Source organism: Schistocerca piceifrons, chromosome X, assembly GCF_021461385.2.
Source record: "Schistocerca piceifrons isolate TAMUIC-IGC-003096 chromosome X, iqSchPice1.1, whole genome shotgun sequence".
Taxonomy (NCBI): Eukaryota; Metazoa; Arthropoda; class Insecta; order Orthoptera; family Acrididae; genus Schistocerca; species Schistocerca piceifrons.
In genome coordinates this window covers 119,012,525-119,156,703 of record NC_060149.1, presented here as the reverse complement: position 1 = coordinate 119,156,703, position 144,179 = coordinate 119,012,525, and the positions used below count along the sequence as shown (strand labels likewise).

Genomic DNA, 144,179 nt, shown 5'->3' with positions numbered 1-144,179 from the left:
TATCGCTTTTTTGTTAAATTGATAGTTTAAACTTTTGTAAAAATAGTAGGAACTGAACCTTTAAAGTGCACCTAAAATTGATACTCTAAAATGGACCTGCTCCTAAAGTCGACAATTTTGGCACCTATAGTTGACATAATTCACATATCCCATTTTCTTTATAAGTGACTAGAGCTCAAAACGCGGCGAATCCAATGTTTAAAGTTTTGACACGAGCCCACTCTTACTGTTTAAAAGAATTTTAATGACATTTTACTTTAATTGATATTTTATAGTAATTTCGTCCCACTGCCGACCAGAGGGGCGTTGGATGTATTTGTTAGATTTTATAAATTGTACTGTGAACAAATCCAGGTCAAATGTAGTTCTGACATAATTTTTCGGAAATAAAAAAGTAATTTTTGTTGGAAGCGTTTGGCAGTCAATTGAGAAATGTGGGTAAAATTCGACACAAACATAGGATGGCAGACCGCTGATTTGAAATCCCGCCACGTTTTGCCAACAGCCATGTGGTTTATGTTGGAGCCACACCAGCCCTATAGTTTCTGCACAGCAAGGCCAGTCAACTAGTATCTATAGTCGAAGGTTCAGAGAGTCTGCACAGTGGCTATTTGCCAACCTAACGGGGCCTGCTAACGCGCGGGGCACGTATGTCTCTCTGGTCCAGTGCAGTTGCACTCTACTTAATACAATGGTCGGCTAAGCTGCATCTCCACATTCACAGAACCCACAGCAGACAGCCCAAGGAGGTATATAAACTACATAGAGTGGCTATCTGTGAGGTAACAGCGCTCTCAGCGGCAGCAAAAAGCAACAACGGCCGCCATTTTTTGAAACATCTACATGTCAGTATATTTACATTTGGTGTATAGTACTGGCGTCAGAAAATCACTGTTTTCCGGTTGTAATTTGTTTTAAAAGTCTTATTGACCGATCGCGAATCATGCCCAGTGTATGTGCAGCGTACAATTACGCTAATAGAAGTGATAAAACAACTGGAATATCATATTTCAGGTGAGTATCTAAATGCGTGTTGTACTTAGCGTCTTGTGCATCATTTTCGTGTTTAAGCTGTATACAAAATGTAAATAAGCTACTGTATACACGTCTCTTTATTTTTAGATTTCCTCTGAAAGAAAGATCTGTTAAGTCGGTGGGTAGCCAATATGAGGCGAGATAAGTGGCAGCCAACTCAATATAGCTACATATGCTTGTTTCACTTTGAAGATAGATACATGTATAGTACAAACGAGAAAAGGCGGCTTCTGGTAAACGCAGTACCGACAATATTTACGTTTCCTGACCATCTGCAGAAAACAACCATAGTATAGAGACAACCAAGGAAACGCCTTGTTAGGGAAGAATCAGCTTCCTTATCAAATGAACCAGGTAAAATAGTTTTCCTGTTATTTATTTGCTATATGGGTTATGTGTGAATTTTACTATTAATCAATGTATGTTTAAAGAAAAATAAAGCTTAATGATAATACTTCATTTTTGTAGGTGAAAGAGTGGATCAGAATGATCATACAGATCATTCTTATTGTTTGCCTAGCTCCAAAAAATTGAAACAGAATTGTGAGGCACTGCAGAAAAGGACCGAGAAGCTGAGCAAGCAAGCGAAACATGCAAGGCAAAGTGTTTCAAGAAAGAAGAAACAAATTGTGGCATATAAAACAGTGGCTGTAGGCCTAAATAAGAGACTTCAAGACTGTGCTTCTGAAGTGATAGGATGCGACAAAAATAGTGATATTCTGAAGCACTTTTTGCAATACAAAACAAATGTTCGATTCCTGAATATCCTAAAGAACTAAGACAGTTTGCCCTTACACTCAATTTTTACTCCTCCAAAGCTTATAATTATTTGAGGAAGTTTGTTAAATTAACCCATCCTCGAACACTCCGCTGGTGGGCAACTACAGTAAATGGCAGTCCTGGATTTACAGAAAAAGCTTAAAAAAATTAGCAGATGAGGTTCAACGTAGTTCAGGACCTATTTTAGCTGCACTTATGTTCGATGATGTGGCTCTTAAAAAAGACTTAATATTGGATGGTAATAAGATCTGCGGTTATGTTGACTTAGGGCAAGGATGTGAGGAAAGTGATGATAGCCAAATAGCAAAAGAGGCACTAGTGTTTATGGTCACTGGGATTAATAGGAGTTGGAAAATTCCTGTTGGCTATTATTTCCTTAATGGTTTAATAGCAAGTGTGAAACTTAATTTACTGCAGCAGTACCTCCGTAAATTGGAGGAAACTGATGGAAAACAGGTTTCATTGCAATAAAATGCATCGAAAATAGTTTTTATATTGCTCCAAAGGGTGTATTCAAATTGTTAACAGTGGCAGAAAGGGTTCTCAGGGACTGTCAAACCATAATATGGAAGAAGAACTTCCTTCTGTAGTTGTGTGTGGAATTGCTCAGAATGTTGGGTGACAGGCCGAATTTATGTACTCTATTTTGACCATCTAATGGTGCCAGTTGAATTTGGAGAAGAGTCACATTACTCTTTTCTAGTCAGGATGCTGTTAAAATAGTATTTTAATTGTAAGTTACACCATTTGTGCAAAAACCAGGCCAATGGAAGAAAGAGGGAAACATATTTGGCAAATATATACTAACTTATATTGTTTAAGGGACAATGAAAGGTCCTGCGCTGTCAATTGGTCGTTTTTGGACCTACTGAACTATTTACAATTGTTTTTGACCTTATCTATATGGCATTGCAGCGAAATGAACTATAACATTTCGAAATAAACTTTTCAATTAATTGATGTCAAAAGTGTGTTTCATTTCTTTTAGCCTTCATCACTATATGTTTTACAATAGAGATATCAGATTGTCAGTGCAGATTGGCTTTTTTTTTAACGCCATGCGTCGTAAACAATAACAACATTCAGTATTAGCAGACGACGTGTAGGCTGCACCTCGACGTTACGCTCGTGGTCGTGCGGTAGCGTTCTCGCTTCCCACGCCCGGGTTCCCGGGTTCGATTCCCGGCGGGGTCAGGGATTTTCTCTGCCTCGTGATGACTGGGTGTTGTGTGATGTCCTTAGGTTAGTTAGGTTTAAGTAGGTCTAAGTTCTAGGGGACTGATGACCATAGATGTTAAGTCCCATAGTGCTCAGAGCCATTTGAGCCTTGACGTTACAAGACATGGCGGCTCAGTTTTCAAGTTGCTTCAAAGATGGCGGAGCCATAGCCAGTCTATGTTGTTTATATAGGTCGTTGAGACAGCCCACACATACGTCATCAGACGACCCGCATTCACACTTGCAGACTATACTAAGAGTGATAATGTAACATAATTTCGAATAATAAATCTTATGTTGCTCTTCCCTGAGCGTCGGAAGGGCACCCAGATGTGTTCTGAGTATAACACTAATGTGTCAAGCCATGTAGCGGCTCACATGGAGCCGTTACACTTGTTCTACCTATATTGATTCCGACATTGAATGTTCACCAATGACGTAAGGAAATTATAACTAAATATGCAGTGCTAGAATGCGACGTCACGGAAGCGTTTGCCGAATTTTTATTATTTCATACAATACCTGTCACTTCCGCAACAGTCGCAAAATCATTTAGCAAATTAAAAATAATCAAAACTTATTTAAGGAATAGTATGGGTCAAACTCAGCTACAACATTTGGCAGTCATAGCAATCGAAAACAAGGCCGCATCGAGTCCTGATTTAACGGTACTTATTTGTGAGTTTGCAAAACCTAAGGCGAGAAAAAGTTTTTAAAATAAATTGTTACAATAAAATTATCTACTTCGTTTTATTGTCTAACTGTATTGTTAACTCTAATCAACTACAGCCACGAAAACATGGCCCCTGTCTCCGACGCTTACCTACAATTACCGATAGGAAATCGTAACTCTAAACGAAATCAGACTGATCGGTAAGGCGGACTGAGCTCACAGCGTACTAGATTAGCGAGAATAAGTTGCCGGGACTAACAATAACCTGTCTCCCTGCATCTCTGTGTTACCGCGGGCACGGATGTCCTGACTTGACTCTTCCCAGCGTGCTTAGCGGCAATGGCCATGTTTTCGTGGCTGAGTAATAGTTATTCATTGCTTATTTTTTACTGGTTTCTGCCCGTCCGCCTAATATGGACCAACATTTAAAACTATCCCACGGAATCCTTTTAACGGTATGAAAGTATCCTAATATTGCTGTGTGCCGGACCGAGACTCGGCACACAGGTTTAATCTGCCAGGAAGTTTCATATCAGCGCACGCTCCGCTACAGAGTGAAAATCTCATTCTGGAAATATCCCAATATTATTAGGAAGTACGATTAAATATTATCTGCTACGTCACACATAATAATTTCTTAGTAGCAAGTAGGTATACCTTATTATGCAGTGCAGTGGGCGGTAAGGAATTCATGAGGTAGTAGTTTTGCATCTGTAAAGCATTTAGTTTAGTTTAAGTAGGGCCCCATTTCATTTTTCTTCCGGGGCCCTTGGTTAAATAGCGACGCCACTGATGGCGACACTGTTGTTGACCTTGTAGCAGTAGGTTTCGGATCGTATAGGTTGGCGGAATATTGCCTCGAATAGCGGCCTTCGCACGACGCCACTCGGGGGTGCTGTTGACCGGCCAAACTGGGGTTAACCTTGTAATAGGGCCCCAAGGAGAGGGAACGCGCCCGGCAGTCCAACATTTACCCAATAAATGTCAGTGGCACTTGACGGTCGTATAAGCAGGTGGAGAGCACACTTAGTGAAACTAGGAGTGTTTTTACAAGGGATGAACCCAATTTTTTAGTATAGTTTCCAATTTTCGTGCAAGCGAAAATGATGAGTACGCCACAGAATAAGAGAAGATGCCTTTCCATGTAGGAGAAAGTAAACATAATTGAAGACGTGCGAAGAAGTCCTAATGAACCTAAAGTGAGGATCGCAAAGCGTCTCAGAATCCCATATCCTACACTACTGACCGTTAAAATTGCTACACCAAGAAGAAATGCAGATGATAAACGGGTGCCCGCATCTCGCGGTCGTGCGGTAGCGTTCTCGCTTCCCACGCCCGGGTTCCCGGGTTCGATTCCCGGCGGGGTCAGGGATTTTCTCTGCCTCGTGATGGCTGGGTGTTGTTTGCTGTCCTTAGGTTAGTTAGGTTTAAGTAGTTCTAAGTTCTAGGGGACTGATGACCATCGATGTTAAGTCCCATAGTGCTCAGAGCCATTTTTGATAAACGGGTATTCATTGGACAAATATATTATACTAGAACTGACGTGTGATTACATTTTCACGCAATTTGGGTGCATAGATCTACATCTACATTCATACTCCGCAAGCCACCTGACGGTGTGTGGCGGAGGGTACCTTGAGTACCTCTATCGGTTCTCCCGTCTATTCCAGTCTCGTATTGTTCGTGGAAAGGAGGATTGTCGGTATGCCTCTGTGTGGGCTCTAATCGCTCTGATTTTATCCTCATGGTCTCTTCGCGAGATATAAGTACGAGGGAGCAATATACTGCTTGACTCCTTGGTGAAGGTATGTTCTCGAAACTTCAACAAAAGCCCGTACCGAGCTACTGAGCATCTCTCCTGCAGAGTCTTCCACTGGAGTTTATCTATCATCTCCGTAACGCTTTCGCGATTACTAAATGATCCTGTAACGAAGCGCGCTGCTCTCCGTTGGATCTTCTCTATCTCTTCTATCAACCCTATCTGGTACGGATCCCACACTGCTGAGCAGTATTCAAGCAGTGGGCGAACAAGCGTACTGTATCCTATTTCTTTGTTTTCGGATTGCATTTCCTTAGGATTCTTCCAATGAATCTCAGTGTGGCATCTGCTTTACCGACGATCAACTTTATATGATCATTCCATTTTAAATCACTCCTAATGCCTATTCCCAAATAACTCATGGAATTAACTGCTTCCAGTTGCTGACCTGCTATATTGTAGCTAAATGATAAGGGATATTTCTTTCTATGTTTTCGCAGCACATTACACTTGTCTACATTGAGATTCAATTGCCATTCCCTGCACCATTCGTCAATTCGCTGCAGATCCTCCTGCATTTCAGTACAATTTTCCATTGTTACAACCTCTCGATATACTACAGCATCATCCGCAAAAAGGCTCAGTGAAATTCCGATGTCATCCACAAGGTTATTTATGTATATTGTGAATAACAACGGTCCTACGACACTCCCCTGCTGCACACTTGATATCACTCTTACTTCGGAAGACTTCTCTCCACTGAGAATGACATGCTGCGATCTGTTATCTAGGAACTCTTCAATCCAATCTCACAATTGGTCTGATAGTCCATATGCTCTTACTTTATTCATTAAACGACTGTGGGGAACTGTATCGAACCCCTTGCGGAAGTCAAGAAACACGGCGTCTACCTGGGAACCCGTGTCTATGGCCGCCTGAGTCTCGTGGACGAATAGCGCCAGCTGGGTTTCACACGGTCGTCTTTTTCGAAACCCATGCTGATTCCTACAGAGTAGCCTTCTAGTCTCCAGAAAAGTCATTATACTCGAACATAATACATGTTCCAAAATTCTACAACTGATAGACGTTACAGATATAGGTCTATAGTTCTGCACATCTGTTCGACGTCCCTTCTTGAAAACGGGGATGACCTGTGCCCTTTTCCAATCCTTTGGAACGCAACGCTCTTCTAGAGACCTACGGTACACCGCTGCAAGAAGGGGGGCAAGTTCCTTCGCGTACTCTGTGTAAAATCGAACTGGTATCCCATCGGGTCCAGCGGCCTTTCCTCTTTTGAGAGATTTTAATTGTTTCTCTATCACTCTGTCGTCTATTTCGATATCTACCATTTTGTCATCTGTGCGACAATCTAGAGGAGGAACTACAGTGCAGTATTCCTCTGTGAAATAGCCCTCGAAAAAGACATTTAGTATTTCAGCCTTTAGTCAGTCATCCTCTGTTTCAGTACCATTTTGGTCACAGTGTGTCTGGACATTTTGTTTTGATCCACCTACCGCTTTGACATAAGACCAAAGTTTCTTAGGATTTTCTGCCAAGTCAGTACATAGAACTTTACTTTCGAATTCACTGAACGCCTCTCGCATAGCCCTCCTCACACTACATTTCGCTTCGCGTAATTTTTCTTTGTCTGCAAGGCTTTGGCTATGTTTATGTTTGCTGTGAAGTTCCCTTTGCTTCCGCGGCAGTTTTCTAACTCGGTTGTTGTACCACGGTGGCTCTTTTCCATCTCTTACGATCTTGCTTGGCACATACTCATCTAAAGCATATTGTACGATGGTTTTAAACTTTGTCCACTGATCCTCAACACTATCTGTACTTGAGACAAAACTTTTGTGTTGAGCTGTCAGGTACTCTGAAATCTGCTTTTTGTCACTTTTGCTAAACAGAAAAATCTTCCTACCTTTTCTAATATTTCTATTTACGGCTGAAATAATCGATGCAGTAACCGCTTTATGATCGCTGATTCCCTGTTCTGTGTTAACTGTTTTAAATAGTTCTGGTCTGTTTGTCACCAGAAGGTCTAATATGTTATCACCACGAGTCGGTTCTCTGTTTAACTGCTCAAGGTAGTTTTCACATAAAGCACTTAAAAAATTTCACTGGATTCTTTGTCCCTGCCACCCGTTATGAACGTTTGAGTCTCCCAGTCTATATCCGGCAAATTAAAATGTCCACCCAGAACTATAACATGGTGGGGAAATCTACTCTAAATATTTTCCAAATTATCCTTCAGGTGCTCAGCCACAACAGCTGCTGAGCCAGGGGGCCTATAGAGACATCCAATTACCATGTCTGAGCCTGCTTTAACCGTGACCTTCACCCAAATTATTTCACATTTCGGATCTTCGTCAATTTCCTTCGATACTATTGCACTTCTTATCGCTATAAACACACCTTCCCCTTCACTGTCCAGCCTGTCTCTGCGGTATACATCCCAATCTGAGTTTAGAATTTCATTACTGTTTACATCTGGTTTCAGCCAACTTTCTGTCCCTATTACTATGTGGGCACTGTGACCGTTTATTAATGAGAGCAGTTCTGGGACCTTTCCATAGACGCTCCTGCAGTTTACTATTAGCACATTAATATTGTTATTCCCTGTTGCATTTTCCCTACTCCTACCTTGCCGCGTCTCAGGAGGCGTCTTGTCGGGCCTAGGGAGGGAATTCTCTAACCTAAAAAACCTACTCCGGTTCCCTTGTAGCCGCTTCCTGCGTGTAGTGCACGCCTGACGTATTCAGGGGGACCCTACATTTCTCCACCCGATAGCGGAGGTCGAGAAATTTGCACCCCAGATCTCCGCAGAATCGTCTGAGCCTCTGGTTTAAGCCTTCCACTCGGCTCCAAACCAGAGGACCGCGATCGGTTCTGGGAACGATACTACAAATAGTTAGCTCTGATTCCACCCCGCGGACGAGGCTTTCCGCCTTCACCAACTCTGCAAACCGCCTATACGAACTGAGGATGACCTCTGAACCCAGACGGCAGGAGTCATTGGTGCCGACATGAGCAAAAATTTTGCAGTCGGATGCACCCAGTGCTCTCTATCGCCGCCGGCAGGGCCTCCTCCACATCTCGGATGAGACCCCCCGGCAAGCAGACAGAGTGAACACTGGCCTTCTTCCCCGACCTTTCCGCTATTTCCTTAAGGGGCTCCATCATCCGCCTAACGTTGGAACTCCCAATCACTAATAAATCCCTCCCCCCGTGTGCCTGCTCGGACCTTGCTGAAGGAGCGGCCACATGTCCACTCACAGGCAGAGCGGGCGGTGTCACACGGCCAGCCTCCACACTGACCCTCCGCCCCGTGCGCCGCTGAACCCGCCACTCCCCTTGGGGAGAGGGTGGCCCAACCGCGCCCGGTACCCGCGAAGATGTCTCGACAGCAGGGACAGTGGGTGAAGCATGTAACACCTGCGGTGTACCATGCGCCGCACCAGACTCCCCACTGCCGCTACACTCCGAGGGGTGTACCATGCGACGCACTAGACTCCTCACTGACGCTACACTCGGAGGCAGCAGCCTGAAGACGGCTGACCGCGGCCATCAACACGTTCAGCTGTTCGCGAACAGTGACCAGCTCCTCCTGCGTCCGTACACAGCAGTCACACATCCTATCCATCCTAAGAAATCAATTTACTGCAGAGAGTTAATCAACTTTTAACTAGACTGGTAATTTACCAAAGACGGCTGATTGTTGACTAAACTGTGGTTGCTAGCCACTACTTGTAGAAAACAATGAAAATAGCACTACCTGTCTCTGGACTGTATTGAAAACAAACACTAGCACTACTGGCACTATGGCTGACTAAAGGGACTCTCTCTGACTGTATTTAAAAAAAACACGAAATCTACGGAACACTATTAGTAGCACTCGACAATTAAAGCTTCCTTAAAGCAAAAACACACGGAAGAAGAAGTGGGAAGTAAGAGAAATACAGTTAATACTTAAATTAAGGTTGCTCGCTGCACAACAGACGTGAAGCAGAAGGCAGTTACGACGACACTGACACTACTGGCACTATGGCTGACTAAAGGGACTCTCTCTGACTGTATTCAAAACAAACACGAAATCTACCGAACACTATTACTAGCACTCGACAATTAAAGCTTCCTAAAAGCAAAAACACGCGGAAGAAGAAGTGACAAGTAAGAAAAATACAGTTAATACTTAAATTAAGGTAGCTTTCTGCACAGCAGACGTAAAGCAGACGGCAGTTACGACGACACTCGTCTGAGAATGAGGCATTGTAAGAACGATTGTTGATTAGCATCAGTGAGAACTTCAATGTATGTAACTTTACCTTCATGGTATTTTTACAAGATATATGTAAGAGGAAGCAAAACATTGGTTGACTCTTTTAGGAGAGGATACTGTTGGATTTTTAACTGTAAATTACTCCATGACACGCAACACCTCTCTTGCTGTGTGTACCACTAGAATTGGATAAAAATTTCCATGACTTTCACATTAACTAAATGAATCGTTGAAAAACATGCTGCTCTTGTTTGGGTGTTCCCTATTTCTTCTATCAGTCCTATCTAGTAACGATCTCAGACTGCAAACAATGAGCAATATTCAAAAATCAGCCATGAGCTAATGCTATTTTTGAGTTTGTTAGTAATTATAATCTCAAAAAAAAAAGTTTTAGGTAGTCAGTAACTTATTTTTCAGATTTTTCTGTTGCATTAATAGAAATCTCAAAAATGGTTCAAATGGCTCTGAGCACTATATGACTCAACTTCTGAGGTCATCAGTCGCCTAGAACTTAGAACTAATTAAACCTAACTAACCTAAGGACATCACACACATCCATGCCCGAGGCAGGATTCGAACCTGCGACCGCAGCGGTCACGCGGTTCCAGACTGAAGCGCCTTTAACCGCACGGCCACACCGGCCGGCTTAGAAATCTCATTTTGTGAACTAACTGCTTCATTTCTTAAAGGGAATTTATAATACATTTAGCTTAACAGATACAAAAATTAAAACAGATTCTGCAGGCTTATTTTAAAATTATTTGTTTACTGTCCTGTACAAGACTGGATTAGCCACAGTGCAGCCTCACTGCGAATGCTGTTCTCAAACATGGAGTGAGATAGTTTATGTTTGTAAGCAGCTGGAAATAGCTCTGACCACTGCCAAACAATCTGAAGCTGCTGTGAATAATTGTGTTGGGAGAGCTCCAAAGTGTCACGTACTAGGGATACCAAAGGTACTTCATGTAGTAACCTCTCCAGTGAATCCCAACTCCTCTCTCCTCTACAGGAAGTATGAAATCTGTTGCTACTCGTCCACTTGACTGTGAGTGGTGTGTCAGTGCTATTGCTAGGCATCCCATATAGAAGAGACAGGGACTAGGAAGAACTCAATGTGTTATACCGATCCTCCTAACCAACAAGTCTGAAGTGTTGTCTCCCACTGAAACTGAAACTAACCCAGACTCACTTCACTGGTGGGAAATCTGCTATGTCCATTGTCAAGAGGCGGCATACACAAAAGGGTAAAGGCCTATTAATAGTCAGCAGTTCAAACATACAGTGAATAACAGTACCCCTTAAGGAAATGACAGCCAAGGATGGGAAGTAGCACCAGGTGCACCGAGTGTGTAAGCCTGGGGACCTCATTCAAGATGTTGAAGAGGCTATCCAGCAGCCACTTAGGGACAGGTTGCAACCAACTGCGGATTGTGGTGCACGTTGGAACAAATGATGCCTTTAGTCTGGGCTGTGAGGTGCTATTTGGATCATTCCAGAGACTGGCAGAGAAGATTGGGATGATCAGCTTTGCTCATGGAGTTTCAGCAAAGCTCACATTTGCAGCCTGGTCCCTAAACTTGATCATGGCTCTCTGGTTCTGAGTCAGTTGGAAAGATTGAGCAAGAGACTTTGAAGGTACTGTGACAAGCTAAGATGTGACTTCCTGCACTTGCCCCATGGGGTCAAGAACAGTGGGGGCCCCTCTGCATGGGTCAATGGTTTTTTTTTTTTTTAACAGACTACTCTCCATACAGTGCAGATAATGAGACAGCTGTAGGGGAGTCAGAAATATCAGTATAAGATCAAAAGGAATGCCCCACACAGGTGAGAGTGTTAAAAAAAATCCTAGTGATTGACTGTCGAAGCATTTGCAACAAAGTACTAGAGTCTGAAGCATCCCTAAAATGCTGTGGATTTCACATCATATTAGGTACAGAAAGCTAGTTGAAACTCAAAATTGATATCTGTGAGATATTTGGGGAAAATTTAAACGAATATCAAAAGGAGAGAGTGATGGTAAACGGAGGTGATGTATCTGTCACAGTAGACAGGAAATTCAAATCCATCGAGATAAAAATTGAAGCTGCATGCAAGATCATCTCAGCAAGACTCAGTATCAAGAGTGAGCACACAAACTGGATCCTTCTGTCGACTGCCAAACTCACCTCCAGATGTAACAGAAAACTTTGGAGAAACCCTAAGTTTACTAGTATGCAAATTGACTAATCATACTATCATCACTGGAGGAGACTTTAATCATCCAACAATCAATTGGGAAAATTACAGTTTTGTAAATGGTGGGAATGACAACACATCATGCGAAACAGTACTGTGTTCTTAGAGAACTACCTAGAATGCACCGAGCGAGGTGGCGCAGTGGTTAGCACACCGGACTCGCATTCGGGAGGACGACGGTTCAATCCCGTCTCCAGCCATCCTGATTTAGGTTTTCCGTGATTTCCCTAAATCGTTACAGACAAATGCCGGGATGGTTCCTTTGAAAGGGCATGGCCGATTTCCTTCCCAATCCTTCCCTCACCCGAGCTTGCACTCCATCTCTAATGACCTCGTAGTTGACGGGACGTTAAACACTAACCACCACCACCACCACCACCTAGAATGCCTTGTCTGGAAGCCCACTCATGGTGGCAATATGTTGCATCTCATAGCAACAAATAGACCTGACCTTTCTGAGGATGTCCACATAGAAACTGATAGGAGTGACCATGAGGCAGTTGTAGAAACAATGATTACCAAAGTACAAAGGGCAACTAAAACAAGTAGAAGGATTTATATTTTCGTCACACTAGATAAAGAGGTACTAGTGACCTATCTCAATGAAGGACTCGACATGTTCAGATCTAGAGAATAGGATGTAAAGGAACTATGATCTAGGTTTCAAAGAGTAGTTGACCATGCACTTGATAGATATGTACCTAGTAGAACAGCTCATGATGAGAGAGAGACCCTGCATCATATACAGTCAAATGGCTCTGAGCACTATGAGACTCAACTTCTGAGGTCATCAGTCCCCTAGAACTTAGAACTACTTAAACCTAACTAACCTAAGGACATCACACACATCCATGCCTGAGGCAGGATTCAGACCTGCGACCGTAGCGGTCGCGCGGTTCCAGACTGTAGCGCCTAGAACCTATACAGTCACTGTAAAGAAACTTCTAAGGAAACAGATATTACTGTGTAATTTACTTTACTTACTTGTGTCAAGTTTAAAAGAGGGGGGAAGGGACCAAACTACGAGGTCATCAGTCCCTCGCTCCTAATAAAACAATGCCACAAGTGTGAGAATAAAACGGACAAAACATATAACACAAAACAGAAAGAAAGGAAAAGCCACAAGAATGAAGGAAAGGCAATGAATACTAAAAGGAACAAAAGAGGACAAGAAAACAACAGAGAGGCGCTAGAAACAGAAGGGAGTAAAACCTGAAAGCAGATTACAGTGGCTGGCCAACCACAAGAATAAAAAAGGAAAGCCAGACACTCTGCAACACATTAAAACCTCCACCCTAAAAGCACTAGGGTGGAGGACACAGAGGGACAAAGGACATGTTCTAAAACTTACATAGAAGTCTAAAACCCACTCTCATGTATAAAACGTAAAACTAAAGCTGCTGTGGAGGCATTGTCGCCCAACACCGAAGACAGGGTGCTGGGAAAGTTAAAAGTCTGCCGCAGAGTGGCTAAAAGTGGGCAGTCAAGCAAGAGGTGCACAACTGTCATTTGGGAGCCACAGCGACACTGAGGTGGGTCCTCGCAACAGAGTAGGTAACCATGCGTTAGCCACGTATGGCCAATGTGGAGCTGGCAGAGGACAACTGGTTCCCTGCGAGAGGTCTGCATGAAAGACTTCGACACGTTCATAGTCTCCTTAATGACACGCAGTTTGTTGTGCGTGCTGTTATGCCATTCCCTCTCCCAAAGCCGGAAAACCCTGCAGTGTAAGACAGAACGCAGGTCAGCTTTGGAGATGCCATCTCCAGAAGCGGTTTTTGCGTTGCCTGTTTGGCCAGCCTGTCGACAAGTTCGTTCCTGGGGATTCCGATGTGTCCTGGGGTCCACACAAACTCCACGGAATGGCAGGACTGTTCCAGGGCATAGATGGACTCCTGAATGGACGCTACCAGAGGGTGGTGAGAGTAGCACTGGTCAATAGCTTGTAGGCTGCTCAATGAGTCAGCACAGAGGAGAAATGACTCGCCAGGGTATGAGCGGATGTACTCAAGAGCACGAGACACGGCCGCCAGCTCTGCAGTGAAAACACTGCAGCCAACTGGCAAGGAGTGCTGCTCAACATGTCCTCCATGAACATATGTGAAGCCTACGTGACCACCAGCCATTGAGCCGTCGGTGTAAACCACTTCAGAGCCCCGGAACACGTCAAGAATCGAGAGGAAGTGACAGTGGAGAGCGGCAGGGTTAACAGAGTCCTTAGGGCCATGAAAAAGGTCCAGACAAAGCTGCGGCCGAGGAGTACACCATGGAGGCGTACGTGAATGGACCGCAAGTAGAGGTGGTAAAGGGAAGAACTCCAGTTTGGAGAGAAGGGACCACATGCGAACCGCAATCATTAGCCCCGATCTGGGCCGCCGCTGCAGGAGATGGACTACCGCGGGCGAGAAAAAGAGACGGTAATTTGGATGCTCAGGGGAACTATGAATGTGTGCTGCGTAACTGGTCAGCAGCTGCGCACGTCTGATCTGCAGTGGAGGGACACCAGCCTCAACCAGTACGCTGGTCACCGGACACGTCCTAAAAGCTCCTGTCACTAATTGAACCCCACAGTGGTGCACAGGTCGAGCAAATACAATGCTGAAGGCGCTGCCGAACCATAAACCACACTCCCATAGTCAATTCAGGATTGGACAAGGGCTCTGTAGTGCTGCAGCAGCGTAGAGTGATCTGCACCCCAATTGGTGTTGCTCAGGCAACGGAGGGCATTGAGGTGCTGCCAGTACTTCTGCTTAAGCTGACGAAGATGAGGAAGCCAAGTCAATCGAGGGTCGAAAACCAGTCCTAGGAATTGATATATCTCCACTACAGTGAGTGGATCGTCATTAAGGTAAAGTGTGGGTTCCGGGTGAACAGTACGATGCTGACAGAAGTGCATGACACACGACTTTGCAGCTGAAAACTAGAAGCCGTGGGCTAGAGCCCATGACTGCGCCTTGTGGATGGCTCCCTGGAGGTGCCGCTCAGCAACAACAGTACTGGAGCAGCAGTACGAAATGCAGAAGTCGTCTGCATACAGAGAAGTAAGACGGAGGGCCTGACAGCTGCTGCTAAACCGTTAATGGCCACTAAAAATAGAAAGACACTCAATACAGAGCCCTGTGGGACTCCATTCTCCTGGATATGGATGGGACTATGGGAGTCACCAACTTTGACACTGAAAGTACGGAGCGACAGGAGGTTTTGGATAAAAATCGGGAGTGGCACCCGGAGACCCCACTCATGCAATGTGGCAAGGATATGACGTCGCCAAGTCGTGTCATATGCTTTACGTAAGTCAAAAAAGACAGCAAACAGGTGTTGCCGTCTGGAAAAGGCTGTTCGGATGGCAGACTCAATGGACACAAGATTATCAGTGGTAGAGCGACCCTGGCGAAAGCCGCCCTGACATGAAGCCAGCAAGCCACGTGACACCAGGACCCAACCCATACCATACATTCCAGCAGCTTACAAAGAACGTTGGTGAGGCTGATGGGCCGATAGCTATCCACATCAAGCGGGTTTTTACCGGGTTTGAGCACCGGAATGATGGTGCTCTCCCGCCATTGCGATGGAAAGACGCCATCGCACCAGATCCGGTTGAAGATGACGAGAAGATGTCGCTTGTAGTCAGATGAGAGATGTTTAATCATCTGGCTGTGGATGCAATCAGGCCCAGGAGCTGTGCCGGGGCAATGTGCAAGGGCACTGAGGAGCTCCCACTCTGTAAATGGAGCGTTATAGGATTCACTGCAGCTTGTAGTGAATGAGAGGACGTTCCCTTCCTGCCGCTGTTTGAGTGTGCGAAAAGCTGGAAGGTAATTCTCCAACGCAGAGGCTCGAGCAAAGTGCTCGGCAGTCGCGTTTGCATCGGTACATAACTCGTCATTTATGGTAACACCAGAGACAGCTGTTGGGGCCTGGTACCCGAAAAGACGTTTGATCTTTCCCCAGACTTGGGAAGGCGACGTGTGGCACACAATGGTGGAGACGTATTTCTCCCAACACTCCTTCTTCCATTGTTTGATAAGGTAGCGAACACGGGCACAGAGTTGTTGAAAGGCTATGAGGTGCTCCACACAGGTCGTCATGTGCTCTCCAGTGGATAGATGGGAGAAGCCTTGGGCTGCAAGTTGATAAATCAATGGCCGAGTAACTACCATGAGCCACATTGAAATGTGTGGCGGCCCCAGTATTTAAGAGGCAGAGGTCGAATTGCGACAGTAATGTTTTGACATCTCTGCCTCGGCCAGTACGCATGGTACCTCCCCACAAGGGGTTGTGGGCATCAAAAGCTCCCAGAAATAGGAAATGTTTAGGGAGTTGACCAATCAGTGCAGCTAATACATTCAAGGGTACTGCACCATCTGGAGGAAGATATACATTGCAGACAGTTATTTACTGTGTCGTCCTTATTCTGACAGCCACAGCTTCAAGAAGGTTTAGAAGGGGCACATGTTCACTACAGACTGAGCTTAGGACATAAACGCAAACACCATCTGACACTCGATTATAGCTGCTACGGTTCCTGTAATACCCCTTATAGCCGTGGAGGGCAGGGGTCCGCATTTTTGGGAACCAGGTTTCCTGAAGGGGAATGCAGATAGCAGGTGTAAAGCTTAACAGTTGCCATAGCTCAGCGAGGTGGTAGGAAAAACTGCTGAAATTCCACCAATGGATGACATCGTGAGACTGGGAAGGCATGGAACATTCAATGAGGCAGTTTACGCCTCAGAGTCACCTGCTGCCACCGTTTTGTTGCCTGAGCAGTCTATATCTATTGTGTCTGAGGATCTGGCGAGACCTAGGTCCTCAGCAGACTCCAAAATCTCCACCCCATCCTCAGTCACAGAGCTTGTAGGTAGCAGTGGTCTGGGTGCCACTGCAACTTCCTTGGTCTTAGAGGTTTTCTTTTTGGATTTCTCTCGCTGCTCCTTTGGTTTCCCTGGCTGGGAGGACTTCACTGGCTCATTCTCTGGGACTGAGGATGAGCATGAAGCTGTATGACCAGCTGCTTTTGGGCTCCTCAGCCATTGGCGTGTGTCGTCTTTCCCACCAGAAGAAACCTGGGAAGGGGGTGACCCAAGGGACCCCTTCCTAGTGAGAGAAGCCAAAGAAGACTTATGATTATCTGGCTTAGAATTGGGGATGGATAACCCCGATGGTTGGGAGGGGGGAGGGGGGGGTGTTGCTCCTGAAGTAGGTGGTGCAGGAGCAACAGGGAGGGAAATGCCCCCCACCATCAAGAGGGCAGGTGTAGTCTTCCGGTTCTGAGAGGTGACCTGGTTTGGTGGAGCTGATGATGCCAGAACTGTTGTAGCGGCGGCGTAAGACGTTGTCATACGCACAGGATGCAGGTGTTCTAATTTTCTCTTAGCCTCAGTGTAGGTTAGTTTGTCCAGGGTCTTGTACTCCATGGTTTCCCTTTCTTTCTGGAGACTCCTGCAGTCAGGCGAGCAAGGTGAATGGTCCTCTCCACAGTTGACACAGATGGAAGGCGGTGCACATGGAGTATTGGGATATGATGGGCGTCTGCAATCTCGGCATGTGACGCTGGAAGTACAGCAGGAAGACATATGGCCAAACTTCCAGCACTTAAAGCACCGCATCAGGGGAGGGATATAGGGCTTGACATCACACCAGTAGACCATCACCTTGACCTTCTCGGGTAATGTATCACCCTCAAAGGCCAAGATGAAGGCACCGGTGGCAACCTGATTATCCTTCAGACCCCGGTGGACACGCCGAACGAAATGTACACCTCTCCACTCTAAATTGGTGCGCAGCTCATCGTCGGACGGCAAAAGGAGGTCTCTGTGAAATATGATACCCTGGACCATATTTAAGCTCTTATGGGGCGTGATGGTTACAGCTTGTCACAAGTGAGTAACTCCTGTGACTGGGCAGAGGATCTGTTTTGATCAAGACTGACCCAGATATCATTCTGGACAAGCCCTCCACCTCCCCGAACTTGTCCTCTAAATAGTGCATGGTGGAAAACGCAACCAGGAAGGTTTCCTCACCCAAGAGATGGAGAATGGGCAGGACTGCAATGCGACGATGAGAAAATGGGCTAAAGATCTCAATGCACGATGGACACGATGCACCTTGTAAGGCGCCCTTACCCAATTGGCTCGCTCTTCAGGAAAATTTTGAAGAATGGAGGTCAAACCCTACAGGGGACCATCACATAAAGGCCAAAACATGTTAAACTCCTTTTAATCACCTCGTATGACAGGCAGGAATACCTTGGACCAATTCTAACCCCCAGACCCGCAGGGAGGGGTACATTGTTTGATTTGGGGGAGGGGACCAAACAGTGGGGTCATTGGTGCCATGGTCTAGGATGGCAGTAATCAAGGGAAGAACACCACACACAGCACATTCCAGTCAAGGTGAAGGGATAATGTGCAAACAAAGAGGGCAAAGGAATGTCAGGGCAGCATAAATAGGATGGAACAAGAGGCAGGTTGGAGGAAATGGGGAGAGCAGGGGTGCGCCCTAGGAACGTTACATGCAATGGGGGCACGAGCACCACCACCGACCCATCCTGACGCCCACACCATACCATTATCATGATACAGAGGGGACAACACCAGCGGAAGAAGACGCAACTAAAGGGTAAGAAACAGCACAGCAGATCAGACAAAAAGTATGGAGAAGGTGGGGGGAATCTGGCCATTATGAAGGCAAATTCGAGGCCTCCCTAACCAATGCCTACACTAAGTGAGGGACTCAAATGCCAGAGGAAAATCCAAGGACTTATATCTGAGAGTACAAACCACTTTCTAAAGGAAAACCAAGGACAGATGTAATCATGCAAGGATTTTCTGCTAACACCTGAGACAAGGAAGGAGGGAGGGCATATGTAGTGCAGAGAGCCAAAAGTTGGGGTCGGTCCAGCAAAATATGGATCACTGTGGACAGAGCCTTGCAGCTACAAAAAGGGGTGGCTCATTGCAGAGTAAAAAACCATTGGTCAATCTAGTATGGCTACTATGAAAATGGCAGAAGATGGTAGAGTCCCACCGGGAGAGGCAGAGGGAAGAATGTCACATGGTAATAGTCTCCTTGATTGCACGATGTTTATTAGACAGCCTCCCAAGAGTCAGCCCATGACTGAGCAAAAAGGGATTTGATGCAAAGTCACAAATCTGCCCTGGAGTGGTCACCGAGAAAGGGGGTATGTGGTCGTCCCCACAGCCAGGTGATCAGCAAGTTCATTACCCAGGATATCTATGAGGCCAGGAACCCAAGGAAAATCAACTGAACACGCAGCATCACCAAGATGAGAAAGAAGGCTTCGGATGGCAGAGACCAAGGGGCAGAGGGAAAAACACCGAGAGAGAGCCCATTGCAGCCGTACATAACAAAACTTGGGTGAGGAAGGACCATTCAACAAAACAGAGATCCATATAGGCAGCCACCAATTCCACAGTAAACACCCCACACGTGGCAGGCAAGAGATGGTGTTCTGTGCCAACAGAAGATGTGAAGCCATGTCTCACATGGTCAGCGGATTTAGAACCATCAGTGTAAAAAAATGGCATTCTGAAACTCCCGTAAGAAAGTTCAGAACAAACAACAGAACACCATTGGAGTGATGGAGGCTTTTGGTCCCTGGGAGAGATCCATATGAACCCATGGCTGAGGAACTAACCAAGGGGGCGGTCAGGAGAGAATGTGGGGAAAGAGGACAAAGAAGGGAGATGAGTCATGGTGGAACGGAGCCCAACTGGTAAATATAACCGAGGGCAGGAATCAGGAGGGCAACGGCTACGAAAAGAATAGAATAGGAAGGGTGTGCAGGGGAATAGTGGATAGTGATGGCAAAGGAAACCAGGAGATGGGATCACCAAATCAAAACGTTTGGGAACCAAGTGTCAACCAAAAGACTATCGACAGGGGTAGTGTGAAAGGCACCAGTGGCTAAATGGATAACACGATGGTGAACCAAGTCCAAGAGAAGTAACGTGGAAGGGACAACAGATCCATAAACTTGAGAACCATAGTCCAGATGGGACAGAACTAATACCCGGTAAAATAACTGAAGAGAATCAGTTTCTTTCAGAGTAAGCCTGCCTTTTCCTCTTAGTGGTTTCCCATCCTCAAGTACTTCACCCTTCTTCTCTTTCAGCAAGTGACAAAGCCTACCACCAAGCCTCTTTTGGATGTGACCAAAATTTTCTAGCTTTTCTATTGTTGTATTGTACGGATTTTTATCTGTTACAGCTTTGAATGAAGAGCAGTTGCCATCACCAAGGTATTTACTATACATAACAACATACTGGTCCTCAGATCTGGAAAACATCCTCACAACTGCAGTAGCCTCCATGCCCCCACTTGAGCCACTATAATTTGTAGAGCATGCTACTACATACTTTTCTTGCCACACTTCCTTACTGTTGGACATTTTCCTTGTTGCTCACTGGTGGCAGTATTTAGACATAATTTCTGCATCTAAAACTTTACCTGAGTCAATACCAGATGTAACTCCATACAGAGATGTGTTACCCCTTTCCATCCAGGTCCCATTTATATACACACACACACACACACACACACACACACACACACACACACACAGGTCAGTAACACTTGTAGGAGATTCACTGTCATGAATATCTACCCCAGGACCTATTTCTTTTTGGTTTACTTCCACCAATTCCTCCACTGCTTTCTTTATAGAAACTTTGGCAGTTTCACATACAGCACCAGACATTTCTTTATTTATGTTTTCAAACCTTGCACAAGGTGGAGGCATGTTCAGAAAACCACACAATAAATTACCTCCTCCCCTGCCCTGTCCAAGGCATCTCAGGGTACATGATAACCTACTCAGGGTACATGATAACCTACAATTGCTTTCGTAGGCACCAGTGTCAGTTTTTTTTTTTTTTTTTTTTTTTTTTTTGGAGGAATTCATAGCCACATGAGTTACAAATTAATTTAAAATCACAAGCTATTCCCACTCTTCTTTCTTCAACAACAGTAATGCATACCATATTTTTACAGCTAACACATGAACATGAAAACTTTATAGCCTGGCAGAGAAGCTCTAACTCAATAAGTTTGAATCCAGTGGAATCCATATCAACATCATTCATACACCTGTACAATTCTCCTGTCCCCAGTTTGGATGCTGAAGCTGAGAGCTTATGTTCTTCATTTCGAGCTGCTTCCTATTTTTTGTTGGCAGACCGATTTCCAAGAAACATCCATTTCCTAAACTCAGTTTTCCCACCACCCATTATGCATAAATCTTGACTTCAACATAAAGGTTTGTGAATTCAACCTTCCACCTACTAACGTGTTAGCATTGTCAAAACGTAAATAAACCACATGCAAGAAAGTTTTCAGGCAATGATATAGATGTCAACCAGAGATATAGATGTCTCCCAAAGACATAGAAAGAAAGTAGCCTTCACACTGACCAAAATTCCACTGAAGCAAGCAGTGTCCCAAGTGTCGGAAAAGGTGGGAGTGGCTGCAGTGCAGAGTTAATCAGTTTAACAATTTAAAGGCTGCTATCACAATAAAATTCACACACACACACACACACACACACACACACACACACAACAACAACAACTGTGTACATCAAGAAAATAATATTTTTGAAAAATCGATCTTTTGGACCAAAATCCATTACATCCCCCCTTAAGAAGTAGGGCATTCTGACTACTGTTTCACAGTATATTTATTCCCTCATCAAGTTTGTTGTAAATAGTCCACTACAGTCAACAAAAAAAAAAAAAGAAAAAGTTGATAAGTGTTCAGGAAGTAGTGATATTTAAAATTAAACTGCGGCGCAATGTGAAATGACACATTCCTCATCATCATGATTTGTTGTGCAAAATGATCCATGTAACATGAAACTACCTAACTAGTTTCTAATCTCTTGATGTCTGAATTGTTTATTGTTCACAGTTCACTTTTGTCCAAGGCTACACTCCAGTCAGTTACCTTTAGGAAAGAGTCCCTGTCATTTAATGTTATATTTGATATTGACACATTTTTCTTTTGAAAAATGCTTTTCTTGCTATTGCCACTCTACATTTTATACCCACTTTAGTTAGGCCATGATCAGGTATTTTGCTGCCCAAATATCAAAATTCATCTAGTACTTGTATCCTCTCATTTTCTAATCTAATTGCCTAAGCACTGCCTAGTTTCATTCAACTACATTCCATTGCTCTTATTTTGTTTTTTATTCATCTTATAATTTATTTTTGGTTCATTCAACTGCTCTTCCAAGTCTTTTGCAGTCTCTGTCAGAACTAAAACGTCTTCAGCAAATCACAAAGTTTTGATTTCTTATCCCTGAACTTTAATTCCATTTTCAAAGTTCTTCTGTTTCCTTATTCCTTCACTGTTTGCTCAATGTACCAATTCAATAACATCACGAATAAGCTACACCTCTGTATCACTCTCTTCTCTTCATTTTCATGTCCTTTGACTCTCGTAACTGCAGTCTCATTGCTGGCATGTTGTTTTTAAGTTACAAAAGAGGTATATGGGGACAAACTTTATTATTTACACAGCTGAGAGGTTGCAGAGAGCCACTTGACACTTGCCTCCAAATACCGCACTCACTTCCCAGCTTTTTTCTTTGCTTTGGTGGGTAAACCTACCCGAGAACTTAGTTCTTGTATACTTTCTTCCTTGACTAAACTACTTTAAAAAGGAAAATTATCAAAGTTATAAGTACATTGTGTTTCAGTTTGATTGATATAATTACCACATTTACTTCAAGTCACTTTGTCCATGTATATTAGCATTAGAAACATGCTTAACGGTATAACTTTTAAAGGCAGATACATGCTCCTGACTTTACAGTCTCTCACAATGTCAGTCAGTTGAAATGAGTATTATTATGATTGTTTCCTCCAATATATTGTCCTATTGTTTTGCTACATTACTTATGTCTGTTACTCCTTTGCTCTGTTTCTCATATTTTAGTCCTTTATTATTGACTTGTTACATCTTGGAAACCATGAACAAAATTAGTACTGCAGGACTCAAATTTGTACTTAGGTTTGGGTAGTATTGTTGTCAGAGAGCCTGTCACTCTCAATAACTAATGTGCTGTTCTGCAGTCTTTGGATAGATTTCAAGATCTTACCAACTTGTTTGCATCCTTTCCTTCTGACCTTGCACTATGTAGATTAAGCAATGTTATTGTGCAATAAGGAGAACTCACCCACTCCACCAAAAAATTAGAAACATAGCAATAGGGTGCAGTCAATGAGGTTGAATTTCAGACCTTTCAGTACTTAAAAAAATGTCATACCAAAAGCATCAAATTGTAATGAAACATAGAAATTTTTTTAAAAAAGAAATTGACTGAAAGGTGCAATGAATTACAAGTTATGCTACCTAAATCATCAACAGAAACAGAAATGCATTTAAAGATACTTGTGGCAAAAATGACAAAGTAAAAAATACATTGTGATCTATGTGATTGTTCTGCCTCCACCATACACAATCTCCTCCTCCCTCCCCCCCCCCCCCCTTTCCCCTGCACTTCTTTCTGGTAAAAGAGGAACAGTGGGAGGAAGGCCAGAGATGTAGCAGTAGTGAAGCAGCAGTAAAAAGGGCGAGAAACATTTTAAGTCTGTTTTCAGTACAGAATATCAGGCTTCCATAAAAGTGGTGTTAATACACTAATATCCATTTAGGACAAGAATGTGACAGGAAAAGATATCCAGTTCGCTTAAGAAAAGCCACTTTCAGTTACTGCTGTCTAAAATTTCACACCGAAAATCTTGATTACTTTTTTTTTTTTTTTTAAAGAAGTTCAGTGCTTTAAGCAACACCTAAGACATACTTTCTTTGGCTGCAGATGCTCAAAGTACCACCTGATGTGATAACAAGGAAGAATTCAGGCAGAACTAAAATTTTGTTCAGTCTGATCACATGTAAAACTATATCTCTATTAGTCTGAGTAAGTGCAGTCAAAATTGCTTTTGTCTTTATAAACATAAAAAAGACCTCAAGAATATGCAGCTCAGTCACGCAATAAAACAGATGACTGATTTTATGCAGTATACTTGAATCATACGATACCACATAATATCCACTTTTAAAGTGTATTCCTTTTACATAACTCCTTCCCTTTTTTTTAGTTGGTAAGTGTTTATTCTAGTTAATATTATAAAATCATGATACTAGGGATTTACAGTAAAACAATACTTTCTCTCTGCATGTAAAATGTTTTTCAACTTTGGTGGCAGAGCTGTGAAGTATAACTTGCCTAATTTTACTGGACCTACACAGGAGGCTTGTTTTTATTGTACTCAACAGCGTAATGACCAAATCATGAAATGTTGTCAGGAAAAATAAATAAAATCATCCAGGTAAGAATATTAGCTGTAAGTTTCGTAACTTCAGTAGAGGCATACAGCGCAAGCCATTAAGAGGTCATATATATTGAGAAACCATGATTTCATGCTTACCGATTGTGAACTGGAGGGAAAACACGACACAGTCGCATCCCATCTGTAAGCAAACAGACCCAAATGCTTTATATAGAGGCCCTTAAATATCATGCAAGGCAGAGTTCCAGAGATCCAGACAGGAGCATAGTTTCAGACTAAGAAGAGTTCCAGATCAAGCAGCTTCAGATGACCAGCAGTCTACAGCACATCCTATGTAAGCAAGCATTATCTTCAGTTAAGACTGTAGAATAAGAAGGGCTTGCAAAAGCTTTCCTGTATGTATGTCTGGACTAGTGTTATTTGTTTCCATCACACATTTGTCTACATGTACCCATGTCTGTCTGTCTGTCTGTCACTTTCAATGTGACAAGTACTTGAACCTAAGGGTTCAATTAAAGCAATAGAATCTGGCACTTCCATGTTTTCTGGTCTGTAGTACCGTAAGTTACTGTGTGTACCCGAATCTTAGCGAAGTTGTTGGCTGGGATGGCCATTTGTTCTACTAACTGACTGGAGAATCTCGTAAGCCTCATCTATGTTTTTATAAACCAATGTTTGTGCTCTTCTGCATGTTTGTAGCAAACACGTGAAGAAGCAATAAATATCAGACCAGTAAGCCAACCTAGAGTCTCATTTCCCTGTCACCACCAAATCCACCTCCTTAGACTAATATCCAAGTGTAGTGTCTCCAACCACAGAGACCTGAAAAACCTCAGCCTGACCCACTGTCATTTCACTCCTGTACACAGCTGCTTGTGTACCAAGAAACTGATAACCAAAAATCCAGTTTCACCTCTGATCTGAGCTTGAGCTAAGTATGTTGTGACCCATGTCGAGTTACATGCCAGGAGTAGGGTCCAGACTTTTCATTTCTGGCTGAGTACCTTTACTAAGAAGCAACGTGTGTTCAGAGTATGAAACATAGGATATTCCCTTAGGAGAACTAGCAAGCCCCATCTTAGGAAGAATCGGCTTGAGCTTTCAGGATAGATCAGATACAGCAAATGAGCAGAGTAGTTCTTTTTAGTGTACAGCAGGAGAGAAGCAAGAAAGAAGAAGAAGTCACCATCCTGCATTGCATAGCTACGAGACTGCAGCCCGCAACAGTAAACGAGAGGAGACATCTTCCCTAGCAGTTATGACAATCGAGATCAGGGCCACTGCCGACACTTGATCGGTGGCACGAGTGTGCTGACTGCACTGAATTCCAATGTTATACTTGCATCAGACAACTCCACAGTGCTGCCGCCTGATCGAAAAATGCAGTGAGTGAATCACAACATAGTATGGAAACAAGGTCTACAACTTTAAGAAAGGATGAAAAAGCATCTAACATGTATCTGGAAGGCACTGAAGTCGCCGCTGAGCAGCCTTCTCTGAGACATTTAAGTTATTTCCAAGACCTTTTGATGGAAATAAAGATGATTATGAGAAATTGTAGACAATTGTGACACAGCATTTGAACTAATGCCAAGCCATAGTCATAGCACGGTATTAAAATCTGTTAAAACAAGGATTGTGGGTGTCGCCCAAAGTAACCTACTTGTATGCAATTTGACAGTAACTTGAGCAGAGGCGAAGGGAATTTTATTGGAGTGCTATGTGTCAAAACAGACTTTGAATTGCCATGTGTGTTATTCTCTAGCAGGCAGAACAGGGCCAAAAGTATACCTGAATGGGTGAGTCGATTTGTCACATTGCAGGACCAATTTCAAGAAGCCGTCCAGGGAGTGATGACGGAATCAGGAAGTCTAGCTCTAATTGGAAAGCTGGTGCGAGCAGTGTTCATATAAGTAATTGAAAATGAGAGGATTAAAACAATGGTGAGAGCAAGAGGAGAGGATTTAACATTAACCCAAGCACTGGATCTAGCATTAACAGTAGAAGCCTCTTGTAAAGAAATATTCGGTGAATCCAGTCGCCCAAGAGATAACTGTTTTAGACTAAGAGAGTAGGCCATCATGCAAGGAACTGCACTATGGAGAGAGATGTCAGGAAAATAGACTCCATGCCAAGTTGTAGTGGAGCAGAAAAACAGACACCTGATTGCCCAGCACCACTGAGAAGGATAGAGGAAACACTATGCATCCATCATCACAGGGAAATTGGAAGCACATGACAAACACTGTGTCGTCGGAGCATTGAAGAATATTCCAACGAATGAATTAAACTTACAGGGATCACTAAATAATCAATAGAGACGAGTGAAGCTGCAATGTTAATGCTGAGAATAGATGGTGACGTGTGTGTGGAACACAAGTTTCATAGAGTGGAGGACAAGTTAGATGTCCTGTATGAAAGAATCTTAGGTAGAAACTGCTGCAAGTTTAAAATTAATCATAGATTATGCAACAAAGACAATATGGGTCCAGGCCAGACCGGTATGGTTACAGACGGAACAGGAGTCGAACTGCCAAATCTGTGGACTGGGAGAGACCCACAAAGAGAGGAGTAATGGACATGGACATGGAATGGACATTAAGCGGACGAGAAATATGGGTTGTGAGACCAAAAATATCAGTACAAATCCAGGTAAGACCAGACAGAGTTGAGAGAGAGGGAGACATTCAGAACGAGGAACAAAAACAAATAAGAAGTGATTTGGCACTGCGTCTAAGGGAAGCTAAGAACAAAGGTGAGCAGCAGACAGAAGGGAGAGAGATCCTGTGTGATGCTATATGAATAGGTCCATGAGAAGAATAGATTTTTACGGACTACAGTGCAGAACACAGATCTGACTGAAGGAATAGTGGGGAAGCAGCAGTTGCATTGGTGACCATGCAGAGAGGCATAGCACGAGTATTTTGAAAACCAAGGAGAAGAAAGTTATACTGGGATGTTCTGAGGTGAAGATAGACACAGTACTGGTCATAGGAGAAGGTGAGGAATGCCGCATGTGTTGTATAGTTTCAGTGAACCAAGAGACAAGGTCATGAATTAGCAGATTACAAGAAGTGGTTCAAGTGTATCACAAAGATTAGCAAGGCGACTGGCAAGCAGTGATTAATGAAGAGGAGAAATGAGCCATTCTGAAGCAACTTTATGATTTGCCAATAGGTGAGCACCAAGGAATCAGCTGCACGTATGACAGTATTAAAAGGTATAGATCGTTGAGACGTATGAAGAAAGACATAGAAGAGTACATTCAAAGTTGCGAGAATTATCAGAACAACAAGATTGCTCAGAATAAGGTGAAGGTGCTCTTAGTGCTGACTGAAATACCTAACCATGTATTTGCTCATTGTGATATCGACATAGTCGGACTGCTTCAGATAACAGAGAAAGGTAACAGGTACATCCTAATATTTTCAGGATGCCCTCACAAAATCCATTATACCAAAGCCTATTCCACAACGGGATGTTGACACAATGGCGCAAGTCTTAGTACAGAGAATAATTTACAATTATCGAGTACCATAAGTATTACTGAGCGACCGAAGAGCAAACTTCCTTAGTGACATCCTAAAGAGCGTTCGTCATTTACTGAAGATTGACAGATTAAATCTTGTGCATACTATCTGCAAATTAATAGAGCACTTGAAACACTGCATCAAATGCTAACAAAATGTCTACACCATTATGTGGGAATCAAACAGCAAAACTGGGATGAGTGGGTGCAGTTTGTCACTTTTGTATAAAATATCACACTGCATTCATTATCTGGGTTCACTCCATTCGAGTTATTTTCTGGGAGAATATGAAACATCCTGGCATCCTACTGTGGGATCCAGCTGAAGTACAACACAACTACAATGAATACATAACAGGACTAAAGGAAGGGATGCATCAGATGACAAGGAGTTTTAATAAGTAATTTACGAAGAATAAGGAATATTATGATCCCACTCAAAACCTCCAAGGAATTCAAGACAGGACACAAGGTATTATTAATTGACTAAAGTGTGAGAAGAGGGTGGTCAAGGACACTAACAATTCCATGGAGAGGACCTTTTCATGATGTAAAGACTCATGAACCAAATGTAGTACATCAATTAATGAATAACAGGTTCAAAACAGTACATGAAAACAGATTAAAGGAGTTTATTTAAATTTAGATGTGAGGTTGTGGTAAAATCGAGTTCATTTGGTCTGACATACAAAGGAGAAAAAGATCAGCTAAAGACTATTTTAGAACTGATTAGAGAGGGTCTTACACATGGGGATCAGTCTTCAGAGAGAGGTCGACTGCATGTCACTTTGGCTCTATTAGCTTAACACTGCAGCAGCAGCAGCAGCAGCAACAAAGGACGAGAGGACCAAAATGGAATATGTTAGTTAGAAGTTCAGACATCTCAGATGCAGCATCTAGTGCAGGAACTGGAAAAAAGAGAAGTATTATAACCATGTGCGTGCGAATTGTGATTCAGCTCCTCAGAAAGTCTTGCAAGAAGAGCATTCCCCCTAAGTGAAATTGTTCCTAGCTCCAGTATTTCATCACAGGATAGCAGATGAAGTATGGAGAAGATGTAATTGCTTATTTCATGTAGTTGTGTTACAGACATATTAATTACTTCTGTGGGAAAAATCTATATATGTATGTTTATACATTACAAGACAAGAGAAGTTTATACATTACAAGACAAGAGAAAACCATGTATTTCTGTACATACATGTACACACCTATGTAACTTGTATAAGAAAGAAGCGTACAATTAAACGTCCAAGATTTGAGAGCAAATCTTCCTCCAGTAGTGGAGATGTAATGACCAAATCATGAAGGGTTGCCAGGAAAAAGTAAAATAATCTAACAGGAGAATGGTCCAATAAGACATGTCGAAACCTACCCTGAAATTTTTTACACAGGAAGAAGACAACGAAAGAAATGCATTGCCAAAACTTTAGCTGCTAAGAGGCACTGCAAGCGTTTTGTAAAAAATGGTGAAGCTACACATTTTTTCCACACAAAGAACAGCTTATAACAGCAGTTTCTACAGCCCTGCCTGCCTAACACGCCTCGGTGAATCACTCACGCAGCGCCACATAGCAGAATTATCCAGAGTTCATAGAGACCGATTTTAAGAACCAAAAACCTGGTTTACTATGGAGCAAATGGAAGCAAACATGTGTGAATGATCATTTGCAGAAAATTCACTACCATTCCCTTGTATCTGGGTAGAATCATTTAAGAGGGAAAGGAAGAGAACACGAGGTAGCAAACATTGCTAATGAACACTGTTTTATTACTTTTTAGCTTTTGGAGCTAATATTTGGCATACAGGGTACAGCTCTATCTTATTAGAGCCACAACATGAAACTTTTCTTTTCATTGAGGATTATGTTGCATGGCGGGCGCACTGTTCTTGACAGAGTATGCAAAATGGCAGAGGGAAGGAAGAATTTAAATGTCTCAATTTGTATGGAAGCTTGACATGCGTGGAGATCATGCACTCACACGGAATTTCATCTCCATCTCTCCTTAGCACTGGTCCAAAATTTTGCTTGTATTTCAGCTACCATTTTTCCCAGGTGACACAGCTAGCATTTCCACTATGCGTGTAGGGTCTAAAGGTCATATTCTTTTTTTTTCCCCTAAAATAACAATGGTCTAGTGGCAAAATCGGCACTTCGCGATCCAAAGTGCACGGAATCATATCCCGTTCAGACCACACATTTTTCACTATGATTTTTAACCAAGCATTCATTTCTCACAGTTGTTGGAGTGACCACGAAAGGCATGTGGTTCGGATTCCACGATTAACTGCAGGTCTCCATTTTCCAATTAGGTAATGGGGGAAGTTTAGGGACACATAAGCAGCTGCAGTGGCACCCAGTTGAAAGACCTGCAAGAGGGCTACCAAGTACAACAGATAGAATTCTCTTCTGCTCGTGCTTGTTTGCTCCGGTGAAAACCTGGCTTAAACTATATAAACATTTTTTTTAATAACTTCATAATGACAGTTCACTTCTTGCACATGCAATTCTGATAAAAGTGACTAGCAGAGAAAATAAAATCATGGCAGTGTTTAATGTACTGGCATTATCGTATACGAATGTGTCATTGCATTCATTGACTGGACAACTGACACACTCTTTTTTTCACACCGAAATGATAAAGTGTGGGTGTGCATACAGTTCTTTCACAAAACCTGAGTGATCAGCATTATATACAGCAGTTGCGGGGATAACAGCAAGTTTCGTCCTTACGTCAGCTATGAATTTCTCTATAGCACTGTCTATCACCGGCAGCTGCTCTACACGTTTACGTGATGTAAACTTGGTAATTTTGCGACTTCCTATTCTGTATGATTTCTTGAACCTGCGTAGCCCAGTCGACAAAGCCTGGAAATTAGCAATGTTCATGTCAGACGCCACTTGGTGGGCCCAGTCGCATAGATCTCCATCGGTAACCGTGCATAGCCTCTCACGAGCAGTTCTAAACCTTTCAAACAGTTTTTCATACAGGTGGTTTTGGGTTTCCGTTTGGCACATATTTCTTACTTCATGTATTTCTTCTTCCATTTGTACAGTTCACGCTCTGATTTTACGAAATGAAAATGCCTTTGCACACTACATAACTTCAAGTGTTTTTTCCCCTCCTTCATTTAATCAATATTTCACTATCTTTTCTTTGTCATTGAAAGCTGTTGCAGTACGTGTTTTCCTTAGGCTTGGAAGGTATAATTGTCAGAACTGATACTGGCACAACTGACGTAGTTCTAACTACAATTCATGGAATTGTCACAGTTAAGCTTCTAAGTAGGTATGTTATGACACATGTTGAGTTATGTCAACATTACAGAGAGAACTAACTACCACCATACATGAGCATTGCGAAAGAGCAGTAACCGGGAAATTTCATTATGTAAGTAAATATTTTGATGGGTAAGAACAGTGTACTTTTGGACATATTTAAAATGGAAGCAGCCAATGTTCCTAGTCCCACTTTTGAAAACAAAGCACTTTTGTACCAATGTTCACTATACTAGACATCTCCAATGTTTCAAGTCAGGTTCAGGAGAGTGAATACAAGCTGCACCATTCAAGTTAATTATACAATAACTATGGTTTGTACCAATGGAAGCATATTTTCAGTAACAAGGAAATAACTAGACATAAATCTGTGGACCTCTAAAATAGGAGAGAAATTATCAACATTGTAAATGTACCTTATTGGAAGCAATGGTTAAAAATTATAATACTGTGTGGTTCTGACAAAAAACAGTGCAAAAATTACACAAATAATGAAATAAAAGGTTCATACATAAGCTCCAAGAAGGGACTGTATGAAATTGATTACTTTCTTCCACATGAACCTTTCTCATGACAACCATTAAAAAAAAAAAAAAAAAAAAAAAAAAAAAAAAAAAAAAAAAAAAAAAAAAAAAAAACATGATGTATTTATGAAACAATTCATGGCTGTTGTCTCCCATATACTAGATTTGCCAGACTTAGCACCTTGTTGTTCAATGAGAAGTTGGTTTAATTACAATTTGAATTCTAGCAAAATATATTGATACAATATAAAACTTGACAAAGGATGAATTCTTCAGAAGCTATGCCATTTTGCCACATCCTTGTATCAGAATTGTGTAAGAAATTATTAAAGAGCAAGTGCCTGTATTATGTTTCCAAACTTCAGTTTCATTTCTACAATTTCACTTGAGATCCACATGATCAAACTTGGTACAAGACATTTAGTATATCAACAGTTGCATACAAGGATTATGCATCTATCCATTCTGTCTTCACAGAATGGACATGAACTTTGTGAAAACAGAATTTTTACAAGCATAACATTAGTACAAAAAATTAATTAACAAGAAAAAATAAAATTGCTTAAATGATTATAAATATGGGGTAAAGAAATAAATATCTTTGAATTCATTATAGCATTGCTTCTAAAGACACAGAAATATAATTCTTCCTAAGACATTAGAGTTCCTTTCTTTAATGATAGTGTAAAGGAAATACTTGAAATCAGAGTGGTGAAAAATTCTTCCACTATTAATTTATTGAACAGTGTTCTCAGTCTGTTGTTCATTAAGTACTTTCCATTGAAGACATACTAAAATTTCTCCAACTGTTCACATTTCGTTGGCAAATAACATACAAAATACTATTACAGTGATTGACATAAAATCAGTATACAAACTTTGTAAAACAAATAACTAACAACAAATGTCAATATTTATTAAACGACAAACAGGTTTGTATTATGTAATTACAGATAATTACAAAACACAGAGGCAATGACCTCACGAGGATCACAAAAAGCATCTGTAATTACACAATGTGTTACACAAATTATGTACCATGAGACAGAAGTAGTTGTGACATTGGCATTTACAATTTTCTGTGTTCAATATCAACATACTGCATGTCTACAGGTGTTGCAGACTTACATGAAAACAAATTCAGTGAGCCTACTATCTGTGAAATGTCATTACTGCTGAGTCAAATTGTTTGAATTTTGGTCACCAAGTTTCTCAATTTCTTAACTATTTGAAAAAAACTAAAGAAAAAGACAAAATATTGACAATATACTCAAACTTTAGGAATTATGGATTCTTCTTCAAAATTCCCAACATTCCATCAACTTCTGTTAAACAAAAGAAATATGGACATCAATCTGTATACTTGAAAAGTACAAGCTCTGCATAAAAATAAAAGAAACCATAAAAATAAAAAAATTGCACTGTGGGTCTTGATTGTCATAAGTAACTCACAAAGTAATATAAGTCACATGCTTTTTCACTTATAGAACTTATAAAATGTGTAATAAGAAATATTTAGACTAGACAACAAAAAACAAAGTACACTTTGTCAATTTTCCACTTTGTAAAAGGCTCCTCCTTGAACCTTCTCACTTGTGCTCCAACCGTCTCCTTGCATCCTACCTCCCTCCCCCCCCCCCTCCCCCCTACCTCAGTTCCATTTCCCTCTGATATTACCCCTTGATCCTCTCTTCTCGATGGCTTCCCCCACCTCTCCCTCTCTCTCTCTCTCTCCACACACACACACACACACACACACACACACACACACACAAAATGCCAGTGCTGGAACCCAGAAGAACAGCATCATCAATTTAAATGACAACAAATATGAATCACATTCCATTTTTTTCTGAAAATACTCTCGTTCATTTTTTAACTTTCTTGCTGTGCTGATATTACAGAAGGTCTAACCATTATGTTATAAAGAAGCAGGAAAAGTACATCTTATTTTTGAGAAAGGTGGACCTGTCATTGTTATCAGCAGCAGAAAATGTAGCTACAGCAACCCCCTTCAAACATCTGATGTAAAATTATAGGACATTCAAGTCAGTCAGGAGTTTGTAACAAGATTTTGCCAAATAAAGAAAGGCACTAGCAAATTATGAATTTGCTTTGAAAAAATTCTACGAGAATGTCACTGAAATACATAGAAAGAACTTTTTCATTGTGCACCTGTGTGATTTTAATTGTTGAATGACATCAGCTTTCTGTCTGGGCCATCTAAGATGAAATGAAGCAACAGGCACTAGTTCTGGGCTCTACACTGTAGTCTCTTATCTGATCAATTACTTATCTCACATCAAAGAACTAAAAACTGAGAGCATGTCTCCCATTTATTTTTTTAGGGTTTTGAAATTCTTCTGTATAAGAAGGAAGATTAGCGTAGAAAGTCCCATCAACAATGATGTCCTTAGAGACTGGGCACATGCTTGGACTGCGGAACAATGAGGAAGGAAATAAGACATGTCCTCTTCATATGAATAAAGACTTTAGGAAAGGACAAAAAATGTAAATCTGGAGGCCCATCAGGAATTTGAACTGCCCTCCTCCTCAATCCAAGTCCAGTGGCTAAACCATTGTCCCTCCTCATTCAATCCAATAAAAGAGCGATCCTTACTTGCCACACTACAACTCTCACTTTTTTCAGTCTGCTGGAATGCACAAACACTTGCAAGAAACTTTAAATTCCTTTACTGCCCCATGCATCATTACTGGTGTAAATTCCAAAATGGACATAACTAAAAATATTGCAACATTAAATAACAATATGAAAACCATAACATTTAGTGAAAATACCTTGAGTCACTCTTCAAAATAAATAAATTATTTTCTCATGTATAGAGGGGGAGGGGGTGGGGAGGAGGTAGTAGCACAAGTTAAATTACTTACACTCAAAATCTCCATCAGAAACAAGTATAAAACACAATATCACTTGGCTACTATAGTTATAAATGAGCTATCACCAGTTCTAACAGGACTTTCAACTTTTATGGCATGCAGGAACCATCCTGCCAACTTTTACACTTCTATGCTTCCTTCACATAGAATGTTTCCATTTAACAGAATACAAGTTACTAAAAGGATGGATAACAAATAGAATACTGAGTTCAGTCCACTAACACACATTTAAAATTCAAATGAAATCTGGGAAAATCATCACAAAATTATTTCTTGAACACTTGGAATTTCACACCTTCCTCCTCTGTTAAGAATACAAGAAATAATGAAAGAAAACAATTATGCTTCACACATCACTGTGATTTGAACATGAAGATGATGATGATAGTTTGATGATGATGATGATGATGATGATTAAATGGATACATATTACAGTTATATCAAGATGCAGAAAAATATGGCCCTTTAATGTAGAAACTTTGTCCTGTTTGTGCATGATGTGATATGCAAAGATGTTAAAATCTGTTCACTGTCCATTAGCTACTGCATAAAAATGTGACATATTGTGCCAAGATTATAAATGTTATTCTAAAAGCATCACGGATGTCAAATAACAGCTTTTTAAAAATAAAAAGCTTAGTTATAAAACTGTCACTAAAAACAAAACAAAAACAAACATAATGCATTTTCACTTGAAAATATTTCTGGTACTTTAAAGACAGCCAAATTCAAGAGCAAAGACAATCTCCTCAGCTGTCAATCTATCTTCACTAATCTTTGGAAGTGCGTGCAGCACACAAGTCACTGGAAACACTATTAGCTAAGATATATGAAACTGTTCTTGCGTGATAGCTTCTAATGCACATCATAAGGCGATGTTTCAGATCTGTTGAACTATTTTTTTTTTTTTCTTAATTTTCTTTTTGAAGGCTCTCACAGGAAAACTGCTGAAAGCATAAAAATTGCAATTAGTGCTGTATTAAACTACCATTTCATTCTCATAGAGAAAGATCAGAACACAATGACATAATCATTAGACACCTACAGTAAATTTAAATACACAAGAGGTAAAACACATTTCTTATACTGCTGCAAAAGTTACAATACTCTTAATTTAATTGAACTCTGTAAAAATCAATATTTTATCTCAACCAGATGAAAAGTCTAGCAATGGCAGCAATGCTGTAAAATGTCGTATTTTTGAGAAAAATGAAATAATATGTATACCCTTTTATTGCTTGACTTGCTGCACAAGTCGGTGGCTATGTGGTAAAATGTCATAGGATTTTTATCTGTCACTTATCACTTCTTTCTCCACTGGCAATTTTTGTTAATGCGAAAAATGCTGAGTTGTACACTAGTTTAGAAACCATGTTAAACTTAGGTCCTCCTGTAACTGGTTGGTTAAGTCAATTCAGAGGTCAGGGGAAGCAATGACCCAACAGCTCTAATAGGTCCATGCTTAGTAAAGCACTGTGGTGTGCAAACCAACCTTCAGGTTTATGTCAGCTTTACTTTTCTTTTCTTTTTTATCCTGATCGATACTCCTCTCCAGAAATACAGGACAGGTGGAAATACTGATGCCCTGTGGTCCCGTGTGTGTGTGTGTGTGTGTGTGTGTGTGTGTGTGTGTGAGGGGGGGGGGGGGGGGGGACACGTACGTGCACTATACTCCAAGTATTTCGAAACATACTGTCATTATGTCTGGCACACAATTCTCTTGGGTGGGGTAGCAAATAACGAAGGTAACAGAAAGGACAGACAAAATTGTTTATATGAAAATACGCTGACATGCAGCCTGGCATTGCTTTCAGAAAACAATAAACAAAGTTTGCATGTTAGTTATAACCAACCCAACACAACAGGGTATTTCAAAGAGGTAACTTTCTCACTTCAAATTAGCTTTTCACTCACTGAAGACAACTGTCACCTCTCTTCTCCTATACAGGTGAACCAAAATTCATGCACTTAGATGAAACATCACAGTACCTTACATACAAACAGTACAAATACACCTATAAGAAAATTTCATCCTGCACACATTTTCAGTAGGAAATGGAGGCCAAAGAATGGCAGTTTGGCAACACTACACTTACACATATGACAACTCTCTTCATTCAATACTGTGTAGCTGTGCTGCTCAGTTGGTACAGTGAACAAAGTTTTGCATTAGAGGACTCAAGGTTTGGATTTTGGGACTATGTCCAATTTTTATAAATTTTTTGTTTTCTAATTTTGATCTGCCCAATAATGCTGTAATATACATTGTTTCTCAAGTGATATATATCCTACAACTAGTTTTTCTAACAGCAAACACAACAATTGTTGCTCAGAAATTTTCATGAGGGATAATAGTCATTCTGAAATAAATTACTAGTCATAAGACAGTAATAACTACAAAATGTATCAATGTGGAGAAGTTAAACATACATACTACATTCTGTAAGAACAGCCTGTTGTAATACTTTAAATACGCTATCAGCGATAGCACATCTCTCGCAAAATGTATTTAGTCTTCAGAGTAGAGGCTCAAAGCGACATTCTTGTGATTCACTCGATCATGCTTCTCAGAACTCTTCACAACACAGTTGCATCCACAGTTACAAGATCAACATGGAAGTGTGCTACCACTTCCTGGGAGTGGCCCCTCATGAATACTGCTACATATTTCTTCTGAAGTGTGCAGGTGCACCACTGTATTTGAAATACAAGCTCTACTGCTTTGAGCAAATTGTTTGTGAGAAATGCATGATATCTTCACTCAGTGCTCAGGAAACATGTAGGGATATAAGATGCTGTCTCCCAATATTCAGGCCCATATGTTGATGCTAAAACAGACCTATTATTGATGGCTGCTGGTGTCATGGGGATTGTAGGGTTTGATCATACAGAAGATACCATGTTGTGTAAATGCAGATTCATCACACCATATTACAATTGGTATGAAGTTACTGTTACCTTCCTGTAGTTGTTAGAGCTATTCACAAAACTGTGAACTTCAGGATACCGGTTTTGCATTAAGAAAAAATGATGGGGCAGGGGGGGAGGGGGAGGGGGGAACCCTGCAACACAACAACAACCATGTACTCTAAAACATGCAGTTGCCTTGCTGCTTCATACATACACTACTGGTCATTAAAATTGCTACACCAAGAAGAAATGCAGATGATAAACGGGTATTCATTGGACAAATATATTATACTAGAACTGACATGTGATTACATTTTCACGCAATTTGGGTGCATAGATCCTGAGAAATCAGTACCCAGAACAACCACCTCTGGCCATAATAACGGCCTTGATATGCCTGGGCATTGAGTCAAACAGAGCTTGGATGGCGTGTACAGGTACAGCTGCCTATGCAGCTGCAACACGATACCACAGTTCATCGAGAGTAGTAACTGGCGTATTGTGACAAGCCAGCTGCTCGGCCACCATTGATCAGATGTTTTCAATTGGCGAGAGATCTGGAGAATGTGCTGGCCAGGGCAGCAGTCGAACATTTTCTGCATCCAGAAAGGCCTGTACAGGACCTGCAACATGCAGTCGTGCATTATCCTGTTGAAATGTAGGGTTTTGCAGGGATCGAATGAAGGGTAGAGCCACGGGTCGTAACATATCTGAAATGTAATGTCCACTGTTCAAAGTGCCGTCAATGCGAACAAGAGGTGACCAAGACGTGTAACCAATGGCACCCCATACCATCACGCCGGTGATATGCCAGTATGATGATGACGAAATACACGCTTCCAAAGTGCGTTCACCACGATGTCGCCAAACACGGATGCGACCATCATGATGCTGTAAACAGAACCTGGATTCATCCGAAAAAACGACATTTTGCCATTCGTGCAACCAGGTTCATCGTTGAGTATACCATCGCAGGCGCTCCTGTCTGTGATGCAGCGTCAAGGGTAACTGCAGCCATGGTCTCCGAGCTGATAGTCCATGCTGCTGCAAACATCGTCGAACTGTTCGTGCAGATGGCTGTTGTCTCGCAAACGTCCCATCTGCTGACTCAGGGATTGAGACGTGGCTGCACGATCCGATACAGGCATGCGGATAAGATGCCTGTCATCTCGACTGCTAGTGATACGAGGCAGTTTGGATCCATCACAGCATTTTGTATTACTCTCCTGAACCCACTGATCCTATATTCTGCTAACAGTCACTGGATCTTGACCAACGCGAGCAGCGATGTCGCGATATGATAAACCGCAATTGCGATAGGCTACAATCCAATCTTCAACAAAGTCAGAAAAGTGATGGTATGCATTTCTCCTCCTTACGCAAGGCATCACTGTGGTGTCACCGCCAGACACCACACTTGCTAGGTGGTAGCCTTTAAATCGGCCGCGGTCCATTAGTATACGCCGGACCCGCGTGTCGCAACTGTCAGTAATTGCAGACCGAGCACCGCCACACGGCAGGTCTAGAGACACGTACTGGCACTCGCCCCAGTTGTACAGTGGACTTTGCTAGCGATGCTACACTGACGAAGACTCTCTCATTTGCCGAGAAGATAGTTAGCATAGCCTTCAGCTAAGTCAATTGCTACGACCTAGCAAGGCGCCATCACCAAGTTATATTGAGATGATAATACTGTATCAACAAGACCAATGTTCACCAATTGTGGATTAAAGTTAAGTATTCCAGCAGCTACGTACTTTTCTTTATAGCATTCATTACATATCCTGTTTCAGACCTCACGCCAGCCTGCGTGAGTTTAAGCGCGTGCCTTTCGGCTTCCTCTCATTGTGTCTAGGCGGTCTTGTCTAGACACAACAATCACAACAACGTTTCACCAGGCAACGCCGGTCAACTGCTGTTAGTGTATGAGAAATCAGTTGGAAACTTTCCTCATGTCAGGACGTTGTAGGTGTCGCCACAAGTGCCAACCTTGTGTGAATGCTCTGAAAAGCTAATCATTTGCATATCACAGCATCTTCTTCTTGTCGGTTAAATTTTGCGTCTGTAGCATGTCATCTTCGTGGTGCAGCAATTTTAATGGCCAGTAGTGTAGTTTGTTGAGGCTTTCGGTGTATAGCTTCTGTAACAGATTCTTCATCAGACAGACATAGACAACCTCTATTTAACGATGATGGAAGGAGTGAACCTGTCTCTCAACAGCGAATCTACTGACAATGAAACAAATTTTTGGCTGGATGACACTGATCAGGATACTTAGCAGCATTTTCACAGGCAATAACCCCAGCCTTGTTATCAGATGCGCCGGGGGTCAAAAGAATGTTGATGGATTTGACATCTATGCATGCTATACTATCACCCATGTTGTTTTACAAAAAATGGCTGATGTTCTCAGCCGTGTCAACAAGTGGTCAGCTGCATGTGTGAGTCACAGCTTGTGGAAACACTGCTTTTGTTCAACATTATTAAACCCATCAATGTCATTCATGAAAGGGTTGATTCTAATTGTTTATTTACACTGGGAAAACAGCACAAGATTTTTCCAAGTATCCACTGATGTAGCCAATAATAATAATAATAATAATAATAATAGAATGGAAGAAATAATTTTCACTTGTTGATGATATGATTATTATGAACTGAGTTTCATCATTTCCTGTGAAGCAGGTTGCTAGACCCAATAGAGATGTTATGAAACAAAGAAATTTAATAGACATGAAAGTGGTGAGCATGACAGTTGGTACTACTACTTTGCGAGAATGGGTATGACTGAAGCAAAAGAAAGCACTGCTGAAAATGGACCAGAAAGTATAGGGGAGTGTAGTGCACGTAAGAAAACAGAGTAAACATTTAGAGGCAAAACATGTCTTTAAAAGTGGAATAATAAAAATGATTGTACATCATTCGTCTCTGTCACAGACCTGAGCTGCCACAAGCTGCCCAATTCTCATTCCATACATGCATCTCTTCAGCCTTTGATAGGAGGGTTCTCAACATTGCTGCTTTGCCTATGTGAGAATAACAAACTGCCAGTAATGGCAGTTAGTAGTGTCATCCTTAAAGATGGTGGCACAGAAAGCTCAAGCCTTTCATTCAAACTCATGCAATCTGAATGCCAATGGTATTTTACTTATTTTTCTGGCTGAAGTCCAGTAGCACTTTAAAAAAAAAGTTGCCTGGAAGAGGACCAAAGGAATTCTAAACATGTTAAAAACAGGAGTGACAAAGAAAACTTCACTGAAATCAGTTGTGAAAACCATGAAAACTTACCGATGAAGGCTTGGTTTCTTGGCATTTACTCAATAGCTTTGCTCATGAAATCAATAAACCTCTTCCCATATTGCTCTGGATCACATGTTGATATGCCATCAACATTTGCTCCATATTTCACAGTTTTTGCAGCCTTAGCTGCCTGTTTCCTGACACCATAATGTGTTAACACATCAATCAGAGCCAGGAAATAAATTTCTTTAATGGGAGCACCTATGAAGTAGAAATAAAGTTGCACATCATGAGCTCAATTAAAATGTAGGGTTTCACAAGCAGAGAAGTCTTAAACCCATATACAAATGACAAGAGAACTATTAAAAAGAGTACATACAAGGTAGGGAGGAACAGTTACCTTCTGAACTTGGTATGGCATATATATCCAACTCTGGTACAATTCCACCTTCATACTGAATACTTGACTCTCGCATAAGTGCCGCATGAGGCGAATCAGGCGGAGATGATAAAGGTCCCCATGCTCTGTCTCCAGCACCTTTCTCCACCGCTGATCCACTTTCTGAATCTTCATCCTCTTCCATGCCATTATTTTCTTCTTCTTCCTGATCTGTTCGTTCTCGATTTTCTTGTTCAGCCCTTGCACAGTCATGGATCCCAAGGAGTAACGAATAGTCCATCAGATGCAGTTTTGTGAGAAACTGGAATCAGTAATAGGTATTTTACTTTCAAGTTAACAACATATCATCACAGCCAATAATTGTTTTTTACGAACTTTTGCACGATCACTCCATATCACTAATTTCATACACTTAAAATGTAAGAGAAATGCTGAAACATTCATTTGCATAAGTAAAGCCTAAGAAAACTTTCTCACATTCGTAACTCCCAATTTTTCAATGACAATGAAGAACGTTTTTACTTGTTTGTTTTTATATGACTTTTTTGTTTGAAAGGCACGATAATATTTGTCAAAGAGTCACTCTTCTTTTATTTAAACTGGTAAATTGTAAAACAATATGTTAAAGGATCTGGAGACAAATTCATATGTACTAAGACTTTAATTAGTCATTCTTGTACAAATTTACAACAACAGTTGTCGCTTTTTCTAAATACATCATAATATTTAGAGTATATGTTAATATTTTATGTTTATATGTTATGTGGTAGAACAATATATCACTGTAACTATTATGAGTGAATGCATGGTATCGCCAGCTGTAAAATGTAGCTTTCTACATAAGGTAGACCTCAACTGTTGTGTTTATGTATGTATATGAAGTGACTTGCTTTTGTTATCATATGCTGATGTATCATCCGGAAGAGCTACATTTTTAATTATTTTAGATTCAAAAATGCAATAAAGAATTCCTTTCTCCTTCTTCTAAGTTTCACCCCACTCTGCAGACGCATTTGCTGCTTTGGCACACAGTTTGTACTGGCCTTGTATGTTACAATTTCAACTTCCTAATACACCTGTTAATGTATAAAGGGCAGTCAAATGAAAACAATACAGATGGGAAAAATATGAGTAAACTTTTTATTATTATTTCAAAAGTAAACACCATAACAGTTAACATATTTATCCCACTGTGAGACAAGAAGGTCACTGTCTTCATGGATAAATGTTTGCTATCCCGGAGAGTGCCCTTCATCTGAGGCAAACTGACAGTGTTTAATGTCTTTCTTCAGGAAAGTCAAGTGCCCATCAAGTGACAGTTGATGTCTACCACTGACAGTGAGTACAGTGACTTACAACATGGTGTTAGTTTCGACAATGACTATTAAATTGTGTGTGATCACTCTTGGAACTGTTATGTCTGTTGTTTAACAATCTGATAATATGGCAATACTTTGGCACCTGTAAATACAAAATTTTTAGGCTGTCATTTGTAAAAATATTTTTTATATGTCAGTAAGCCAAATATGAACTTGCTGTATCTTTGTTCTGTTTTTAGTAGGCTGCAGCTGAAAGTAGCATGGAAGGCCAAAACTGTCCAACTGTGAAAGTTTTAATAAAGTGAATATGCAACAGCCGAGGAGGAAACATTAAAGGTGCCTTTCAACAAATATAAGGCTGTGGTCCTCCACATGAAGAGTATGATTTTTATTTAGTAATAATCCTCATGAATAGAATTAGGACAAGTTTCTCACCATGAAACTCTCATGGCTAATTTCAGTTAGTCAAATTGAATTTTTTTGAGAAAAAAGGTATTAGTAAAGCAACTGATTACAAACAATTCTGAATGAAAAAGGAAGCTGTGAGACATGTATTTACATACCATGAAGATATCAAAGACTTAAGTAGGTCAGGAATATATGGCTGTTATAATATTTTGTTACAAATATAATCTTCAGGTATATGATTGACTTGGAGATACGAATGTATATGTTCATATCTGCAATCAATATAATTAACACACCACCTTTGTAGAGGTTAACTAACTTTTCAGGTCACTAAAATTTTAGTGTTTTTCTCATCAAAAAGGTAATCAATATCTACAAAGCAAATCTCAATGTTGGCTTAATGATTATTCATCTGGCATATTGACCTATAGGTGTATTACTTTTGGGATTCTGGAAAACACACACTGAATATAGAAAAGGCGAAAACCTAAAGAAGTACTCTACAGCAGAGTGCATTGGTCCCTTACTCAGCTTCCATTTATCATAAATCTCTTGCCCAGCACAAAGTCCCAAGCAACTGGAAAAATGCAGGTGACAATTATATATAATGAGTATAAAATAAAACACCCACAACATTGCAGACCAATAACTGTTACAACTGTTTGCTGCAGAATTCTTGAACGTATTCTAAGTCTGAATACAATAAATTTCCTTTACATAGAAAAGCTTCTGCCCACAAGCAGCAAAGATTTAGGAAGCATCGTTTGTGTGAAAGTCAGCTTGCACAATGCAGACTGTTAATGACAGTCCAAGCATACAGATTACGTTCTCAGATATGCAAGTGGCTCAAAGACTTCTTAGGTAATAGAACCCAGTATGTTGCTCTAAATGTAGAAGAATGTAAGTTAATGCAGATGAGTAGGAAAAACCAACCAACAATGCACAAATATAGCATTAGCAGTGTGCTGCTCGACACGGTCAAATCGATTAAATATATGGGCATAACATTGCAAGGTAGTCTGAAATGGAATGAGCACATAACGACTGCAGTAGGGATGGTGAATGGCCAACTTTGGTTTATTTTGTAGAGCCACTACCATCTGTCTGCATCCATAGCCACGTGGTCAATGTAACAGACCCTTATGCGGGGGAGCTGGGTTTGATTTGTGGTACTATCACGGATTTTTCCATGGAGGGAGGACTGGACTGGGGAGCATTCAGCCTTGTGATGCCAATTACACGATTAAGAGCTAGCAGTTTCAAGGTCAAAACACTGACAATGGCAGGGACTGCGATGTGCTGACCTCACGCCCCTCCGTACCGCATCTGATGATGAATGACTGAGGATGACATGGTGTTCAGTTGACTATCGCGCAGTCTTCAGAGCCTGATCATGTAGTTTCCTTTCGTTTGCCACTACTATTTTATGGACAAATTTGTGGGAATGTGGTGGTGAAATACCGCAGCAACCACTGGCTGCCAGTGAATGCAGGGTGTTGGCATGCCCATTACAGTAACAGAGTTGTTGATTTATTGTGAGACAGGTCACGCATCTCTTGATAAAACTTGCAAGTGGAGGATTGAGGCACGGTTATTGTAGTACAAGCAAAGGGGTTTCTCCACTGACGGGTTTTAGTGGTACGGATGAAAAAGTGACTAGGAGCAGCACACTGGTATAACAGGGTGTCCTGGTATCCTGTGTAAACAGTTTTCATTTTAGAAGCAGATATTTTTGTAGTACTACCAAGATGTCGCGGGTGCACCAGATAAGGGACAACACAGGCAGCGTGGAACAGCTAGCCACAGTCACAAGCCCGGACCTCCGTCATTGCCACTGCCTGGTGTTAGTATAGTGCAGATGAGTGAGTAAAAATGACGTATTTCATTTGACAGCTGAGTCTCTCTGGACCACAATGTGCCTGCAGCCCCACCTCAAGCCTCCATTGTATGCCATCCTGCACCATAGCGACTCCTCCACCCCCAGGGTCTGTTACATCTGGAAGAATTTTAGGGAAGGGTAACTGATATAAAAGAATCCACGTACAAAACACTAATGCGACACCTTCTCACGTACTGCTTGAGTGCCTCGGATTCCCACCACGTTGGATTAAAGGAAGATGTCGAAGCCATTCGGTATGTTCAATCAACATGCAAGTATCATGGAGATGCTTCATGAACTCAAATAGGAATCCCTAAAGGGAAGATGACATACTGTTTGCAAAACACTACTGAGAAAATTTAGAGAATTGGCATTGGAAGCTGACTCCAGAACATTTCTACTGCTGTCAATGTACATTTTGCGTAAGGAAAACGAAGTTAAGATAAGATAAGAAAAAATATGGGTCATACTGAGGCATATAGATAGCTATTTTTCCCTCACTCTATTTGCGAGTGGAACAAAAAGGCATTGACTAGTAGTGGTAGAAGGTACCCTCTGTCATGGTGGACTGGAAAGTACAAGGTCTGTTCAAAGAATTCCGGAACTTGGTCCACAAAATTTTTCTATGCTTACTTTTTACTCTTTTAGGGTGTATATGAGGACAAGGAAAAAAAATTTCCCTATTTTTCCTGGAATTCCTGGTTAAAAATAAAAAAATACACTTTCTCTCAGATGAAAACACACTTTTTCCGTGTTAAGTGACAGCATAAATTCCCTTATCAATCCTTTGAATGGTTATGCTTTTATACACGGGCGTAAAATTTCCCAGCTCTTTAGAAAACGAAACTCAGGGAAAAGAGACACGTTTTGGAAATATCTTTGACATGCAGCAACATGTAAGCTGCATATTTTTGTATCACGAAAATATACATTGGAATTCCACCAAACACCACATGTTACTTTCCGAATCATTGAAATCGAGATTGCGATGCACTTTTGTAAGTCAGTCATAGCTCATGTCACGTGATCTCGCCAACCGATATTCAGAGTATAGGACACATTATGTAGTCAGCCAACAGCACCATCACTGAAATAGAATGAACACACAAATAGGGAATGTTAATACTTTAAATTAATATACATAGTATTGCTACACGAAAAGCAGAAGCTTTCACATATATTATTGGTCTCTAAGGTTAATAAGCTGCAAGAGAAGCTAAGCTTTCGCATGTAATGTTGACCTTTTTGCACATGCTACATTTTAAGATATACCACACAAATGTGCCAGAAAAATTTTTAATAATGACATAAATGACTGATCTTCATGGTTCAAAATTCTTCTAAATGGCTCATCATCAAAGAGTTGATTTTTAAATGAGAGTCAAAATGCTCTGTGATTTAATAAATTCATGGTACAGTCTTAGACATAAAAACTGATCACTTGCCGGCCGCCACAGAGACTAAGTCCGAGTCGTTCACTTAAGGTGGCCAATAAAACTGACCGCCCCTGACAACTCTAAGTCCAGCCATCTGCACAATCTGGCAACACTGTAAGATGCGGAAGTGTTAGGAGGAAGTGTTGTCTACTTCCGAGTTGGCATGGATGGAGTGAGCCCATGGTCTCGCGGTAATCGTCGTGCATTCTAAACTTAGAGTCGCATGTTCGCGTCCAACTGTGGTTTTTTTTTTCCCCCACATTTCGGTCTAAAGTTATGAGTCTGGTTGAACATCGAAGACAATTCGCTTAACATTCTACCCACTCGCAATAACAAGTATTCCAGAAACAATTCCGCAGAACAGCTCGTGGCTGTGTCGCGATCAGAACAGCTTATGCTCGAGCGTTTCCTCGCGCTGCAGCGGCTACCGGCCACCGGACAGACGCCACCCGCCGCCTGAAATCCGGCGCCGCCCATGTGAAGGCGGCGCCACGCTGTCAGTGTATGTATCAATGCCATTTTCGAATTTGAAGTTCTAGTTATCATCTTGCAGTTAATTCGAAACAACAAAAATCAACGGAGTGCCTATTATTCAACGTCATCAGGTCGCTCATTGAGCATTCCTATGCAGTACTGTTACTGGTGACGTGTTATGATGCCATTATCGTTAACTTCCTAAGAAGAAACGAAAGGCTGGGCCCCACCAAAAGATGTAGACTAGAGTAAAGAGTAGTGTGAACATAATATTTTACATCTGATAGCCCCAAAAGTGAGTTTTGGGCTACGAATTCTGCCCCAAGGGGTGTGTGCAACAAAGCTGGAATTTGTTGTCAACAACTGTGACACCTTTCAGTCACAGTGTAAGAAAATTGAACAACAAAACTACATCACCTATGCTACTGCATGATAACTCACTCTGTTGATTTGAGAAACAAAACTATCCAGGAGATTGATAGGAAAGTCGTCTCTCAGGCACTTGAATTGATGGGGAAGTCCTCTCCCAAGCACTTGTCCCTCTCGTCATATATTCGTAAAATTTTACCTTTCCCGCTCTTGATCGATCAACCGTTAAGGGCAATTCATTTCTAGACGAAAAAACTCTTAAAACTACACTGGTTTAATGACATCGTTGGAACCAGTGGGTTTCTACAGGCATAGAATTTGCAAACAACTTTAGCATAGTCAGATTGTTGTAGATATCGTGAAAGAAAATTCAGCTGCTGATTAATTTCTCTTTGATGATTAATGTTGCGATTAGTAAACTAATGGAAAATGCAATTAAAATATTCACTGTACTAATACAAATTAAATTCAGCTTACTACAGAAACATCACGATGGCAATCTATCTTAATAAAGCATTTTGTGTCTGTAAGACAATTGAGCCTATTTTAACACGAATTAGTAGAATATTACCGACTTTTGACTTTGAAAAGATCTGTATTTACTTAATTTCCTGTATCATTCGCAAGTATTATGAAAATGTGGCATTTCATAGATAAAATTATGTATTCACAACAACCAAAAATATTTCAGCAGAAAACAAAAGTGGCATTATGAAACTGGCAGTACCGTAAGGTTTTCGCTCTGACACTAAGGGCTACTGAAAGTACCAAGACGTATTTTGCTCGAGCGCTGTCTTACGATTCCCTTATTGGGTTTGTATCTGCCTGCTTGTAGCTCTACGACAAAACGAATAAAAAATCCGCCTTTCAGCGAGTCTTGAAAGGCGAACAAAAGCAGCTTGCACCTGGTAGCCAAGCATGTTACTTGAGAAATGGTATTTTCCTAAAGTGGGAAGACATCCTTTTGTGGTTGAATTGTTGGCAAATATCAGTCAGACGTGTGCTGTTGCTCTAAGCGTTTCGGTGTGTTGAATTTGTAGCAATGATTTTTCTACAGGTTTTTTCTGTCCCAAATAGAGAGTTGAAGTCTCCCTTTGGTATTTTCACGTCATCTTGGTGAATTTTGCTCATAGTATTTTCGAGTGTGTTCATAAGTCGATTGTTGATGGGTGTGATTTCTTTGACAGAACTGATGATGGATCTGTGTTCGAGAAATGCCATGCCGAAGATTGGTACGCCTTTCGCTACCTTTTGTTGCATTTTGCTCTTGAAGATGCAATGGTTTCTGTATTGCAAGGTTTCATTGTCAGTTAGTCCTGGTTCTTGAAGAGCAATGATGAGAATTTTTTGTCGGTCGATTTACTATGCGAAATTATTTAGTTTTTGTATTTGCATCAATGTGTCGATGTTTTGTTACAAAAAAAAAGTTCTTATGTGTGTGAAATCTTATGGGACTTAACTGCTAAGGTCATCAGTCCCTAAGCTTTCACACTACACTACTTAACCTAAATTATCCTAAGGACACACACACACACACACACACACACACACACACACACACACACACACACATATATGCCCGAGGGAGGACTCGAACCTTCGCCAGGACCAGCCGAACAGTCCATGACTGCTGCGCCTCAGACCGCTCGGCTAATCTCGCGCGAGGTGTAGCTTTCAAATGCATATTTTCTGCTTGTAGGGAAATTTACAAGAGATCTTCAATATTCTCTGCCGTGATAACCTGGCCTCCCCAGAATCCGAAATTCCAACTGCCGCCTGTCGACAGTTTGCACAGTTCATGTTTGCTTGTGTTTCATTGGTTTGGCCTGGGTGATACCAGGACCAGACTGGACCAGAGGGTGTTGAAGCTTTTGGAAGCAAATATTTTCAGCCGAGTTCAAGGAGCTAACAGACGGTGACCAGAGTAGCAGTGGTTTTCACTCAGACGTGCGTGGAATTTGAGTTCAATGGATTGAGTAGTCGTTGAGGATTGTGTTAGTATTTGGTTCACCCCAAGTATTTGATTTCCTCAGTACCATTCCTAGGGGGGAGGGTTTCCCCTATTGGCCCCACGGGATTTTAATTATTATTATTATTATTATTATTATTGTCATTATGTCGTCAGCAAATCCGATATGGTGCATCTTCCCACCACTGAAATAGATGTGCATAGTTCGATTCGGTATTTCCATCACATAAATATGGCTTACAATTACGTTACATTGCTGCTAGTAGACATATTTCTCACTTTTTCTTAGGCAGTTGCTACCTGTTACTCCATCATAGGAATTTACGTGCGCAGCATTGTTGCAATACAGGTGTTTGATTTATCCGATTTCTGTAATTTCATTTCGATACCAGATCGTTCTAATCGGAGTAGGCCAGTCAGGCTTAATGTGGATATCCGAATACGGCTCTCATCATTTGATAGACTGGGTAAACCACATTCTTAATCGGACGGTTGAATCTAGATCACTTATTTATGACAGGGCCTGAATTCTTAAACACCGTGGAAAGAATAATACAATGTGCTTATTACTAATATGTTATTTAAATATAAATATATGAATGAATGAGATAACAGTTCATTTACAGGAGCAGAGCCCCATCCATCATAGCAGAGCAGTGCGAGATTGGTTTCAGGGCCAAGAGAGGATAAAGCTGTTGCCGTTTGTTCCACGATCACCGAACATCAGCCAGACATAGAATATGTGGGCAGAGGTAACAAGGTCATTGCCATGTGGACCTACAAATGCAAGCAACCTTTGGACGAATATGGAAAACATATGGTGGGAAGTAAACCATCACGCTACACTGTCGACGACTTAAAGAAATCAATGCCCCTACGCCTTCGAGAAATCTTACGTAATGATCATGGTGGGTTGCTTACTAAAAGTATACTCGTCCACAAAACCCATGTGGACAATCATCTGATAGTCGGTCAAGCTTTGCTTTGTCGCAGCACTTTAGATACAAGTCCATTTACTTTCAGTCTCCTCCTTACAATTCTTGCAATGCAAGGTAATTGAAAAATCTCATCCCTCGACGCCAACTGAGGAATTGACTGGTGCATGTGTTGTTCAACACACAGTAATTGTCACCCTCACTGGAATCAATGACTGTGTGTGTGTGTGTGTGTGTGTGTGTGTGTGTGTGTGTGTGTGTGTGTGTTTTTTTTCGTGTTCACGCACAATCTGAATCAATACTATTAACATTAGAGAGACAACAAACGATAAATATTGCATCAAATATGACTGTAAAGTATTTTAATGCGATGGGAAGTTACAAACTGAATTTTTACCCAACCCACGACCTGCATATTACGTTACGTTAAGTAAGATGTATTAACTCCACACTATCGTTAGCAGAGACAGTGCGCTCTTGTTGTCGAGGCTCGTGACAAGTGCAGCGATTAGCAGTGCCCAAAGCCGCCGCGATTTGTTTATGTTGGCTGAGCGTGGACACTGCAGCAGACGCTTTGCCATAAACAGAAAGAAATCACCTTGGCTCTGACTGCAGTGAGCGGATATCACTGCCTGCGTGTTCTTATAGTAACCAACGTGAGACTCTACTCACAGGTGCCATGGAGCAATTGCAACGGGTATCATGTCATTAGTCATCAGTATATTAACCAGTGATGACATGTCCACTCTATTTGAATCCCAAGAAAATAGGAACCTTCTCACAAAGGAATGTGAGGTGATATCAAAATTTATCCAACATACAAAAATTAACTGCAAAGCTTTCATGTATGCAGTAGTAGCACACAAGGAAATATTATGTCTTGGAAGCATATATTTCATTTGCTCTTCTCATATCAATGCTCTTGTTTTAGTATGAAGTGAGAAAAAAACCACGAAAACTAAAGTTCCTGAGAAGCATATCAGTCATTTCCTCTTCTCATATCATAACTTTTATTTTAGTATGAAGTAAAAAAACAAACAGTTTAAGGTTGTGAGGCATAATATGACATCAGATTCTTATCGTAGGCGCGATAGGAAACGCAAAATGCAGGGAGCTGTCCATTCTTTTGTCCAACAGTCTGTCTCCTTTCATGCATCACTCATGCTAGGAGATTCTTATTTACGGACTTGTGAGCATCAAGTTCTTCAGCAGAACAAGCCTTATGTTATTGTGCTAATTACGGTATGGAAAAAATGCAACAAAGACAATTTCCCCTAAAGCAGTGGGGATATTTGCAAATGTCTGTATTCAGCAATGACTGCCAGCTGCCACAACACTTCACAGAATCCATGCGGCAGGTAACACAACTGTGCGTGCACTTCAGACTTCATTCAGTAAGACGTCAGGAGATGGATGGAAACGTCAAATTAACGTCGCTTTCCGAGTAGTAGTCAATCCAGAATGAGGTATTATTAAGGTAGTTGAGCGTTCTAGCAATTACACTTTTATACTTCCCATATGAGTATTCCGATAGCCAAAAGAACCCGTTAGTGTGAAACTATTGGGAACTGCATTAATGTCAAACTGCAAGAACTTGAGACAATATGTGGACACTTCTTCTCGCTGGGTGACCTATGCCGGCCGGTGTGGCCCCTAGAACTTAGAACTACTTAAACCTAACTAACCTAATGACATCAGACACATCCATGCCCGAGACAGGATTCGAACCTGCGACCGTAGCGGTCGCGCGGTTCCAGACTGTAGCGCCTAGAACCTCTCGGCCACCCCGTCCGGCATATTTGTATACTGACCATTCGTTATTTGACTAAATATGAACTACAATCTGATTCGCATATCTATGACATGGGTTAGCGCCGGCACAAAGCAATGACTAAGGGTTGGATGCCGTTGAAGTCCCGTTACACTGATGGCAAGACAAATTTTCGCAAATCACCTCTATTGCCTCAAAAAACAATTGCATCTTAAATATCGAAGGACCGACGTCCACACTGTCACAGCGCGTTGAAATACAGCTGAGACGGCAGATGAATATTTGTGACCGACTGGGCTTCGAACCTGGACCTCCTGCTTACTAGACGGACATGCTGATCACTGCACTTTTATTTTTTTAAGAAAGTTTGAGAAGACTTTCAGCACCAGGTAGGCAGAGGCAAAGAGGGCAGGGGTCGAAGATCTGAGGCCTGGCCTCAATGCCTCCCCCATACCTGTCACTGAGCAGCTGCATTATTCCCATGTATTCCATGTTTGCACTCATATATACCTTTAAATTGTGGAACAAAACTGAAGTAGTAATTAAGGTAAAATAAATTACAGATAGCCGCCTCCACCTGCGTGCGTTCATTGTAGAACACAACTTTAACAGTGAAAAGGGTGATGGAAAAATACATAACAAACATTCATTCAGAAATATATTCACAATTTAAGTTATATTGCACTGGATGTGTATGAGGTCTGTAAGGAAGCCATATATTTTTCCACAAATGAAAAAAATTTCGAAGCCGGAGGGGTTTTGCCAAATTAGAACAGTTCTGATTTTAGAACCAAAGTAAAAAAATATTCCAGGAATAAAAAAAAAGTGAAAGAATAGTATTCGGCTTCTAACCAAAAAAACTGTCCACCTCTTCGTAGCCCACATAAAGCAATAGATAAAAAAATTTGAAACCATTCCTTATATTTGTTATTCTTCTTCAGCGTAAAATGTTCTTGTGCAATATAAAACATGTACTCTTATAAGTTCTGTTTGTTACGACATAAAACACAAACTGTCCCAGAAGCCACGAATAACTGTTATTCTTTGCGGATGGGTAACATTTCCAGTTGGGTTGTAAAGCTTCAGTTATCGGTATATGACTTTCTGCGGTTCTGTTGTTAGTGCTAATTTCTTCCTAGTCCAGTTCCAAATTCTAATTCTATTTTCACATAAGAAGATGTGCACTACAGTTTCTACAAGCCGACATTTGTCGCAGTATGGAGTTGGTCTCAATTTGATTTTCCATAATCGTTCCGCTGAGAGTATGGTTTCGTTTACAACATCACACCATACGTCACTGACTCTAGTTAGTAGACTTTTATTGTTGATATTTTTCCAGACGTTCCTCCAGTTTTTTGTAGGTTAATTTACTGGAATTGGTTTGTGAAGACGATGTGAGGTAATATAATCATAGACGGTTCTAGTGTTGGTTTGTGCTGGTGGAAGTCTTATACAGCTCCAATCGCCATAGTGCTTTCGGACGTAATCTAGGCTGGCATGCTACATTAAAAGAAGCGTTCCTATCCCCAGGACCTAACGAGAGGAACAGAAGTTTCGTGATGCCTGTCTTAGTGGCATGTATTAGTTTAAAAGCACGTCTTTAATTCCAAGTCCTCCGTTTTGCCTCTGCAAAGTCGCCGTGTGGAGGGATACTTGGAAGATATTTTGTTTCCACACATACCAAGAGGCTACAGCTAATATTTGATGTGCAGTGACCTGCAGTATCGGTAAGACTGCTGCGACATGATATATTTTGCTAAGTATGTACGTATTTATAAAGTGAACTTCCTGCAGTCGGTCTAACAATCGCATGTCATGGTCCTTCAACAAGGTTCCGATGACATTAAGTTTCCGCTCCCAATTGTTCGTGGCCACGCGCTTGGGATTCGCCCTTAACCTCAAGCCGAGTTGGAGTCTCTCTTCAGTTACATCTAACAAGTGCGCACCTGTTGCATTATTGTAAGAACCGAGATGAAGGTTCATTTGGCTACAAGAATGCGTATGTTCCTCCAGGTGACACATTATCCAAACCTAACATTTCCCGGAAGGTGGATCATTAGATATGGGCACTTTTCTTGGCCTTCAAGGTCCTCGGACCTTATCTCTTTGGATTTTTGCCTGCAGGGATGGTTAAAGGCGAAGTCTACAAATACAAAGTAAACCCAAGAGCCGATTTGATCGTTCGGATTATGAATAGTGCAGCCCTCATAAAAGAACGCAAAGACGACCTCAGTAAGGCTACACATGGTGTTATCAAGAGAAGTCAAATGTGCATTGAAGTTGGTTGGTGAATTTTTTAAATCAACTTTGAATGACCTCATTTGCCTTTGCTTTGAGTTTGTTAGCGTTACGTACTAACAGCTGTATCTCTGTACTCAATAAAAAGTGGACGCATTTATGTGGAATTTCTTTCGTCTGTACTACCACCTGCTAAAATATGTACTATTCCTCCTGAAACACCCTGTATATGGATATATGTGTGGTGTCTGTTCTTTCGGACATGTCAAAGAAAATGCTCCATGGCATTCTCCAACGACCTTCGATCTCGTTGCAGGGGCTGATAGAGATTTCAGAGCTGCTTGGCTGTCTGAATAAAAGTAGATGCTACGATTTTTGTAGGGTCTTCTCTAATTTTCCTCCGTGCACACGCTGACAGAAAAAAAGTGTAATACTGTGGCCATTTTACCTAAAGAGATTCTAGGCAGTACACCAGACCTGGTACTTTCATCTGTTTTCGACCTGTCAGTAAACCACTATATTATGTCTCCTGCACGGTGTTGTGGTTCGTTTTTCCACTGTTCCCTGCTTCCAACTGTTACATGACAAAGTTTATTGAAACAGCTAGAAGTTATTGTGTAGTTAGTCGGCATTTCCCCAGCCATCGCCTTACTGATTTGGGATTCCATATATTCTAACTATATCCAGTTATTTCCAATTTTTAGCCTTTATGTCCCTGCCACTGCCTCCATTTTAAGCCACAGGTGTAAGGTGGGCATGTCTAGCATAATATCCATTCCAAGAGTGGATGTTCTGCTAATTCCATCTGTTTGTGAAAGCAGGTCAGTCTCTGCACTTTGCCAGACTCCCTAGCAGCCACCTTCTGTTCGACTTTGTTCATATTATAGGCCAATAAATTATCATTGGTCTTTTTGCAGGGATGTCTATCCAGTACGTACTGGGTTTAGACCCCAGTTTACCCTACAGCAGCTTCTAGTGCTTATAAGATTATCTTTCGCAGTGGAAAATATTCTTTATGTGAGGTGTTCATAATAGTTTTCCATCCAGGGCTACCTCTAGATACACTACAACCCTCTCTAAAGTTTCACCGAGAAACATAATTTTTCAGTATGTGTGCTGGACATGCTTCCCCATAAATAATACTACACCAATTTTCGTGGGGCTTGTCTTTAAACACTTTTTCACAATGTTCAGTGCTCATAGGTTTAACAGTACTAGCAAATTTTCTAAGTCTTACTGTGAATAGATCGTCTACTTATTCTTTTCAAGAGTAGTCTCCCGCATTCAGCTCATCTATGAGTTCATTCACCACTAGGTTCTCCGTCTCTAACCATTTACTCGAAGGTCGTATTACTCAACATCTAGGAAGAGACAGAGAGCATCCGGAAAGGGTAGTGCCTTTTCCACCTTCCCAACAAGTTGGTGAAGTGTTATTTCACATGATTTGCTTCGCAAGTATTACGAAAATGTGGCAGTTCATAGATAAAATTATGTATTCACAACAACAAAAATATGTCGGCAGAAAACAAAAACGTGGCATTATGAATTTATCAGTACCTCAAGGTTTTCGCTTTGACACTAAGGGTTACTAAAAGCAGCAAGACGAATTTTGCTAGAGCGTTGTCATACAATTCCCTCAATGAATTAGTATCTGCCTGCTTGTAGCTCTGCTACAAAACAATTAAAAATCTAGCTTCCGGCGAGGCTCGAAAGGCGAACACAGGCAGCATGCACCTGACAGGCAAGCACGTTATCTACGAGCTAGCGAATAGGCGCGGTGTCTTCCATTTCCTTATTGACTCAGTAAGCGCTATGGCAGATAAACCGCAACATAAGAGGCGACAGTAGTTGTATTTCACATATGTAACGACTTTCGTGGACTCAAAAGGATTAACTGATATCCTTGTCACATCTCAAGCGAAAATCACTCAGTATTAAATTGAAATCACACGATAATATCAAGTGAATTTAGCAGGATAGTTCTGTGCCCTCAAGGAAGTAACTCGTCAGTCACAGAGTTGCCAAACATATTCTGCGCTGTGGCCAAGTTTCAGTTATACCGTTAGAAAGGATACCAGCTGATGTGTTCTGTGAGTGACCTCGGAAGTGACTATAGCTTCGTTTCAAAGTTGCGGGTGGCAAGGGCCGCAAGATCCTCATTATATGTCAATGAGTCTTATTCGCATTTCTGTAACTAGGTTTAGGGGCTAGAGTGCAATTACTTGTAATACATCGATGCACTGAATGCAAACTAAATGTCATAAATTAATAACTGCGGCAATTATTTGTGTTTTACGGACTTAATCGGACTGAAACCTTGAAAGTGTATTCACCAGACGCGATTCACAGTTTTGGAACTTCTCTAGTGGTTGAGTTGGCAATGTATATTTGCTGTGCAATATTGTTATTGAGACCACTGTAATTAGCACATCCACCAGAAGACAGGCATGGCCTGGCTTATTGTTGTCAGCTTTCCTGGTGGATATTTTGCCTTTGTTCGAAACGTGAAGACTTAGGGTGAATTCAAGCATTCCATATTGCGAAAACTTGATGTTTCTATTCTTCCAGCTCTAACACTGAAATAACAGTTACAATAAGCGGAAGATAAGCGCCTGTGAATCAACAGTTATTAATGCAATCATAATTAGTCGACATATTCCATCTGTCATCTGATAATTGTGAAAAACTACTTTTTTCATCTTCACAGCACCACAGTATGAACTCAAGTGTTTCATAGGATACTTATACTTAATTTCGTTGTGATCGTTTTCAATGACAGTACAGGAGGAGCAAAACCATCTGGCATGAAACATACTTTTCCAGCGGGATTTGAATCTTTGGCTACAGTTGCAGTAGCACGTCCAGTGAGGTATCAAGAATGTGATCAATCGCTCATTGCTCATTTCCGAAAGAACAGACACTACGAATCGAAATAGACAGCCTTGTTAATCAATTAAAGATTGAAGGACAGATGTCCAGGCGGTCATGTGCATTAAAATAGAACAACGGCGTCAGATGAAAATTTGTGTCTGACCAGGTTTGAACCCGGATTCGTAGTGTCTTTTCTTTCGGACATTCCCGAAAGAACAGACACCACACATATATCCATATACAGGGAGTTATATGGCATTTTTTCTGCAATTTGTCTATACCACCACATCCTACAATATTTACTATTCCTCCTCAAACATCCTGTATAATTATTTGGGTCCTGACGGGTCATCAAAAATTTTCAGTGCTAAACGCACAGCATCGACCGAACCCTAGCGGGAAAACAATGTGGCCGCGGGCGAGTGAAATAATAGCGGAATAGCGCCTCTGAAGTTCCATTTGCATTACGTCTAGGACGGAGAGAATCCAAAATAACAGTAATAGGTCACCCAGTGAAGAGAAGAGTCCACGTATTGTCTCAGTTTTTGCAGTTTGATATTAATGCAGTTCCCAATAGTTTCACACTAACGGGTTCCTTTGGCTATCGGAACAATCATATGGGAATTATAAAAGTGTAATTGCTAGAACGCTCAACTACCTTAATAACACCTCATTCTGGATTGAATACGACTTGGAAAGCGACGTTAATATGACGTTTCCATCCATCTCCTGACGTCTTACTGAATGAAGTCTGAAGTGCACGCACAGTTGTGTTGCCTGCCGCATGGATTCTGTGAAGTGTTGTGGCAGCTGGCAGTCATTGCTGAATACAGACATTTGCAAATATCCCCACTGCTTTAGGGGAAATCGTCTTTGTTGCATTTTTTCCATACCGTAATTAGCACAATAACATAAGGCTTGTTCTGCTGAAGAACTTGATGCCCACAAGTCCGTAAATAAGAATCTCCTAGTGCGAGTGATGCATGAAAGGAGACAGACTGTTGGACAAAAGAATGGACAGCTCCCTGCGTTTTGCGTTTCCGATAGCGCCTACGATAAGAATCTGATGTCATATTATGTCTCACAAGCTTAAACTGTTTGTTTTTTTACTTCATACTAAAATAAAAGTTATGATATGAGAAGAGGAAATGACTGATATGCTTCTCAGGAACTTTAATTTTCGTGGTTTTTTTCTCACTTCATACAAAAACAAGAGCGTTAATGTGAGAAGAGGAAATGAAATATGCGCTTCCAAGACATAATATTTCCTTGTGTGCTACTACTGCATACATGAAAGCCTTGCAGTTAATTTTTGTATGTTGGATTAATTTTGATATCACCTCACATTCCTTTGTGAGAAGGTTCCTATTTTCTTGGGATTCAAATAGAGTGGACATGTCATCACTGGTTAATATACTGATGACTAATGACATGATACCCGTTGCAATTGCTCCATGGCACCTGTGAGTAGAGTCTCACGTTGGTTACTTAAGAACACGCAGGCAGTGATATCCGCTCACTGCAGTCAGAGCCAAGGTGATTTCTTTCTGTTTATGGCGAAGCGTCTGCTGCAGTGTCCACGCTCAGCCAACATAAACAAATCACGGCGGCATTGGGCACTGCTAATCGCTGCACTTGTCACGAGCCTTGACAACAAGAGCGCACTGTCTCTGCTAACGATAGTATGGAGTTAATACATCTTACTTAACGTAACGTAATATGCAGGTCGTGGGTTGGGTAAAAATTCAGTTTGTAGCTTCCCATCGCATTAAAATACTTTACAGTCATATTTGATGCAATATTTATCGTTTGTTGTCTCTCTAATGTTAATAGTATTGATTCAGATTCTGTGTGAACACGAAAACACACACACACACACACACACACACACACACACACACACACACACACAGTCATTGATTCCAGTGAGGGTGACAATTACTGTGTGTTGAACAACACATGCACCAGTCAATTCCTCAGTTGGCGTCGAGTGGATGAGATTTTTCAATTACCTTGCATTGCAAGAATTGTAAGGAGGAGACTGAAAGTAAATGGACTTGTATCTAAAGTGCTGCGACAAAGCAAAGCTTGACCGACTATCAGATGATTGTCCACATGGGTTTTGTGGACGAGTATACTTTTAGTAAGCAACCCACCACGATCATTACGTAAGATTTCTCGAAGGCGTAGGGGCATTGATTTCTTTAAGTCGTCGACAGTGTAGCGTGATGGTTTACTTCCCACCATACGTTTTCCATATTCGTCCAAAGGTTGCTTGCATTTGTAGGTCCACATGGCAATGACCTTGTTACCTCTGCCCACATATTCTATGTCTGGCTGATGTTCGGTGATCGTGGAACAAACGGCAACAGCTTTATCCTCTCTTGGCCCTGAAACCAATCTCGCACTGCTCTGCTATGATGGATGGGGCTCTGCTCCTGTAAATAAACTGTTATCTCATTCATTCATATATTTATATTTAAATAACATATTAGTAATAAGCACATTGTATTATTCTTTCCACAGTGTTTAAGAATTCAGGCCCTGTCATAAATAAGTGATCTAGATTCAACCGTCCGATTAAGAATGTGGTTTACCCAGTCTATCAAATGATGAGAGCCGTATTCGGATATCCACATTAAGCCTGACTGGCCTACTCCGATTAGAACGATCTGGTATCGAAATGAAATTACAGAAATCGGATAAATCAAACGTCTGTACTGCAACAATGCTGCGCACATAAATTCCTATGATGGAGTAACAGGTAGCAACTGCCTAAGAAAAAGTGAGAAATATGTCTACTAGCAGCAATGTAACGTAATTGTAAGCCATATTTATGTGATGGAAATACCGAATCGAACTATGCACATCTATTTCAGTGGTGGGAAGATGCACCATATTGGATTTGCTGACGACATAATGACAATAATAATAATAATAATAATAATAATAATAATAATAATAATAATTAAAATCCCGTGGGGCCAATAGGGGAAACCCTCCCCCCTAGGGATGGTACTGAGGAAATCAAATACTTGGGGTGAACCAAATACTAACACAATCCTCAACGACTACTCAATCCATTGAACTCAAATTCCACGCACGTCTGAGTGAAAACCACTGCTACTCTGGTCACCGTCTGTTAGCTCCTTGAACTCGGCTGAAAATATTTGCTTCCAAAAGCTTCAACACCCTCTGGTCCAGTCTGGTCCTGGTATCACCCAGGCCAAACCAATGAAACACAAGCAAACATGAACTGTGCAAACTGTCGGCAGGCGGCAGTTGGAATTTCGGATTCTGGGGAGGCCAGGTTATCACGGCAGAGAATATTGAAGATCTCTTGTAAATTTCCCTACAAGCAGAAAATATGCATTTGAAAGCTACACCTCGCGCGAGATTAGCCGAGCGGTCTGAGGCGCAGCAGTCATGGACTGTTCGGCTGGTCCTGGCGAAGGTTCGAGTCCTCCCTCGGGCATGTGTGTGTGTGTGTGTGTGTGTGTGTGTGTGTCCTTAGGATAATTTAGGTTAAGCAGTGTAGTGTGAAAGCTTAGGGACTGATGACCTTAGCAGTTAAGTCCCATAAGATTTCACACACATAAGAACTTTTTTTTTGTAACAAAACATCGACACATTGATGCAAATACAAAAACTAAATAATTTCGCATAGTAAATCGACCGACAAAAAATTCTCATCATTGCTCTTCAAGAACCAGGACTAACTGACAATGAAACCTTGCAATACAGAAACCATTGCATCTTCAAGAGCAAAATGCAACAAAAGGTAGCGAAAGGCGTACCAATCTTCGGCATGGCATTTCTCGAACACAGATCCATCATCAGTTCTGTCAAAGAAATCACACCCATCAACAATCGACTTATGAACACACTCGAAAATACTATGAGCAAAATTCACCAAGATGACGTGAAAATACCAAAGGGAGACTTCAACTCTCTATTTGGGACAGAAAAAACCTGTAGAAAAATCATTGCTACAAATTCAACACACCGAAACGCTTAGAGCAACAGCACACGTCTGACTGATATTTGCCAACAATTCAACCACAAAAGGATGTCTTCCCACTTTAGGAAAATACCATTTCTCAAGTAACATGCTTGGCTACCAGGTGCAAGCTGCTTTTGTTCGCCTTTCAAGACTCGCTGAAAGGCGGATTTTTTATTCGTTTTGTCGTAGAGCTACAAGCAGGCAGATACAAACCCAATAAGGGAATCGTAAGACAGCGCTCGAGCAAAATACGTCTTGGTACTTTCAGTAGCCCTTAGTGTCAGAGCGAAAACCTTACGGTACTGCCAGTTTCATAATGCCACTTTTGTTTTCTGCTGAAATATTTTTGGTTGTTGTGAATACATAATTTTATCTATGAAATGCCACATTTTCATAATACTTGCGAATGATACAGGAAATTAAGTAAATACAGATCTTTTCAAAGTCAAAAGTCGGTAATATTCTACTAATTCGTGTTAAAATAGGCTCAATTGTCTTACAGACACAAAATGCTTTATTAAGATAGATTGCCATCGTGATGTTTCTGTAGTAAGCTGAATTTAATTTGTATTAGTACAGTGAATATTTTAATTGCATTTTCCATTAGTTTACTAATCGCAACATTAATCATCAAAGAGAAATTAATCAGCAGCTGAATTTTCTTTCACGATATCTACAACAATCTGACTATGCTAAAGTTGTTTGCAAATTCTACGCCTGTAGAAACCCACTGGTTCCAACGATGTCATTAAACCAGTGTAGTTTTAAGAGTTTTTTCGTCTAGAAATGAATTGCCCTTAACGGTTGATCGATCAAGAGCGGGAAAGGTAAAATTTTACGAATATATGACGAGAGGGACAAGTGCTTGGGAGAGGACTTCCCCATCAATTCAAGTGCCTGAGAGACGACTTTCCTATCAATCTCCTGGATAGTTTTGTTTCTCAAATCAACAGAGTGAGTTATCATGCAGTAGCATAGGTGATGTAGTTTTGTTGTTCAATTTTCTTACACTGTGACTGAAAGGTGTCACAGTTGTTGACAACAAATTCCAGCTTTGTTGCACACACCCCTTGGGGCAGAATTCGTAGCCCAAAACTCACTTTTGGGGCTATCAGATGTAAAATATTATGTTCACACTACTCTTTACTCTAGTCTACGTCTTTTGGTGGGGCCCAGCCTTTCGTTTCTTCTTAGGAAGTTAACGATAATGGCATCATAACACGTTACCAGTAACAGTACTGCATAGGAATGCTCAATGAGCGACCTGATGACGTTGAATAATAGGCACTCCGTTGATTTTTGTTGTTTCGAATTAACTGCAAGATGATAACTAGAACTTCAAATTCGAAAATGGCATTGATACATACACTGACAGCGTGGCGCCGCCTTCACATGGGCGGCGCCGGATTTCAGGCGGCGGGTGGCGTCTGTCCGGTGGCCGGTAGCCGCTGCAGCGCGAGGAAACGCTCGAGCATAAGCTGTTCTGATCGCGACACAGCCACGAGCTGTTCTGCGGAATTGTTTCTGGAATACTTGTTATTGCGAGTGGGTAGAATGTTAAGCGAATTGTCTTCGATGTTCAACCAGACTCATAACTTTAGACCGAAATGTGGGGGAAAAAAAAACCACAGTTGGACGCGAACATGCGACTCTAAGTTTAGAATGCACGACGATTACCGCGAGACCATGGGCTCACTCCATCCATGCCAACTCGGAAGTAGACAACACTTCCTCCTAACACTTCCGCATCTTACAGTGTTGCCAGATTGTGCAGATGGCTGGACTTAGAGTTGTCAGGGGCGGTCAGTTTTATTGGCCACCTTAAGTGAACGACTCGGACTTAGTCTCTGTGGCGGCTGGCCAGCGGTCAGTTTTTATGTCTAAGACTGTACATTCTCGCACATAGTTCAACCTGTTATTACTGTCAGTTGTTCATTTCCATTCTGGTAGTCTGAATCTATGGATTTTGCTAGTAATTACAACAACGCTGCTCATTTGCAAACCCAATCAAGCACATAATCAGACAGCGATTGGCATTCATCCGTTCGGCTTTACTCCGCTCAGCTCGTATAGCCCTGTCCCCTTTTGTCTGCAGAAAGTTTATTTCCAGATGCGATGAGGATTTTCCTGACAGAGACATCATGTACACTATGCACACATTCAAATATCAACTTATGATTAATTCAGAAATTAACTTAAAATGTGTTCAAAACCCAACAGGGAAGCGTTTCAAAATCATATGAATAACCGATAGACAAACGTGCGCTGGGCACTAGGCGCTTTGTGAAACAAGTCTTTTTCCTCAAGAATATGAATTTGGTGCCCCCCTTTTCCTGGTAGCATCTAGCTGCTTGCTGTGACTGCTCACACAGCCAACAGCCACATTCCTGTAGCCAGAAGTGGCAGAATCTACTTCTCAAACGCGACTCAACTGAGCATGCGCATGAGCCCACTCGTAAATGCTAAAACGAATCTAAAGTAAATAGTTGTGACTTCACGCTCTTCGGAGACAATTTGTTGTTGTGATGCATTGCATAGTTTCCCTAAAGCCTTTGACAGCTTTTGCTGTTGGCACACGCCTGCATGAGCACTGTGTGTCATTGTTGTATATGGCACATTTCTTTTGCAATTTAAGTTTTTTTCATTCTTTTTCTCTCGTTTATGTTTTACCGTTGAAGTATTATTCTGCAGTAGCGGTAATCAGTCATATCCTTTGTTAGAATATCAGTTCTTACCAGTCAAAATAAAAAAAAATTAACTGAAAACTAAAACAATGAATAATTCCTGGAATTCTAAAAAATTCCTGGGTTTTTCCAGGTTTTCTCACGGATGAAAAAATTCCCAGGTTATTCCCGGTTGTCCTGGGTTGTATACCCCCTATTATTGTGCACGGTCTCCTTCAAAGTATTCTCCTCCACAATCAATACACTGCTCCCAACACAGTTTACACTTCTTGAAGCAGTCTTGGTACATCTCTTGCTGGATAGTGTGAAGCGCTGTCTGGGAATTTTCTTTTATCTTGTCTATTGTTACAAATCTTTGTCCTTTCAATGGGGTTTTCAACTTCAGTAATAAGAAAAGATTTCACAGGTGCCAGGTCTGCAGAGTGAGGAGGATGAGGCAGAACAGTGATTTCGTGTTTTGTGTCACAGTCACACACCAATAGGGATGAGTGTGCAGGTATGCTATTACGATGCACAAGAGCCATAAATTGTCTCACCACATTTCAGGCCATTTCCTTCTCACAATTATTTGCAGGCATTGCAACATGTCCCAATAGTACCATCGATTAACAGTTTGTCCCTGGGGCATGAATTCATGATGAACTAATCCTTAAATGTCAAAGCTAACTATCAGCATGGCTTTGACATTTGACCTGACCTGATGAGCTTTTTTTGGTCTTGGAGAACCTTCCTTGACCCACTGTGAAGACTGAAAGGGAGGAATGTGCAGGTGCATTATCGTGATGCAAGAGCCACGAATTGTCTCGCCACATTTCACATTTACTAGCAGGCATTGCAGCATGTCCCACACTGCTATCGATTAATAGCTTGTCCCTGTGGCACGAATTCATGATAAACTAATCCTTCAAAGTCAAAGAAAACTATCAGCGTGGCTTTGACATTTGAGCTAACCCGATGACCTTTTCTTGGTCTTGGAGAACCCTTCCTGAGCCATAGTGAAGATTGAACCTTGGTCTCAGTATCATAACTGTAGACCCACATCTCATCACCAGTTATGATTCTCTTAAGGAACATCTAGTTGTCATCTGCACGGGAAGCTCTTCACAGATTGTGAGGCGAATGTCTTTCTTATCTCGACTATGAGCCGTGGGACGAACCTGGTGTCAACATGATGCATTCCAAGATGCTGTCTCAGGATTTCATGATATGATCCAACAGAGATGTTACATTCTACTCCTCTAACTATGCCATCTTGAAATTCACAAATTGTGCAACACAACATTCTATTCAATACAGTACTGAACAATAACTAAAAGACATACAACGATGAAACTTACGGCAGTCACACATTAAATACAGGTGTGTGCAGGGATGCCACCCACATTTTGCTCCAACACAGAATTGGTGCAAAATTACGAATGTTCGGGAATTTTCTGAAAAGACTTCTTATGTACAACACATATGTAGTTGTAGTGGGAGAGGGGATGTAGATGTAGATCTAGTAGTAAGATTAAAATGGAGAAAAAAGGGGAAGACAAAATGCATTTTTTGTGGCTTCATGTAACTTCAGAAAAAGGTAACCTTTAAAATAATATAGCATATAATTCAGAATTATTTCACATAATTCAAACAGTATTTCCTAATTCAAAACAATTAGCTTCCCTTAAGGATGACATGATAGAATATCTATTTCCACTTTCCACACTACAACACAAGATGCAAAATACTATTGCCAATCTGACAACTGTTACATCCCAGTGCTGAAATTAGCAGAGTGAGCAATACATACTGCAGGCTCCTTTCATGGGTATTGCTTTTCAATATTAAGTCACTGAAACCTAAAAGATAAGCAGATTCCCCAATGAATCTGTTAATTTCAGCTTCAAAATCAAACATCGGGGAAAAAATCTCTCATAATTTTAGTAGTAAATGCAAGAACCAAATGTTCTGATAAATACATGGTAAAGTAGTAATGTCAAAGAAAAGTACCTCAACATCTGCAGTTAGTGTTTCCAGCAATTTCTCTTTTGCATCATCACCAATGTAAATTTTCATCCCTTCTTTGACAAAATCATTATCTTTAAGTGTCGGCAAATCCTTTTCCCTTTCTTTGTCAGAGGCTTCTCGATCCACTGTGGAACCTTTCAAATCAAATTTCCTGGAAAAACAGGCACATATAACAGAAATCTATTTAAATTCACAAATCATCATCTGTGAGTATGTGATAACCATGACAACAACTACATTTACATTTTATGAAAGAATACATTAATTAGAAATATAAGATGACTGTCCCCTCCATCCTATCTTTTTGTTTTTTTTTTTTTTTTTTTTTTTCTTTTATGTATAAAAGAAGCAATTATTGTAGTAGGGAATGTAGGCAAAATCTGTTAAATAAGTCAGTTTTTACAATCATAATATGAGCACACATATTTATTTAAAGCAAAGATTCAAAGATGAGGTTATGAAACATGAAAAGGGAAACTAGAGTGGGAGGGCAGTGGGGGCTTGGGAGATGGAAGAGGGGGGAGGGAAGGCTGTAGATGGTTGGGAAGTGGAGAAGGGGGAGGGAAGAAGGGAGGAAGGGAGGGAGGGGAGGGCTTTACAGGACAGGAAGGTGAAGGAGGGAGGACTGTATAGGGTTGGGAAGTGAAAGAGGGAGGGAGTTATGTACAAGGTAGGGCAGGGGCAGACGGATTGAAGAATAAGTAGGAGAGAGGGGGAGCAGGAGGAAGGAGAAAGTGGGAGGGAGGGGGCAGTACGAGGCTGGGGAAAGTGGGAGGGAGTGGGCGAGTAAGAGACTGGGGGAAGTGGGAGGGAGTGGGCGAGTACGAGGCTGGGGGAAGTGGGAGGGAGTGGGCGAGTACGAGGCTGGGGGAAGTGGGAGGGAGGGGACGAGTACGGGGCTGGGGGAAGTGGGAGGGAGGGGACGAGTACGGGGCTGGGGGAAGTGGGAGGGAGGGGGCGAGTACAAGGCTGGGGGAAGTGGGAGGGAGGGGTGAGTACGAGGTTGGGGGAAGTGGGAGGGAGGGGGCCAGTACGAGGCTGGGGGAAGTGGGACGGAGGGGGCGAGTACGAGGCTGGGGGAAGTGGGAGGGAGGGGGCGAGTACGAGGCTGGGGGAAGTGGGAGGGAGGGGGCGAGTACGAGGCTGGGGGAAGTGGGAGGGAGTGGGCGAGTACGAGGCTCGGGGAAGTGGGAGGGTAGGGGAAGTAGGACAGGGGGGAAGTGGAAGGGAAGGGAAAGGAGGATGGGGAGTAAGTGGAAGGGAAGGGAAAGGAGGATGGGGAGTAAGTGGCACAGAAGGCCAAGTGGGACGGGAGGGCAAGTGGGACGACAAATAAGAGGGAGAGAGAGGGAAGCAGGGGAGAAGGGAAACTGAGAGGGAGGGGGAAGTTGGAGAGAAGAAATGGGAAGTAGGAGGGAGGAGTAAGTAGGAGGGAGGAGGAAGAGGGGAGTGGGAGAGAGGGGAAGCATGACGGAGGGGGGGGGGGGGGGTGACAGAGGCAGGGAGAAGTATAATTTTGTTACTTAACTAATATTTACATTCATGGTGTGCACTAAATTTCTCTGGTGGCAGTAAATATTAGTCCTCAAGCTCATATTGGTGAGCAGGCATTTGATTTTCAAATAACTCCTTCCATCTCTGGTAGGGTTTGTTAGTGTGAAAAAAATTGAGTTGCACTGCAGCTCGGAGTTGATGTACAATGGCATGATCCCCTCCAACTGGCTGGGCAAGTAAGTTGGAAGAAGGAAGGCAGTTGCATACCTTCTCCAACAGTCATGTCTAGTAAAGCACTGTGGTGTTCAAAACACCTTCAGATTGATGACAGCTTTGCCTTATTTTAACAGACACTAAGAGATACTCAAGATAAAAATTGTTTGTGTCTAGCTTTATTTAACTGAATCCACCCCCCACCCCCCCCCACCCCCTCTCTCTCTCTCTCTCTCTCTCTCTCTCTCTCTCTCTCTCTCTCTCTCTCTCTCTGTCTCTGTCTCTGTCTCTATTTATCAACTAAAATCATTTTCACAAGTTGTTTGGTAGTGATATGTTACAAATCACTAACATATTAAAAGAGTGTACCACACTTAGATTCAGATCCAGGCTCTTGCCTTTCACGGGCAATACTGTTAACAACTGAGCTATCAAGATATGACACTCAACATGTCTCACAACTTCAACCTGTGTATCAGAAACTTTACAGAGACCCTGCCATATTCTTCACTGGAGTGGCAGTCCTGGAAAAAAGTTCATGTTGACAAATGTGTTACCCACACAACTGTCCGTGAAAGAAGAGATGGACCCAGATCTGAGTCCCAGTTTAACAATGAGTTACAATCTAAAAGGAAATACAATAACATCATACATTCTACTGCAGAGTTAAAGATTCGTACTACAAACATCTATTATAGCTGGTTAATTACATGTTTCATTGATCAACCTCACAGTGACAATTATGATGTGGAATGTGTCATGTGCATACGAAATGCACACAAGAATCACGGATCCTTAAAAAAAATTTTTTTTTGTCACCTACTCCATTCCCTTAAATGGCACAAAATGCATATATTATATCTATATATTTATTTATTCATATTCAAAAATTCATCTATGGTATAGAAGGAGTTGTCAAGGAGATAAGATTTCAATTTATTTTTGAAACTATTATTGCTGTCTGTCAGAAATTTTATTTCATCTAGTAATTTATCGAAAAGTTTCACAACAGCATATTTTACCCCTTTCTGTGCCAAAGATAGGTTAAGTAGAGGATAGCGTAAGTCTGTTTTTCTTTTGGTATTATAATCATGAATGTCACGCTGGTCCATGTTGTTGAGAGCAAATTTCATTACTGAGTAAATGTACTTTGAGGCTGTTGTAAGAATTCCTAACCTTTTAAACATATGCCTACAAGATATGCAACTATGAGTCCCACACATTACTCTAACCACTTTCTTTTGAGCAGTGAATAGTTTTTGCTTATACAAAACATCTCATGGAGCACGCATGTATGGGAAAAGGATCTGTATTAATATTAACTGAGTGATTGGAGCGAAGCAAGAGTTATGATTGCCAGGTCCCACAGCTGTTGACAAGGAAGACAATGAAAACCAGGATGACAGACTGTCATGATCTTTCAAATTTATAAGTAGTCACTCCAGAATTTTCTTACGGAATCATAGTGTGTGATGAAATCTGGATATTTTATTTCAATTTTGAGAGAGAAAACAATCTGATGAATTTCAGGCTTTCTTTCAGGATCTCTGCACTGAAAGAAGCACCAACATGTTGAATAATAGGTGGGGAAAGAGGGGCTGCAGGGGGGGGGGGGATTTTCATATACTTTCTTGAACATGAAACAAATGTTACCAAGATACAATGCTGTTAATTGTTGGTCAAGCTGCAGTGTACCTTTTGACCACATGAAGCACCGATGACCTTAGAAATTGGTCAACTGGTATGGACAGTTGTGCCGTAACAACAAGCAGCCCTGGTGTAATAATTTACCCCAAACCTTTGCAAAATTGTATTGGTATCATTGAAACAAAAATAGGTGATTGGTGGAGTGCAATGAATCAAATGGATCACACTTTAAGAGACATTGCCAAAGAACTATTGTTTTCACATAAAAAATTACTTCTGTAGTGATTTTCAGTTGCCTAGCTATACTGTCCAGTGGGATACATTTTGATTGGCCATGGTATTTTCGATGATTTTCTTCATAGGCAGACTGTTAACTGGCTACAGATCTAAGATTAAATCTAAATGCTCTCCCACATGCTCAGTATCCTTTGTCATCATTTATGAATTAAAACTGTTGTATACAGATCACGAGTTGTAACACCAGCACAGTGGCTTTGTTACATCAAATGTATACACAATATTTACATTCACTGAAATGAGACCAGATAACTTGGGACACAATTGTGTGAACTTACAGTTTGGACAGTATACGGTAGAAAGTAACACAGAGAAGGAACACTGCATTTCCAAAATCAACCCAAAATCTGACATTTCTCTATCAGTTGTGGACATGTTTTCAATTAACACAGTTACTATGCCAGTCAGTTAGTGCCCAGTAGTCAAAAATGAATAAATCTATGTTAGTTCCGAGTCTGTAACTGGGCATCAATGAGTGAATATCCTTTGTTCAGTATTTTCAGGTTTGGTGCCACGTAGTTGAAATGCGCACATCTTATGTCCAGTACTTTCTCATTACAGTACATCATGCTTTATACAAACATCTATGTTAATCATCACAACTTGTGAACTTTGTAAAACTTCTATTAGTCAGTGTAGCTTACTGAGCTGTGCTCTGTGTTACAATATTGATGTTCATATATACAGAGTGAGGTACCTTGGCGGTGATGGTGATGGTGGTGGTGATGGTGGTGGTGGTGGTGGTGGTGATGGTGGGGTGGGGAGGGAGGGGGGGGGGGGGGGGGAGATGGATGCCCCAAGTGCAAAATTGCAAGGACTTGCATATAGTCCATATAATAACTGATCTTCTATTTTCATCGCTTTTTTAACAATTATTAATCGACATGTTCAGTCACCGGAGTGGGGGTCGCTCCATCCTCAAAAAGGCAGGTCATGAGATCTCTAATTTGTTGGAGTGGCCCACTTTTACTTTAAGCGCATGCACAAAACAAGTACTCTTGTTTGCTTCATGACTCCGTTATTACGTTTCAGTTCGGAAATAAAGGTTCTCCCTAGTAGCCTACACCAGGACTGAAAGACATAAAAAAAAGAAGCCTCTGGATATAATGCACATATAAATAATATTTCTATTTTATAGAATGGTGCATAAGAAAGTTTAGTTAGTAATAAATTCATTTTTTAATTGTTTGCAATAAGAGCGCTGCTGTTCCCAGAGTACAGGTGGACAAGAAGTTCTTTGTTACTAACAGAATCACTGAGGTTTGATGCTCTGTAGAGGTAGTACCAATTTACACAAACAGATGGTGCTGACTGTATGAACTTTATGCTAGTCTGTATTACTCGATTAATCATAGTGATCACATTCCCACAGTTGCAGCTGGCAAGTGGTGTTGTGGTGGTCCATTCTTCTACGTAGACCATTTTCATAAATTTAACACATCTATACTTAGTATATTAATGAAAAATCTGTCATTCAGTACTTTTTTTTTTTTTACATATTCTTATGTTCTCACCTGATGATGCTGAAAAATAAGTAATGTTATCTCTAAATTTTAGTTACAGAGAGAAAAATATAGTCTTGTAAAAGTTTAATTTGCTTCAATTTAATACATTTACACAGTGCTTATTTAAATTAATTTTTATCTTTGGACACTGCTCTGTGGTTACCTATTTTTTTTCCCCTAAGTGTGTCATTAAAATTGGCCCAAAACATGCACACATTCATTCTCAGATTTAAGGCCTCCATGTCGCTGGAATGTCTAACACCAAAATTGCTTAAAAGTTGTGTGTTGATCCAAAAACTGTTAGAGTTTGGGTTAATGGAGCTGATGGCAATGTTTGTGACAGTAAGGGAGTTGGACACCAACAAAACTCACACCAAGCACTAAAAATAACTCAGACCTATGGTAAAGGTTAAAACTGTTATCTGTTCTCTGGCAGCTATCAAAGTCTGAATTTCTCTTATGACTATGAGCAAAGACAGAAGACCATCAGTAGTATAAATGTAAAAGACTGTTCATAGATAATCCTGGGGAAAACATGCTTATGTCCAATGAAAAAGATCCTATGCTGCCAGAAAAAAATGTTGTTGATCATCAGGCACTTTGTAAAAGAATAATGTCTGATGTTTCCTGTGATGCCAACCCTGAAGGAATAAGGAAAAGTATACACATTCTCTTTACAGAAGAGAGTACAGTAGAGCTTTATCCATAGACCAACACACAAAATTCCTGAATCCATACAAATGAACCACAGAAAATTTATACAGTTCATAGACAAAAGCAAGGCTTGGAGACACCGGTTGCCGACGGCATCTGTGGCTATGGAAAAACTGAACTGTGCGTGGTTGATGCAGAAAGGACCATCAATGCTGATTATTACTAGGGAGCACAAGCAGTCCAGAATGGTATTTTCACAAATCTAGACAATTCCGTTCTTATGTATGATGGAGTGACAATTCACACAACCACACAAACAATGACACTTATGGAAAGAACATTCCCTACTGTTTGCAAAGAGCTGCCTGGAACAGGTCAGACCTAAACCTATAGAACACCTGTGCACGAGACTACAGGATATAGTCTTCAAAGAACCTTGTTCACACAACAGAAACCAGCTTATTTCAAGTGTTCATGAGGAATAGAACTTGGTCACCCCCTGAAGAGACAGCAGAGCTCATGGAGAGTTTTGGCAGATGAACTGAAGAATGATCCCGTAATCAGTGGTGCCATACAAAATACTGGAAAAGTGAACAAATCACTGCGCAAATCATTCACTCAAGTGCAGCAAGGTGTTTTTTGAAGAAAAAAAAATATGAAAAGAAAAGAAAGAGAGAGAGAGAAAAAAGAGAAGAGAAGAAACCTGTAAAACTGTGTAATAAAAATATTCTTAAAAAGCTTCAGGGAGAAACTGTCCATACATCCTGCAGTTTTAGTGAGTTTCCCATAAGAAACAGTAGATATTGAGATTGGTCTTAACCATTACGTACCGGAGAAGGATATCTGAGTAACCCCAAGCAAGTGTTACCTTCATAATTATTTTAGTTTTTGCAAACAATGGACTGTATTTTTTGTATTTGTCCACTTAAATGTCTGTTAAGACACTTTTTTGTATTTAATGTAGCCTATAAAACTTCATAACCTAAATAAATAGGCTGGGGCAGCATGAATATCCCACTCAGTATTTCTCGTAACGGTTTCTGGCTAGCTACAGGGCTTATTGGGCACATTCTGTCCTGTTTGTCATTCCCTTTCTAACTGGTACAGATGTACCACCACCTACTGTAGCCCTGGTTCCCTTCTAGCCTTCAGTAGTGCCACTATGACGACTAAAAATTTTCAACACTAGTTACCAACTAGTTGTGTTTATTTATTGGTTGTTTACATGCATTTTTTTCAACAGATAATACTGGCAGATCATTTTTTAAGGATTCATTTTATATGAAGTTAGAAAATGGCAATTGAGTTTTAAGGACAGGGTTGTCGTATTCTCCTGTGAAATATGCTATATATTGCTTTTCTTGCGTGGTTTAAAAAAATAAAGGGAGAAATTCTTTTGTAGAGCCACGTGGTTTTAAAACGTGGAAAAAGCTAACCCCAGGTATTAGATCTTGAAAAAAGTTGTCACTGTGTTGAAACATTTGAAAACTAGAGAGCACTTAAAATGAGACTACAAAAAATATGTCACTTACAACTGGAAGACTGTATTACCAAGAATTCTTACTGTATTTGGCCAGATAATCTTTACCCTTGCGTGGACACCCACAAGATCTTTGTGGAAGTAATAACTGGATTTTTCCTCAAAACTTTCAAGCAACTTGAATTTGAGCCAACTGTGAATCATCTTCACAAATTTCAGCAGACCGACAGCTATGGTGTGTGTCATCTTTCTCCATGGAGTCAAAGCGAATTCATCAAACTACTTTGAGATCAAGGCAGCATAGAGATGTTAAAGAAAATTTCTAAAGCTACATATTTCTCTATCACATTTGATAGTACATCAGATATATCGCATACCAACAAAATGTCTCCAGTAATTCGTTATGTACACACTTTGACTTAAAACCCAGCTGGTAACTGCCTGCCACGAAGTCTAAGTCTGCACTGATCGCAACATGGAACAAATAACATGACAACAGTGATAATTCTCTATATCCACCTATCTGCACAATCTGGCACACAGTAGGCTGTGGCAGTTCCTGAAGGAAGTCTTGTTTTCTGCTTGAGTTATTATACTACATCTACACCCATGGTCTAGCAGTACACAACATGTTGCCTGAATGCGTCTTGCAATTGAACCGGCCTGTTGCCTAAATTTTTATAGTGCCTTTCGTCTGAATACGGAAATCCTAAACGTTATGGTGGTAAAGTTTGTTTTTCACTTTCTGACACACCAGTAATAACTCTTCCATACAATAACATTTTTGTGAAAAATTTCTTGGCAGATTGTCTGCCTTTGAATGCTGCATGTGTCAGACCTCTCCAGGACCCATTTGCTGGCTCCTGGCAGTGGTTGCTGCAGTGGAGCTGCCCTCCTTCACCTTGTGTAGAAAGCATCAGCTACCACTTGAAAAGTATAAAATGGTTTATTGCTGTTGAGTGACACTCCACAAAAAGTCTATGATTTTCGTTTCACACTTGATAGCAACAGAGGCAGATGAACTATTTTTACATGATGAGTACTGTATTATAGTAATATGCAAGACGTGAGTATGGCCCAAAATTAATTTTATAGTTTTTGATCCAATTAGAATACCTCACTATGTTGTTTAATGTTATTACTAATGCTTTATATCTCGTTTCTTTTTCTTTTAGAAGCGATTCATCAATCAATTTTTTTGCATGTGTGGAACCACTGAGCTAACGTGATGCTGCTGGGAGGTGGTCTGTCTAATCCATTTTATTACTTATGTGAAGTACAGCACTCCTGGAGAGAAGAAAATTAAATTTTCTGTCTCTGTGTCTCATCTTACATGAGGATTATCTCTGGAGGATTATATCATCAAACTGAAATGAATTTAATGGAACAATTCAGAAGCAAGCACACTATCACAGGGTTGCCAAATATTTGCAACAATGTTACCAAGCCTTAGGTGTGTCTAGGACAGCTATGTAGCAAAATGCTTGTCGTGATCATCTTATATGGCTCTCAGAGGGAAAGTGTAAGTGCATTTGGTATGTATGTAGTATTCTCTCCTGATGCTTTTGAATGTCACCTATCACGCTATCTGTATTTAAGGAATTCAATAATATTTAATCTAGAATTCCTCATTTTTTGAAGCTTTCCAGCATGGAAAGGTGATATTAATGCCAGTGTTATATAATTTCAATGCAGGGATAGCAAAGCTAATGATACCAGTCTCCGCTTGAGCACCATAAGGCATGTGAAATATTTAGGTATATGATTTTCCATCACTATTACAATTCCCCCAAAATATAAATGGCTAAAACTCTTACTTTGACAGTTTGGAACAAAAACTTATTTAAGTGGAATGAAAAATAATTGGAAATCAATCTTCCCTCACACACCATCAAACAGTAAGATATGAAACACTTTGTGCCTCGAAATCAAATGTGTCTATGTGCAGTCTTGCACCAAATACATACAGAATTTCATGACTACCACAAAAATGCAGAAGTATGTTGGTGATGAAGGAAAGCAAGAAGAAACACAGTTAACTAATTGTTTGATACCACACATTAATCAATTCATTTGAGGATTCAAAAGAGGAGAAACTGAAAATTATGTTCATTAATACAGAAACTAAACTGTAAATATTGGAAATGTGCAATTCTGCACCTTCATATTTTTTTCACATTGAGAACTATACATATAATGCAAATACGTATCCTGTTCATTGCTTTCATAATGTCCCCTTCTTGTTTTGTCCCTCAATGATGAAAAAAATCCATATCATGCCACTAATGGTTCCTTCGAATATTTCCAGTGACTTTTTGACTTGTTTGTGTGTTGTTGCTTGTTACTCGTAAAGCAGATCACTATGCTTGCTCCCACGAGGGATCTGATCAAGGCTGACAGAAATCTTACAAATTGTATAATTTATTCATTGGCATGGCTCATTCGAACAGCAATGTTATCAAACACAGTCTTCTATTTAGTTCTAACACTATAACCAGCAGCTGAGCCAGCAGTAAACGTTGGTCATGATCACAAATTCGTAGCTATCTGCAGCAGTAGCGGAGCCCATACAACACATTCGATTGTTGCATAATATACTATAACATAACGGTGTGTCGCCATGGTGTTAAATCAACAGAAATTGTTGCGGAGTTTTGCATGTGTCATTGGCCTCTTGTTGTCATCTTCAATTACTGGGCTTTTCCTATTGCCCTAGAAATGAAATGAGATGCTAAGGTAAATGTGCGCATCCTGTGTGGCAAAACAACCTACATTCCGTTCTTCCAAATTCAATGGCATTGTGAACCGGAACCAAATAGCAATAGGAAAGCCCTTGCAAGTGAATAAATAATAATAATAATAATAATAATTATTATTATTATTATTGTTGTTGTTGTTGTTGTTGTTGTTGTAATAGTAATAGTAATACTAACAAACTAATAACGAATGAAATTTACTGCATCACAGAAGAAGGTTGTTGATTAAAAATAAAAATAAATAAAAATAGGTTGATCATTCTGTTGAAGCAATGCAAAGTTTTCTCAGCATTTTGTTACTGAATACTGTTCTGGCTATTTGCTGAGTGAAAAGGAAAAACTGAGATGATGCACATTGGTAGTCCAATGAGATCTGAATTAGCAGCTAACCCTTGTCTCAGATCATGGTAAGAGCATGGCGCCCTGGAGCAAACATGACATCGCTTCATTTAACTCTCTGCCAATGCTCTGGCAGTAGGTAACACAGCCAGTTCACAACATGAAACACAAACCAAATGAAATATAAGTGTGAAATTACCTTCCTAGGGTCAAAAAATCAAATTTACAACCTTGATGTCATAAAAACGTGATGACTGTTCAGATTACATTTTTAGTATGAAAAGAGAATATTATGAGAATTTAGTAGGATCACTCAGCACCAATCCCGAAAGTGAGTGAACAATTATGAGGTGCCAAACATCGTCAGCAATATTGACAAGTATCAAATGCACTAGCAATACGAAGAACTTCACGGACAACCCACAATGTCCTCACTGCTATATACAGCCTGCTCCAGCCAGCCCTCAGTACAGCAATGGTACCAGACACAGATCTAAGAAAAGGCTTCACACTGACAGCAAATTACACCCTTGAAAAATACAAATGAGTTGCACAGCTTGTTTTAACAAAACTTAAACTTGTGTAAAATGACCTTGCCCAAAATGTCAAGAAACTGTAATATACTACGCACTGCTAGCCTCAAACAGACTATCTACATCGATACTCTGTAAATCTCTTAAGTGCCTGGCAGAGGGTTCGTCAAACCACCTTCACAATTCTTTATTATTACAATCTCGAATAGCACGCGGAAAGAATGAACACCTATATCTTTCCATACGAGCTCTAATTTCCGTTCTTTTATTTTATTTTTATTTTATGATGGTGATCGTTTCTCCCTATGTAGGTAGGTCAGCATCAACAAAATATTTTCACATTAGGATGAGAAAGCTGGTGATTGGAATTTCATGAGAAGATTCCTCCACAGCAAAAAATGCCTTCGTTTTAATGATGTCCATCCCAAATCCTGTATCATTTCAGTGACACTCTCTCCCCTATTTCGCAATAATACAAAATGTGCTACCTTTCGTTGAACTTTTTCAATTTACTCTCTCAATCCTATCTGGTAAGGATCCCACACTGTGTCTGGTCTTGTGTCACACACAACTGTAATATGAAGAATACCACCAAACTGTTGAGATATTATGGATAATAGACTTAATGCATTGATGTCACAGAGAAATAAACCCAGTTGTGAATTTACAGGAAGAAACTGAATATCTGACTACTGAAGCAGAAACAAAATAGAAAAAATAGGCAGCATATTTGCAGTTGTGCACTTTCATGCGTTTTTCACCTCAATATCTACCATAGGTAATGCATACTAACAAGCTCATTTATTGCTTCCGTGATTTACTCCATCTTGTTCAATACTGAATTGATGAACAAAATATAGATTCTTGTCACTGACAGTTGCTTTGAATCTGTTCAGAGACCTTCTCTTGCTTTGTTGATGATGTAAGTTGGTTTTCACGAAGCAGACAACTATGACTACTCCTGAAAGATTCCCAGGAGACAACTAGCATGGAGGGTTAAGATTCGTCACTTACTTCAAACATTTAAAAGCTCTATTATATTGTAGTGAAAGGATGTGATAAGATACAGCTTTTGCAACAAAATTGTAACTTACTTCAAAAGCAACTACAGTTTTCCAGTGAGTACTTTACAACCTTGTGGACAAGGCATTGCTGCAGTAAACATTCTTTCACTGCCACAAGCATAGCAGAGGTAAATACCTCACAACATGAAAGGTGAGAATAGTGGTAACTCATGCATGAAACAACCTTTTTTGGAATCAAGAAATACTACTTTATTAACTCAATCTGGTTTCTTAAGTGGAAATTATTCAGAATATCTCACTGACGTGACAAGAAAAAGTCAAGTGAATTTAGCAGGATCAATCGGCCCCACACCCACAAATCTGTTATGACAACAGAGTTGCCAAAACAATGCCTATGACGTTACAAAAGTCTTGACTACGTTACTGGCGAGAAGTATGCATTTCTGTAGTGGGAATCATGCATGATCGGATCTGGACATCTGATGTAGCACACTGTCTCTTGCTAGATTGGGTGAACAGGATAGTTAGTATGCATTAGATGTATAGAGCTCAAAGTGAAAAACATATAAAGGCGCAGAATTGCACATTGTCAAAATTTACAACGTAGTTTCTTTGTTAATGAACATAATTCTTAGTTTCTTCTCTTGTGAATCCTTAAATGCATTGATTACTGTGTGGCATCAAAAAAATTAGTTCACTGTGTTTCTTCTTGCTTCCATTCCCACAAAAATACCTCTACATTCTCATGATAGTCATGAAATTATATTTGTATGTGGCACACAAGACTATACAGACACAGTCAATACTGAGGTGGAAAAGTGTTTGATATCTTATCGTTTCATGACATGGGGGGGGGGGGAGACGGTTGATTTTCAATTACTTTTTATTCTACTGAAATAAGTTTTTGTTCCAAACTGTCAAAGTAACTGTTTTATTCATTTCTATTTTGGGGAAATTTTATCGTAATGGAAAATTATATACTTAAATATTTCACATACTGTATGCTGCCTAAGCGGAACTAATATCACTAGCTTTGCTATCCCTGTGCCGAAATTATATAACACTGGCATTAACAGCCTCCTTCCATACCAGAAAACTTCAAAAAATGAGGAATTCTAGATTAAATCTAATTCAATGCCTTAAATATAGATAGCCTGAAAGGTGACGTTAAAAAGCATCGGGAGATAATGCTGCATAAATACCAAACGCATTCGCGACTTCCCTCCATGGGTCCATATAAAATGAGCACAGCAAGCATTTTGCCACATAGTTGCCTCTACCACAGCTAAGAATTGGCAACATCACAGCAAATATTTGGCAACCCTGAGATAGTGCATTTACTTCTGCATGTGGTCCTGAATTATCCTCTAAAATCACTTGGCATTCCCTTTCCACTTTGATCACTTACACTACATAATCGTCATGTGAAACGAGACACAGAGACAGAAAATATAATTTTTGGACTCCAGAAATGCTGCACTTCAAATAAGTAACAACTATTCTTACCTTTAACATAGCACTATGAGGCTCAGCAACCAATACTGGACAAGAGAGTTCATCTCCTATCACCGTCTCATTAATTCAGTGGTTCCGCACACGTCTAGTGATGCAAGTGCAGTGCGAGTTGTCAGTTCTAATCGTGGTGCAGACCAGTGCATTCCAAGCTGTTATTTCCATTTTATTTAATGTAGCTGCAAATTGTTAAAAGAAATTCTTTAACAAACTCTGAAGAAAACCTTTACACATTAAGCCATCTCACAAGGTACAGTCAGTAAGCTGTGTTAATGGTCATAGATGTCTGCTTTGTGAATAAACTTTTTCACTATACAAACATCTCTGAAGAACTTCAACTCAACCGTCAATAACACAAATTAGAGTTCAGAATGTCAGGGGAAGAGTTATGAAGTGAATATAGTTCCTCTGTGCTAAATCCATGTAACAGTAATGAGGCACCCCTGCAGATGTTTGCTAACACTGGCATTGGTGACTCCCTTCCACTTGGTAGCTTAAAAAATGAGCAATTTTGTTGCTTTGAACCTAATTCAATACCTTAAATATCACTTTTGAACAGTGTTAAGTTCTCCATGAATCCATACATGGGCCTCAAAATACGAATGTGCCTACATTGCTATACAGCCTGCACTGCAATGTATTCACATTGTTTATCGCATACATTCACTAAAAGAAATCAAAATACCAAGTTAAACCCATTAGACCACAGTTACTCACTGTGGCTTCACAAAACCATACAAATTCCTGACAAAAAGTTGTATGAAGAATCACTTCTAAAAGGAAAAGAAATGAGATGTAAAGCACTAATAATAACTTTAAACAACACAGTGAGGTATTCTGACTGGCTCGCAGAGTGTAACATTAATTTTGGACCATAATCATGTCTTGCATATTAGTATAATACAATACTCACCATATAAAAATGGGTCTTCTGGCTACACTGTTACTGAGCGTGAAACACAAATCACACACATTTTTAGTTGAGCATCACTCAACAATAGTAAAACATCTTACACTCTCCAAAGTGATGAGCAACTGACACCTTCTACACAGAGCGAAGGAGCGCAACTCTGACACAGCAGCTGCTGCTGGGTGCCAGCAAGTTCGTGCTGGATAGGTCTTATGCATGCAGCGTACAAAGCCAGAGTGTCTGCCAAGAAATTTGTCACAAAAATGTTATCAAATTGAACTGTTACTACTAGTATGCCAAAGAGAAAAACATTGTAGCTGTGCTACCATTACACTCACAGTCTCAGCATTCATACAAAAGGACTATAAAAATTTAGGCATAGAGTGGTTTTGACAGCAAGAGGTTGCATTCAGGTGACACATTGGTTGCTGCTACACCATGGGCACAGATATAGCATAATAACTTGAACAGAAGAAAAGACTTCCTGCAGGAACTGCCACAGCCTACTGTGTTGCCAGATTGTGCAGATACCTGGACTTAAAGATTATCAGCATGGCCATGTTATTTGCCCCATGTCATGATCTGCGTGGACTTAAGACTACAAAGGTCAGCCAACAGCCAGGCTTTACGTCAAGTCAAAGAGCATATGGAGTGAAGGTTCAGAAGTCACAGTAGAGTAATTCTTTATTTACTTCATTCTACTATTTGGAAAATCAGCTAATGAAATTGCAGAACAAATTTCTCACACGTTGCAAGGAGATGGTCAAAAACTAAAGTACTGCTATGGACATGGAGATGAGAAATTCTGCAACCACAGCTTGAAACACTGATGGCATTCAGAGACGTATTTTGGATATAAACCCCAAAGCACTGTTGGTGCCATGTAACAATCACTCGCATTCAATCTTGATGGAGTACGTGCAGCTACTGTTAGAAAAAAAATGGAGAGTTATTTGGCACTGTGCAGAATATGTTCACAATTTTCTCAGGCTCGACACATATGTGGAATGTTCTTAAACAAAATGTTCCAATTAATATGAAGTGATCCTCTAAACATGATGGAGTTCAAAGCAAGAATCTGTATATGTGCTCACTGAGCAAGGGGTGGATCAGACAAAGCCCAGAAACCAAAGGATACGCAGGCAATTTGTTGGTTTGCATTGGGACCTATCCTTCCTTTGTATTCCTTTATTTTTTGAGCCCAGTGCTTACTGAAGTGACTGATGTTCAGATATACCTACAACAAAGAGGACTTTTACTTCATCAATGTGTTCAAAAACTGAAAGCACTGAATCCATTTTGTGAAGAAAAAATGTGATTCTCTAGTCAAAATGCAGCTAAAGAGGCATGGACATACACAATATATTTGGTATTTCAACAGGAAGAAGAATCTGAAGGCGAAAGAAAGTGTCTGGTGAGAAAAGCATCAACACTGTTTGAAATTTAATTCAGGAAACTCAACAGGAGCAGCTTGAGGCAGTATAAAAGCTAACATCATAATCAAAAAACATCAAACTTAAAAAACATATATTACAAATGAATACACCTCATGGGCTATTTGCTTTCCTTCAAATTCAAATGCTTTTTAATGCAGAAAAACATGAATTCAGCGTTCAAAACTTTCAGCATTTCTGTGAAAAATATTCTGAACTGAGTGCTCCAGCTATGATTGTTCAAGTAAATCACCAAGTAGAAAAATGGTTCAAATGGCTCTGAGCACTATGGGACTCAACTGCTGTGGTCATAAGTCCCCTAGAACTTAGAACTACTTAAACCTAACTAACCTAAGGGACATCACACACATCCATGCCCGAGGCAGGATTCGAACCTGCGACCGTAGCGGTCGTGCGGCTCCAGACTGTAGCGCCGTTAACCGCTCGGCCATCTCCGGCCGGCTTCACCCAAGTAGACACATACAAAGAAGTTCACACGGAAGACAACAACATTTTTTGTATGGATAACTCCAGAATCATCAAGCTGGATAGTTGAGTGGAAGATGCAAGAGAGTTTATTTAACATTACTGTGACAATAAGAATTTTTTGAACAATCACTGTGTCAAGTGCTACTCTGAAAGAAGTTTTTTCCAAATTAAAGCTAATTAAGCCCCATCGGAGATTGATTATGAGCCAAGGTAGGTTAAGTAACGTAGCAACTTTATCAATTGAAAGAAAAATATATGTAAATTTTAAGCATGTGATTAAACGATTTGCAAGAATAAAATCCAAAGATTTTAAATAAATGCAATTTCCATACTGAAATGTCTAATATGTATTATTTTCTGTTCACTATTTCGTTATACTTGTACTGTTACCTGCAAACTGTTACAGTTTCGAACTAAACATTAATTACTTTAGAGAAGTAATATCACTTTACAATTATAATTGCACATGAAAGAAATAAATAGTTTTAAAACTTGAATTTGTAACAGCTCATGAGGGAGCGCAATATTTAAACTGTTCCAGGTGCTCAAAGCACACGGTACACCACTGTATGTACAACAAAGCTGAATTTAATGTTAATAAAAATGAAGAGAATGAAAAGCAACTTCACATCCAGAAATTGTACGATGATTATTGAAGAAATTTCACGAAGGTCAGTAACACTTCAACGTCTTCATCCACAGTTTTGTTTTGTGAATTATTTATCTGTCACCTCCTTTATCACCGTATTTCATATCATTCTCATGAATCTTACTGTACTAGACGACACAGTAGTATGGTCACTCAGCTCTCATTTCATTTGAGTGGACTTCAAATCTGTGGAAGACCAATGCAATTTAGGTTTCACACTGTCTTTTTATATCATTTAAGGTAAATTTTTGGGCAGATCGCTTGAAAGGGCCTTTACCAACTTACTGCCTTTTCGATCACCAATTTTAAGCTTGTAATCCATCTCTAATGAAATTGTCATCAACTGGACATTAACCTTTAAATCTCAATCTACATCCCTTACTTCTTGTCACACATCATTTTTATCATTTTATTATTGATCTGATCACCTGCCCTTGCCCCCCCCCCCCCCAAACTCTCTCTGGCACTTTGAATCACAACCTTCCATTTAAGAAAGACTATATTCTACACACTGACCACATCAAGACTGAGGTAACTGTAACAGTAGACAAAATTTTTGCCAGAAAATTATGCACATAACCAAATAAATCTCAAATGTGTCACTAAGAAAGTAAAAATCAGCTGTGGAAGAATAGACTGTAAATTCACCTTCTAGTACTTCTGAAAAACAGCAAACCAATGAAGAACCTAAAATTAAAAAAAATATTCTTAAAACTTCTAATAGTTTACTACACTATATTTGTGTCAGGGTTTTACATCCTGCACACCCTCCAGTCACAATTACCATAGAGCTGTATAAGAGTACCCTTTTAGTATGTTGGTATGCAAAAACACCCATTCAAAGAAATGCAGTGTAGTGCAACTGAAAAACTGACTAGCATTGCAAAGTGGCTATTTTTATCTTCCTGTAATTGGAGACCTGGATGAAGTAGCTCTTAATGTGAATTACACTCATATTTAGTCGAAGCCAGTCCTCTTCAGACACAATTTCTATTTACTTATAGACCAATTCTCACTGCAAGCTGATACACTGTGAACCAGAGGAAGTTTATTAGCAGTCCAACTTGACAGATAGGATTCAATTTGCAGCTGTAGTTATGTTATTTTGGGATGCCATCTCTGGTAGTATACACAAACCACAACATAGTTCTGCCTGGTTTCACAAATGCTATGAGATATTTCAAGTATGTCTTAGTTCACAATTTTTTTTTATTATTCAAATAAGAACTACATGTCTGTTATGGTTTCAGAAATATTTGGATGTCATGAAATGGCACAATAAATTAAACAGTGGCATGTACAGCTTTTCTACACACAATACATTAAGATAAAGGGCATGTAATTTGGCCTTCCTTTCTATCAACCAATAAAAAATTGAGAAAAGACCCCTTTTCATCACTTATAAAAATTTAATCTACTGTAACCAGTTCACAATATCTTAATTAAAATTTGTGAACTACTTGGTAGCATACTGGTAGGTACTGCTCTCACAATGTTTAACATTAACATTCCCAGTATTAATTTATAATGGTTTGCATTATAAGTTTAAAGCATTTGAGATTCTACCTGTGTATTTGGAGATGGTTGCTAAACACGTTTCTCATGACAACAAGGTAATGCTCCACTCCATCAACTGTCAGTCTGTACATTCCCAAATACTGAGGTAACAGAGTTTTCCCATGTCGTTCCACAATGTACTGAAAAAAGAAATCAAAATCATTTTATGGTAGATATAATCATAGTTTTCACCAGAAGCTGCACCTGGTAAAATACACTGACAATTTATGAAATTTTGTCTTCCCTTACCCTGAAGTGTGATTTATTTCTACCTCAAATAATTTAAGTGAGAGAAGTCTATTTATTCTTTATCTTTTGCTCTCTTTTCTTCTGGGACTTTACATCCTAAAACATAGAAATGTAAACAATTCCCATCATGGTGCAAGGGCAAATGAAAAAGAAAATGAATGCATACGAAACTTACAGAAAACAGCCAGAGACAATGTCACTCCATGTTCCTGCAGTAGATGTAACTCCATCTGACGTGTATATGGAGCACTCAAATGAAAATCAGACAGATGGAAAAAATTAAGTAAACTGTTTATTATTCCGAAGTAATCACTGTAACTGTTAAATATATTCATCCCAACATGAGACAAAATGATTAATGCCCTCATGAAAGAATGTTTGCAGTTGCCTACAGAACCATGATTGTACCTGGTGGGCACCTCTTCATCCAAATCAAAACAACAGCCACAAATGTCTTTCTTCAGAGTTCCAAAAATGCAGGAATTCCATGGGGAGAGATCAGGATTTTATGAAAGATGTGTAAGGGCTTCCCAGTGAAACTTCTGCAGCTCACTCTAAACAACCTTGGCAACACTTGGGTGGGCCCACATGATGCCAAAGTTATTTCCCCTACAGAACAAAAGTGTGCACACACAGTGACTTATAATGTGGCATTAGTTTCAAGGATGATTATTACTGCACATAGTAAATTCTGCTTTTAATTTTGTTCCTTGCATGTTATGTGACTGCTCTCAGAACTGTTACATCCCCTGTTTAGTAATTGGACAATACTGCATGATGACACCTGTAAGAACAAAAATTTTTAAGCTGTAATTAGTACAATATTTTTTATATGTCAGTAACCAAAATATAAACTTCCCTTTTTTTTAATTTTTGTAAACTGCACTTGAAAAACTCCTGAAAGGGCAAAATTGGGCAATTTAATAACCTGTCCACGTGTTGCCAAGGTTGTTTTGAGCAGGCTGCAGAAGTTTCACTAGGAAGCCCTCACACATTCTCCATGCAGTCCTGATCTCTTATCATGCAATTTCCATATTTTTCAAGCCATGGAGAAAGACATTTGTGGCTGTCGATTTACTTTGGAAGAAGGGCTTGCCTCCACACAATTGTGGTTCCATAGACAACCGCAAATATTTTACCACAAAGGCATTTACCATCTTGTCTCTTGGTGGGATAAATGTATTAATAGTTATTGTGATTACTTTTGAGATAATAAGCAGTTTACTCACTTCTTTCCACCTCCCTCATTTTTATTTGAGCATCCCTCACAAGAACACTCAGAGTAAGAATCACACAAACTTACATTTGGAGTGCTATTAGGGTACTTCAAAGAGAACCAATATGATGTATCAGTCTCTTCAGTCGAGAACCATGATAACAGATGGTATAACGGCACAATCGTTATCATGATGGACAACAGCACATTAAAAAAATATAGGCTAATTCCTAAGATGTGGTTCTGTCATGTGTGGTACTGGACTTGCACAATGTGCCTATACCAAATCCCAATGATATCTTTAGTGAAACCCTATTTGCAAACACACATTTAGGAATATTATCAGCACACACTATACGTCAAAATGCACAGCTCAAAGAAACATTTTGAAGTTTCATGCCTAAGCAACATTTTCTCAGAGTATATTTGTTTTATTAAGGTAGAAATTTCTTGGCTTGGTGTGTGTGTGTGTGTGTGTGTTTGTTTTCAACTGGGTAACTGGAATACTGTGCCATCATCAAATTCTTTATGAAGTTCCAATATACTGATGGAAGATAGGGCCAGCAACTTGGGTATTAAATATTTTTATTGCGATAATAGTCATTTCTAAGTGGTGACTAGTTTCAGACCATCATGTCTATTTTCAAACCACAGTCATAGACTTACGTGTAACCATACAGTATACCAATGCACATGTGAGCAACCAAATGTTAATTACTTGCCACTAGAAATCACTACATGAATACAAAACATTAAACTTTGTATGAGTATACAATGCAATTTCTTTCCCCTCAAACACAGCACAATGAATTCTAGTGACAAGTAATGAAGGTCTGGTTACTTACATGTACATTGGTGGACTGTATGATTATACTTACGTCTAAGGCTATGGTTTGAAAATGGGCACGATGGTCCAAAACTTGTCACCACAAAGAAATGACAATTATCACAACTGTGATAGCTATTGGAAGAAAATAAAAATATCTTTTTTTTTTTTTTTTTTTTTAAAGCATTTATCACCAGTGGTGGTTTATAGGAAGTTTGTTCCCCTCATTTTCAACAGTTAATAAATGGTCAACTAAATCAAAAAAGATCATCCATCTCTTGAGGGCGAGCACCTAAATCTACATCTACATATATACCCCACTAGCCACCAAGTAGTCTGTGGCGGAGGGCACTATTCCCGCCAGTCATATTTCCCCCCCCCCCCCCCCCCCCCCCCCCCCCCCCCCCCCGTTCCACTCACAGATCGCGCGATGGAAAAATGAATGTCTGAACGCCTCAGTACGAGCTCTAATTTCCCTTATCTTCCATGTGAAGGATGTCTCAAAATTACAAACACAAATTTAAACCCTGAGAAAGAAGTGCAAAACATGGCACTGAATTATTAGGCATTAAAGACGTATAAAACAGCCGATGGCATTATCTTACCCAAACAGAAGTGTACCGTATATTTTACTTGAAAAATAAGGAAGATCTGTGCAAAACAGACAAAAATTAATAATTCAGAGAGGTTCAGACAGTTTTAAATTAATCCAAGTGATTTGGTAGGCTAATATGACACGAGTGCAGCATTTCATTCCAGAAATGAAATGATAGGACAGTGAGGCTGGAAGCTAATAAACCTGGATCAGAAGAAAATGTACTTCAATTTAAGTGCCAGGGTTATGTCCAGTGTTTCATGTGAAGTGAAAAGGCCCCTTCTGATTTATAACCTGACAAAGGATAAAATAATAACTGGTAACTACTGCACTAGTCTTCTTGGTAAACTAGATGAAAAAGTGTATGTGAAGAAATCTAGATTGCAAATAAGGACCAGTAGATTCCATGCCTGAACTAAGATACTGCAAGATCTTCAAAATAACCATCTGTAGCTACATTATTTTTTTCCACATACATATTCCTTTAGGTTTGCCAATAGACGAAACTCACAGATTGCCAAATTTGGTGATTAGAGTGTATCTTGCAACAATCTGTACTGAACCTCTTAATTTCTCTATTAATAAAGTATTCTCTCTCTGAGTTAGTTCTGTATTCAACAGCCTCCAGCCCTTTTTCATCTGTGTCTACCTATTTATTCTGTAATTCACACTGAGGTATTTCACAGGATTCACAGAACCACTTTCAGACTATTTCTCATCTGCTCCAGTCTCTGACTGCACGTGGATAAATAAATGAACACCTTATTTTTTCTGTGTGTTTCTGTGTGAGCTCTGATTTCTCTTATTTTACCTTTATGGTCTTTTCTCACTATGTAGGTGGGAGTCAGCAAAATATTTAGGCATTCAGTTTTAATTATGGCCATCACAACTCACCATATCAGTGACACACACACACACACACACACACACACACACACACACACACACACACAAAACCTATTTTACACCAATACCAAAAGAGCTGCCCTTCTTTAACTTTTTCAATGACATCCCTCAATCCTGCGCAGAAATACTCCCTAAGAGGATGGACAACAATGGTGCAGGAAGTCTCTACAGCAGATTTGTTGCATCCTCTAAGTGTTTTGAGAGTAAAACATTGTCTCTGGTTCATCTTTCCCACACCATTTCCTATGTGATAGTTCCAATCTAATTTGTTCATAACTGCAATCCCCAGGTATTTAGCTGAATCGATAACCTTCAAGTCTGTGTAACAGAAACTTGAGAGAATTTTTAGGCAATCATGTGGAGGAGCTCTCACTTATTATTGTTCGTGTGGAGGAGCTCCCACTTTTTATTGTTCATGGTCGACTGTCACTTTTCCACATCATACAGATATCTTGTCTACATAATTTTGTAATTAATTTTGATCTCGAGAGGACTTTACTAGATGATAAACAACACAGCATTGTCTGCATAAAACTACTTAGTAAGAGGGCTGCTCAGATTATCTCCTAAATATTTGGTCTCTAACATTTCCTTGGGGAATGCCAAGTAAAACATCAAGTTTCACTAGATGACTCCCAATGAATTGCTATGAGTTGTGATCATTCTGACAGGAAATCACGAATGCAACTGAACTGCCAGGACAATATTCCACAGGCACACAACTGGATTACAAGCTGCTAGTGAGGAGTGGTATCAAAAGCCTTCTGGAAGTCTAGAAATATGAAATCAACTTTATATCGCCTGTTGGTAGCACTCATTACTTTGTTTGAACAAAGAGCCAGTTCTGTTTCACAAGAAAAAATTCTTCTGAATGCTTGCCGTTTATGGGTCAATAGAACATTTTCTTCGAGATATTTCACAATGTTGGAACATAGTATACATTCCAAAAACCTACTGCAGATCAATGTCAGTGATATAGGTCTATAATTTAGTTGATAATTTTATTTCCTATCTTGTGTACTGGGCAACTTTCCAGTCTTTACATACGGGTCTTTCCTCAAACGAGCAATTGTATATGATTGCTAAAAACTGAGCTATTTAATTAGCATACTCCTAAAGGAACCTAATTTGTTTATACTCTGGACTGAAAGACTTGTCTTTATTAAGTAGCTAAGGTGCTTCACTACACTATTTCCAAATTACTCACGATGGCAGTTGTCTGTGATTTGAATTCTGGAATATTTACTGCATCATCTTTAGTGAAAGAATAACATAAAACTGTGTTTAGTAACTTTAAGTGGCAATGTCATCAGTATCACCACCATTGATTTCGCACAGTGAGGGTACGAACTGGAAACTATTAAAAGCATTTCACACTGAAGTCCATGCTAAGTTTCAATCACCTATAAAATGTCACCAATCTTGGAGATTTTGCATTCTTTTAAATTTGGCATACTTTTCTTGTCGCTTCTGCAGCTGTGATCTGACTGGTTTTCTGTACCATGGGTGGTCTATTCTGTCTCTTATTAATTTACTTGGTACAAAACTCTCAATTACTGTCATCCCTTCGCTCCTCACCTGTCATCACTAAATCCACTAGCGCACTCTCTTTAGTACAAATTAATTGTCTTCTGATCCTATGAACCTTCATGTACACTGGTCTCTTGAATATACTCTCTCTTAATTCAAATCCTACAACTTTTTTCCCTAATGTTGCAGACAATTCAGTGGATGGCATGGACTTGGTTCAAGAAATTTTGACATTCCAGTAAAGAATATTTGAAATGAGCTTCTCAGTTAAAAGTGGGTTCAGTACAAAATTCTATAGAAGTCTTATTTCCAAATATGACTTTCTGCAGCAACTCAGATAAGGAGAGCACCTATCAAGGCACTTCAGGAAGAAGCAGCAATGTTAATGCTCTGGATATTGCACCAGAACCATGGAAAAGGCGAGAATTTTGCACCGTATAGACTCTGAAGGAGGCTGGGTGACCACTGAACATCTATAGCTACAGCTATAGCTCTCCAAAATCTACCTTACGTTGTGTGGCAGAGGGTTCTTTGCCCCTTTCCTGTTCCAGTCATAAATGGTGTGTGAGAAAAAATGATTGCTGGTAAGCCTCCATGTTAGCTTGAATCTACCCAATTTTTCCTTCATAGTCTTTTCGTGAAGTATATAGAGAAGAAACAAATTATTGAATGACTGTTCCAGGAATGAATTCTCTCAGAATTTTAAAAGTAAATGTATGCCAGATACTACTGTATTTTTGAAAAGCACCATGCTCCGAAAAAATCAGTGCCAACCTATCACTTTATCTCATCTTTCTTATCTATTTAAAAAAAAATACAATTTCACATAAAAGGACTCAGAAAATAAGCTCAATTTTATTCCAACTTTTCTTCAAATACAAAATTTGGCAACAATTTGAATTTATTATAAGTGAAGCACTGGCAGAAGTGCCCTCTCTTCGCAGCGTATAATATTTTGAATAATACTCAATTTGTTTCACAGGTATTCTGCCAGAGAGAACTGCTGCAGACAAAACTTATTACGTTTAAAACAGAAAAGAATAGGACACTAGTGGTCTTAGATACAGCAATGTTTTTGAAGACTTTGTTTTGGTCTCTGCAAAGGGCTGACTCAGTAGTGCTACATGTTTGGCTATTAAGTGCCGCTTTGCTTTGAACAGTGTATATTAATCCAAGCCTGTTCTGTAAACATATCTCTCTAGCATATACAAACCTGCAGACACCCAGACGCACATGCATGTACATGTACACCCATCAGCACTTAGTACAGCATTTGAAAATTATTAATCTGAAAATTTGAGAGTAACTTGTTGTGATGCAATTAATTTAAGAACTATAATAGTAAAAAACTCTCACAACAATGATGAGATAATAGTTATGCAATATAAAATCAAAGTGCGCACTGGTCATTAATAGTATTTCACTTAGCACTACGACTGACAGAGGCCTGAAGAGTACGGTTATGCAAGTGTGCAGATGACGGAATCCACTTCTTTTATTCATTTCCACTTATATTCAGGAAGTCTGTGTATCTGTTACCCTTCTTCCATAGTAGAGGGTTTTTGTTTTGCCTTACTCCACTTCCTATGGTTGGTTTGTCGGTACTCTACATGTGAACTTATAAACTGTGTCAGATTTGTTGTTGAGGACAAATATGGTCAGCCTTTGAATGTGTGTCTTTACCTGGCAGGAATGTCACTGATCATGCTCGCACGCAACCAACTGAAAGGCATTTATAGCAAAGTGTTCAATCTGACACCATTTCACAAACTCTGTCCAGTGTCCAGTAGTTGCTACAGGAGTTCTTGATATTTATTAAGTGCTGACAATAACTATATTCCCTATAGTTGGTTGGTTAAGTACTTTTACGTAACATATTTCTCCAGTGGATTTGAGCTTACATCTTTTGCTTTGAATAACACTGCACTTTCCTGTCAATATGTCCACAATGAATATTGATTCTGTGAGATCCAGTAAAATGGATGATCAATTTCTAAATGTGAATTGCAATGAAACTATGCCTGTACAAAATAAAAGCCAACAGCACTCCATAATTATCCTCTTAGCCAGTACCAGCACATGCTGAGAAATTAGCATTGCTTAAGAAGAGTTTTTGCTACTGATGAATTATATATGTATCCTCCACATACAAGCTTATCACCGAGAAACCAATACAATCAGTACTATGGACAAGAGTTTCAGCCACTGATTGTGTATTGTACTGAAATGCATAGAATAATCAACATATACAACATCTCAAAAGAAATATGGAGAAACAAAGTTGCTTCTGGGCCAACTCCCTTTATAATGGTAGACAAAATAAACATGGAACAACACTGCAGAAACTAAAAACTACTAGAACAAAGAGAGACATGAAGAAAAGTATCCAGATTTTCTCAGGAGAAATGGTCAATATTCAGTGACACTAGAGCACCAATCATTTAAAGCAAAAAGTATAGTAAACTTGGGCTCTAAATGCATACCTTCAGAGTTATGAGCACTACTACGTGTTCGACACTGTGAGACAAATCTCTTCTACTACAAGCTCTTCACGTTCCATATTTTGAGAGATGGTAGTACAGATCAAACAAGAAAAAAATGTCCAGTAAACATGAGCTCTAAAGTGCATACCTGAAGACAATAGTTCTCAACATGTGTACCACTGAACAATACTGTACTGCGACGTTAGCTAGGTGTGCCATGATACTTCTGAGGGTTTGTGAGGCGGCTAATAAAAGTAACTGAAGTAATTTCACTGAATATTTATTTTTAGAAAATAACAACAGAATATATAGTAATATTCCAGAACTTAAACTTATTTACAATTTATTTATTAAACTTCCTGTCAGATTAAAACTGTGTGCCGGACCGAGACTCGAACTCGGGACCTTTGCGTGAGTCGTGCTTGGGTAGCTCAGTTGGTAGAGCACTTGCCTGCAAAAGGCAAAGGTCCCGAGTTCGAGTCTCGGTCCGGCACACAGTTTTAATCTGTCAGAAAGTTTCATATCAGCGCACACTCCGCTGCAGAGTGAAAATCTCATTCTGAAGTTATTTATTGGTTTGCTCCTTTCAAGTTTGAGTTATCAAGGAGAAACTTCGGCCAGCGGTTTCTTACACAGAAGTTCAATTAATGGCAGAATTGAAGACATTAATTTCCTATTAACTGAGAGAAGCCTCTCTTGATTCTTGTTTTTTATGTTGGTTAGTGTCAAAAATCCCAGCTCCCACAAACTGGTGGTGGAAAATGCAACAGGGTATTAACTGCTTTCACTGCTGTTACTGGGTACTCTTTCTTTGCTAACATCCAAAGCTTGATAAGTGGTAGTTCACCATATTTAAGTTGAAGTGTTCCATCTATCTAAAGTTCTATGAGCTGCTCTTTTTCCTCCAAAGAAAGGTCGGTGGTGGATTCTGGAGACACAGCATATAGATTCCGCACCCAGTCATATTTGTCGACAATGATAGAGGGGAAAATATAGTGCCATGTTATTCTCAAGAACTGTGAGGTGATTTCAAATGAATTTGTACATTACATCAGCATGTGGATCTACCTCAAAAGTAAGAGGAAACATCTTAAGATTTTTTTCTTTATCACAAGTGATTTTCATATTCTAAGTCTTTTAAGAAACCGGTGGGTTTATCACTTGATGTCACCTCTTTTTCTTTTCCTTGGGCACTCTTGTTCAAGTAACAAAATGGTGAAAAATATCAACCAAATAGGCTACCTTTGCACACCACTCCTAGTGATTTAACTGAGCTGCAAAGTCTGGCTTTCTGATTCTAAATATATTTAAAAGCTCTTTATTCAATTCAAAAAATCTTTCCAGGGTTCTAATTTTTGACACTCAGCAGAACTCAGTGTGCAGAACCAAAGTGTCACATCGTGATACCAAATCATGGCACAACTGTTTAAGTCTTGTCTTAAAAGTCATAGGACTAACGAAATTTACCATTTTAATGACAAAGTGTAAAACACTTGGAACAATCTTCACCACCAGAGGTTCAGAATGTATGATTCAACATGCTGAATCTACGGTTGGGAATCACCTTGTTTCAGTCTTGCAACAGATCCTTTGACCCTCAGAATCTTTCAGTCATTGCTCATGCACCATCTGTGTAAACAAAAAGACAACTTTTCCAGGACAGGTGCTGGATAGATAATTACAGATGTCTGAACCAGCTGACATTGATGGCAGTTCAGTACTCAAAATGAACTGCTCGGTAATCGAATTCTCATCAACAAATCTTATGCAACTCAGCAATTGATGGTTCAGATGGCTCTGAGCACTATGGGACTTAACTACTGTGGTCATCAGTCCCCTAGAACTTAGAACTACTTAAACCTAACTAACCTAAGGACATCACACACATCCATGCCCGAGGCAGGATTCGAACCTGCGACCGTAGCAGTCGCGCGGTTCCGGACTGTGCGCCCAGAATCAGCAATTGATGTTTCTTACCTATAAACCCCAGTTGACTCATTGACTTTTAGTGAAAATATGTGACCAATGGTTAGCTTTTCATGGGCATTGGGCTGGATATCTAAAGACATATAATTTTAAAGGAAATAGTATTGCTTGACATCGAAACCAAACATATTTTCTTCTCAGTGCTATCACTATTCACTATTTCCTTACACGCAGGAAAACTTGTGTTGTCTGCAACAGTATAGCACTGCATATTTTTGCTACTATTTTGGCAGCTTTATAACTGGCCACTAGCGCTTTTTCAGACAGAAGTGCTCTCCATACCATAACTTTGGCTTGCTTCTCTGCTGATAAAATCAATCAGCTAAAATAGTTCTTATATTTTCCAGATAACTGAATAGGTTCACTATTCAAAGGTCTTTTCAGAGACCACAAATTTATTGTTTAATTTTATCTGCACATGAACATTCCGGTAACGGACAATTTTTGAGTTCATTGATTGCAAATCCAAAGTTTACTTTTTTCCTTTTACTCAAAAATTTATCCATACTGAAAATTTAACACATTAACTGGACAATGCCTATATGTAACTAAAAATCAACCTCTAAATATGCCACAACAAAGACTGCTCTAGGACTATGAGTCTAAAAACAACTGAGTGGTGAAGACATGCAGTGCATGCACTTGACTGAGGCTGTCGTATCATTGTTGACTTGTACGTTAGCCTCCTCTCACTGTTGCTAACTTTTACTTCAGTGTGCCATTGGACATTACTACAGAGTATAGCATGCCATGAACAGAAGTAGGTTGAGAACCATTGCCTTAACAGTTATGAGCACTTATTCAACTTCGCTACTGTGGAACACATCTCTTCTACTTAACAAGAGCTCACAGATCTTCGGGTACGCATTTTAGAGCCCATGGGTACTTGGCAAATTTGTTCGTGTTTTGGTCCATATTACCTCCTCCCAAAATATGGAAAGCAAAGAGTTTGCATCAATTTGTTCCACAGTATCAAAGATGAAGTGCTCATAGCTCTTAAGGTGTGCACTTTAAGCCTGTGTTTACTAGACTTCTCTGCTTGGAGTGATTGTTTTCCTGTCATATCCCAACAAGAGAAATTAGAAGAGGTCAGCTTTAGAAACTGTGACATATGATAATATTGAAGCAAATCACAGAATGCTATGAGAAAGAGGACGGAGGTGTGTGTGTGTGTGTGTGTGTGTGTGTGTGTGTGTGTGTGTGTGTGTGTGTGTGTGGTGTCATTAATTTTTGTTGGTTTCTCCTGCATGTATGTGAAGTACAAATAATTTCACTAATGTCTACATATTAAGACAAACTGATACTTACAGGATGATAGTGCTTCAAGAATGAATGCATGCGTTCCACTTCCTCACTTGTTAATGATTTTATTATAAACAAACGATCATACGACTGGTAGAACTTTGCTCCACTTTTTCCAGGAGAATCAATTGCAACAGGCTGAGATCTGAAACAAAGGAGACTAATATGTAATTGGGTTAACATATAATTTGTAAACTGGAAACTACACTTACTACATTGACAGAGTATTTCTATTTACTTAAAAACACAATTGTGCTGCTTCCTCAGTGATGATTAACAATTTTTAAATCAACATTAGCAAGAGGAAGTAAACATAGAAATGAAGAAGGTTTCTTTTTAGCAACTGCACATGCATTTATTATATCATGCATATTTCATATTGTCTACTTCTTAAAGTTTGAAAGCATTCTTCAATGAAATACAAAACATACCAAGGCAACTTACTTCATCTTCAATCTTCCAATGAAGCCATTTTAAGTGCATTAAAAGAATGGCCGTGTGTAGAAATAGTAAAATAATTTGTTTTAAACTGAAATACATCTCCTAAAGTTAAAAGTTATCTGCAATCCTAATGCCGGACACAAACAAAAATATGCGTACACTTAATGATTTAACCACTCTGCACAGCACAGAAGAATAAATATTGGCATATTTTCAATGAAGCTGTTGTGGAACAGGCAGGTGAGAGGGAAGGAGGATTACTTCTCTGCTATTACATATTAGAGGGTACAGATCAAAGAATCAGAAGTCTTCTTTGTAGCGTTTTGCCCATACAATGAACAGTTGCTTGCCCATACAATGAGCAGAGGGTTTAAATTCCCAACTTGGACAGAGTCATCAGCCATCGAGCACAAGCTCTGATAGGGCAAGCATAATTAAAGAAACTGGCCGTTTTTTTTTTAAGGGAATAATTCCAGTATTCATCTAAAATGATTTAGGGTAATTACAGAAAACTTATGTCTGGATGAACTGCTGGGGATATGAGCCTCACTCCTCCTGAACACAAGTATAGTGTTTTGTGCTAACTCATTCATAGTAGTTGGATAGGCTACATTTAGTGATTCTGTGAGGAATGCCATTGCCCCCATGTTGTATGTGTCAGTTTAAATCATGTTCAGTGTCGAAAATTTTCTTAACTAAAAAAATTACATACCATGATGCCACACTCAAATATTAAACTAATGTTCATGAAAATTAAACACCCATAAGAAGCACTACTTTCAACCTGAAAATTACTGCATGGTACCAGCATCTTCAAGAGTCCAAGTCAGAGGAAAAGTGTCAACTTACCTGTTACCAAAACTGAACAACTGGAACAAGGCAAGGCCCCTCCTAACTTTATAAACACTACTGACTCTTCAGCTTTCATAAGTAAAAGAGAAGTGACAGAAAAAAAGAAATAATGTAAATGTGCCTATACTTAGGAAAATGCAAAGTTGTTCCAAACTTCTGCCAGGAAGGATAAGGAAGTACATTAACATGACCATATTTACTTGCAGAAAGAATTTTTTTCCATTTCTGGTGTACAATGTGGAAGCACTTTGGAAGAAAATGTGCTGAAAAGTATATGCGCAGTGATGACTATCTTGACTAAACAAAGTGTTTCTTAATTGCACAGCCTCCTGCTAGCAACACAGAGCAATTATAAATGACTGGCAGATCGTGAATCTTTGATTAAGGGGTTGTGAAGACTTACATTATCTTGTGCAGATTTCTGTGTGTATCACATGAAGAATGAAAATGTGTCAGCAATGGACATGCAAAGGACATATGCCATATGTGACAAATGATCACCTCAAGTTCCTGCCAATTACATCACACATAATAAAATACAGCTTGTTAGTAAACTAGGGATTTCTACAAATGGCCACAGTAAGTCCATTGACTGATGGAATGTCAAATGGGAACAATGGGATGTGTGCTGAACACAGTTGGGATTACATTTCAGCCTGTATGTGTCCTACTGCAATGGGAATTTAAACATACAAGAAGACAGATGGCTGACAATCATGTACCTGGATGGTCTTGTTTCCTGTTGAAAAGACTTTCATGTTTAATGATTTTTGTAGCTAACAGTATCTTGAATATTTATTTGACATACCCACTTTACACAAAGTTCTACTGATACTTGGAGTGTCACTGGGTGATGTTCATGACCCTGCACAATTGAGTTTGAATGAATAGCCAATAGCCTACAACCAGGTATTGAACCTTCCTGCAAATCTTTCCTGGTATAGGATCGAAACAGCATAGCCATTCAGATCATTTGAATGTTACACTTTCTTCCTTGGCCTGCACTGTGACAGTATTTCTCTGATTCAAAAATATGAAGAACCCTCATCGCGGAGTTAGGCTGCAACATTAGTTACAACCAGTACACTTTCAAAGGTATGAGCACCTTGTAAATGTTTTGTTATAGGTAACCCATAAATCCTCTATTCAATTATGTGACATGAGAAGACTATAAAGCTTTGAAAATGTAGTAAGTGTCCTTTATCCATGGTATTCTGTACACTAAAGTTCATTCTCCTAACACCCGCACTTCTGGGTGTTGGCAATTCATCAACTAGTAGCACATGCTGCAATCTCTATATGGTACTGTTATTTAGAGAACTTCTGGGAGTAATGTAATACTACTGCTCAGTAAGTATGAACTAAATAAGACTTAATATTCTAATGGAGTATCATGTGTGGATGAAAAAAAAGGGAATCACTCACCATATAAAGAGATGCTGAGCAGAGCAGTGGGTATGCACAAAAACACAACAATAAGCTCATCATTGTACTTCAGCTTTCAAAAACACACACACTCACTCTCTCTCTCTCTCTCTCTCTCTCTCTCTCTCTCTCTCTCTCTCTCTCACTCACTCTGTGTGTGTGTGTGTGTGTGTGTGTGTGTGTGTGTGTGTGTGTGTATGTGTGAGAGAGAGAGAGAGAGAGAGAGAGAGAGAGAGAGAGAGAGATCCACAAATACTGGACACAAGGCGCCAACCCATTACATGTTATTCAATCAGCCTGTGCTAGCACACAGTAGCTAGGATGCAGCACTTTCAGGCAGCCCTAACACCTGGGCATCAAGGGCAGTGTGTGCAGCCACTGCTCACTGCCAACACATGGAAACGGCACAAGTCATTCTATTTAACCCAGGAGTGGAGTGATTTCTATCTCATTGTGTAGTAGTTTATGCTCTTGTTGACATCACTTCTTTCACAGACCACTTTATGTTTAACTGGTACCGTCTCAGTTATGTACGAGGATGATGTATTCCATGTATTTATGGTTTTGGCATTAAAGTGATTGTATTTTTACTGGTAAATCAACAATGGAAGGGAAACACAAATTACTGCTTACCATAAAGATGATGGGTTAAGTTGCAGACTGGCACAATTAAAAGACACTTACATACTAGCTTTCAAGCACAGCCTTCATCAGAAAAAGAAACAGAAACACACACCACACATTCACACAAGCAAGCACACTTCACGAACACATGACTGCCAAGTCTCGCAGCTCGAACCACAATGCAGCTGTAAAATGGAATGGAAGCAGAAATCTGCAGGGGGCAGTGAAGGGGAAAGGATAGCAGTGTCTGGCTAGGAGGAGAGAGGATCACTGTTCCGTGGAATGTACAGAGACTAGACTGTCAACAGTCGCAGCATCAGGAGGTTGCAGGGCAGACAGGCAGGGAAGACAGAGCAAAAAAGGAAAGAAGTGGGCAAAGACAGGAGGGTGTGTTGGCTGAGGGCAGCACACAAAGAGGGTGTGAGACGAGAATAGGAAGGAGGTGATAAGACAGAAAGGGTGGAAATCATTGGGTAGAGGGTGTGGGGACAGTATGTTACTGTAGGTTGACACAGGGATAATTTTGGGACTGGAGAATGTGTTGTAAGAATAAGTCCCATCTGCACAGTTCAGAAAAGCTGGTGGTGGATGGTGGGATGGTCAAGATGGTTTGGGCAGTGAAACAGCCATTGAAATCAAGCATGTTATGTTCATACTGCACATTGCGCCACAGGGTGGGGTACTTTGCTCTTGAGCACAGTTTGGCGATGGCCGTTCACCCTTGTATTTTTACTGGCGTTCTTAGCTGTGGGTGTTACTACAAAGGTGCCACCGAGTAAGGTTCATTCCTCGTGTGTTTCCTGCAAAAATGTGGTGATGCCAACAGATCCATTCTTGGAGGTTGTTCTGTAGAGTTTACTACAGCCACAATTGGAAAACCTGTGGCACTTAGAAATGAAACAACAGCAACACACGACCATGCAAGGCAGGGGATTGAAGGGTCTGTTAATGTGGCCTCCACCTTTGCCGGCCTACCAAAATCCATTCCCAGCCTATAACGAAGCTGCCAAAGACTGGGAATCATATGAAAAAGGCCTACAGCAACACTTCGCAATGTTGTCTGCTGAATGCCTATTACTGGAAGCTGTCAGGTGATTGCTGCGTGAGTGGAGTTTTATCAATGCAGAAAGCAACCTTATCAATCCTATTGCACTTGGGCTACACAATTGCAGAGATAAAGTCGCAATTACCATTTCATTACCGCTAAATCTCAGGAACTTATGCCAGTACTATGGTTAGAGATGCTATCATACGGACAGCCCCAATAAGGAAGTTCCCCAAAGAGCATTCCAGTTTGAAGCTCCCTCTTTAAAATTTGTGCTCAAGATAGTACTAGCATTTAAAGTTTCTCATCCCACTGGCTGTCAATTAGATTCTTGGGCTTATTTTGTTCCAATACGACTGACTGGCTTGTCCTTATTGTTGGGCATCGTACCATCTGTTTCATAAGAAAGGTCACATTGCAACTGTGTGCAACGATTGGTCAGCTTTTGCTGTGCCTCTCACACCTCAGCCGATGGAAATTAATGTGGTCAGTCATGTGTGTGAAGATATTACAAGTGTTTCTAACAAACTGTTCATCAATGTGCATATTAATGGGACCCACTTATGCCTCCAGATGGATGCAGGTGCAGCTGCCTCGCTACCAAATTCTAATACTTATCTCCACTGTTGGCTAATTTTTGCAGTCTTGTCAGTTACAACAGACAGCAGTTTCCAATCCTCTGTCAATTTACCACAGAAACAACATACAAGGCAGTGGTTCGGCCAGACATTTCTAGTAGCGGACAGTGCATTTACAGAAAATCTGTTTGGCTTGGATGCTATCTGAGCTTTCAAATTTACAGTCTCCAATTCTATTCACTACATATCAGATCTTGTGCCTTATCAAGAGTTGGAAGATTTGTGCAAGGAATATTCTGCTCTTTTATCGCTCGGATTCAGGAAGGCTACTAACTACGTAGCACACTTCACTCTCAAATCTATGGCGTGACCCCGTTTTTTCTGTGCCAGGCCTGTACTGCTCATACTTCGTGCACAAGGAAAAATTAGACAGGTTGACAACTTAAGGCATCATGGAAACCATTTTGTCCCTTCACTGTGTTACACAGTTAGTCATTATCAAGGAGCTGACAGGCAAACTCTGTCTCTGTGATGATTTTAAGGCAACTGTTAACTCACAGTCCATGGACACTACATACCCCATTCCTTGCCCAGATGAACATATGACGGAGGTGCTGGGTGGACAACATTTTTCAAAACTTGATTTGTCAGAAGCATATTTATAGCTGACACTTGATGAAGAATCACGTCGGCTCCTTACTGTTAATATGCCTTAAGGCCTCTAGTCACAATCAACTGGTTTTTGGAGTTGTAAGGCTGTTTGGAGCAACTTATCCATTTGAATTCCTTGTATCAATCACCTCACTGACACTGTTGTTATTGGTCACACTACAGAGGGTCATCTTCACAAACTTCGTCTTTTGTTTCAGACACTGCATGACAAGTTTTAAATGAAATTTGGAAAAGTCACATTTCTTCCAACCCTCTATAGAATACTTGGGGCATGTTATTTCTTGTTGGGGGATTCAACCAGCCAACAGTCACATAGCAGCTACTGTAGCTCTTCCACAGCAAACAAATGTGAAAGAACTCCAGGGTTTCTTAGGCAATGTCACATATTACCACAAGTTCTTCCTGTAGGCAGCTTTGATTTCCTATCCTCTAAATCAACTGCTTAAGAAAGGCATGGCATTTTAGTGCATCCCTGCCTGTGACCACACATTCAAGATGCTGAAGGATGGTCTGCATACTGTCTTGTGCTTAGCCACCTATCAGCCGGGACTCAGGGCTCCACCTTGTGGTTGCAATGGACACATTACAGTATGGTGTGGGAGCTGTGTTGTCACTCTGTCATGCAGACGGTTCAGAACTGCTCGTTGCTTTTCCATCAAACACGTTTCATGATGAGCAGAAGAATTACTCTCAAATATAGGAAATGGCTCCCAGTATCAAGGAGTTTCATGTGTTTCCCAATGATGTTAAGTTTGATATGGCGAATGATCACAAGCCATTAATCTCTCTCTTTAACCTCGTGGCACACTTGCTGGACAAGACAGCCCATAGACTTGAAAGGTGGGCCATGTTCCTTAGTAAATATTATTATGAGATTCATTTCTGTCCTACGGCTCAGCACTTAAACACAGATGCTCTTTCACTTTTAGCAATTGAACCTGATCCTGGTTTTGATCAGGATGAAGTTCTTCATTTTTTACCTCAAAGTTGGCAGACATTGGATGGATTCCCTAATAACAGTTCTTGCATTGCTCAAGCCATCGCCGTCAACCTCCTCCTGTCAGGTGCAACAATATGTTCAGCAAAGGTGGCCTCTGAGATTTTGGATCATGCATCGAATCAAATCTGCAATTATTTTCTGTTAAGGCACAGACTCACATTCATTAAAGATGTTATTTTTTTGTACACAGAAAACACTGTTCCAAGAGTGGTCCTACTGATATCTCTCTAGCGTGACGTTTTTCACCTTTTGCATCAGGATCACTGGGGCAAAGATGCTTGCTCAGCACCATGTCTACTGGCCTGGAAGTGATCGTGAGATTGAATATTTGATCACTGCTTTTTCTAAATTTGCATGTCATCAGGCTGCTCCCCAGCAATGTTCTTCACTGTGGATTGAACCGTCACAGCCTCGGTTGGTGGCCATCAACCCAGATTCTTGATTTCCACATTTTGTCAACTGCTCTCCAACACAGCAGAGGCAATGGCGTGGGCTACCTCTTGGATCTTCTCTATCAAAGGCTTGCACTGCACCCTGATAACTGGCAATAGTCCGCAATTCATCTCTCAGACTTTTCACGATTTTTGTGCACACCATGGTGTTCACCGTATTTGTGTACCCCTCTCATTCCACCCTCAGTCAAACAGGGAGGTGAATGCCTCATTCACACTTTCACAAGCAAATAATGAAATATAATTGGGACGTGCACCCATGGACAAGGCTCTCACACACTTTCTTAGTGCCTATAGGTACACACCCATCAGTGAGAAGAGACCAGCGGAGCTATTGGATGACCACCAGCCAAAAACAGTGCTGAATCTTCTGCTCCCTATACCATAGCCTCTCAGTGCCTCTTCAACAGTGCACTACAAGCCTGGGACTCCGGTCAGGGCTCACACATTTGGTTGCCATGGGCGTTGGATTCTGGCAGTCATCTGCAGCCAGCATGACTGGAACATCTTCACATTGCATAAGGAACACTGGTTGATGACCTGCCAACCCAATCACCTCTGCCTCAGCTGCCACCAACTCCTCATACACATAAGAGATTGTCCACTTTCCCTGCATCTGGTCCTCCTGCATCACCTCCGCCATCAATGGCCCTTCTGCTGATTCTGCTCCCATATGATACTAGGCCTTGATCATCCTCCTGTGTTCTTGTTGTCAGCCCTCTGCAAGTTTGTCAAGGCCTGGGTGGAGATGGCTCCACACAGCAGCAGGAGGAGGACAGCTCCTCCGGAGCAATTTCCCACCCCGAGCACCTCCACAGATCTGGTTCCCATGTCAGTGCCACCAGACATTCACTTGCAGTGGTGCCATGACTGTCTAGGTCACTTTTGACCCTATTCTCCAACACAAACCAACACAGAGCTAATTGCAGCACACATAGAGCATCTACCAGTGGCACCACAGAAGACATGGACATCACCTTCTTGAGCACAGAGCACTATCCCATGCTGTGATGGAGGGATGTTGGAGTGGTACCAGCTTACAGATGCCTCAACAAAAGAAGTGGAATGTGGTAACTTGCAGTTACCATCTCAATCGCACTAGCACCTCACCATGCACCAAAGTTCAACTTGGCGAGAGGCATCGCCCGTCGTGCGTTGGTGCGTGGCGGCTAAGCTCAATTACTAGGAGGCACACTTTCAGACATCGTTGACAGCCATTCATCAAGAGCAGTACAACCAATTGTGGCCCAGCACCACCACACAGGAACATCACGTCATTCTATTTAAGCCCAGAGAAGAGTGGCTTCTGCCTCATTTTTTAACTGTTTATGCTCTTACTAACTACACTCCACTCATTGATCCTTGTATGTCAATCCCCTCCCCTTGCTCTTTCTCTATTTTGTGTGTGTGTGTGTGTGTGTGTGTGTGTGTGTGTGTGTGTGTGTGTGTGTGTGAAAAATGCAAGTCGAGCTATAATGTTCAAGGTTTAGGTGCAAACTCACTGCTCATCACCATCCCTATAGCCTATTTAGACAATTTCATTGTTTAAAGCATTTATATGATACGACTGGATATCTAAGTTAACATTCATAGTAACCTCCCAAGATCAACTTTCAGTACGTGTACACATAGAATGTCATACTCTTTGTTTTTTTGACATTACAAAACTTCTTTCCATGAGTTATTACTGAAGATTCTGGCTGAGAATATAATATTGCTCTGTATTCCAGCAGCTGTAGATATAAATTCAGAATTTCATCATACGCAGGAAAGCACAAATATTTTTAATTTCTCATTTGGTAACCTTTATAATGTGACGTCTACAAGAGGTCCCTATATGTGAGATAAAATTCGTAAAATCTCATTAACTTACATTTGCCAGGTACTTTTTCTAGCATTTAATCCCTTAGACTACACTTCTAATACTGATTTTCGATCGAAATGCAAATACCATTAAAGTAAAATGGTATATAATCGCTCATTCCAATGACAGCCAAAAAATGAGCGTGTATCCTGTATCTGAACTAAGTGCAAAAGCAACTAAGTCCTGCTAGGACTTCATTCGATCTACTTCTCAGAGTGACAATGTCAAATGAAAAATGAACTTTTATGATTTATAAAAAAATTGAACCCCTTAATTGTGTGCTTTTCACAAAATATAACTGTAATGGCAAGTGACTGATCTGTACAGCCTCACCTGTGGCTAAGACTACTTTAAGCTTTCCACATAAAACAATACGACATCAAAATTTCACATTAGTTGTTTCCAATGTATGATGTGTAATGGTAGAAATGTTACGAAGCATGACAGAATTTCTATATTCTTACTAAAATACAGTCTAACATTGTTTCCATTACCAGTAACAACAAATAAAACAAATCTGGAGTTATTTACGATATTCATATGCTGAAGAGACTAATGCATTATATTGTATACACTAATTTCTGCCTACTTCACAGTAATAATATTCCCTTTTTCAAAAATAATTGATGCTCATTCTTCAAATATACTTCTTGCATTAGTTAAACCATAATTAGGGCAAGTGGTGACAGACACATTACAAGGAAACACAATGTTATAGATAATAATTAAGGCTGCACTCAGATGTGCTTCTCTTTTTCAGCAGCACATCCTCTAGTAACTTCAACACTACTGAACAGGCTGTGGACACTTTTTTCCTTGTATTATAATGTACACAGTCATGTCAATGCCACTGACTACAGACTGGTTGACTTTTTTCCCAATGCTTACTTTAATACAGTTCTCAGGTGAAAGTGAACCCTCGTTGTGCTGCATCCCAAGTTCTGATCACGCAAGATGTGCATCGCATCAAACCTGCTTCACACTTTTCCTGCAACAGGATCTGAAATGGATTTTTTTGGTAAATCTACCACACTTAACAATGAATGCTTGCCAGTGCAATGCAATGAATGAGAAAAGAAAGATATCTTGCCTGTAAGTCGTTGTCTTAAAAGAGTGAGTAATAAGTCTGTCTATAATTGCAACTACTATGATACAGTTGGAGGACAAAAAGTGTAATAGAATTTAACAATGCATTAATTAAAGGAATAAAGGTCAACACTTTTGATTTAACTGGAGCATATCAGATAATTACACTGAAGAAATGCAAATGAAGTTTTACTAAGACTGGAATGGAAGCTTCTGACACTGCGTAAGATTCTTGTCTAATGTCACACGTATTTTTAAAATTATAATTCCAAAAAAATCTTCAGACAATGTTTCCCTGTATTTTGTACCATGTAATGTCTTATGCCACACTTGCCACAAAATAAAATAAGCTGTTCGTCCACAAATAGGTGGCCACATCACTGCCTGTTTCGAAGGTTTCAATAAATATTTTCCAAGCATAGCTTGTAAGCAACTATGTTAATTCTGAGACACTCTAACCTGAATATTTCAATATTCATATGAGTAAATCTCTATGTCATCTTATTTACTAATATACACGCACAGCGACAAGGATTTAAGCAAGACAATTCAAACAGTTCTCACAGTGGAGAACCTCAAATCTGTCCCACTCCCGTTAAGGTAAGACTTAAGAACACATTCTATTGGAGCTATTTCTTTCAAATTATATTGTACTGTGAGCATAGCACTTGCACTCTATGTTAATGCAGACCTCAAGGTTTTTCCCAGTTGTCATAACTGAGAACTCTAACAACTTGGATGTTCCACAGAAACCACACTAAGTTGAAACCAACACCCTGAAATGTTTAAATGACTGCATTCCAGCAATTGTCAGTTTTACTTTATTTGTTGCACTACTGTACTATTTTTGTCGTAGGCCATTTTCAAGTATCTGGACTCTTTAGTGTGCAAAAGATTTGGAAACAATCAAAATTCATTATCAGATTAGTGACATTTATGCAAAAATTGCTGTGAGTGATGGAATGGTAAGAAGATGAGTTAGAATGTTTAGAGGTAGCCTTAATAATGTTCATGAAGAAGTTCAAACCGGACAGTGACCTGTCATTACTGAGGGCTTCGTGCAGAAGGTTGATGCAAAAGTTCAAGAAAACAGACGCTTTACAATGTCATTCTTATCTAATGCATTTCCTCATATTTCCCCATTTATGTGGTCAGCACCATGACAATGACAATGCCATCAAAAGTAGTGGATGGCAAATTAGGCAGCAGATTTTTATGATCATGGAATTCACATGTTTGTTGTTAGGAAAAGTGCCTTCATATTGACACAAATTATGTTAAGAAGTAAATTATTGACTTTGCTTTCATGTAATAATAAAATTGTTTTTAAGTTCACATGCCTTTTTTGCTTAGTATAAAAATGAAATTAGCTTAAAAAACATACCTCATAGCTGTTACCACTATATTCAAAGCCTCCATAAGATGAGAAAAAAAGTAGCAATTCAAAATGTACGACTTACATCGGAATTTTCTATACATTATATTATTTCAGTTTATTTTTCACATCTTTTATTTAACAATACAAAATTAGTTTAAATTTGGAGAAGTTCCTTTTAACTAGTCTTTTAGTCATTATTATTGCTTTTTGACGACCATCTGATTATGAATACTGATAATAGTTCTTTGATAGTCACATGGTCATGAGAGTTTTTAATTTTAATTGGACAGAAGCAGGATATAAACAGATTCATTTAAGTACATTTACCTCACAATATTAAACAGCGAGTAAGTTACAATATTATACGTGAAAGGAAACATTGACAAAGCTCCTCCATAATTACTCTTGACAAAAGACAGCTCAAAGAACATCTTACTTACTTCTTGAACTCTATTAATAGTAAGTTCAAAGACTGTTACAAAAAGTATGAAAAAATAGTGATTTTAGTGAAAAACTGTTTTCGTGTGACAATGTCACTTGAAATATGTTAAAACTATGAACATACACATGCATTTTATTTTAGAGTAATATATACCTGAACAATTTGAAGAATAAGTGGAAACATCTCCAAAAAGCAAATCTTACGCAACTGACTCCTGCAATGAGTCTGCTGACGATCATATGCACAACAGAAGCTACACTATGACATCTGCTCTTCCACACACCTTCAGAATCAAGATATAGGACAAAAAATGTTAATAAGAAACCTTCAAGTGCATATCTGCATACCGTGTCATTGATTCCTTGTAGTCGACATCATCGATGCCAAACCTTTCCCTGAGATTCCGAAAAACTAATGGACAGTATTCCTTCACTTTAAAATGGCTGGGCATACTTTCCCTGCAAAAAAAAAGGCATTTGTGGTTTAATATAAATTACAAAGAACACTGTGGGATCACAGAACATAATGACATACATAACTGTTCTTGTACTGAGCTGAAAATCATTATGAAAAATGTTACTGTAGGACTCTCATTAGAATAAAATGAAAATACGAGGACAATATACTGGCTAGGGTGTCTTCTGTTCAAAATTAATAAAAATAAAATTACTGCTACACAACACTGAGTGGGGAAAATCCATAATGTAATTGAATTAGAAGGAATTTTCATTGCCAGCTTCATTAGGTACAACTGACTCTTGTAACTTGAAAAAAAAGAAGACATGACTGCTGAGAAGCTGCAAATGACTTAATTTATTTAACAACTAGTTTTGTCAACACAATGCAACCAAGTTGACTGTTCTTGCTATCTTCTTCAACAATAAACATTTTTTTTTTTTTATTTACAAAGATGGGCTGCAAACCAGATACAAACTGTGTTGAGGAAGCTCATGGAGACTTAGCAACAACACTTGAGACTATTCATTAATAGGCAAAGGCATTACAAAGGTACTATGAACACTGCAGATTTTGGACATGCCAGATGCACAAAATAGTTTTCTTCAAACAAAATGGTCGAAAACAAAAACACTCTAAGAAGGACATCCCAAAGTCACATTTGAAAAATTGGAAATATAATCCAAAGTATTGTTATGTGACTGTAGGCAAAACACAAATCCAGAATTATAGCAATCAGACACATCAACAGTCAACTGATGAAAGTGAAAATGCATTTAAAAAATCATTCTTTTTTAAAAAACTCATTCTGGTTGTTTTGAAACTCACAAGGTGTTGATGTGACTGATTACCTTTTCATGAATAAACACTGGCTTTTCCCAAAATTATGAGACTGTCTGTACTTTTTTTTAAGCACAAACAATAGATATTATTATAGCGTACAAAAAACATTTTTGCACCTGCTTGCACGTTGGCTGGCAATAGTGTAAACCTGGGTTTTGAACTAGTTGTCTACTCATCCAAGTCCCCAAATTTGGAGCCATCTTATGTTTTGCTGTGCTGTTGTCCAAGTCCAAAATATGAATTCAAGAGATAAGATCTCTGATGAGTCAATACGTTATCTGTAACGTATTACACTAAAGCATACACCAATTTCTCTTCTAAATGTATAAAATAATTGGAATCACATCCCACCAAATGCAGTAAGCTCAATGGAGATTTGGTTACCTAATAAAACTTTACTCGAAATACTGCATACAGCTACCACAAATTTTCTGAACAATGTTGCCTGTACAGTCTGTCATTGGTTGGATTAAAATATTCCACTGCTTCACATTCATACTGTATACTTCAAACGTGATATAGGTCATAACACAGTTAAAATATAAAATACAAAACAATCATTGGTTGTTTAGTCAAAGGAGTAAACAGAAGACATACAAAGTATAACCCAGTAAGTAATACTTGGGTTACAGTCAAGGTATTCATTAAGTCACACAATGATTAGCTGATTATACAATAAAATTTAGCGTAAGTTATTTAGAATTAAAAATGGTAGGCATACAATAAATGAGAACATCATATGACAAAACATTTTCCCACATTACCAGATTTTACAATTACAAGCATAACACCTAGTGTTTCTTGAATAGCAGTGAAGTAGCACACCACTTACGAGTGTAAGAGCATACTGAACTATGTACAACACCTTGTGGACCACTGGTAGGATATAAACCTAAGAGGTACAATACACTCTGCGTATCACTCTAATACATTACAACAATTTTTGTTGACCTCCAGAGATGACATAGTGCAATATATGAAGGTAGGAGCAGAAACAAACATTAGTGTTTCCTTCTTCTGTACATACAGTTTAGAGAGAAGCGATGAAAGAACCTCTGGATAAAAATATACGATGACTCAGTCACTTTAATAATTGTGTATAATATATTTAAAAATCAATATATAATGACGTTAGGCCTATAATGTAATGAAACACACACACACACACACACACACACACACACACACACACACACACACACACACACACACAAAAAAAAAAAAAAAAAAAAAAAAAAAAAAAAAAAAAAAAAAAAAAAAAAAAAAAAAAAATCGCTCTCCTTAACAGCAGCATCAAAGCAAAAAATTCGGATACCCAATTAAAGGTAAACAAAAATACACAGAGTTATCAAAATTAATGGTGGCAACGCATACAGATGAAAGTACATGATACTCTAAGCAAAAAAGTCCCAGTAAACATAGATCTGCAAATGAACCATTTGCGATATAGCTGTGAATTTGCGGTTAGTAGCCACTACTGACAAGATTCTATGTAAACACCACACACCAGACCGTTGTGTGGTTTTATTTCTTATTCTCAACACACAGAGTGGCAAACAAAGTGGATATGACTGTACAATACACAGAGCGCCACTCCTGTCAGTTGTTTGCAAAAATGTTCAGTTGTGTTGTGGAAGTGTTGGTGAACATTACAGTAACGAGTATGCAGATATGCATTTCATGAATGGTGGGACTAATGGCAATGCACAGGAGGGTGCATGCTGCATGCTTGTGCCAAGAAGCATACCCTGCCTGAAGGCACCCCGAGAGTCGAATGTTTATGAGGATCCATCAGTGCCTCAGAGAGACTGAACTGGGGGCTTTGCACATACTGCAAGCATGCAGGCTCGCACAAATACTCTCCAGGAATCTCGACAAGGAGACTTGACACTCACTCCTGGGATGAGTCACAGTAGTGTTTGGAGAATAATGCAATGTACCTGTATCACCTACAATGAGTTTAGCATCATACAAGGGAAACACCCCATCACACCCCACTCAGATTTAGTGGTAAGTTGGCCCATTGGATAGCCCATCAAAAACTAAAAACAGATAAGCATGAAAACAGGAAGAAGGCATACTGAACTGTGGAAAAAAGAAGAAAAACAGAAGCAGTGAATGGTCCAAATTTAATATCTGCAATGATGAGCAACGTTAATGATCGGTGTGCCATGGTTGTGTGATCACAGTGTTGGACTGTGAAGCGGGAGATCTGGGTTCAAATCTCACTCGATCCAATTCCCCCCCCCCCCCCCCACACACACACACACAAAATTACGAACTTTCCGTATGGTCATTGATGTGTCTGCTGGCTCTATTCAAATTTGTATATGTGTCTTGGCATAATGACAGTTTGCAACAGCGACATGTAACAAACTAACCTCCAGAAGTACGTATCTCCTACTTGCTCTACACATGCACTACATGTTATACTCTTGCATTCCATTTTGGAAGTTTAGACTCTTGAATTCCTTCATTGTAACATAATTCACACCTGTTTATTTTTTGTTTTCATCTCTGTGAGAGGTCTATGCATCATCTCGCTTGCTGTCACTATTCATCACTTTTACTTGCGATGGTAATATATTCTTACCACATGACTGATATTCTGTGATACAGACAGACATTACACCACGACACACACACAAATTTGAATACAGCCAACAGACACGTCAATGACTGGACGGAAAGTTCGTAATTTTATGAAAAAATAAACATATTGGACTGACTGAGATTTGAACCTGGATCTTCCGCTTCGCAACCCAACACTGTGAGCACACAACAATTGCTCAATATTGCAGATATTAAATTTGGACCATTAACTGTTCCAGTTTTTTTTTTTTTTTTTTTTTTTTTTTTCCCTCCACAGTTCAATAGACCTTCTTCCTATTTTCATGCTCGATCTGTGTTCAGTTTTTGATGGGCTATCCAATGGACCAACTTACCACTAAATCTGAGGAGGGTACAATGGGGAGCTTCCCTTGTTAGTGACTTGCACTTTAATCCTAGACTAACATTTTGTCAGTAGATACAACAGCTGCAGGTTCAAATGGTTCAAATGGCTCTGAGCACTATGGGACTCAACATCTGTGGTCATCAGTTCCCTAGAACTTAGAACTACTTAAACCTAACTAACCTAAGGACATCACACACATCCATGCCCAAGGCAAGATTCGAACCTGCGACCGTAGCGGTCACGTGGTTCCAGACTGACGCGCCTAGAACCACACGCCCACACTGGCCGGCAACAAAAGCTGCAGGCAACCCTATGCTTGATAATTACATTTTATTTACAGATGAAGCAAGCTACTCATGATGGTATGTTTAGTAACCACAATTCTCATTTTTGGAATCATCTAGGCTTCAACCTACATGTTGTGCACTAGTCTCTACATCAGTGATGCTACTCACTGTACGTGTGGTTAGGGGTATTATAATCTGTTCATCATAAGAATAAACCTGATGTAAACAAACACAAACGTGATGATTGGTCAGCAGTCAAAACCCTCAAACACTGGTGGGGTTCCGCTCTTGGAAGCAGGTCCAAGATATGTATTAGATATCTTATTACTATGTCACTGTAAATGAAACTTTAAGGCATTCTAATGTATTAAAAGCCATCAACGTTTTTATTAATGATACTTTAGCTACATAATTTTTATTTCTAAAATCGTGTACAGTCACAGTCTCAGTAAGCGCTACTTGTGCTCCAGTCGTCTCGCTGTTCAAATGTACTGCAAAAATGGATGAGACTGCTTCCTACTTCGCAGTGAAATACGCACACGGAACACTGTTAATTGCTAGAAACAAGTTGTTGTTAATGTTTTTCACAAGATTACAGAGAAAAAAACCAGCTCTGACTGCTTTCAAGAATATGTAACAAATATAAAGAGGAGTATTTTAATTATCTTCATGGCATAAGTGCAAGCGTGGCTGGTAATTAACTCCTACTTAACCATTTTTTTTTTCAAGAAAAATGCAGGTCTTGTAGTTTCTAATTACATATCACACGCAAAATTCTGTTTTTCATTCCAAATACACATTCTTAATTACTGATACTTTATAAAAGATCGTTAAAGATTTTGAAGTTTAGAAAAATTACACAATTGAATTTTTTTGAGAAAAATGAAAAATCAGATACTCTTTGTTAGAATATGCCCACTGGTTTCTAGGACAGCTGTGGTCTCACACGAGCCACAGTGAAAAGCGTCACAGAAACATGGAAAACAATAATTTTCACAGTGTCGAGTACACTATATAAATGCTGCGTTTTACAGTTGTCTCCTTAACACTGCAATCTGAACCCAACAAAATTGATCTGGAGCCAAGTTAAAGGATTTGTCATGAGAAATAATAAGACATCTAAGCTCCCAAATGTACAGGAACTAATGCACGAAGCTTTGTGAAAATGCAGAACAACACATCATAAAAGAGGAGGAGGAAATGTGAACTCCTAGGTGGCTTGGGATTCTGTTGCTGATTGCCCTGTTACCAACGTGGTAGTATTGTAATGTATTCCTGGGAGTCTGATATGGAAGCAGTTCAAAGATTACCAGACGACCGCCTGTAATACCTTCAGTGGCTTCAATATTTAACTAGATGGAAAAATCACAGCAGTGCATTTTTATGCCACATATAGCCGATACAGAAAAATTACCCTTCTTAAAATCAGGAATTTTCATAACTCATTCTTTTTAATTACAATAACATGTTAGCTAAGATCGAGAGCATGTTATGTTTTCCGTCTGGTCACCAGAGAAGCATATAATCAGAGTTTTACCATGTATTTTTTCCTTCTATTTAAAAATTAAATGACATTCAAAGCTATATTATTCTCTGCTCGTTGCTTTTTATGTATTTACTACAACTGTTCACATCACTGCAGATTAGTTGGGTCACTTGCCTGGCTGGTGGTGTCCAAGTTAAATGCACCAGTAAAGCTGTTGCCCCATACTATCGCTGAGTCTATGTACGCATAACGCACAGCATAAAACGTATCCTCATTACCGTACTTGACGGTATTCGCTACAGCTTGGCTTTCACTCCACATGAAAGAAAATCCAATGAGGTTCCAGCAAATGTGGAAGAATACATAGTGTAATGTTTACATGAGGTTTATTCTTATGATGAATGGAGTACAGGTGATTGTCTTATTGATCTGTACATGTTACCAAACAAACCCAATGGAGAGAATTACCTTCGGCTTCTGTGGAATCATCTTGCAAGATTACTTGATGATGTTCCCTTAGAGCAACGGCAGAGGATGTGGCACACACATGATGGAGCACCGGCACATTTTGCTGCTATGACAAGATGACATCTAACATGCCAATATGACAAAAGATGATTTGGGGGAGGAGGACCTGTACCGTGGCTTACACACAAGGTCAGCTGAGCTGAACCCCATGATTTCTGCATTTAGGGCCACCTTAAAATTGTAGTGTACATCAATCATTCCAGTCAAAATGGTTGAAGAATTGGAGAAGACTTGTCAATGATTCTCAAGAACTTCAAACTGGTCTCGGCATGTTTGAAAGGATTCGAAACTTATTGTAGTGACTGGTACAGCCCTGCATTCTGGTACATGAACGACACTTTGAAAACCTCCCTTAACTAGGAGTACAGTCACGTAACTGTTGTCCTGTTTGTTCAAAACACTTGCACTTCTATCAAAGTATCTCGAATAATTTTTGACTTTTTGCTTCTAGTATCATGTACTTTCAACTGCATGTGTTCATACCATTATTTATGATACACACCGTGTGTGTGTGTGTGTGTGTGTGTGTGTGTGTGTGTGTGTGTGTGTGTGTGTGTGTGTCCATAATTTAATGAAAATTTTAGCAATAGATGGAGCTGTAAGCCCCTTAACGTAAAATGGAATCAGCTAGAAGTGAGAGATGAATCGCAATACAATGGCTATGGTTCAAGTTGCTCATAATATATCCATACTGTTCAGTGTGCATGACTGCACAAGTTCACCGGTCAACACTCATGGCACAGTTAGTTAGGTAAGTCCATCTACCAAGACAAGGTCGCACCACATTAAATAGGAAAAATCGATTTTTTAATTTTCCTGATGCCAAAAAACCACGTAAAAGCCAAAATAATATCAGTATTTAACTGTCTTGGCACCAAAAACTGCAATAAAACAAAATGACACTGGTTTCTAATTGTCATGGCACTGGTGCAAGACATGTTCAATATGCTGTCCATGATTTTCTGCCACAAGCTGAAATCGAGAAACAGCATGTTCCACAACAGAACAGAGTGTCTCTGGGGTCATGTACAGAATGCGTTGCACAATGCATACCTTCAGTTCAGCTATGTTCGCAACTGGAGAGCTGATCACAACATCTTTCACAAAACGCCACATCCAGAAGTCACACGGATCAAGATCAGATGATCTGGATGGCCAGGCTGTAGGGAAATGATGGCTGATAATTCTAGCATTTCCAAAATTCCTCTTCAGCAGCCACTTCACTGGCTGTACAATGTTTTGAAGAGTACCATTGTACAGAAAAACAATCCTACCTACAGAACCAATCTGTTGAATTATTTGAATGTTGTCAGTGTGCAAAAGACTCTCATAGCATTTACTCATGATGGTACAGGTAACAGGACCCACAGGACTCATCTCCTAGAAAGGGGCATTATTTGTCCACAGCATGTTCCATGGCCATTCACTGTCCGCTTCCATGTGAGCAAAAAATTCCAGAACAAATGTTTGTCTTGCTGACAGGTCAGCAAAAAGCAGCTCCTGAACATGAATGATTCTGTATGGATAGCAATACAGAATTTTTCGCACGATTTTATGCAGCGTGCTCCCAGGCATCTCCAACATTCTTGACATTCAGACAAACCACGTAAACCACACTGCTGCTCAACTTCTCCTGCAACAGTGTGACCACATCTTTAACTGATGTCAGATCAACTCTTTTCTCCTTCTGCAACATTGCACTTCAAAAGAACTTGCCTTTTCGAATGCTGTAATTATTTTCGCCAGACCCTTAGCACACATCGGACCAAAGCCTTTTTTTTTTTTTTTTTGTAGCATGATGTTTCCCCGGGCGTGAATATGACGCTGTTCGAACTTGACATCATTTTGAGCAGTGGTTCTCTTTATACAGCATTTTGAAACTGAAACTTTATACACACACACACCTTACAAGTCAGGCATATTTTCCCTGGAGCTTTGGCAGATATTTGCAATAACGTTTTTGTAATTTGTAGCTCGATTCAGCCCCAAAAATTAATACTACTCATCACATCTTTCATACAATGCTCAGTGTCGAGGGAAAGCATCAGTTTGTTTCCCATTATGAGCAAATTTATTTTTAAAGTGGAATTCTATGTGCCCATTCGATAGAGCAGTCTCAAATTAGCATAGCACAATACTGTTTTATCAATATTTATTAATAGGGACAATGAAATATGAAGAATAAATAGTACTCCAGCAGCAACTGAGCAGCACTACTGCTTGGCGGTAGCAGTCAGCATGGGCCAGGGTGGGACGTAACACTTTGCTGGAGTACTGGATATTATTTGTGTTTTACTGTCCCTGTTAATATATATCAATGAAAGAAATATCACACTACACTAATTTGAGATTTCTCTATCAAACAGGTAAAATTCTGCTTTACTTATAATTTTGTTCATAACGGGTAAAAGAACTGGCACTTTCTGTTGACACAGGGCGTCGTATGAAAGACTTTATGAACAATAACTGGCTGGGCTGACTCCAACTACACACCACAAAAACCAAACTGAAAAATCTGCTGAAACACCAGAGAAAATATGTCTGGCGACTTTTATGAGACACATCCAGTATAATGGCAGGGGCTAGTTCTCTATCATGAATCAGGCACCTGTTAAGTTGTGCAGAATTATGTGAGAGCTTTAAATACTGTATTCTCAAGGTACAAGACATTTCTCTACGTGACATGCCATACAGCTTTCAATGGAGTCCTCCGACTGATTCCTCATGTCACTCTTTGCCTTGCCTCATGTGATACATAGCAGAGTTTGAATACAATTTAAGTACTACTGGGTTCATGTTTTATCTAAATGTTCTTTCAATGCCAAAGCTGTTAAGGATGAAGATAGGACAATGTATGTGGACTTATCTTTCATCTATTTTAGCAAAGTGTGATGAAAAAAAAATAGTCAAGAAAATATTGTCAGATTTAACTATTATTGATTACTGTTATATCCAGACGTCCCGTCATTGCTGTTGCTGTGGAGGAAGAAGACATGAAACTGTGCACAGGCTTATCTTGTACTATTGTAGTAGAATGTGCAAAACAAAATTGTCACAAAAATATTTTCACATTTAATATTTTATTTTAACATTTAGTAATTATAATACTGTGTTATTTCTATGTTAAGAGAAATGTAGGTGTGACCTCCCTACGAACCCTAACTGCAGGGGCTGGAGAAGCAAATTCTCTCTTCTGTCCCTGCTATTCATACACTGCCCTGTCGCCTTCATATGTTAACAAATACTTTTGTAACATTTTCTGAGTAACACAGAGTATATATTGCTGCTTCAATTTATTTCTCGCCGCAAGTAGTCCACTCTACGTCCAATACACACTCTTACAGTCCCAAGTGTTACATAGCACCACTGCTGCTCAACACTTGGTCTCATGTTTTTAATTGTAAAGTCTGGTAATATGGTAAATGTTTTAATATTTGATTTTCTCCTTTACCTTATGCCTACTATTTTTAATTCTATTAAATTTATGCTTAATTTTTATTTGATGTTAGGCCAATCCCTTACATTTGTAACCTTTGTCTGACACGATGAAAGCCTACACTGTAGCTCAAGAACGCCCATTTGATGGGTTATACCATGCCAGTCTTCTTTTTGTTCTTTCAACCAAACATCAACAGTTGTTTTGCATGTCGCATTTTTACCATGTTATACTTGAAATGTATTTCATTCACTTGAAAATATCTCCACAGCTGAAATTGCATCATGCAGAAAATAATAATAATAATAATAATAATAATAATAATATATACAGAGACACACTCTCTCTCTCTAATCCAACCACCCACACAGCCAGAGAGGGAGACTGTTGTGATGTAGAAAAAATACATTTCTGTTCTGACACCAGAAATACCCAAATCCACCCGAGTATCGTATGTTTTCAATGCCTATCATGAAACTGCAAGAGCAGAATGGAAACCTGTATGCAACTCTTCCTTTTTTTCTGTATTACTACAATAAGAGATCTGGGAGTTACGAAACAAGTAGTTTCAGTATCTTATGGTAGGTATCATGAGTTAGAGGAGTAGGACCACCCTGAATGCAACAGAATGAGGTAATGGCCAAGGATGGAGTATGTGGTAAGGTCTTCTACACAGGATGACCAACAAGCTGTAGTTTGTTTTTGTGAGTGAAAGTACATAGTCTTAATGGAATTTGGACTGAAATGCTTCGAACGTGGACAGTGCGTAAGATCATACCAACATCTCCACGTTGTACATGTCTTTAGGTGTTGTTGGCTGGTTGGTTTAAAAGAGGGGGGAAGGGACCAAACTACAAGGTCATCATTCCCTCGCTCCTAAGAAAACAATGCCACAAGTGTAAGAATAAAACAGACGAGACATATAACACAAAACGGAAAGAAAGGCAAAATCACAAGAATGAAGGAAATGCACCGAACACTAAACGGACCAAAAGAGGACAAGAAAACAACACAGAGATGCTAGAAACAGAAAAGAGTAAAACAACAAACCAGATTACAGTGGCTGGCTGACCACGAGAATAAAAAGGAAAAGCCAGCCACTCTGCAACACATTAAAACCTCCACCCTAAAAGCACTAGGGTGGAGGACACAGAGGGACAAAGGACATCCACTAAAACTTAAATCAAATGATAAAATCTACCCTCACAAATAAAACGTAAAACTAAAGCAGCCAATGAGGCGTTGTCAGATAAAATGAGTGGCAACTAGTCCGGTAACCCAAGATTTCGTTGCTGGGCAGTCAAAGTGGGACAGTGCACTAGAATCAGGCCACTGTCAACCAGGCACCGCACTGACAATGAGCCAGGTCTTCACAGCGCAAGAGGTAACCATGGGTCACCCAAGTGTGGCCAATGTGGAGCCGGCAGAGGACAACTGATTCCTTCCGAGAGGCCCGCATGGAAGACTACTACACATCCGCAGTCTCCTTAATGACACGCAGTCTGTTGTGCGTACTGTTATGCCATTCCGTCTCCCAAAGCCAGAAAACTCTGCGGCATAAGTCAGAACGCAGGTCAGGTTCAGAGATGCCCATCTGCAGAAGTGGTTTCCGCATAGCCTGTTTGGCCAGCCTGTCGGCACAGGTGTTGGAAGTGTCAGTCTTTTTGTTGAGCATCATTTTGTATCACTAGTAAATACGACGATACTGACAAATGTCTGAGATGTGATGCAGGTAGACCAATAACACGGGAACATTTACAGATAGATTCCATAATCTCTATGCTAAAGAGTAAAATAAAGGACATGGTTAACTGAATTTTGCACGAGTCAGTGTCAATTGCAGGCCAAAGAATCTGATAAACAACCACAAGCACCGGAGAACAATGACATTTCTTGGCTACATAAACAATAACATGGTAGTAGGTCACACTTTTCTGGAATGGATAGTAATTTGTGATGAATGCTGAACATGCCCCTATACAACTTCCCAATGCTGAAAAATATCTAGCACTCTCACCAGATGATGTCTTAAGTTTTTAACAAGGGCCAAAATATGGAGGCCGCAAATGTCTGTTTCCTGCATGCCAATGTGTGACACAATATTGTGACTTCCTTTCAGATCAATAATTTACCATTCAGCTTGTAGGTGGTCCAGCACCCTCCATGGACTGCAGAGTATCAGTGTATAAATTTTTGTTTTGTCCGACAATTAAAATGTTTTGTGAACTAAGTAGTGCATGTTACTTTCCCAAAGATTTTTAGAGGCACAGTTTTGTAAGATAATGATTACACAAACCTATTTCTGCAGCTGCACTGCTCCTCTGGTCCTTTTCCATGCCACTATCCCTTCTAATGTGTCTGTTATGATGCAGTCTCTTCTCAGCCAGTGTCCTGGCCAATTTTTGTTTTTCCTCATCTCTCAACTTAAACAAATGTAACACAAATAAGCGAGAAGATGCATTACTGTCTGATAACACAGCTGTCAAATAACCACTACAGACAGTCGTATGAATTAAATACCTGGGAGTATGTGTGTAGAGCAAGATATAGTGGAACAGCCAAATAAAACCAAACATAGGAAAGGCAGATTCCAAAAAAGAGATTAACTTGAAGAATTCTCAGGAAGTGTGGTCCACTCACGAAGGAGATAACTTATAAAACCCTCATTCAACATATACCTGAGTACTGCTTGGCAGTCTGGGACCCTTACCAGATAGGACTAATATACAAAACACAGCAGAACAAAACAAGAGGAATATGTGAACATGTTTGAGCACATGTTCATTTAATAAGCACAAAAGCATCACAGAAAGGAGCATTCAATTCCAATGGCAGAAACTACATGACATGTGTTGTACATGCCAGTGTGGTTTACAAAAAGGGACGGAACATCCATTATTCTTCTCTCGCAACACTCACGGTTAACATGAAAGGGGATACATGAGACTGTTACATAAAATACCATCTGCTACACACCATAAGATGGCTTGTGGAGTATATATGTAGATTTATTTCTGGATAATTTTGTTTCTACTGGGTACATTTGGCGTACAGCTTATATGGCACTAAGGGAATCAAAGCAGGTAACAAACTAGTTGCTTTGATGTTTCGTCATCTACTCTATTGCCTTCCCAATTGCACGCAGCTCTGCAGTAAATACAGTGTTCTCATTGGAAAGGTGAATTCTGAAGATGTGGTTGGGGAAAACAACTCACCAGGAATTGGAGATCATGAGCTTCAAACTGTAGGTCCAAACTCCACTAAAATTTTAAAAGTTAAATCTGAAATGTATTCCTTTTGAAAATTTGTCAACTATAAAATAATTCAACACCTCTTAAGAAGACCTATTCCTATTTCAGTGTAAAACTTTTAAATCAGCCGCACCCATTAGAGACAAACATAGGCAGGTTTCAGCCTACCTGATCCTTGTTTTGCAATATGGTCAGTATGGTACATAGGCCAGACAAGCTGGCTTGCACAACTGCAAGGCTAAGTGCAGCCCACTGAGTAAGCCCAACTGCATTGACACCCCTTGCCGGCTTGTTGCTAAAGAGCCTGCAAAGCAATGTACTGAAGTTATTCATCGGGCCAGCCTGTGGCTTTTTCAGCATTATGCCCTGCATGAATATGAATCTTTGCTATTTCAATTAATTATGGAGGGGCAAGTGGAATCTTTGAGTGTGCATGCTTCACTTCATTGCCAGTTCACCCATCCTTTTTACTGTCAGCCAGTTACAGTAACAACAACATATATTTTACAATTACAGGACATGGATGGAATGTAAGTCACTGCATTCTTGGTGGGTGGAATCACTGATAATCACAATGTAAGAATCCACTGACACATAATAGAAGTCAAGTAGAATATACTGTCAAAACTGTATTTCCTCCCCACACATTTCAGAACATTGCAAACAGAAGCAATGCAAGATCACAGCACAAGCAGAAAGCTGGAGCAGTAAATCTGGAAGCAGAGTATGTAGTGGAGTGGGCTGGTGAACTGACAGTCTGATGGGCTAGCCAGCTAGCTCACCCCATACAGTGCATGCACATGGCACAGGTTGGGCAGACTGAAACCTGCACTGTGCATGACTCTAGCACCCATCTCTAAAAGACATTTTGTCACACAGATCCCAAAAGACCTCAATGGCTGCAATCAACTGCTGAAGACGCATTCCATTAGTGGTTAAGGATATTATGCCTCCAAGAACGAGGAAACGCTGAAAAGTAATGCCTTCGAATTTTTTGTGTGAGACACTAACTTTTTAAACAAAACATATGTTATTAACGTACTATGTATTTATTCTTCATGTCTACACATTTGCAGCCCTCTGCCTCTACAGGGCTCCAAATTGTATGTAGCTCTAAATTGTAATGTGTAACATGGCAGTGTGTAATGTAATTGTGTCACTGTGTGGGGAACAACACGCTTTGGGTGCACTGTCATCGATCATCGTCCATACAGTCCTGACTTGGCCCCATTTGACTCTCAACTGTTTCCAAAACTTAAAGAACACCTTTGAAGACTTCATTTTGATAGTGATGAAGCGGTGCAAGCAGAGGTGAGGTTGCGACTCCATCAACAAAGTCAAACCTTTTACACTGACATTATCGACAATGTGAGGGCAACACTACAGTACTAGTCATGCATGTGCAGTCCTTCCCAACTATTAAGAGGGATGATTAAAACAGCTTCCTTCCAACACTTGCAGAACTATCCTGTCAACCAGATAAAATTACAGTACACACTCACTGACATAGCAACTTATTGTAGACTGATCGCAAGGGAGAGAAGTGAGAAATCATGTACACTGTTTACAAAAATACAGGACTCTGTGCAATGGTCAAACAACAGTATGTTTGTACAATTCCCCTGCATGAACAGTTTCTTAGACATGGAATTTAAAACTTCTGCCAAACCAGACTGGTCAGTGAGTGACTGGATGGAAGCCTTAGACCCGCTTACAGATTTAACATAGGACCAGAATTTTTTGTCCCCTCAGCCAGATCTTTGGCCAAGGTATTAAGGTGGTAGCTGTTGTATGCTTTGTGCATTGAATCTTTTCTAACCTCTACTAACCTCTGCCTGTCATCATTTGCATGTCCTCTTTTGAAACATAAGTGAGCTGATGGAAAACGTAGATGCTGAGGGAAACAGTGAGACACTAAACTATAAACACGTTAAGTGGATTGACTCAAAATATTTAAGTGTTTGTTTTACTGCAATTACTGCATCCTACATCAGTAATACTTAAAAACTTTGTATGTAATTTACTTGTTTATTGTGTTTCTTTGGTAAGTTGATGACAGGAAACAAATTTGTACAACAGTATGATATACAGAAAGTAAGTTTTGAAATAATTTGATATTTTTCCTGGTCTTTTTTAAATATACAGAATGGTCTTTTGATTTATGGCTGAATCAATCACTATTTAAAAATCAATACATTACATGTGAAGTTCACAAAATTTTCATCCAAATACAAACTCCTAAACAGTCTTTTGCGTTTCCTGTAAAATTACAATTTTGCAGAAAGCAAGTTTTGAAAAAATAGTACTCAATTATGAGTTAGAGAAATTTATAGAACGATATTGGCCACAGCACACTCGTATATACATAGATGGCTCTAAAACAGATGAGGGTGTGGGATATGCTTTCTTCAGCCTTGCCATTGGCATCTAGAAAAGTATTGCACTTCCACCTGAAACTTCTATCCATGCAGTGGTGCTATCAGCCATATGGGAGGCCATTTGGTAAGGCATACAAATATTGAAGCTCGTATTGATATTCACAGGCTCCTAAAGTGTTATGAACAATTTGACAGGGGCAGACTAACAAATGTGATGTATTTTGGATATATTGGATACCATCACAGAAGCAAGGAAAATGAGATAGATGTCCACTTGCTATAGATAAAAGGTCATCAGGGCATTTAACATAATGAAATAGTTGACTACCTAGCAAAGAGGAGCATTACTGAATGACAGTTCCACTGAACGCCTATCACTCTCACAGATTTCAAACTTTCAATCAAGAAAGCTGCTTACCACGATTGGAACCGTGAATGGCACATGTCTCCGCAACATAATGGGAGACACCTAGCAGTCACACAGCCAAGTATCTTCCCTTGACTGTGTGAAGCTAAGTAAACATCACATGATGTCCAGTATTTGTATGAGGCTGGTGCATGGATGTTACCCCGCACATTTAAATCAAATAAAAATTCTAGTTTTTGGACATTGTATCGACGATTACACTGACATGGCAGATATGAATCATGTAACATTGACATGCATTACATACAAGGAAGTACAAGAAGTACTGCACAGGAAACTGGTTGCAAGGGGTTTTCCCCTACCTACAAGTGCGACCACCTTACTCTACCGATTCATTATAAGTTAGTACAAACTGATACAGAATATTTAAATGAAGCTGAAATACATAATCAAACTTGGTACTAAAAGCCCAAGAGGTCAAATATTATTATGGGGACAGTCTCCTCTGCATATTGGTTATCCCCACAGCTAAGCTTACTCTGTACATTTAACTTGAAAGTTGCTTTAACTCTGTACTGTTACACCTATAGCTGGTTGTGTCTTCAATGTAACCTTCAGCCAATATAGATGGTGGTGGTGGTGGTGATGATAGTAATAATAATAATAATAATAATAATAATAATAATAATAATAATAATAGACAGTGATAAAGCTATAAAACATATTGTCCATAGTGAATAAAATCCACTGTAGTTGTAATATCAGAGTTCCTCTACTTGGATAAAGGGATGTATACCATCTGTGTTTCAGGACCAAAAAAGGCTCTGAGCACTATGGGACTTAACTGCTGAAGTCATCAGTCCCCTAGAACTTAGAACTACTTAAACCTAACTAACCTAAGGACATCACACACATCCACGCTCAGGGCAGGATTCGAACCTGCGACTTTAGGGGTCGCGCGGTTCCAGACTGTAGCACCTAGAACTGCTCGGCCACTCCGGGCGGCATTTCAGGACACTAATCCCATCTTCAGGTTGGCTGGTTGGTTTAAAAGAGGGAGGAAGGCAAAAAACTGCTAGGTCGTCAGTCCCTCGTTGTGAATAAAACAATGCAACAAGGATGAGAAGAAAACAAGCAAGACTGACAACACAAAACAGAGAGAAAGGAAAAACTACAAGAACGACAGAAGGGCAACAATCACTTAAATGGACAAAAGGAAAGAAGAAAACCAAAGAAACGCAAGTAACAGGTAGAAGAGACTAAAACAACGAACCAGATAACCATGGCTGGCCGACCATGAGTACAAAAAGGAGGAGCCAGCCACTCCGCAATACATTAAAACCTCCACCCTAAGAGCACTAGGGTGGAGGACACAGAGGGACAAAGGACATGCGCTAAAACCTAGATCAAATGATAAAACCCACCCTCACGAATAAAGCGTAAAACTACAAGGGTAATCCCAAAAGTAAAGCCTCCTATTTTTTTAATAAGCATAATCACCATTTCTGTCGATGCATTTTTGTAGACCCTGCGGCAGTTTTTGTATGTCCATGTCATACCAGCTCGCCGCCATGCTGTTCAGAAAGTTATGAACCTCTTCTTTCACCTAGTCGTCGGAGCTGAATCGCTGAGACCACAATTAATGCTGACAGGTACTGTGAGGCTCTGAAAAAACTCAAATGGGCAATTCAGAACCGGAGAAGAGGAATGTTGAGCAAGGGCGTACACATTCTCCATGACAATGCTCACCCACACATCGCTCAGCAAACCGTTGCTCTCCTGCAACAGTTTCAGTGGAACATAATCACCCACCCACCCCATAGTCCTGACTTGGCGTCCAGTGACTATCACCTGTTCCCTAGGTTAAAAGAACATTTGACCGGAAAGCAATTCAGCTCCGACAACGAGGTGAAAGAAGAGGTTCATGGTTTTCTGAACAGCATGGCGGCGAGCTGGTATGACATGGGCATACAAAAACTGCCACAGCGTCTACAAAAATGCATCGACACAAATGGTGATTATGTCGAAAAATAGATACATATTCAAGATGTAAACCGATGTAAACCATTGTAGAAATAAACAGGTCTATGTACTTATAAAAAAATAGGAGACCTTACTTTTGGGATCACCCTTGTAAATCAGCCGATGAGGCACTATCAGATAAAATTAGCAGCAACGAGTCCAGTAACTGAAGATTTCATCACAGGGCATTCAAAGTCGGGCAGTGCACCAGAATATGGGGCACTGTCAACCGAGCACCGCATCAACACTGAGGCAGGTCTTCATGGCGCAAGAGGTAGCTGTGCATCACCCAAGCGTGGTCCATGTGGAGCTGGCAGAGAACCACAGAGTCCCTGCAAGAGGCCAGCATGGAGGACTGTCACACATTCATAGTCTCCTTAATGGCACGCAGTTTGTTGTGCCTACTGAGACTATGCCATTCTGTCTTCAAAAGCCGAAAAACCTGGCGGTGTAAAAACGAACGCAGGTAACTCACTGGAATGCTGATCTCCATAAGCAGTTTCCGTGTAGCCTCTTGGGCCAGCCTGTCAGCAATTTCGTTGCCTGGAATTCCAACGTGTCCTGGGGTCCACACAAACACCACTAAACAACTGGACCGTTCCAGGGCATAGATAGACTCCTGGATGGTCGCCACCAAAGGATGTTGAGGGTACCACTGGTCGACAGCTTGTAGGCTGCTTAAGGATTCAGCACACAGAAGAAACAACTGTCCAGGGCATGAATGAATGTGCTCAAGAGCACGAGATATAGCCACTAGCTCTGCAGTAAAAACACTGCAGCCATCTGGCAAAGAATGCTGTTCAATATGTCCTCCATGGACATACAAAATGCCTACATGACCATCAGCCATCGGTGTAAACCACTTCATGGCCTCGGTACATGTCAAGAATCGAGATGAAGTGGCAACAGAGAGCCGCAGGGTGAACTGAGTCCTTTGGGCCATGTGAAAGGTCCAGGGAAAGCCGCAGCCTAGGTGTACACCATGGAGGTGTACACCAATGGTCCTCGAGTATAGGTGGTAAAGGCGAGGGCTCCAGTTCAGATAGAAGGGATTGGACATGAACTGCAAATGTAAGCCCTGACCTGGGCCGCCAATACGGGAGATGAACTGCCGTGGGTGGGATAAGGAGACAATAATTCAGATGCGCAGGAGAACTACGAATGCGTGCAATGTAACTGGTGAGCAGTTGTGCACGCCTGACCTGCAATGGGGGGACTCAGCCTCCGCCAGGGGCACCAACTTGGGCACAGACAGTACGAAGTGACAGGAAATTCTGGATAAAAATCGGGAGTGGGCCTTGGAGACCCCACTCGTATACTGTAACAAGGATACGATGTCGCTTTTTGTAAATCAAAAAAGACGACAACAAGGTGTTGGCATCTGGAAAAGGCTTTTTGGATTGCAGACTCGAGGGACACAAGATTATCTGTGGTAGAGCAACCCAGGCGGAAACCGCCCTGGCACGAAGCCAGTAGGCCATGTGACTCCAGCACCCAAGCCAACCGACACATCATACGTTCCAGCAGCTTACAAAGAATGTTGGTGAGGCTGATGGGCCGATAGTTATCCACATCAAGTGAGTTTTTGCCAGGTTTCAGCACTGGTATGATGGTGCTCTCCCATCAGCGCGATGGAAAGACGCCACCGCACCAGATCCGGTTGAAGATCACGAAGAGATGTTTAATCATCTGACTGTGGATCCAATCTGGCCCAGGAGCTGTGTCGGGGCAATGTGAAAGGGCACTGAGGAGCTCCCAATCTGTAAATGGGGCATTATAGGGTTCACTGAGACATGTAGTGAACGAGAGGATTTTCCCTTCCATCTGCTGTTTGAGAATGCGAAAGGCTGCGGGGTAATTCTCCGACACAGAGGCGCGAACATAGTGCTCAGCAAAGTGCTCGGCAATCACGTTTGCTTCGATAGATAACACACCATTTATGTTAACACCAGGAACACCTGTTGGGGTCTGGTACCCAAAATCTCGTTTGATCTTTGCCTAGACTTGGGAAGGTGATATAGGGCACCCAATGGTCGAGATGTGTCTCTCCCAATACTCCTGTTTCCATCTTTTGATAAGCTGGCATATGCAGACACAGAGCCGCTTAAAGGCTATGAGGTGCTTCGGAAAGGGTGCCGCTTATGCTGCTGGAGAGCTCGCCAATGCTCCTTAATTGCCTCAGCAACTTCCGGCGACCACCAAGGGACTGTCTTTCCCTGGGGGCACCGTAAAGATCGAGGGATCGGGTTTTCCGACGCAGAAACAATTGTTGTAGTTACCCGCTCAATCACCATATTGATGTTACCATGTGGGGGAGATGCAACGGTGACAGCAGAGATGAAGGCTTCCCCGTCTGCCTTGTTTAAATCCCATCTGGGCAGGCGTCCATGAGCCTGACGCTGGGGCAGTGACAGGAAGATGGGGAAGTGGTCACTACCACACATGTCGTCACGTGCTCTCCCGTGAATAGATGGAAGAAGGCCAGGGCTGCAAACCGAGAGATCAATGGCCAAATATGTGCCATGTGTCACACTAAAATGTGTGGGGGCCCATGTATTTAAGAAGCAGAGGTCGAGTTGTGATGGTAAATTTTCGACATCACTGCCTCAGCCAGTGAGCAGGGTGCCACCCCACAAGGGGTTATGAGCATTAAAATCTCCCAAAAGTAGGAAAGGTTTATGGGCGTTGATCAATCAGTGCAGCCAATGCATTCAGGGGTACTGCACCATGTGGAGGAAGATATACTTTGCAGGCAGTTATTTCCTACATCATCCTCATTCTGAGAGCCACAGCTTCAAGAGGGGTTTGAAGGAGCACAGGTTCACTGCATACTGAGTTCAAAACATAGACACAAACTTCACCTGACACACTATTATAGTCACTTCAGTTCTTGTAAAATCCCCTATAGCCGTGGAGTGGAGGGGTCCGCATTTTTGGGAACCAGGTTTCCTCAAGGGTAATGCAGAAAGTAGGCTTAAGAGTTGCTGTAGCTCAGCTAGGTGGTGGAAAAAACCTCCACAATTCCACTGAAGGATGACATTATCGCGAGGCTGGGAAAGCATGAAGCGTGCAAGGAGGCAGGTTACGCCTCAGGGTCACCTGCTGCGACCAACTGAATATTTGTAGCCATTTCTATGGTGGATGAGGCATCAGTGAGATCCAGGTCCACAGGGGATGCTCTAAAGCCCGGTCCACACGCAACAATCTGTCTGCGCAGACATCGGTGCAAATGTCTGTACATGCAAAAGATCGCTGCAAATGTGGTGTATTCACACGACACAAACCCCAATCTACTACTCGCCCGCCATCTGTCGGTGTAGAAAAGCGACTACGCTCCCCGTAAACGTCAAAAATTTAATTCAGTTATTTTGAAATATAGAAATGGAGGAAGTTCTGTTGTGGTCTGTGTTCGCAACTTGTGTTGCAAAAAACATTCAGACCAACCGCAGGAAACAGAGAAAGCGGTGAAAATGGTGTAGACAGTGGCTGCTAAAGCGAAAGCAGTTTTCTCACGTACATTTCCTGTGAGAGTTGCAGGGTGAACCTGTTTTGTTTTACATTACCTCGTCTTCCATTTCCTGGCACATTGACACTCCAATTTCATCTTCAATTGTACTCCTGCTTGGTCTTGGCGTTTCTTGATCACTAAGAAAGCCAAGGAGATCAAAATACCATAACATTGGCTGGTATACTTGATCTACGCTTACACCAGATCTTCTAGATTTCTGAACTTTGGATAACTCTTTTCGGTAAACAGTTCGCTGACAGACTTAATTTACTTGACTTGCCTTCATGAACTCATCCTTCAGGACAGCGTAAATAGCTTCACATGTGTTGGGTATTATTTTACTCAACGCTTGTTTCGATATTGCAGTTGAAAATTCCAAATCCTTGTAGCTCCTTCCTGTTGCTAGGAATCTTAATGTTACCGCTAGCCGTACATGAGGAGAAATTGCCTTTCTCATACAAGTATATTTTCTCATAATATGAGGGGTTACAAGCTTTAAGAGATAATTATAAGTTTCGACATCTATCCGCAAATAATTTCGCCAGTTCGCAACGAATTTATTTTTTTAATTATCGTTTCTCTGTTTGCCGAGGTGTCAACTGCCCGCAATTTTTCAATTAGAGCATTGTATGCTGGTGTCTTTTTGTCTCGGTCACTATATTCTTTACTTTTAATCTTCCACAAACATGGGTGGTTTTTTATATATTTCAATGAATTCACTTACAAACTCTCAAGAGCACTGACAAGTATCAGCCATTTTAATGCCCTGTGCGCACAAATACAAACACTAGACTGAGCAAACAGCTGTTTCGTGCCAGATTTGCGGCGATCTCCTGTCCATACGCTCCAACTTGTCTGCGCAGATGTGGTTTGAACCCACAGATTTGAGAGGTTTTGCTCAAACATCCAACTCCAACTTCCAGGTTTGCACACACCTCAGGTTGGTGCAAATCTTCTGTCCACACGCAACGATCTGTCTGCGCAGATGTGATGTGCACAGACATTTGCGCAGACAGATCTTTGCTTGTGGACGGGCCTTAAGATCTCCACCGCATCCTCAGATGCAGAATTGATAGGGAGTGGTGGTGATATGGCCACCAGATGGTCCTGTTTCTTAGCAGACTTCTTCTTAGTTGGCTTGCTCTCTCACTTCTCGTCCGCAGTCTCGACATGTGGCGCTGGAAGTGCAGCGGGAAGACATGTGCACGAACCTCCAGCACCTAAAGCACCACATAGGGGGAGGGACGTGTATGGTTTAATATCACAGTGGTAAACCATCACCTTGACCTTTCCAGACAACGAATCACCCTCAAAAGCCAAGTTGAAGGCACCGGTAGCAACCCTGTTGTCTTTGGGTCCCCTGTAAATGCCCCATATGAAATGAGCACTCCACTGTTCTAAATTGGCACGGAGCTCATCGTCAAACTGCAAGAGATCGCGATGGAAAATGATCCCCTGAACCATGTTGAGGCTTTTCTGGGGAGTGACAGAAACAGAAATATCACCCAGCTTGTCACAGGTGAGTAACACTCGGGATTTGGCTGGGGATATTGTCTGAACAAGCCTGCGCCGTTCCGCATCTTGGACAACACTGTCACTTCTCCAAACTTATCCTCAAGGTTTTCAATGAAAATCTGAGGCTTCATAGGTAGAAAGGAGTCCCCATCAGTTCTGCTACAGACTAAAAACTGAGGCGAATATGGCTCTCTCCCTTCTGTAGCCATACGTTCCTCCCATGGTATAGCGAGGGAGGGAAACGATTTAGGGTCGTACCTGTCAGCATTGTATTTGATCTTGTCCTTCTTAGAGACTGCTGGTGCTGTACAGTCGCCAGCAATATATGACTTAGTCCACTTCATTGTGGGTCATCCGCCCTGATGCCACCCACTCCGATCAGGGGCTCTCCCCATGGGCGCCACCCAGTCGCAGCAAAAGCCAAATATCATGACGGCCGTTGCCGGGAGTCCTGATGCCCCAGGAAGACAGGCATCTATTCCTTGGCATACGTGGGGAGTTTACAGCTCAGGCATCATCAGCAGTGTGATCCCCGAGTTGCAGGGGGCTACCACAAAATGGGTACATGACAGCCCCACCACAACGGGCTGGCTACCGTGCTGGATATTGGGCGCAGAGAAATCCAATATTGTCATGGGGGCGAAAGAGGACAGGAGACACTGGAAGAAGATGACATACCCCGCAAAGCGTCCTCGCCCAAATAGATGAATCACAAGTGGAGATGCAAAGCCATGACAAGAGACTCAGGACATCTAATCTAAGGGCACTATGGATAACACGTGCACCACGTAAGGCGTCCTTCCCCTTATGGCCCACACTTCTGTAGAATTTTGAAAGTGGCGGATCAAACCATAGAATGGGACCTGAACTCATAGGGCCTAAAAGTGAGAGACTCCTTTTAGTCGCCTCTTACGAAAGGCAGGAATACCTTGGGCCTATTCTAACCCACGGACCCACAGGGGGACCATCTTCATGTGGTGTCGTAAGAACTAAAGATGATTAAGTAGGATACTACACTAAATTAATTAACATTAGAAGAGCTGTTAAGGCTGTACATCATCAGTAGAACATACCTCCATTGAGCATGACAAAACCGCACAAGTCACATTGAAAAATTAACGAATTTATCCAACCTGTGTGGGTGAGGATGTAAGATATGGGGTCAAGCAGTATGATACGTTAAAAAGGGCCTGACCAGACACAGAATTAAATTCACAAATATGTACTCATACATGGAAAACTGTCACCTCACGATCTACTATGAACAGCCAGAGATGTTACACGGGCTTGACGAAGCCAACATCATAGCATAAATGACATTACAAAAAACTGAAATGCCCTCTACCAAATTGCAAAAAGTAACTTACCATATAACCACTGGCAGCTGCATGTCGAATACTACCAGCATGATCCATATAGGAAGGCAAAGGATACCTAGGGAATTCAGCTGCTGATATCCATGCCTCACACCCCGTACTGTCTCACAAAATAACTCAATACAGATAACGCCAAAACAGCATTACTAAATGAACAGCATATGGCTGTAAGACATATGAAGTGCAATGCACCCCACAGTCTTCATGCCTCACCCACGCGGACACTCAGACAACTGGATAAATTTGTTAGTTTTTCTACATGAATTGTACTGGTTTTTTTTTTTTTTTCATTTGCAGTTAAGGTGTGTTCGCCTGATGGTTTACAGACTTAATGGCCTTTTAACGTTGATTAATTTTTTTTATGTATGTAGACTGAAGGGATGGATGAAAATTTGTACGAAGCTCGGAATTCGAACCCAGATCTCCAGCACACTAGGCAGATGCGCTACACACTACACTGCCCTCGCACAGTGGCTTTGCACAACAGCACGGACTACCCTGGCATGCATCCCTCAGCCCACTTGATATTCTCCCTAAACTCAAACAGCATAGCAGAGGCTCACCATCTGTATTGGAATAGCAGCTCAGCATCGAACAAAGTTGGGGAATCCTACTTGAAACCCAGACACAGGTGCTTTAATCAAATGAAACTTTATGATTCAGAGACATTTTCAAGTCTCAAACATCTATGATGTACATATGCAGACAAGATTTGAAACTGTCTCCTGCTCACTAGGCTGGTGAGCTAACCACTACACCACTCTGGCAGTGTCTTGGCACAACTTCACTGACTACCCTAGCATGGCTCCCTCCTCAATCCAGAAGCCACTATGCCAGAGTGGCATAGGGGTTAGTGCATCCGCTTAGTGAGCAGGAGATCTGGATTCGAAAACCAGCCTTGGGCAGTCACCAAGAAATGTACCATTTAAACATAATACACAGAGCTGCCACCGTAACTTCACAGCAGGAGCGTCGAGCGGACACACAGGTGAGCAATGGAATGAGGCTTGCATACAATATTACACAATACTATATTAGCTGTTTTTCAATAGGCCTCTGTGGATTCATCTGACTTGAAACATGCTTCAATCTTAAACAGAGCCCCTTTATGGTTTTTATAACATATGTCATATGCACCATATTTACTCTACTGTACAGACAGCAACTTCATGTGCGTGTGCGCACACACACGCACACACACACAGAGAGCGAGAGAGAGAGAGAGAGAGAGAGAGAGAGAGAGTAAAAACTACCAATGTTTGTAAGTCCCGTTTCTTCCATTTTCTGGATATTAAATATTACCTGCTAATAAATACAACTGTTTAAACTTACTTTCTATCCCTGATAAAGGCAAATTTATGTCAACATAAATAACAGAAAATCTAAAACATTGATAACTCTTATCAATAATAAATATTTAACAACTTGAGAAAATGTATTTTAACGATTGTCATAATGTTTACTAAACTATCTCCAGCAACAGACTTAAGAGAACAAAAGTTACATGCTTGGCAAGCATGTTGCACATAATGAGTGTGCACACTGCAGTCAGGGCTCTCTCCCACTCTTCACGATGAAATGACACTTTTGTAATGCACTTTACATCATATCCAGCAATGATGGAACAATCAGCACAATGAAGTAATAGTAATTTCAATGAGCTGAGTGGCACAGTTTAAGGGATCTTCGAACCTTTTTCTGGCAGTTATCACTGTGCAAATAAGCAGTACTTCTATAAACATGACAATTGTTCAATTCTATGCTCTGCAAGATATAGTCACGAGAAAGAGATATAAATTCTTATATGCCACTTACAATTTACTGAAATTCTTCACAATTAATGCAATTACTATCTTGATGATGTGGTGAAAAGTTCAAAGACCAAGCATTAGACCACATTATGTCATAGCTCCTCCTGAAGCCAAGCTATCAAAAGTGCAATTCAGTTCCAGAACTCAAACAATACAACCCAAATATGATCTGGATTTGCACAGTACTGGAGAAATATCAGCAACATACTCCAGGTGTATTTCATCACTTGTAAGAAAACATATCGGGTTGGCAAGTACTACATTTCAAGTCCCCCCTCTCCCCAAATATATACTTCACACTGTAAAATTAAATGTATTAGCTGCAGGAAACAATTTCATGTACTTTATGTACAGTTTAATGAAGGTTACCCTGCCTAAAATATTCAAGTGGTAAAATAGCCTCCTTTTCAGATCTCCAGGTGGGGTCTACTACGAAGAATGTTGTCGAGTGAGAGAGAGAGAGAGAGAGAGAGAGAGAGAGGAGAAAACCTGAAAGACAGGAAATTAATTATTTTCAACTTATCCATATACCACTTCTTTAAAGTAGAGGGAAAAAATATAAAAAATGTTAAGGTTTACCAATGGCATTCTAATTCTAACAAAAGATGTCTTGAAAAGAGGTTACACAATGAACATCGAAAAACGTAAAACAAGAATAAAGTAGTGGGGTCAAATGAAATCAGGCAATGCTGAAGTACTTGAATTAGGAAATGAGACATAAAATAATAATAGATGAGTTAATTATTAGGACAGCAAAGTAACTGATAGTTGCCAAATTAGAGGGGATATAAAATACAGAATGGCAATAGCAAGGAAAAAAAATCTCTAAAAAAGAAAAATCTGTTAACATTAAACATAAATTTAAGTGTTACAGAATTATTTGTATGGCATGTAGCTTTATATGGAACTGAAAAACTGACACCACACAGCTCTGACAAGAAGAGAGGTACATTGATTAACAAACAAAGCTGTAGGTTATTGAAATGGGGAGGAAAAAGCTTTCTGATACAATTTGACTATGACTGAAAACCACAATAACAACTACTTAACTTTCAAATTAGATGCAACAGTGAAAGTAATGAAGAATTCACGAACAGTTAAATAGCATAAGCTACTTCTTTGCAACATCACAATATGGCTACAGTTAGTCAAAACATGTTTTGTGTTTGTTACATGGTGTAATCAGGGCTAAAAAGGTCGTCATTTGTAGACTGTGTCATTGTATTTCAAAATGCACTCTATGGAAAAAAGAAACAACACACCACAAAGGAGTTATGCAAATTTGTCACAAATCATGCAAATTTGTCACAAATCGATACTCCTCCAGATATCGAAGGTAAATGCAAAATTATAAACTTTGGCAGCTAATGGATGCATGTGTGATACTGCAGCACAATTTCACTCCGCAACTGGCAAGGATGTAAACAGGGGACATGTCGGTACCATGGCATAAAGTTTTTGCGAATTCCACACCGGAAACTCAGATGGACAGTGGATATGCCTCACAGGCAGGCAGTTGAACAATGTGACAGATGTCAGCATTTAAGAGAGGATGTGTAGTTGGGATAAAAGTAGCCTGTTGGACTAATCAGCAAATCACCCTACATTTGAATAGGAGCAATGCCACTATTCAACAAAGGTGACAGGAAGGTGTGAATCATGGCCAAACACATAATCAAGAAGAATGCGGTCAACTTAGAGATATGACAGAACATGAGGACCAAGCAATAATAAGAGAGGCACTCAAAACCACAAATTGACCATTATCGTTGATCCAATGTGCAACTGGTACTTCAGTGACCACAAGGACCATTAATAGGTAGCTCACAGAAAAGGGGCTGAGCTCACAGCACCCCTTGCACCATCTACCATTGACCTATGTACACCAACAAGAGCATTTGCAGTGGCATCATGCACTTTCAGCCTGCAATCTCATCGACTGGAGTAGAATTACTGTCTTCAGTGACTCTGAATTGAGCCTGATGAATCCCACTTTGCCCTGATACCAGCAAAGACAAGTCTGGAGACAAACCAGGCAAAAGTGGCATACCTGCCTGGCCATTGCCTGCCATACAATTATGAGTGATAGTCTGGGATGCCATTTTGTTTCATAGCATGATTCCCTTGGTTGAAATATGCGGCACCCTTATGGCACAGTAGTACGTCCACAATATTCTACACCCCATTTTGTTGTCCTTCATCCAGGACTTACATTTCAGCAAGATAATGCTCCTGCTTGTCTTTGTATTTGTCAAACCCTACCTTGGCCAGTAAAAGAACTAGATCTCTTCCCAATTGAGAACATTTGGAGCATTATGAGCAGGGCTCTCCAACCAGTGATGAATTTTGACGATCTAATGCACCAATTGTACAGAATGTGGCACAATATCTTTCAATCACTAGGACATCCAACAACCCTATCAACCTATGGCAAGCCAAATAACTGCTTGCATAAGGGCCAGAGGTAGATCAACACATTATTGACTCACTCAACTTGTGAAGCTCTTTCTCTTGAATGAAACAATCATCCATTTTTTCTGAAGGTGTAAACATTTGTTTGCCTGTACATGTAAACCTCATCAATTGATTTCCGTCCCATTCAGATAATTCATTTGTGGTGTGTCCTTTTTTCTCTCGGGGTATATAATTACAGACAATTTAGAATACCTAAAACAGAGCAAGAGACAATGGGTTCACTGTAAGCTGTTACAACAGCCTTCATTCAAACATAACTACTAGATCCAATTTATAAGACCTCTCAAATTTCAAACTGAAGTTGTGTCCATGAGCTGCTGTTATGTCTTTACTCAAATAACAATCATAATATGTGTTTGTGGAGGAATGGTTTATTTCATAAGGAGGTCATATTTTTACCCCACACCCATCCACCCTTACTGCCTGTAATCTAAATGTATCTTTCTGTTCCACACCCTCGGAAACAAATAATGAAAGGGGTCACATTACTTTGAGCAGTTTTCGTGAATACTTATTATTTATTGCTTATAGTTCTTTTCAAGCAAACAATACTTAACCATCATTACCACAGCTTTAGATTCCAATAATTTTTTTAAATACACTTTCTGAGACCATCAATTATGTTGTGAAGCAATTTCTTTAAATATGAATAATGGTAATGGAATATCAAATACATTTAGCACTGTCACAAACTGTTCCCAGTAATTAATGGTCTACTCTTCAGTAATCTGACTGCTCCCTAAACATCTACACAGCAATTTCTCCAGTTCTTCCCCCACTACTACTCCAGGTGGCACACCATCAAATTCACAAACATTCTTCATATTACATATTGTGTAACTGAACGTTGGACTGGGCTACTGGGTGCTCCACTTGATATGGTTTTTAATTATACAGCCCCTTATATTTATTCACTAATATCTACATAATATACTATGACAAAATAGCTTCGTGACTGACATTTCAAAGAGTTGAGTGGTAGAGGGTGGCAACCAATCATAGTTGTTTCTTAAGTGCTACATTCTTGCAGTGTTACATATTCCGTAGATACATGCTCAGCCTTGTCAAACACATCTGGCTGCATGCAAGCAACATTGCCCCCTGCCCCCACCCCTTGCCACTACCATGTTGTAATCACAATGTCTACATCTACACTCCACAACTCATGTTACAGTGAGTGACACATAGCACATCTAATAACACTATAATTTTCCCCCTTCACAGTTCCATTAACGAATTTTGCATCAGAAGAATGCCTTTCAATAAACTCAGTTGGTTGTAGTGATAGAAAACCCTGCAAATTAGTCCAAGGTTTAAATTAGGTTGCAATGTGATAATTTGGCTGAGAGTTGAGTCAGGCACAATACAAACATAAAATACATGTTGTGACAACCCACTGATCTTTATTACAGCTTGATAATTATGTCTGTAATTAAGACACTCTACGTTGTAGAAACTATAACAGAAAGATACATTCACAGCATGTGATAAGAGACAATTTTCATGAATTTTGTTGGGTGTACATGTATCACAACAGACCATGAAAAATGCAAGAAAAGGAGGTGCCACTACATAACTCTTACCCTAAGTTATTATGTTGGAGCTACACTCAGTGTGAACCGATGACACCAAATTCAGCTTCAAAAATACATGGAGATTTCCATCCGTTATAGCAAGACACAGTATAAAATGTAAATTCTATTTGATTTGATAATTAATGCCATATGTTTTCATTTTTTTTAACATTACTGCATTCGTGCATATTTCAATTCTCACGTTCAAACATTGTACATGAGAAGTCCGACTTGAGTGTCAGTTGTCTCAAAGCAGAAAGCATGTTCTTTGTGATATCTGGCACTTAAGAATTTATTTAAACACACTGACACAATATGTCAAGTAACTAATACCCACAATATACTTCAAATTAATTTTATTAATAAAATATTTTACATACCAGTGTTACATACAGTCCTATGCGACACACATATTAACAAGCAGCTAATCTCTCAAATGTTAACTGTGCATGAAATGATTATTATAGCTTAACAATCTGCCAAGTAAAAGCGATCATGATATCACTGCCAATGAGAATAACATAAAATTACTTATTTTCAGTTTTAGGACTGGTATTGTGTAAGAACCTAGTGCTATCTGGCAAGGGAAGAACATTGAACAGTCAATGTAGTATTCAAAATTTGGTCAAAACCTTCATATATTTACAAAGACTGTGTTTCAAAAGCGGTCCACATCAAGGGACCGACTCTGTACTATAAAAACAATTCATGAGACAGCCCGTAAACTCCGAGTGAAATATATGCTGCAAAACTGCACAGTTACTGCTGGTAAAGCAGTAACCATCACCGACACAGTCATCAAGACAAAAATATTCCATGTGAGAGTGCATTACAGGTAGCAAGAGTTCTGTTGGCATGCTAATTACTAATAGAACTCTACCACCAAGTACTGTTGGGAAACTTACTTGTTGAACAAGTGGTTGTCCACTTTCAACTTGGAATAGGCTCGGAAATCATCTGGCAGTAGCATTACCGGGATCGTAACATGACTTAGTTCGTTAATCTGAAAGCATACACACTGTCAATAGCAACAGTAAAAGTATAAATGAAGGGTGGGAAATTGCTTAACACAATATACACACGTCAACAAAAGACCGCTCAAAACACATCACGTTTAGTATTAGAGATCACAACAAACTGACGTAAAACATTTTGTACTATCTGAATATAAAACAATACTTACAGTATGATTCACACCCCACATAAATACTGACAACAACGGTTCATTGGCCCTAAAGAGCTTGACTTTTTGATGTTTAACTCTAAAGTGTTTTTTCTTTAGTTTGCTCAAACCTCCTTGAACTTGAGTGACGCTCATTATTATATTCACTATTCGCACTACAACAAAAGTGATTGCACACTAAAGTTCTCTCACAGAAAACTATAAATAATGCATTTCGTATTTATGTGTGAAACCTCCATCCACAACGCGAAACAACTGCATACACCGCACTATGTCATTTGTTTGGGAACCAAACGCACACATCTAATCACATCTCATTGTTTTATTTTGGTTGCTAACTGCGTCAATCCCAGATAACTAAGAAACTAATCAAAGATATCCTGTATCAACATTTTCGTGGAGTTCAACAACCAAGAGATTTTGCAGTCACACCACAGTGAAAATCAATTTCGCTTTTTCAAAGATTTTCATTAAAGCGTAAATATTCATATCACTAGAGGAGCTTTCTTTATGCAGTCCTTTTCTATTATTGTAATTTTCAAACCACAAACTTTGCGTAAGTCAATAGCAGCGGTAATAAATATTGTTTTCGAATACACAAAAAAGACTCGCTTTCAATTTAAATTCTAAACTAAACGAAAGGAACTAATATCTTTAATTTCTATACAAAAATGGACCAATTGCGCTCGGAGTTACACGAATTGTCATTGCCCTCTAAAACTCAATGGCGTTCTATCTTAATATTTGCTGTTGGATGGTCACCAATTTCAAAAATTAGTGACATAAATATCCCTTAACGAGCAGCAGATAATAAATTCAATCTGTGCATGATTTTCGTTCTGTCAGTACTATCATTATCGCAGTCGAAGAACAGGTAAAATATGACAAGGATCAGTGGAGGTGTTGACTTTCACATTTTTAATGAATGTTCCAGCGTGCATAGGGGAATATACATATGTACGTAGGCGCTGCAATTACATACATAAATCACGACAGACAATGTGGATTTAAAACGTTGTACTCTAGATTATATGGTCAGTGTTCAGTAGCTTTACTAAATGATATGATCAAGAGTGATTTATGATTACAATTACACAATAAAAAAATTTCTGATTGAATATTCCCAGGTAAATGATATACTGAAATTTTCAATACAGACTCACTGGAGCCGAAATATTCAATTAGACTGCCGTTCGGAGTCCAACCTAGTACAAAGAAGTAACAAATAAGACTGAAACATTTAAATATTTTCGTAATTAATGCTTAGGTTATACAGCACAAGCGTTGGACATGTACTTATAAATCCTACATTTTCGACAGAAAACAAAGGGTGTCAATACTAAAAAGACGTGTACTAAGCTATCAGGCATCATCCAACTGGGAACCAATAACATGTGGTGTCCCTCAAGATTCCATCTCAGGGCCTTGACTTTTTCTTGTATGTATGAATGACTTTCCATCATTAACATTACCAGATGGCAAGTATGTTTTGTTTGCAGATGATACAAACATTGGAATAAATAGTAAATCAAGTACAGCTTTCGAAAGATCTACTTATGAAATTTTCATCGACATTAACAAATGGTTATTAGCCAATTCGCTCTCACTAAACCTTGAAAAAACATACGATATGCAATTCAGAACTTGTAAAATGTTTCCTGCCAGTATATGACTATAATTTGATGACAAGCAGATAGAAGAATTTCACAGTGTTAAACTCTTGGAATTACAGCTTGATAATAAATTTAACTGGGATGAGCATACCACAGAACTGCTGAAGCATCTAAACAAATCTCTATTTGCTACGCAAATGTTGTCAGACATAGATGATATAAAAATAAAAAAGCCAGCATACTTTGCTTACTTGCATTCCATAATGTTATACAGGATTATTTGTGGGGTAACTCATCAAGCCAAGCTCAAAACTATACCAATGATGCATGTATGTTATTGATAATATGACATAATATGAATATTGCTTACCTCATTTCTGTACAAATTTTGTGCAGTAACACAATCATTGTAAATAAGGGCTGTCATTTTTATTTTTTTTATTTGATGATATGTGGCTACAAGAGCCTATGAACTATCATGTGCTCCTAAGTGTATTGAACATTTAATATCTGGTGACAGGTTTTGTGTCCTTTTAAATTTAATAGGGTTAAGAATTAATTTTTTTGGCCAATTTCACATCCACAAGGGCAATTTCATTTGTGATCCGTGCATGGTACATTAGCATATCTGTACTTATTTTGTCAATACATATTTTATATTCTCTGCACTATGCATCTACTGCAACGAAAGGTACATCTAAGCTAATCTAATCTAACAACTACTTCGTTTTGCCAGTAATCGATAGAATAATATACCACATTTGGAAACTGAGCTACTGGCGCAAAAACATGCCTGCCGATTTTATTGCGCTGACACATTAAGCATGCGCGTGCCCAGTCGTGGCAGTCTTTCTGTATCCCTGGCCACACTACTTTGGCGGATACTAGTCTTGCTGTTGCTCGGATTCCAGGGTGAGAAAGATCGTGTAAGGCCTTGAAGATCTCTCGGCGGTATTCTTTTGGTATGTAAGGTCTTTGTCTTCCTTTCTTCACATCACACCAAATTCCTTCTAGCGCATTCGGAATCGAAATGCGTTTAAGCTGTAATGCCGTTGACTGGCCCTGTAGGAGACAGCACAGGAAAGGATCATGTTGTTGTGCTGTTGTTATATCTGACCATTGTACGGCGTTCAAACTAGCACAGTTCCGCGATAAGCAGTCTGCTACCAGGTTGTTCTTCCCCGCTATGTGACGTATATCCGACGTGAAATGCGTGATGTATTCTATCTGTCTACATTGCCGTGGTGAAGCAGGGTCTGTGTCACGCTCTAAGATGGCCACTAGCGGTTTATGGTCTGTGAAAATTGTGAAATTTTGCCCTTCTATCGATGAACGGAAGAACTTGACTGCAAGGTTCATGACTAACAGTTCACAGTCGATAGCGCTCCATTTTTTGTGCCTTTGGTCCAAGGTTTTTGAAAAAAAAAGGCGAGTGGCTGCCATTACCACTAAGTTCCTGTTGCAGTAACACTTCTACTGCTGTCTGGCTTGCATCGGCCATAATTGCCAAGGACGAATGTACTCTTGGGTGAGCCAGTAAGGTCACTTGTGACAAATGTTCCTTTAATCTATGGAGCGCTGATTCAGCCTCTGATGTCCATGGTATTACACGGTTTCCTGTAGTATTTTTTCCTATGAGTAGAGCCGTGAGTGGTTCTTGGGCTGTCGCTAGTTGAGGTAAATGGCGGTGGTAGAAGATGAACATGCCGAGGAATCAGCAAAGTCCTTTGTATGTAATTGGGAGGGGCATCCGTTGAACTGCCTCCACACTTTCAGGCAGCAGTGATAGACCTGCTGCTGAGACCACATATCCGAGAAATTTGACTGCCTGTTTCCCAAATGCACAGTTTGCCTCGTTAACTAAGACGCCATAGCGTTCAAAACGCTGTAAAAGCAGCTGCAGGTGCTTTTTGTGTTCTTCTGTCGATGAGGAGAAAACTAAAAAATCGTCAATGTAGCAAAAAACGAATGTCAGCTCTCGTAGCACTTCATGCATAAACCGTTGTCAAGTTTGGGCCGCGTTTCTAAGACCAAATGGCATAAAGTTGTATTCAAACAGGCCAAACGGTATGATCATTGCAGTTTTTGAACATTTGCTCGTGCCATTGGAATTTATAAGTACGCTCTCGCACTATCACACTAAAGATGGTAGCATTGCCGATATTAAAATTGAAATCCATCACATTGGGAACAGTATACCGATTCGGAATTGTTCGAGAATTGAGTGCCCTATAATCATCACATATCCTCCAAGAATTGTCTTTTTTGCGAACCATGTGGATGGGTGAAGCCCATGCACTGTCTGACCTAGTTACTATACCCGTCGCCAAAAGTCGATCAAACTCCGTTTGCGTCGCTAGTAGTTTTTCTGGAGACAGACGTCTTGGACGGAATGCAACTGGTTGGCCGGGCTTCTTGCGGATGTGATACTGTGTCTTGTGAAAGCACTTCCTGGTGGCGTTCGCCGGGCGAGTAATTGCTGAAAAGCGTTGAAGTTTGCTGTGAAAAGATGTGTCCTTCTATGATGTTGTCATATTACCTACAACAAACGAATCGTTGCATTTGAGAAACTTCTTCTTGCGTGGCTCAGACATGTGTGTGTCCCGCATTGTTGTAAGCACGAATCAGTAGCGACGCGTTCTGGCACGGAGGAAGTGTTAGAATGACCGGGCACTTCGCACTGCATTTGCCCCGATACGGGAGTGATGATTGATAGACAGGTTGTGGCGCACAAAATTCTTCCATCGGTCACAGTTCGCCTTGTAGTATTAGAAACGTTCCGATATCCAGGAGTAGATAACCGGAGACGGTGAGCTCGCTCTTTCACGCAGGGCTTGCTCGATGAGCTCCGTGTAGGTGAACGGCGGCTTCCGAGGTCCTGTCTGAGTGTTCAGGGAAGCCACGGCCGGTGGTGGACCCGGCTTGCAAGCTTCCACAGGTCGCCCACTATTAGCTGGACGATTGCATTGGCCATTAATGGAGCCATTTGTATTGAACAGCGAATTCACATTGAAATTCAGAAGCCACGACAAATCACCGTCTGTATCGCCAGGCTGAGGACTTCTGTCGGCAGGGCAGCCGGCGCTTTGCTTCCTAAATCAGTTGAGCTATTGATATATGTTTCGATGATTTCTTCTTCTTTCTCAACCTGACTAGTTTCAGAAATTGTTATTACATTATCACTATCTACCCAGAAACAATTTTTTTCCACTTGCAAATATTGCAAATCCATCTCTTGCATATCAGATGCAATTGATACTGTATTGATGGCTTCCCATGTTCCATCGATCACAATTAAATCTAAACGAGTTTTTTGATCATTATTTTTGGCGATGCCTCTACAGTTGGAAGATAATGCAGTGCGTTTTACTCCAATGTTTGGCATGTCATTCACTCTCAGAACGTGAATGTCTTCTATAAGTTTCCTTTCATTTCTCCAACCTAAATGCTCAACCATGGTGTAATAATTGCTCCGCTTATATCAGAAAACACAGTACAAACAAATATATCCTTTTGATTCATTCACTGAATCAGCTAAAAGCATATCTATAATGTTTATGTGAAACATATGAAGCAGTTTCATTCAGTAACTTTGTTTTCTTTCTTTAAATATGAGTAATCTATTAGCAGCACATATTCAAATTCTTTTCACTAACGCACTCACAATATACGATATCCATGCATGTGTAGCAAATTTTACAACTTATCAAAGCATATGAGAAGCCCAGAAATGATCGTCGCATACCCCGATTCAATTTTCGACCACCTCCGTGCGTGTCTGTGCCTTGACTTTCTAGTATGCCCGAACTATAGAATAACACGCAATTGTTCAGAATAACTTTTATTAGTTTAACACTCGAAAAAACTACAATAAACATAAACAACTCTAAGTCACTATGCCAACAGTGGCAAAGATTATACTCTAATACGTCAGAGATACGATCGTGCTAAGCTCAAAAAAAGGGTTCAAATGGCTCTGAGCACTATGGGACTTAACTGCTGAGGTCATCAGTCCCCTAGAACTTAGAACTACTTAAATCTAACTAACCTAAGGACATCACACACGTCCATGCCCAAGGCAGGATTCCAGCCTGCGACCGTAGCGGTTGCGCGGTTCCAGACTGTAGTGCCTAGAACCGCTCGGCCACACCGGCCAGCCCTCTCCCTCCCCTCCTTGGTCTTTGCACATGGTTGCATATCAGACGATGTAACATGCACAGTTATC

The 144,179-nt window shown here is 40.2% G+C and overlaps 1 protein-coding gene across 3 annotated transcripts; it reads right to left on the bottom strand.

Annotated features, from left to right (window-relative positions):
* Positions 1-32,525: 32,525 nt before the first annotated feature.
* LOC124721920 (phosphatidylinositol 5-phosphate 4-kinase type-2 alpha) lies at positions 32,526-138,805 on the bottom strand. 3 transcript variants are annotated; one of them, XM_047247072.1, is made up of 9 exons: positions 138,342-138,805; positions 138,064-138,161; positions 107,237-107,347; positions 95,037-95,175; positions 83,947-84,077; positions 65,427-65,595; positions 41,082-41,382; positions 40,730-40,942; positions 32,526-35,478 (listed from the first exon to the last, which is right to left on the bottom strand). In XM_047247072.1, exons 1-8 carry the CDS (start codon positions 138,474-138,476, stop codon positions 40,755-40,757), a joined length of 1,272 nt encoding a protein of 423 aa, XP_047103028.1. In that variant the 5' UTR covers positions 138,477-138,805; the 3' UTR covers positions 32,526-35,478; positions 40,730-40,754. The 3 variants fall into 3 exon arrangements, with proteins under 3 accessions (XP_047103028.1, XP_047103029.1, XP_047103030.1); XM_047247073.1 differs by having other exon boundaries at positions 32,526-35,475; XM_047247074.1 differs by lacking the exon at positions 138,064-138,161 and having other exon boundaries at positions 138,342-138,466.
* Between the last annotated feature and the right edge of the window lie 5,374 nt (positions 138,806-144,179).

What these genes read in the sequence shown, in the direction of transcription:
- LOC124721920 (XM_047247072.1), bottom strand. Translation starts at nt 138,476, where the DNA reads ATGAGCGTCACTCAAGTTCAAGGAGGTTTGAGCAAACTAAAGAAAAAA. An exon ending in GACAACCACTTGTTCAACAA is followed by an intron (nt 107,348 to 138,063) that starts GTAAGTTTCCCA and finishes TTTTTTTTGCAG; the next exon opens with GGAAAGTATGCCCAGCCATT. An exon ending in TACAAGGAATCAATGACACG is followed by an intron (nt 95,176 to 107,236) that starts GTATGCAGATAT and finishes CCTTTGTTTCAG; the next exon opens with ATCTCAGCCTGTTGCAATTG.